This window comes from Lemur catta, chromosome 13 (genome assembly GCF_020740605.2).
Source record: "Lemur catta isolate mLemCat1 chromosome 13, mLemCat1.pri, whole genome shotgun sequence".
Lineage (NCBI taxonomy): Eukaryota > Metazoa > Chordata > Mammalia > Primates > Lemuridae > Lemur > Lemur catta.
In genome coordinates, this window is record NC_059140.1 from 61,605,642 (window position 1) to 61,727,537 (window position 121,896).

A 121,896-nucleotide genomic window follows, 5' to 3' on the forward strand; every position below is an offset into this window, starting at 1 on the left:
CTGAGTCTGGCCCATAAGAGACTGAATAAATACTTCATGGATAATTGGAAGAATGAGCAAATGGGCAAGTGAGTTTATTTTTCCTATCAGGCTATTAACTGTATTTTATTCCTCTTAGCGTTTTCTAATGTGCTAACTCAGGGCCTTGCCCATAATAGATGGTCAAGAAGCATTTCTTCCTCACTTGGAAGCATTCAGGACGCATAGGTTTCACTCTTCACATTAGTTTATACTCAGCACACAAGAAGCACATGTATATCATGCATAAAAACAGCTTTTAGGGTTTCACTTTTTGAAATTTCTTTTTAGTGTTAAAATCAACTAATTTAGCCACCAGATGTGTCAGGATCACACTGTAAAGTGAGCATAGGAATATCCTTCCTTCTCAAGCAGCCATCTCAGCAGGAAATTCTCACAGATTCCCTCTTTTGCCTTCCCTTCCTCCCTCCTACGTTCATTATTGGCTGAATTGAACACTTGACTTTTTTTTTTTTTTTTTTTTTTTTTTTTTGAGACAGAGTCTCACTCTGTTGCCCGGGCTAGAGTGAGTGCCGTGGCGTCAGCCTAGCTCACAGCAACCTCAAACTCCTGGGCTTAAGCGATCCTTCTGCCTCAGCCTCCCGAGTAACTGGGACTACAGGCATGCGCCACCATGCCCGGCTAATTTTTTCTATATATATTTTTAGCTGTCCAAATCATTTCTTTCTATTTTTAGTAGAGACGGGGTCTCACTCTTGCTCAGGCTGGTCTCGAACTCCTGACGTCGAGCGATCCTCCTGCCTCGGCCTCCCAGAGTGCTAGGATTACAGGCGTGAGCCACCGCGCCTGGCCTGAACACTTGACTTCTAAAGAAATACAGGCACGCTGGATAAAACTTTAAACAGGATGGAAATAAAAGGAAAGCAACTGAGAAGGAGGAGGACAATGGTACCACGCAGCACAGTGACCAGCGAGGGCTGAACCCCTCCCAAAGCAGCGGGTCCACGCAGGCGGGGGGCGCGGGCGGGCGCCGCGGGAGTCGCCCCGATTTCCAGGGGCCGGGGCGTTATCTGGGGATCCGTCCCTTGAGGGTCCAGTCCTGTGTCTATGATGGAGGTATTACTACAAAAGAATGCACCTCCTTCTCGTTAAATATTTTCATCACAATGTGGAATCAGTCTCCTTGCTTCATGGAAGAACTCAGTCCGGCAGCGGGAGGGCCACCAAGCCAAGGTCGGTGCAAACGCAAAGTCCTGGGCCCTTGAGGACCGTGAGCTCCGGGGGCTCTAGAGACTTCCGTTCCGAAAATTCCCAAGGACAGCTGGGGTCAAGAACCTAAAGGAACACAAGCTTTCACTGTCTGGTTGCACCCCAAGAAAAGCTCCCTCTCTTTCTCTCTCCAACATGGTGAAATGAATGTGGGGTTTTTGTTTATTGTTGTTGTGGGGTTTTTTTGTTTTTTGCTTAATCCTTCGACATGCCACTGGTGGGTGGGTTTGCCTCGCACTGAGCATACTCCTTGCCATTTATTCTAATTAAGTCCTCGTGACAGAGTGGGGATTTCGATTAAAACCCTCCTACAGCACATCCCCTTTGGCTCTGCGCAAACCAGCGGCTGCTCTGACAGCTGTTGGTCCAACAGCACCTGGCGACGGAGCAGGGGACAGAAGGGTCGGCTGAGGGGCAGCCGCACAGAACAGCGAGCACGGGCAGTCATTTGACCTGGATTCATGGTGATTCAGTGTGGTTGAGGACAGGGGTTCACTCAGACCTGCCTGCTTTGTTTCTTGACTTCTCATTATTTCTAAACGTAATGGGGGCTATTAAAAAAAAAAAAAAAAAAAACTTGTTCTGAAAAAAAAAATTGAAATAAGAATATCCAAGGCAGCAATTATAAATGGAACCTCACTTTTAAGTCTTAAATGTTCCACCCAACTTGGAATTTCCTGTCAAGTTTCCTCCCTTGAATATTTTCCCTCATAGTTGCATGATTTCCAATTGCTTTTATGTTCAGTAGTGGTTCCCAGAAGTCCTAAGACAATAGATGTCTTACCAAAAAAAGTTACATGACTCAATGAATCCTCACAGTAAGGGAATTATGGCAGTGGAACAGATGTGGTTCAGAAGGTAACCTTTATCGTCAGATGAAGGATAGAATAAAACTGACTTTTAATAAAGCAAGATTAAGTGACTGGATTAGTGAGGACCCTTTAGAGTGCAAGTGACAGAAAACCAACTCAGACTACTTAAGCAAAATAGCTGTATATTGCTTCGTATATCTGGTATGTTTATGAGTGGATTAGGACTTCAGGCAGGGCTGGATCCAGGTGCTAAAAAAAGATGGTAAGGACTCTTACACTCATGAGCTCCATTTTTCAGCTTGGCTTTCCTCTGTTCATTTTTTTTTTTTTAATTTTTACTCTCTCCTGTTGCAGAAAGTAGGCTTTCTTTAAAAGTTAGTGGGGAATGGCTATTGATCATTGCAGACCACATGCTTCTGTCTTAGAAATTCTCTCCCCACTGACTTTTAATAAAGCAAGATTAGTGACTGGATTAGTGAGGACCCTTTAGAGTGCAAGTGACATCTTAAATTATTGCACTTAACAGCTAATTCCCTATCCTTCTTAATACTATAAATTCTTTTCTTCTTTTTTTAACCATTTCTTTTGATGAAGAGCTTTTATTTTCTCAGATGACACTATTAGATACCTAACTTTAACAGAAAAAAATCATCTTCTCTCTACTTAGGAGATTTATTTAATCAATACCATTGGCTAACAAAAAATAAAAATAAAAACCTTCAATCTCCTCATACAGCTCTGTGTCCTAATCAGTCAGCACACACACACACACACACACACACACACACACATGCATGCACACATAAACACATAAATAAATACATGCACGTACACACATACACAGACACATACAAATAAAGAGAAAAGTCTGGGATTCTCTAATGCACTGGCTGCTCTAGACCCCAAAAGCCTCCAGACTGTAGGAGATACGCCCATAATGCTGCCTCTGGTTGGAATCATAATAGTATCTCATTATTTACTCATACCACACTCAAATGTGCAAAGAAAATGTCATTTCTTTATTTTTTATAAATCATCAGCTGATCTTCACAATTTAATTGAGTCTAAAACTTGATTCAATGTAAAATTGAAAGAATGTTGCTACTTAAATGCTCAGACTAAGCAAAATGCTTAATTTCTCAGATTTTTTTCTTTCAACATTTACCCTTCAGCTGCTCTGCAAGGCCAAGGCCATGTCTAAAGAACTTGGGGCAGGGGTGTGGGGGGGTAGTGGGCACGTGCCTGAGTCGTGTCCTCCACTTCGCCATTGATCCGGTCTGTGGCGTGGCTGGGCTGGCCTGAGCCGGGGCTGAGAGTGGCCACCGAGGTCCTGTAGGGCCTTAGCCAGTGTCCATGGTCACGGCACTCAAAGGCCCCTGTGTCTTGTGCCTGACCAGGCATAGTTTCTTGATAGGCTAAATTAATTTAGAAATTTCTTCCTCTCATCCTCCCTCCCTTCCTCATTTCCCCAAGCCTGTCGTCTGGCCAGGAACTAAATCAAAAATATTCTTTCACAATCAAATCTGATCAATGATTTTGTTGTTCTAACGGCTGCCTACCTGTCCCCGGAAGCTGCCATCGGAAGCCACGCTCCCAGGTAACAAGATTTACAGGTTGTGGAAACACACCAAAAAATACTCCTAAGAGTACTCTAATTTTTCTAATATGGAAATATGAGTGAACTGAGGAGGTAGGAGAAAGAGGGTTACGCTAGAGTCCAATCTGGAAAGTGGTTAAGGCAGTTTCCATCAAAGCCCTGAACTGAGAGGAGAAGCTTCTCTACCCATAGTACATGACACGGTTCTTAGAATGGGCCCAGACCCCAGGCGGGCGTGGAGGATGCTTTCAGCCACAGACTGTGAGAACATTTTATGACAAAGTGTTAGAAACTATTAGGCCTCTTGTTGCTAGTCTTGTTGACACTTACAAATCATCTAAAGCCCCCCAACATAACCCATTGCCAAATCATTAAGTTTCTGAATGCGCTCGGCTGAATGTACTGTGTACTTGAATTTAAAAGCAGGGGAGCTTTCCTTTGAGGCGTTGTGAAGTAACAGGGTTTGGTCTATTACTAAAAATCCAATTCAGAGTCCCATTCAGAGGCCAAATGGACTTCTTATGTAAAAGGGCTTTTAACAGAGTTGTGCACATTTTAATTGTGGGAGGACTGGGATGGGGTTTGGTAACCAGACTCTACTTAAAGGACACTATAAAAGAAGAGCCTTGGAGTGCTGAGCGCCAGAGCTTGTGGACGGAGGGAGAGAATGTCAGGGTGGAGACACAGGCTTCCTTGAGAAGAACCTTGTGTGACAGGTCGCAGCCCAAGCCATGGGATACGGGAGAACTTCGGGACACTCTGTTCAATTTTATTTTTAGGTAAGAAAAAAAAGCAGGTTTCTAAGCTTCAACAGCACTGTGGGTCGGCTCCGTCAGGCTGGGTTGCTAAGATGTGCCTGGGCTCTTGCCAGGGAGAGGTCCCCAGGGGTGTCCACAATTCTTCCCTCTCGAGTTTGTCTGCTGTCTCTCTAGTACACGGTGGAATGTATCGTACAGGATTGTTTAAAAGTCTGCTGAGCCTAACGATGGGAGGATATGCCCATGAGGTACTAGTAAGTGAAAAAGAGCAGCTCATAATACCGTATATACCATATCATTCTAATTTTGTTAAAAGCATGTATATAGATATGCTTTACCTATGTGAGTATGATGTTAGAAGGAAATTCACAAAAATCTGAAAGCGTAAATACATAAAAATCTCAAGTGTAATTGTTAAACTTGTTTCCATATACTTTCTTGTGTTTTCCAACTTTCCTACAATCAATATCTGTTTCTCTTATCATCCTAAAAACAAAGATTAATTAAAGCAAGATGTCAAGTAAGCCTCTTGCTAGGGAGAACGAAGTTTAAATCCCCCTCTGTCTCTAACTCCTTTGGCATATGATTCTGTCTTGTGAGGAATTAAAACCAAACCGTGCAGAAGAGAAGAGAGGGGACGAGAATTTAGACACCCTGGTAACCAGGGGGCCTGTGCAGCTGCAGAGGTTGGCACTTCCTGTAGGCCCATTTTGCTGTGGAACCTGCTCTTCTCTCTGTGGGCAATAGAGGGCGCTCACCCAGGGCCCTTTGGGGGACAGAGAGGTTGTCCTCCCCAGGGTCTGCATGGATGACCCAGGAGGTTTGACCACAGGGCAGGGAGGCTCCAGGCAGGACTAGGTGGGTCTTGGAGGTGTCAGGTGGGAAGCAGAGACAGTAAAGTCGCCACCTGTGTTTGTCCAGCACAGCCAGTTCAGTTCGGCAGGAAGGTGTTGGGGACAGAATGTCCACTGTAGCTGAGGGCACAGCAAGCCGGCCCGGCACAGGTGGCTCCCACAGCGATCTCCTCCCGAGGACAACACCCTGCACCAAGCCAGCCTTCAGAAAGGTTCCCGCCCCTGGCTCCAGGTATTACGGTATAACCAAAAGAGCACAACCTAAGTCAAATGATGAATTTGAGTCTATTACCTTCTACCTGTGTGACCTTGGGCAGTCACTTAACTTCCTGAACCTGTGTCCTTATCTGTAAAAATAGGGATAATATAAACGATCTCACTGAGCTGCTGTGAGTTTTAAATGAGAACACGTATGTTAAAGACGCTTTGTAATGTACTGCAACAGACAAAGGCTTGTTTCTCTCCTAACCCTCCACACTCCTGTTTCCCATCAAGGCGGGACCTGATCAGACAAGAGTCACAGTCGTGTGCCACCTGAACAAAGAGGCCCCAGCCTACCTCTGCCACCCTCTGCGACACACGCTGCCTTCGCAGACCACCTGCTCGTGGTTGGTTCTGGTGAGGCTGGCAGGCGCTAGCCATGCACGAAGGGGTTAAGAGGGAAATTTCAGCTGAAACACCAAGACAACAGATAACAGACACCAAACTGGGTCCCCCTCTGCCTCCCAGCCAGAGAGCAGAGCTTTAAGGAGATCACCTGGACATGAACTTGAACCTCTCACAGTTTGGGGCCAGGCAGAGCAGGCTGGTGTCTGCCTGTAAATGAGGAATCTGAAGGGTGTGGAAGGGTGACAGGGAAGCTGGCCAGGGGTGACAGGCGGGGGGAGAGGTGCTGCACTGGCAAAGGGCCGCCCTTCCAGAGCTTGTCGGGGCAGAATGTGTCTGTCCCCAGAGGCCTGCCCTGGGCACGGGCGCGGGGCAGCTGCGTGGGGTCCTGAGGCAGAGGTGGGCTGTCTGCCGGGACACGAGGGCCCGGGAAGCCAGACCACAGCTGCTTCTGCCCAGACTGAGGGAAGCACGGGAGAGAATTCCTGGGGTGAATGCGTGGGGTGGGAGGGAGATTTCTGAAGAACCCCCAGATCGCCCAGAAGAGAACACGGCAGCTCCGAGCACCTGGCAGCCCGGAGGGCACAAAGCTCGTTATGACGGTGCCAGAGGCCCGAGAACTTTCCGACACCCCTGTCTCTCCCTCCGCACACCCTAACCCGTGTGATTACACCTCAGTTGCTGCTGGGCGTGAGCAGGGCGGAGGGGAGCGAGGAAGAGAGAGGAAGCTGACCCCACGCAGATGCTGCCCACGGCCAGCCCCTCTGGACAGGGAGGACTGAAGGGCCCCCGACACGTGAGAGTGGACGTTCCGACTTCTGGATGTGAAAATAACTACACAGCTCTCTATTTCCTTAGTGAAGTCCTGCCATTTTATGTTGCCTCGGCTTCCATTTTTAATCTAGGTTTGACTTTCTCCTACCAGAAGCAGGCTCAACCCCCCTCAACACAGCCTCCTCCCAAGCGCTCAGTGTGGTCGATCCAGACACCCGGTACAACCACCTCCTGGTGACCACCCCCCGGGGACAGCTGGACACAGCCTACCTGACTCGCCCACTGACCCCCACACCACTCATGGACTGGGTGGCTTTGCCTCGATGGCTCCACAGCACTCACGCCCACTTGCTGTGAAGCAATCATTAGATCCCCCCACGAAACCTGCTTGGGTCATGCCCTGGACCCCAGTAAAAGCTTCAGCCCCCAGGGCCCCCACCCCCACTCACTAGCTGGACACATGTGTCCATGACGGCTCCCTCTTCACACTGGCCCTGAGAGGCATGCTGCCCTCTTCTCTCTGTCCTGTAAGTAATTCCGTGTGTTTTGTTGAGCTGTCTCTTCTGTGTCTCACCTGACCAACACACTCAAACCTAATTCTCCCTGGGGCTCTCCTGCAGAGTGACTATCTTGGTAGGAGCAAACTGGACACGGGTCAGACAGGAGCCCCCAGGGTGTCTGCCAGCATAAACAAGTATCCTGGGAGAAGGTCGCCTGGTAACGGGTCAGACAGGCATCAGGCTGTCCACTAGGATAAAGAAGTACCCTGTGAATGACACATGGTAAGCGCCCACAGCCACCTTCCCTGGAGCCTGGTCAAGGCAGGACTAGAGTTTATAGCTGCTCTCCTGAGAGGGACCCCACAGCCAGATTAGAGGAAAATGCAACATCCTCAGCGTGACCAGGAAAGTCTTGAGACTTTTCTCTAAATGCACGGGTCAGTGGGAGAGGAGAACCGAGCTGCTTTTGACGACACCTCAGGAACTGGCTTACTCAATGTGTCAAGGTACAAATGACACATTTGTCAGGCACTGTTGAGTGTTGTGACAAGCCCTATTCCAAGCACTTCACTTTCATGAAATCATTTAACCCTTATGACAACAATATAATGGAGTAGCCCTCTGGTAATGATGAGGAAACTGAGGCACAGAGAGATTAAGTAATGCGTCCAAAATTCACATAGATAGAAAGCAGCGGAGGCCGAGTTCCAAGCCTGAGCTGGAGCCCTCCTCCCTGGGTCCCCTTGGAGTTTTCCAGATCCCACAGCAACTTGTCTTCTACGGCATATTTCATGTCACGTTGTGATTGGTGCTGAGGTCCCTAGTTAGACAGTGATCTTCTCTGGGACAAGGGCTAGACCACGCTCATTTTTGTGGAGTAGGACCAAACCTCAGAGCACCCAACTGATTTAGTCATACTTGTCCTTCTCTGCGGAAGAGAGCGTTGGCTCCACACTCTGGCTTCACCCTGACCCAACCCGGCCTTTGGGTTTGTGAGAGAGAGCTGGGAGCAGGGCGGGCGTTCAGACTGCCCCTGGGCAGTGTGAGTCGGAGGTGAGAGTGGGGGCCTTGAACTCCCACAGTTCCGGCTTTGTCTATCACATCTGCGTGGTTCAAGCGTGTCCTTCTAGCCCTTTTTGATTAACTTATATTTACCTTTTTCTACTTTTAGGTGACCTTTGACAAAACCCACTCTTTGAAATAGCCTAAGAGAGTTCAAGAGGTCAACATCTTACACCAGGTATTTTATAAAAGGAGCCTTCTTTTCCACATGTGGAGCCCAGCTGGGTGAAGGTATTTTGTTAGAGAAGCCAGCCTTGAAATACCCATATGACACAGTCAATGCAAGCCCAGTCCTCATTTTTTTCCCACTTCCTTACGAGAATTTTTCAGACACTATGAAACAGAGGGGGCCTTGAGAGGGGCCGATGGCCTTTCTACCAGGAGTTCAGTGCAAAGTCTTATCACTGCCATCCTTGAAAATAAGGCCAAGAAGAGATAGTCTCTCAGTTTGCAGCTGGACAGCTGTGGCCTCAAGAACAAATGTGTATTGGCCAGGAATCCCTAATGAGGGCCATAACTTGCATCCTCAGATATCTCCAGTGCCGCGGGTCTTCAGCACAGCCTTGAAGCTAACTCCTTAAAAAGCCTCAGTCCGCAAAAACGGCACCAGATTCAAAATAAACCCACCCTTCCACATTGCTGGTGCTGAGGAATAAATGCTTCAAGGTAGAAAAGCCAGCTAGGACCAACTACAGAGGAAGGAATGAGACCTCAGACTTTCCCTGCCACTTGGGAATAACATTTTCTTCTCCCCTGCACATTTTCAGGAAATGCAGGACAGAGAGCTTACTCCGTATAACTAGGCTAGCAAGGGGCTCTTTGCAAACACAAATAACAGAGAAATATTATTGTAAATAGACACTTTGCTGACTCTTGTCAAAATAGTTTTAAATGTTTGATACAGAGGATAAGAAATGGGACACTGTTTTCCAATTCGGAATAATTTCAGTAAGAGGTTTATGTCTACTTTTCCACTTAATGTGGTTCTTCTTGGCACAACATGGTACCTTTATGAGGCAGAGATTAATAGGAAGCTACTGAGAAAGATATTTATAAATTATGGCAGTCATCCTATGTCTGGGAGGGCTCCAGGTCACCCCAAGGAAAATTGTCACCTACCCCCATGCCCAGAATCATACCCGGAGCCTCCTTTCAGTCATAAAAGTTATACAGTATATAAGTTATATAAAGCCAGAAAGCATCTGCCGCTCGGAGGGAAGGAGACGGTGGAACCATCTGTGGCCGGTCAAACACAGGGCCCTGAAAAATAAATATCCCTTGGTTTGCCTGGCAGTTCTCTAGAAACAAATGGGCCAACTTTCATGTTTCACAATGGTGCCCTGCAGGAAGGTCAGGGAAGACTGAGCGAGGACTGGACTCCACAGCAGCACTGGTCAAGCTGGTGTGGGCATAGCAGTCATGCACGGGCTCCGTGAAGAACCTAGGCAGCCCATGTGGTGCATGTTGGCTGAGCTGGGCCCTGAACAAGGAATGAGAATGTCATCTTTCAAATATCCACTGAAGCCCAGGCAGGATTGGCACCAGCCGGGAACCGTCCCAGTGCAGGACCAAACCATGCAAGAGGCGTCTCCAACAGCGACACCGTGTGGCAGCGATGCGCAACTGCAGGAGCAGTCTGATCAAGGCTCGCATCCCACTTGGCCTGTGGAAGCACGACCGAGACCCTTTGGCTAAGTAAGTCCCTGAGCTCATTAACCCTGTGCCCCAAGCTTGTACAGCAGCTCCCACCAGTTATTAATTCATTCATGTTACACCTCTCTCACAATTGCTATGTGTGCAAGCGAGTGAATGTTTTTTAGCTGTATTGATGTATTGGTTACTTGTGTCTCTGACTCTCTGGCCTCTCACTAAGAGTCAGGGATACCCTTAACTGACCCCATTTTTAGAGAGGGCCTTATGGAAGTCTCTGTGGGTAGCAACAGTGTATGCACTGCTGGAAAAGTACAGTTCCTTCCTGACTGGGTGACAAGGGACCCAATGTCCCCAGGGACCAACTGGCTGCTGGAATATTATCATACCCTTCCTCTTCAGTCCATGACCACCCACTCTGCCTGAGGTGGTGGAAAACTGGTACCCCTAACTCTGCCCTTTGCCCAGGGTTCTCCCTTTCTTCCCCCCGGTTTCTTCCCCCCAGGTCTCAGGAGGATGGTGGTGCCAGTGCAGTAAGAGGCCCTCTGCCCTACTCGGGTGTGGTGAGTCTGAGCTCCCCATGCAGAGAGCCAGGCTGCACCGGGGCTCACCCTGGGCTGTTCAATCAGGTGTCAATCAGACAAATGGAAAGACAAATGTTACATACCTTTCTTCCCTAAAGTGGGAGAAAGTGCTGAAAAAGAGACCGAGTGGGCTCTTACATACCTCTGGTATATAAGTACCTTTTATAAGTACACGTCTCAGTCATGCAGGGAGGCCACTGAAAGGTGAACTGTAAGTGGGGAGAAGAAAATGGATCCATGGAAATGAAGTGGAAGGTTATGTGAAGTGTGATGGAGGAAACACTCTACAGTTGGCCTCCCAGCCCCGGTCACAGACTATCCGCTCCACCTCACTGCGTCTTACCTGTATCTCAAAGGGCCTGTTGATGCCAGGTGTGTTGGCTGTCTCAGAAGACCATGAATGAATATGAGATTATGCGGACCTCCCCATATGTCTTAGCCCCATAAAGTAGGGTCTAAGGCAGAAGGCTCATGTGCTTTGATTCTGATAAGGAATGTAATCCCAGGGAGCAGGGCGGGGAGAAGTGGGAAGACGTGGAAAAGGGAAGAAAACCAATTCGAGGAGGCCAGTTCCTGAGCTGCCTGCCACTAGTAAGTGCAAATGATGGCTGCATGTGTGGGCATTCATTCAAAATATATTTATTTAACACTTAAACCCCAGGTATTGTGCAAAAAGCTATGGAGTAGGTCCCTGACCTCACGGAGAAGTCGTGTGAGTGGTATCTAAAGCCCGCCCGTGGGAGTGTGATGGAAGGGAAGAATTTATCAACAGCTCTTGCCTCCATTGGTCCAGGCTCACCCCAGAGGGCATTAACTCCCCCACGCTTCCAGCATGCACATGTGTGGGCATCAGGCATATCTACAGAGGTGTTGACAGGGGTGGCCTGAGTAGCGGGCGGTGAGAGGAGACCAGCATGCACGTAGGCAAAGCACTGTTGCACCTGTGTGAAGTCCCCTGCAGCAGCCAGGACAGGAGACAGGTGAGGCCAAGAGGATCTGAAACAGCACCCATGGGAAGAGTTGGAAGAACAGGATGGTAGCACCTGCCTGCAACTCTGCATTGGGACTTCTAGGGCTATGTGTCTCAGCGGCATCCAGCACAATGTAAAACAGTCAGATTCCCCCAGAGACCAAAATGACAAGCGCATACTAAGTCTGGGCAGTGAATGGGACTTCACAGTCCTCTGCAGTCTCCTGAAAACGTTCCATGCTCTGATTCATAATCCACATCCTCCACCATTTTGGAACCCAGCAAAATCACAATGCCCCCTCTTCCGGGGAGGCAGTTAAGAACGAGGCATACCAGGCTTGCAGTCAGCCCATGTTCAAGTCCCAGGTCTGCCACCTACTGGCTTTGCGACCTTCTGCAAGATTTCTAAACTCCTTGAGCCTCAGCGTCTTCATCTGTAAAATGGGAAGTTGTGATACCAAATGAGATCATTTAATGTAATGTGTAGCTTGTTGTCTGGCACCCCATAATTTCTCCATAAATAGATGCCATTGTGATATTATGCTGACAAACTCTGTGTTCCTCCAGAGTATCATGTTTCTCTGGAGGAAATTGGTATGGTATGACACTCTAAGAGGGTTCAAACCCTTAAACATATCATCAGCTACTTCTGTTTTTCTTTGTGAGCAAATAGGAAACTTGGCAACAGCAAAATGGCCTGAAACAGAAATAAAATCAGGTAGTAAAATTAGCATCATGTTTCCATCTTTGTCCAAGGCCCCGTTGTCCCCGTCAGGAATGAGCCAGTTCTCGCAAAAGGGAAATGAACCCATCCTAAAAGAGACTCTGATATTCTTTGCCCTGCTAAATCCTTTTCTTTCAGACTCAGTGTTTCATCCTCAAGGAGGATATTTGTGAATGACTTTATAAGCTTATGGCCCCAGGTACTTAACTTGTCATAAGCAGACGTACCCTACTCCTTGACACAAATGAGTTCCATGCTGCTTTTTGAGTTCTTAAGACACATAGCTTTTTTTCTTGCTGTCAGTAAATGAGTGACTTTATTAGCCCCCCAAAATGTCTACAGATTCCTAAATTTGTGCCAGGCCTCCCACTGGCCCTGGGGATACGGAACGGAGGCTGTAGAGAAAAACTGCTTGGAAGGATACACACATCCCAAGACAGGCGAGCATAGAGATTCAGGCATTTCTTCAACAGACGCTTACTGAGCACTTAAGCCCAAGTGCTGTGCTGAAAGTCGAAGACCTAGTGCCTGTCTTCCACAGGCTTACTGTCTAGAGGAGGACGCTGACAGATAGAGGACTGCAATACGACAGGGCTGAGAGTGCCCTTCTAGGTATGGATTCCAGGAGTCCGCACCAAGCTTTCCCGCAGCCAAGCCAGTCTGCGCTCAGTTCCTGGCACACCTGGATCTCCCAGCCTCTGCTTATTGGTTCAGACCATGCCTCTCCCTTGAAAGGAATGTTTATATTTTATGTTTATCTAATAGGCATGGGGTTTTTAAAGGGTTGATAAGCATTCTTCTGCAAGATCTTTTGCTGTCCAAGTAAAAACCACCCATCTGTATTACCAAAATGTCTTGGGGCCCACGGCTGTGAGGTTTAGAGAGAGGGAGAATTTCCCTTGCCCTAAAAAAAGGGCCTGCTTACCAAGTTCCCCTTTCCAGCCCCAGAACTGTCTCTTCCCAGCGATGACAATGGGAAAGTCCCTTAGCTGGAGACTTGCCACCCCATGCCCAAGGGCTATATCAGGGGAGGTAATACTCATACAGTGTGGGAGGTGAGAGAATGCGGGGTGTATCTCCAACTCCCAAATTACCAAAAGAATGAACAGCTGCTTTCCTTTTTCAATTTAAAAATTTTTTATTGACACATAATATACATAGAGAAAATTGCATAAATCATAGGGATAGCTGGATGAATTCTCTCAAAGGAATACCACTCCCCATGACAACTACCCGGGTTAGCAACTATGTCTTCACTTTTAACACTAGGTTATTCTATTGTAAAGAGTTGAGACTTGCTAACCCTAGGCCAAGTCTGCTAAGGCCCCTTCTCTGGCAAGAGACCCAGGCAATGCCAGCGGGCTCTTCCCATGGGCTTGGGGCCTCAGCACCTCAGGTGCAGCGAGCATCGGAGTCAGACCTAACACACACAGCTCCACGAGAACCACAGTAGTGTTCGCAGACAAGGCACAGTGTGAGTCCACAGGTGGAAAAGAAGCCGTTTCCCAAAGGAAACATTGGCTGCAGAGATGCACCTTTGCCTGCCACAAAGACAGCCTTTGAGTCTGTACAGAGCAGCAGTTACTGCTTACAGCCACGGCTGCTCAATCAAACAGCCCCTTCAGGTGGATTTCCCTTAAAAAAGAAAAGTTTCCATCAAAAACAGATTCAAAGCTCTATCCCTTGCATGACTGAAAACTCTTGAGGGTGCTGAAATGATCTTTTCCTTTCTGGGATATTCTACCACTCCCAGAAAGGTTTCAAAGAATTACCATTACATTCCACTTTCTCCCCGAGGCCTCTGAAAGAAGGATACTGCAGTGTTTGTGGAAGTAGCACGTCTTTCAGTGTGTGTGTGTGTGTGTGTGTGTGTGTGTGTGTGTGTGTGTGTGTGTGGCCATGTCTGGTCTCCCTAACCAGATCAAGCCACCTGAGGGCAGGGGCTTGGCAGGGGCTTGGGTTTGGGTTCTTTATCATCAGACCCCCTAGCAGATTAGAAGTCACTCAATCAATACATGCTGGCCTGAATTTCCTCCCCGGTTCCGGTGGCTGAGCGTCCGTGTACGATCTCTGAGCTGCCTGTAGGGAAACGGCTTGTTTTCTTCTCTCTAATCTCTGTTGTTCCTTTGCACACCGTGTTCTCCCAGGACTGTTTTTATTCCAATGTTGGAATCAAGGTTTCCAAGGCTAATAAGTAGAGCACTTAACCCAACCAAGCCCCAAACAAACCAGTTCTGGAGAGATCTGAAAAGGTAGCCACAGCAGCACGGAAGTCAGAACGGGAAGGGACTAAGGGTTCATCTAGTGACGGCATGACAGTCCGCCCCCTCGGGTCATACTGGTGAGGGACAAATATCCAGAGAATATCCAAAAGCAATCCAAGGAGAGCTGCGATTCAAACTGAACACGCAGACTCCCAAGGCTTTGATCCTTACCCCACCCCCAAGGTTTCCTCTTAACCTGGGTTTAGCTATAAGCCCAGAGTGCTGTACCCTAAGCCATTCCACATCCCACGTACGATCTAAATAGTGCTGCAGAGGGGCCACTAGCAGTCCGGCTCTCAGGGTGGACACATGGATGAATAAGTGATTGCCAATCATACCACTGCATAACGTCGCACCTGTTATTTTCGTAACTTACGTATAATCTTTCTAATCAACATTCATTGCGGCATAACATTTATGATGATCTGACACTGGAAAGGGCTCCAAACTCTGACCTTTCAACTTTTGGTAAGACCTTCATGCCACCCTATGCCTTTGAGTGGCTGTCACTTTAGGGTGGCAGGACGAGGGGAGATATCGTTAACAAATGCAAAACAGCAGCAGCAGCAACTTTCAAGTGGTCGCCTGCTCCTGTTTACATCTCACCTGAAATCCTAATCCTTTGGTGACACTATAATCCTCTCCCGTGGCAACTAATTGTAATGTCCCAAACAAAGGATTACAACCTTAGCCAAGGAATAAACAGTGGGACGAGAAGAAAGATCCCATTTCCATGTCAGTATTTCTGGAAAATTTGATTTTAGGGAAAGCACAAAATGTTTCCATAATTCCATTTCATTCTCACATTTAATAATAATAAAAAGAAAAATGTCTAATATCTCTTGAGTCTCTTCCTAAGAGCCAAACACTTTTCTGAGTACATTTTCACATATGTGATCCCACTTAATATTTGTAATAATCCTTCAAAGGAGAAATTATTCATGATTCACCAAAATGGAAAAGTAGATTTAGAAAGATTAAGTAAGTTGCCCAGAGTTTTTAGAGCTAGCAAGTGGCAGAACCAAAACTTCCTACAAGTGAACTGTAGGATGAAATGAGATATTCAAAATATGAGATAAGATATGGAAACATTTCACAGACTCATAGGTTCTTTTTTTTCCATTTATTTTATGCGTATATATTCATGGGGTCCAAGTGCAATTTTGCTACATTGATATGTTGCATCGTGGTGAAACCAGCGCCTCCAGCCCACCCATCACTGAAGCAACCCACAAGGTACCCACCAAGCAGTCGCCATCGTCCACCCTCCTCCCACCTCACAGGTTCTTAAAGAAACCATGAATGGCAGATAAAAGTTATTGTCCCTTTTACAGATGGAGCTCCTGACACCTGGATAAGTTTAGTCACTTTCCCAAATTCCCAGAGGTAGTAAGCCGCAGAATAGTAAGATTTTCCTGTTCATACTCCAGCACACTGCCCCATAGGTTACTTCAGTCATTACTGAGCATGTCATATATGCCAGGGACTATTCTGGACACATATCTTATTGATTCCTTGGAACAATCTTACTAGGTAGTCTTATTAAATATAATCCCCATTTTACAGATGAGGAAATTGAGGCTAAGAGAAATGGAAAATTCAAATACACCAAATCCAGTTCTCCCTACTGCTGGTTTGCACCCATTAACTATAGCACATTATGTACCAAAAATTGGGAGACCGAATTTCCTTCATCATCAGAAAAACAAACTTTCCACCCACCACCATTATGCTTCAAATTTCTGCCATTTAATTCATTCCTTCTAAATTATGATATTATAGAAGAAAATGTCAATTGTCTACCAATATCCATTTTCCCTCCACATTACTAAATGCCCTTGTCGTTAGCAGTGGAATGTGAGAAGCAGTGACATGTGCTACTTCTGGCCTGAACCTCAAGCGTATAGGCGTGTCTCCTTTGCACCCTTTTCCTTCCCAGCTGGCTGGACATTGACATAAAGACAATTGAGCATCAGCTATGCGGATGACGGCAGCACCGTGAGAGCAGTGAAGTGGAAGAAATGTAAATCCTTGAATGACTGTATGGAGCAGAGCCACCTGCCCACCTGGAACACTTACCTCATACTATTATCTGAGAAAGAAAGTTCTATCCTCATCAAGCCACATTGTATTTATTTATTTATTTATCATTATTTAGAAGCAGGGTCTCAATCTGTCACCGAGGCTGGAGTACAGTGGCACAGTCATAGCTCACTATAGCCTCAGACTCCTGGGCTCAAGTGAGCCTCCTGCCTCAGCCTCCCAAGTAGCTGGGACTCCAAGTGCACGTCACCATGCCCAGCTAATCAATCTTTCTTTCTTTCTTTCTTTCTTTCTTTCTTTCTTTCTTTCTTTCTTTCTTTCTTTCTTTCTTTCTTTCTTTCTTTCTCTCTCTCTCTCTCTTTCTCTCTCTCTCTCTCTCTCTCTCTCTCTTTCTTTCTTTCTTTCTTATCTTTCTTTGTTTTTTTTTTTTAATAGAGACAGGTTCTCTCTGTGTTGCTCAGGCTGATCTCTAACTCCTGGCCTCAAGCAATTCTCCTGCCTCAGCCTCCCAAAGTGTGGGATCACAGGCCATGAGCCACCATGCCTAGCAAGCCACCAAATTATTGAGCAATAATATCTATCTATTGTTTTAAGCCCCTGAGTTACCCTGTCATGCAGCAATAGCAGCTGATGCAGGTAGTATATTGAACATCTCTCACCAGGCCTTTTTCATGGTTCTAACGACTGACAGAAAGTGACTGGCTAATTTAAGCAGAAAATAATTTCTTGAAAAAATATTGCATAAACCATAGAATTAGGAGGAAGCATGCAGAAGCAAACTCAGGAAAACAGGCAGAACGAAGGGATGTTAGGCAGTTAAACCCACGGCCCAAAACTCTACCACGGGAACCACTTGGAAATATCACCCCCATGGCCACTGCAGGACACTGGACGCTGACTGGACACCAAAGCTGGGGCTGGGAACTAGACCCCATTGGGGTCACCATGGCCACCATGGTCCCTGGAATCCATTATTGCTGCTGCCAGAACAAATTCCCCACCATCCTTGCTTCCTTGCCTCCTTGTCCCAGATGCTAAGCCTAGGCCAATTGGCCATTAAGTACCCAAGCCTTGCCTCCTTGGGGAGGGGGTCCAAATCTGGCTTTTTCAGCAATTCTAGTTTCATTTTATCTCCTATAGGAAAGAGGTTCAAATGTTGGGCAGACAAAAAAATAGAAATAAAAGACAGCAAGTGTTCTCCCAGGATAAAAATGCTTCTAGATCAAGATGGTTCCAAGGACACTCAGCTCTCAGACGGCTACTGCTTCCTCCAAGCTCGTTATATTCAATCCCCTGGTTTGTCTTAATCAGGGCTCTTTCAGTTATGAGTGACAGAAATGTAATTAAAACTATTACGGCTTTCCTTTTTAAAAGGAGTGGGGTTATTGGCTCAAACAAGTAAAAAGCACAGGCATGTCTGGGTTCAAGGGCCTGAACGATGTCATCGAGCTCATTCTCTCCCCATTTCTCAGCTCTGTGTCCCCGAGGGCCCTCCATTCTCACGATGGCTCTCCCTGTGGTGGTGGCAGGATCCTTGCCTGCATCAGTGCACCCAGAGAAAAGTGAGGTTCTCTCCCCAACTGTTCACAGAAGTCCTGGATGACGTCTCACCTGGTTCCAATGTGCCTTTGCTGTGCCAGCCACTGAGGGCAGGTAGTGCAAGGGGCCACATTTCCACATGAAGTCAACTCCACCCAAACCAAAGGGCAGTGAATGCAGGACGGCAGTTTTCTCAAGGACAATCAGAATGCTACACCAGAGGGAAGAGAGAAAGGAAGCTGGGAGGCAAGAACAGATGTCTGTTACAAGGGGCAAATCAGCAGCCTAGTCTAGGGCCTGATAGGCTGCAACAGAGGTTTTAAAAGACTCATTGTACAATCCAAACCAAATAAAGGAGCCCCAAGAAATCAGAGCGCTTTCTCCCACCTTCTGTGAAACTTAGTTTTGCATCGGCAACACAGACCTGAACGTTTGTCTAAAGGATGAAGACACAGTTTAATGTAGTAGGACTGAATATCTCCACCTTGGCACTATGGACGTTTTGGACTGGATGATTCTTTGTCATGGGGGCTTGTCTTGTGCATTGTAGGATGTTTAGTAGCCTCCCTGATCTCTACCCACTAGATGCCAAAATACCACTCCCACTTGCAACCCCAGCTGTGAAACCGAAAATGTCTCCAGACATTGTCAAATTCCACTCCCAACTCCAGTTGAAAACCACCATGGTAGAAGGCATAGTATATAGAAAAGAAGGATTTAAAACACTAACCAAGAAGGGCAAACCCAAATCACCTGGCCCAGCTGGGTCCCTCTGCAGCCCTGGGGCCTGCACAGTGGGAGCCCTGGACAGGAGAGTGGGGTTCCTGGGTGTTGGATGAGAGAGCCAGAGATCTCCAGTCCTGCTTAAACCCTCACTCGGGCCTGGCCTCAGTGGTGCCAGGGCCTCTCCTCTAACTCAGGTTTAATATAATCACACGCCTACCTCTTACTGAGTGCCTACTGCATGCAAGCCTCACTTATCCATCACATCGACACTCCAGTACAGGTGTTATCTTCATCTCACAAAGGAGGAAACTGAAGCTCTGAGAAATTAACTGGCTCCACAATCACAGTTATTATAGTAAATGCCAGGGCTGGGATTCAAATCAGATTCAAATCGGTGTCTGTTGGGCTCCAGGGTCCACACTCCTGAGGCCCCTCTGCGTTTCCACCTCTGATGGCACCCCCAGCCCAAGCTCCCATGACTCACAGTTTCTGTTCCAGGTTCTCCTTTCTTTGAGATCTTATTTTATATTTTCTCTCATTTTCTCCCCGCATTATGTGGCTTCTGCTTTGAGAGCTTAATCTCTCTGTCAACAGGTCTAAAACAACAAAGTAACATAATAATAATGATAACTATTTCTCACCTTCAGATGAATGACTATACTTCTTGGAGAGAAGTATAGTCATTTAGAGATTTGTTTCATGCATTGATTTAGAATTGCAGGATTTCAATTTATCATTTTAGAGGCATCATACACGCTGAAGGGGCTTATACCTGGGACTGAGAAGACCTTTGTTTTCATTTTGGCCCTGCTACAGACTTCCTGTGTGACCTCAGAGAAATGATTTAACATCTCTGAGTCTCATTTTTTTAACTATAAAATTGGGGGTCTGGAGTTAATAATCTACAAGAACTCTTCTATCAATTTGATGAAGGCACTAGTCTAAAATGAATTCTGTAGCTGTTTTAAAAATCTTTGAAATATTTAAAATAGGTTTCAAATAAGTAGCAAGTGCTGCCTGGCGAGGAGGTGGCTGGAGAGAGCTCCTCTGTGTGGAACGACAGCTCACAGTTGACTTCAGCTGTGTTCCATGAGGACAGAGCAGGGGGCAGGGCTGTGTCACCTGAGTCCTGATATAAACGTTAATTAAAAATGCATGCCCAGGCAGAAGGAGGACACCTGGTGAATTAGTGATGGACCTGGGATGTCTACGTTGCAGGGTTGACAGGGACCTGGGCAGGAGGCAGGAGGTGGGGCACGGAGCGGGGCCCTCCCCAGCAACGGTGTAAACAGAGAGCCCGGCTCAGACGTCCCTCCTCGCCGGGTTTTGGTGTAACCATGGCCTGAAGGAGCCTGCCACCGAGTATTAGGTGAACATGTTTCATTTAGCAGGAGATGTGGGGACAAACGCTGTGTCTCTCACACCACAAGGGCACACACGGGCCAGCCCCCAGCCTTCTGTCTGGGAGCCTGCGAGCTCCAGCAGAAAACAGCGACACTGCGGTCAAAATGGGGAGCCTGTCCCCTGCCAGGAGCCAGTGACCCCTGAGACAGGAAGGGCTTTGTAAAGCAGGCGCCCTCTCTCTCTCTCTCCACCCCCCACCCTCAGTCCCTAGCTTGGGTGCTGTCAAGTTGTTTTTCCGATTTTGAGTGCTCAGGGGGAGTCTCTAATGGATCGTCACAGCCTGAGAATTGGAAACTCCCCATGCTGGGCAGGGTACCCCCTGAGCTTTGTGGTGAGGGTGGTCGGAAAGCTGGAGAAGAAACCCTGGAGAGTGGCCAGGGAAAGGAGTCTCTTCCTCTTTCTGCCCCCTCCACGAGCCATGTCCCTTCCCACCTCCTGCCTCCCGTCCGCAAACTCCAGGTGGGAGTAAGCAGCAGCAGATGCTGGGAGACCACCTGCTCCTCGCTCGCTCCTCGAGTCCTGGTCGCATTGGCAGGGAGTCCGTCCCAGGCTGCAGAGGGAGGACCATTTAGCATGAGGGAGTGAGGAGAGGGATGTCAGATGGCTCTGGGTGGGGACAGGCGTCTCCACCACCCCCAGCAGGAAGATAGAGGGCTTGGAGCTCGGGGGCCATCAGTAAGTAGGAAAGGGCAGAGCCTTGGAGGGGGACCAGTCTGTGCAGCAGAAGTGCGTGGGCTGAGAAGATGCATAACAAAAAAACATGATTTTAAAATGTCCCCTGTTAATATGTTGTTTCCTGTGCTGGGTCACTTTCAGGTTATTGGGAAGTACAATGGTGACAACGACTGTCACATACAAAATTTGCAAAAACTTTAAAGTCACAGCTAAAAGACTAATCAGCAACCATTCCTCAGAGCCTTCCAAGCTAAAAAGCTATAGATGTGCCCAGAAAGCTTCGCTGCTTCTCCAGGCAAAGTGAAGCAGCCCGGGTCTCGACCCACATCTCCTCTGTTAAATCCAGAGAGGGTGAGACGTTCACCTGCTTTCTCTACCCTTGTACCCTAAGTGCCTGGAACAGTCTCTGGCACATAGAAGAGACTCAATAACTATTTGACGGGTGAATGAATGACAATTTAATCATCAATCTGCCTATCGAACAGTACACCCCCTTTGAAAAGTCATTTCTCTATCCAGAGCCCCTGTACCAGTGCCTGACACACAGCAGGTGCTGAATAAATGTGTTTTGAATGAATCAAAAGTTTCTGATACCAACAGCAGGCAATGTTTGCTCTTTAACTGCCCCGGGAATCTAGTGCCCACACCCCATGTCCCCATCCCTCACCTAAGATGTAGACAAAGTGCTGAGTCGTTCTCTTGACAAGCAATACATTCACTTTTTTCCCCTCCAAACGCGTGTGTGCAAATCATTTGTTTTGGCTAAAGATCAAGCCAGGTGAACGTATAACCCCCTCCAACTGCAGAAAAATAAACACAGGACATAGTGAGGACACGGTTTAAACAGAAGAAAACGTCTACCTTTTTTAGTTCATTTAGGAGCTTATTTTATGAGAAACTGTGTATTTGTAGGATTATAAATGAGAACTTTCAGACCTCCCAGGCTCTATGTGGCGACGCCAAGCCCCCCGCCCCCCCATCAATCCCCTGGGGAGCGTATGGCTCCCAGGACAGCACCTCCACCACTATATCTGCATAATAGACATAATTACTATTATCAGGGTGAGTGACAGAAACACTGTCATTAAAAATGTTGTGTAATCTTACTTTTTTGTTTTCGCCTAGGGTAAATTAAGATCGTTTCCCTGTCCTTTTGAAAGGACTCAGCTGTCCTGCTTCTCTTGCCATCTCCCCTCCCTCTCTCCCCTCCCATTCACTCCCCACACCCCACACCTCACATCCCTTGGGTCCTTACACTCATCATCCCTTGACTAGACTCCCAGGTTTTTTTTTCTGGAATCTAACCAAAAGCCTCCCCCTTGTCCTTTTAATTTTGTGTTGCAGCGTCTCCTCTGACATGGTCACTATCCTTTACTTAGGAGTTTGGGGAGCCATTACTCACCAACACCCCCCAGAGGGCCCGCCCAACTTCCTTGTCTTGCCTTGGAATTGCTACCATGTGTGGGCTTCCGGTAGGAAACTCGCTGTCGCACAGAACTCTTGCCCGTGGTTTCCTGGTGCAGTGGGAACTAAGTTTTAGGCGGTTGTGTTTGAAGTTCATCCAGTGGTGGAGAAACAAGGGGCAAAAGCCAGGTTTTTTGCTGGAAATTAATGCCAGCTCTGAAAAGCAAGGAACAGAAAGCAGCAAGCCTGAGTGTTAACAAAAAAACAAAAAGCAATTGTAAAATGACCATTTGTGTTCATGTCCTAGGGCTGCAATTACTGCAAATGACCATAGACTGGATGACTTAAAACAACCGAAATTGGTTCTGTCACCGTTATGGAGGCTGGAAGTCCAAAATCAAGGTGCCAGCAGGCTGTGCTCTCTGGGAAACCTCTAGGAGAGGATGCTTCCTCCCTTCCCTCTTAGCTTCCCGGGGCCTCCAGCAACCCCTGGCCGCCTTTGCTTGTAGAAGCAACACTGCAGTCTCCGCCTCCATCTGCATGTGGCCTCATCCCTGCGTGTCTGTCTGTCTCTGCGTGTCCTCTCCTCTTCCTCTAAGGACACCAGTCATTGGGTTTAGGGCCCACTTTAACCCAGTACGATCTCATCTGAACTAATCACATCTTCATTGACCCTATTTCCAAATCTGAGGTTCCAAGTGGACATGAATTTGGGCGGGGGCTGTGGGGGACACTATTCAACCCAGCACACAATTTAAAAGACATAGGAAGATAAACAGATTTTTAAAACATTTTTCCTGGAATTTCTTCGTATTCTCTTGCATAGCTTTCAAATATCCTCTAGGGGAGATAGGAAGCAATGAAAGGATACATTTTAATTTCTTGGTGTTAAAAATAAACTAAATCAAATTAAAGAAAAACAATAAAAACACTGATTCTCAACCAAGAGTGATTTTACCCCAAGGAAACATTTGGCAATGTCTGGAGACATTTTCGATTGTCATGACTGGGTGCACCTTGCTGGCACCTAGAGACCAGGGACGCCACTAAACACCTGCAATGCACAGGACGGCCCCTCACAACAAAGAATCATCTGGCCTAAAACATCAATAGAGCCGGGGTTGAGAAGCCCTGATCTAGCACGTAAGAAAATCTCTTTAAAACCACACTTTGATCATGTTTCTCTCCTGCTCAAATGGCTGCACATTATCTGTGAGAATTCAAGCTCCTTGGCCTTTCAGACCTTCCAGGACTTTCCCCAGGGTTCCCTTTCCTGCCTTCTTACTACTCTCCAGTGTGAAGCCTTCCTGCCCACCGCCCTGGGCCCCCACACACACTGCTTGAGCCCTTCACAGCTCACCCTACTTTGAAAATGTTTCCTTCCAGCCTCATCTTTCAATATCACACCTTGCCTGTCCCTCGAGGACCAGCCCAAGCTCCACCTCTTCCAGGAAGTATCTGGGACCAGCCCTCTCAGTCTCATCTTGATCCCTGTCCCTGGCTCTCAGTCCACTGCAGCCCTGGGGGTCTCCTCACTGTCCCACTAATACACCAAGCCCTCAGCCACCTCTCTTCTGGCTCCTATATTACTGGTGACTTCTTACCCTTTAGGTTTCAGCTTAAAAGTCATCACCTCAGAAAGGCGCTCACTGACCTCCTGTCATTCTCCAAGTTCTCTGTCACCATCCTATTTGGTTCCTGCATCATACCTAGCACTATAGAGTATCCTGTCTATTCATGTGCTTAACTTATTCTTTTTTTTTTTTTTTTCTGAGACAGAGTCTTGCTCTGTCGCCTGGGTAGTGTGCCATGACATCAGCCTAGCTCACAGCAACCTCAAACTCCTGGGCTTAACCCATCCTCCTGCCTCAGCCTCCCAAGTAGCTGGGACCACAGGTGCACGCCACCACACTTGGCTAATTTTTTCTATTTTTAGTAGAGACGGGGTCTCGCTGTTGCTCAGGCTGGCCTCAAACTCCTGAGCTCAAGCAATCCTCCCGCCTCAGCTTCTCAGAGTTCTAGGATTACAAGTGTGAGCCACAGCGCCCAGCCTTAACTTATTTTTTCCTGCCTTTTTTCCTCACATTGGAATGTACTGAGAAGAGGAACCTTGTCCAGCTTATTCAGCAATATATCCCAGCCCCTTCAAAATACCATGAGTCTGACTCACAACAAGCATTCAATTTGTTAAATGAATGAATAAATGAGTACTCTAACTCATATGCGGGCGATTTGTTGCTAAACTCTTGGGGTACGTTTCTCTCTCATCTCAAGAGCAGAGTACAGCATTATGCATTAGGTAGGTATCTAGTAATTACTCATTGGGTGAATAAGTGTCTGTCACAAATTTAATACATACGGAGCTTCTGTTTGACTAGTTCTAGATTTCGACTCCACAGCAAGCCTGCTTTATAGTTCATTCAAGAAGGTTGATGGTAGAAGCAGGAAGCAGAATTCTGAGTGATTAAGGAAATTGCCTGGTAAGTGCTACATTCTGATGAAGATTTCAAAATTGCTATACTTGTACTGTTTTATGTCACTAATATACTTCATTTATAATCACTCTTTCCAGGAATAAATTTCCACTGGTCTGTTTATCAAAATCTGTCCAGTCCCTTGCTCTGCAAAGATCTGGCAGAGAGCCTCTCCATTCCCATTGGATCTTCTTCTGGAGCAGCTGCCAAGGAGAATTGTCACTGTAATTTACAAGGCATTGTGCCATAATTCCCTCCAGTCACCTGCAGCGGAGAGGCTGTCTCCTGATAGCCCTTTTCCTCTTCTTTCATGGTTATAGAATTTTTAGTTGGGATACAGCCACCCAGTTAAAGACCACATTTCCCAGACTCCTTTGCAGTCAGGTATGGCCAGGAGAAAAGTTGTGGCCACAGGATGCAAACAGAAGGTGTGTGTGCAGCTTCCCGACCTTGTGCTGGAAAGACTCCCTTTCTTCCCCTCTTCTTAAACGTGCACATGGAAGTGTCCACCATGCAGATGAGGACAATGTCCAAAGACAGAAGACCAACAAGGTAGAAGGCGACTGGGCCAACAGCCTCATACCTGCCATGCAATCCTGACAAGGGGTCAGAGGTTTCACGAGAGAGAGAACGTTCTATTGTGTTTAATTGACTGTTATTTGGGGTCTTGCATCCTCATGCTTTCCTGCCTTCCCCACTAAGAAAAGTCAGCAGTACCATCTCCATTTTGCCAAACAGAAGTCAGGAAGGGGTGTGCCCGTATTGCTCAATAAAATGGCTTAATAAAATGAGCCAGCATCGCCTGGGGAGTGTTTCCCTCAGCCCCTCGGCTACCCGGGCTGCTCTTCCTGACCTATCCTTGGCCTTCTCTCTGCTCCAACCTCGATCTTGCCATGGGCACGGATCAGGCTGCACAACATGATCTGAATAGTGGATATTTTGAGAGACCTGACACAGGCTTATCTCCTGCAGGCAATATTTTTTACATGGAATTTGCCCCATTCCTTTTTCTCAGCCTTCCCTGAGGTTTCATTTACTGCACCAAGATGGAGGCACAGTTCCTTTCACCTTACAGATGCTTCCAGAATGTGCAAACTGAGCTCATTGCTGTGGATAGTTTTCAGGTTATTAGAGACCCCTCAAACATTAATACTCTTAGGTGATATCGAAGAGCTTTCAGGTGATCTCTATTTACCTGTCCCTCCACCATTTGTTGACTATAGATGACCACAGTGTCCCTAAGCAGTCTAAATGGAGCAGCCGAGACAGAAGGTGCAGTGAGTCGACTCATCCTTGCAACAAATGTATGTTCAGCACCTGCTCAGGTGCCAACCCAGGCTCTGAGGTTACACTGGTGAACAGACAAGTGAGGACACAGAGCTCCCATTTTAGTTGGGGGGAGACAGACAAGGAAGAAGAGAAGGAGGAACAGAGGCTGGAAAGGGAGGAGAAGAGGAGGGAGAACAGGAAGAAGAAATATTCAGCAATTTCAGATTGTGACGAGAGTGCTGGAAAGAAATTGCCATGGGTAGTGGGGCGAGGCAGGCCTTGCTCAGGAGACACGGACTGATCTGAGGCTCGAATGACATGAAGACGATGGTCTGGGGAAGGGAGCAGCAGGTGTCAGTGCTCTGGGGTGGGAACACAGTGGGTGTGTTCAGGGGCAAACCAAAGACCCTTATGGCCACAGTAAACCCCTCAAAAGTTCACATATGGCACTGGGAAGGTCAGGAAAAGAGGAAATGAGAAACCTGCCTTTAACTAATGTTCTTCCCAACAGGAAGAGAGGAGCTGAAGAAACCTCTGGAAATTTGAGTTCCTGAGCCCAGTCTCTTGCTATCCAAATATCCTTTAGAGAGCGCTCTGCCTGCAGTGTTTACACTTGTACATGTGACAATTATGATAATGACACTAAGTGTTGGCAATTGACAGCATTGCTAAGCTTCCATGTTGAATATCTGCTTGTCCACCTCCTCTAAAATACGTGCCGTGGAGCACACATGGATTGTAAAACCTCCCTTTTTACTAAGCCTGAATGTTTAATGGAACAACCCATCCTAAAAGCAGGGCTGAAAGTCTGAAAAAGAAAATTCTTGCCTTAAGCCCCTTTCTCCTGCACTTAAGACATGCTAGCCCAGGTGGCCCCATTTCAGCTTTAAGCCGCCCAAAACAAGGGTTCCTTCCAGTCAGGCCTCTGGGATGGCTGAGACGGGCTCATGTGACTCACTAAAGTCACATAAATGTCTTTGGGCTTCAGTTTCACCTTTGAAATGAACATAAATATCCCAGAGACTAATGTGAGCTAATTGGTATGTAGACTCTAGAGGCTACTTTTTCCTCTTTTGTTGTAAATCACAATAACTTCTTCCATCCTCCGTAATTTCACAGAGATCACTGCGGGCAGGTGAGTACTCAGTTATACACTCGTTGCCTGTGCTGTGGACGGCGATGCTGCCATGTCCAGGCTCTGGTCCCCTCTGCAAGAAGCTCGTTGTGTGGGGAACACAGATGCTGAGCAAGTCACTTCCGGGCTGATAAGCACCACACAGAGAAAATCGGGTCCCTTTGGAAATAGCCATCCACAGGGGCCAGCCCTGGGCCTGGATTCAACTCTCCCTAAAGGTCTCACCCGTCTTGAGAAATTTGCTCTATCTTTTGAAGACTGTTTTGCTTCATGGTGAAAACCAAAGAAAACATAGGAGCAACTACTTTTGCTTTCTCTCAGCTGCCTGCATCACAGTATCTCCCTAAGCCTGGCCTCATCCCATCTCGCTTACTCCAAACATCGTCAAAATTATACTTGTGAGCAACGTAACATAGAAAATGATGTGGGATGGAGGATAAAGCCCCGCATTTGGCCCGAGATGATCTGGGCTCCAATCCCAGCTTTGCCTCTGAGAAGCCCCTACACACGCTGAGGACAACTCCCGTCCCACTCACAGGATCATTGTGCGGCCCAGTGTGGTCATTTACATGAAAATGCTTTGCAAACCATGGCACATTATTCTCATGTCAGCTGCTATTTCACAAGTCTTCGCATATTCTGGACTTCAGCTTTTCCCGACACTAATACACAGATTCCCACTATTCTTTTGTGACACCCTTTATTGCGTGCCCCTCCTTCCGTCTTTTGTGTGGGTTCATTTAAAATCCGAGCTCTAATGGCTTTCCCTCACCGCCACGCTGGTTCCTTTAGCTGCCTCTTTCTTCGTCCTTGTGGCAATTCTGTGAAATGGTACAGATGGGATGTCACTGAAAGCTTTGAAACCTTCCAGGGACCTTTCGGGAGTCATCCTCAAACCCAGATTCCAGACACCCTCCTATTCCGTTTTACCGACTTGGAAAATCAGAAAGTCCTTTCAATCCAGATCAGAACTGTCTCTCTCAGACAGGCGGCAAGTAAAGGTCAGTCTAGCCCTCAGCTTTTCCATGAAATCTGCCCCATGTGCTGGTGGCCCTGGAGGAACTAGAAGAAAGCAATGGGGGTCAGAATTCCCTTTAAGGGGCTGATCTGATGGCTCAGAGCCTCAGCAGCTATTCACCAGGAGCCTCATCCTCACACTCCAAAGTTTTCTTTGTGCCCCCAGACCGGCCCTGAAACGGGCCTAGGCAAACCAAGAAGCCTGGCTCGGTTTGGCCTTGCTGGCTGCCAAGTGTGTGTCCACTGACCACCAGCACAGAGCACGACCGCGGCCTCCTGGGCAGTGTCCAACAGATGGGGCAAGCTGGGAGTTGACGCACATCTGGTCTAGAAGCAGGGTCCTTTCTTCCAGGACCTACCAGAGGCAGCCTGAGCAGGAGCTTCCCTTCTTCATGCAGGCTGGCCACCACTGACCCCGGTGGCCGGCCGCCAGCAGCGTCACTGGCCTCTCTGTTCCTAACAATTGCGGAGGGCTTTGCATTGGAGCACTTGGAGTCAGAGCAAGAATGTCATAATCGTCCACTTAGGAAGTTCCAGTGGTTGCCAGGTGACATCACAGGAGGGGACTGGGGAGAAGTCCTGAGGCAGGCAGGCAAGCAGAGGCTGGCGGTTAATCCAGCGTTTAAGTACAAACACGTGAAAACTCAAGCATACGGAAAGGAAATGAACATCACTCCTTTTCCACTTCAGTTAAAGAGGTTGCTGGGTAATTGCAGGTCAGATGCAACTTCTTCATTGGAAATGCCTTGCTACCAGTGACAGTGACCAGGGGAGCAAGCAGGAGGGATGACAAAACGCTGGGGTGTTGAGGGGAAGGGAGGGAGCAGCCTCATGATGCCGACAGAAACACTAGAAGCAGCCCCTTCCTAACTGTGGACAAACAAGCCAGGGACCCAGCACTCCTCGGCTGGAGTCCTCATCCCAGAATCCACAGCTTTCTTCCCTGGCCGGGGCAGTGTGACCCCTGGAAACACAGAGAAACACACACCCAAAGAGCATCCCATTAAAAAGGATGTCTATGGCCGTACCACCCTGAACATACCTGATCTTGTCTGATCTTGGAAGTAAGCAGGTTTGGGCCTGGTTAGTACTTGGATGGGAGACCATTAACAAGGGTGCTGCCCTTAGCAAAGAGTCAAAGCCTAGCAGAGCTGGGGCTGCATCCCAGCTCCCAGCCCCTGACCTTTGTGAATGACAGCACCTTTCTTTGGGGTGACTTATGAGGAGTCCTGCGATCCATCTGGTTACTGCACAGGAATGAGTCTTTTTTCTTTCCTTCCTTTTTTTTCAGCCTTCTCAATTCAATCTACCCATCTTCCATACTCATTACCAAATGTCACTGAATCCCCATGTCAGACAGAAACAACTATTGTTTGCTTGAAACACAGGTTCGTTTATATGCTGGAATATGACACATCTTACAAACAGCAAATCAAGAAGCATTCTGAAAAATAAGCACTGGCTAGAAAAAAAAAAAAGTAACTTTATATTGTCCCAAACACTCAACAGGAAATACCATCATTTTCACTTGCTGCAATCAGAGCCATCGATAGACCTCATTTTTTTAATTCTGAGTACTTTTAAAAATGTGTGTCCTTTTAGGTTTTGTCAATTAAAGCCGGAGGTTTCTGTTGTTGTTTTGGTCATGATTTCAGAACTGTTTAAGGATTTTCCTGGCATTATTTAAGAAAGTGTGCTTTTTTTTTTTTTATGGAAATATTGACCCATCAGGATTTACTTAAATCCTCCTTGGTTATGGGCCTCCAAAGACAAAGCCATATCCATGGCAACCACAGGCCACCCAGCAGAAGAGAGCATACATCCAGACACAGAGCATAATAGCTCTGTTTACTGATGACTGAGATCCCGAAAGCACTACTGTACATTCCGACTCCCAGCTCGGGGCAAGACTCCAGCCTGTCCTCATCCTCCAGGTCCAGCATCTATAATCAGGGCCACAGAAAGGGAGAGATGCCCTTTTCCCAGCCCTTGGCTGTTCCTCCCTGGGAGTGAGGGACGTGCCCTTTCTTCCAAGGTTGCAGGAAATAGCAAGCCAAAATGAGTGGGAAGCTGGAATAGGGACTAGTCATGCCGGGATGCTGGAGCCTTCCCCGCCCTGGGAGTATCCTGCCTCATTCCAGCTGTGGGCAGCTGCCCTCTGAGGCCGTCCCTGCAGGAACAGCCTCTCGCTTCAGCCATGCTCCAGACATGGGCCTTCAGGCCCTGAGGAGCACAGACACAGGTGCAGGCCCTGCCAGAGCCAAGTTCACATCCAAGTGCTATGTGATTTACCCTTTGACCCTTTCTTGCATCAGCCTGCCTCATTCCATCAGTCTTTTCCATGTGCCAATAAAAACCTGGGAAACACACAAACCCAGGTAAAGGGCTTCGCACACCAAGCTTTCTGATACACAGACACAAAACAAGAACCCACAATGCTCTCATCTCACTGCTAAATAAGAACAATCAAGTCTCAGGCTTGGGAAGAGCTCTCAAGCAGCTAGTCCAGCTGTTCCTCTGGAAAGTGAGTTCATCAGAGAAAACACCAGAATGGAAAGAACTCTAGTCCAAAGGGCTTTTATTTAAACCCAAAACACACCGGAGCCCTCCATGGGAAGGTTCCGTTGCCAAGTCTGGAAAGCGAGGGCCATGGAAGGTGGGGACAGCCAGGCAGCCTGCAATCCAGCCACACATGCCAGTGCCTCGGGGCTTCCCAGTGAATGAGAAAGGCCACCCTTATGGGGCTTAAACTGTGGAGGCCGCCACCAAGAGGAAGAAGCAATAAAATCAGAGCTTCATTTGTAGCCACCTGGGTTTTTATCTGTTTTCTATATCTGGCTTTACACACATACTTATTTGAATTTTATAAAGTTCCAGCAGTTAAAAACAGTCTGAAAATCCCAGCTGGAGAAAGGAAAAGGAAGCGGCAGAGGAGGAGGGAGCAGGAAGAGGAAGAACACAGGTGCGCCTGCGGGCAGGTGCTCCATCCGTGCCCTGGCTCATCAGTCATCCTCACGTTGACCTCACCAGGCAGGCCTGGCGTTCTCTATTGTTTTTATAGATGATGAAACTGGGATTTGAAGAAAATGCAGAACTTCCTCCAAGGTCACAGTTGGCAGAGTCATCCCAAGCTGCTCCCAGGGATATCTGAACCCCCCACCCCCGACCCCAGCTTTATTTCTCTATAAAACTGGTGGCTGTTTGTATATGAATATGGATAATAATCAAAGTAACATAAAGAAAGGTAACATGAGCTGAGCCAGCTCTGCTGAGAAATTAAAAATATCTGGGGTCTGCTACTGTCCCAGCAGGCTCCAAGATGAAGCTGTCTCTGTGACTACACCTTCAATGCCAGATTTATTCTGAAAGCTCCACGCTGAAAAGCGGGACTCTGTTTCTCATCATCCGTGCCCGAGGTGCTCTGTGTTTTAGATCTCTGTGCTTTGGAGATGTTTACGCTGCTTCATTTCTCACCATCACAGAGACAGAACTTCGTAGAATTGCTAGGAACGGGAGCCAGCTCTCTATGTACAGGGAATTTTCCACAGTGTCTTTGCCAGAAGGGGAGCGTGAGCTCAGGTTACGAGGCCAAGTGAAAAGGATTCGCGAAGGTTTCCATTCAGAGCCGTGTGCTGGGCAACCACTTACAACAGGGAACCAGCTTTTGTGCTCAAAAAGGCTAGTGAAGGTAGCCAAGCTTCTCTGACCGGATCGGCTGGCTTTTTAAAAATTTCAGCTGGTTGGGAAACTCACCGGAGAAGGTTGAGTGTAGGTGGAGCGTCAGGGCAGACGGCACCAGGGAAGTAACAGTGCCCCAAAAGTCATGTTTTCTCCACAGGGTCTAGTCCTTGAATTTATTTAACTCGCCCAGTGGCTCATTAAGGCCCAAGTGGAAGCTGGAGAATGAATCCAGGACATGAACTTTAAAAAGAATCTTGCATTGGCTGCACACTTGATCCCTCAAAACATCCCAAGGGTGGTTGAACTTGTTCCACCCAACACAGCCTTGGGCAAAAAAAGTAAGCAATCAGTATAGGGGAAAGGAACAGAGAACCCGGGGTCTACACTGGAATTCAATGATTCCAAGGACACACATCTACACCTGATCATTTAAAACTAGATGACCAAGGAAATACAACTGGCTGCATCTATGTGCTGATGGAGCATCGGAAGCCCAGGTTTTCTCTTCCATGCCCTCTGCATGCTCTCTACCTCCTGCCCTACGCCAGTCACCCTCAGTCCCCAGTGACCCCCCCACCTTTGTGTCCTGCACACAGAGGGGCTGGCAGATCGTGGTCGCCAGTATGTTGAATTCACATATCCATAGGCTTCTTATGTTTCTCCTTCTCACTTAACTTTCTTTAACTTTCTCTCTTGAAATAATGATAGACCCACAAGAAGTTGCAAAACACTTAAAATTACCTGAGAGAAGAGCTGTGATCTTACTTGCTGCATCCTGTCTTCCTGTAGGTCTATCTGCCCTGTGAGAGACACGGCATGGGGGCCCGTGTGATTGAATAGGAGACTAGACATTCAGAAACTCTTGGGGTCTAACTTTCTTGTAGGCAGAATGATGATATCTTGTCCTCAGATCATGTTGAAGAGGTGAGAGCTCTCTAAATATCCAAGCTTTTCATTATGTTTTTACTATTGCTGAGCTGCCTATGAAATGAATTTTATTTTCCCTTTTCATTATTTTATTTGTCATATCTGACATTGGCCTCTTTCCACAATGTACCAGTTGTTTCTGCTAACACTTAAGTAAGAGCTCAAATTAGTGTAATGCTCTGTATAGAAATTCATATTGATAAATCCTTCCATACCTGGCTAAGGAGTAGCAGATCAAAACTCCACCTTAGAAGAATTAAAAGAAAAGAAAAACCACTTTGATTTTCATTTTCAAAAGAACAATAAGGAAAGGCAATGCTCTGACAAGAGGGAAGTTACCCAGTTGAAAAAGATCTAACAAAATCTAGGTTGTGTGCTTAAAAAGTCTTCAAACGATAGAGAAGAGTGTTTCATGAATGGTTGACAGTCTTGGTTTACTAAAAGAACGTCACTTGCAACTAAAATGGCATTTCCTGTGCAAGGCTCGGGCATGCAGGTTTTGTTTTAGAAGGAGAAGAGGGACTGCCCACCTCGCCCTGGGGCGGGGAGGAAGTGGTGGCGCAACTGGCCTGGAGCCTTGTCCCCTCGCTGTCAGCCCTGCCCATGGAAGGGGTCAGCCCAGCCACGGAAGTCTAAAGGGGGAGAGCAACAAATGAAGGCCGCCAGAAGGTTGACGCCTCTGAAATATCCTTGTGCTTGGGGTAGCTGAGAGGACACACAGACTCTGAGCTGTGTGGATTTATTTCAGACGGAAAAAGTTTCTGATTATAAATGCGATTATATGCTCATTTCAAAAAAGTTGGAAAATTAAATAAATATAAAAAAATATATAATTGTTTATAATTCTGCCATCTAGAAATAGCCACTGTTGACATTTTGGCATATTTCCTTCCTGTTTTTATGTATATATATGTGTTTACTTACATAAACGTATTAATAGGTAATACAAAGTTGGACTCAAACTGCTTTTTTCTGTGTCATTGAATAATCTTGTCTGGTAAATAACACTGGCTATACAATATTCTATTACATGAAAGTACCATTTGTTCATTCATTCGCCTGTTGCAGGTCCTTTTTATGTGTTTGTAATTATAAAGATGCTGTCAGTCCTGGTGTGGTCATGCGCTCCTATAGTCCCAGCTACTAGTGAGTCTGAGACAGGCGGATCGCCGGAGCCCAGGAGTTGAAGGTTACAGTGAGCTATGATCATGCCACTGTACTCTAGCCTGGGTGACAGAGCAAGATCCTGTCTCAAAAAAAAAAAAAAAAAAATCAGAAAGAAAAAATCCTTGCTTATAAATCTGTATCTTTGCCCTTCTTTGATACTTAATGTATCAACGATCTAGATTTCTGAAAGTAGAATTATCACATGAAAGGAAAAAACATGCTTATGGCTCTTGACATATATGCTTAACAGTTTTCCATGAACTTTGCACCAATTCACCTTCCCTGTGTGCCCAATGGTCACACACAGAGTATGCAAGATGCTATGTGCCAACATCATAGTGCCCAGTTTGCAAAATTATTACAGGGTCTTTGGGGAGTCAAGGTCTTTGACTGATTCCTCCCTTAATGTAGCAAGATCAGAAGGGACTGGAAAATTTGCAGGCTTTATTGACCAAGCCTTATAAAAATTAGCCTAACAAGCAACCCAGAGCCCCTGCTAGCTCATCCAGTACCTTTGCATAAATTAGAGAAAGTCACACCTTCCTCGAGGCACTTTCCTCCATCTGCCAGAAAATGATCATAATAAACATCAAACCTACAATGACTGCAGTGGGAACGGAGGCATGTTTGGTACTCTCAAGATGCTCTGCATGTCCAGAGGTTTCTATGCAAAATTTGTCTCTGGCACAGCTGGCCAGATACATGACAGAACCTCTTGCACCTGCGGGTCCATACACAGGTCTCACTCCTCTCTCCATCACCCGCTGCTTGCAACAGCCAGGCACTGTGTAGACAAAAACGCCGAAGCCTCCCAATTGCCTGGAAATTACAGTTGCCCCCATAGGCGCTGCTTTCGCAGGTGTTCCAGCCTGTATTTCCTGCCTCTCAGGTTGCTCCATTTAGATATCCCAGCAGTGCCTCAAATTTGTCAGAGGAGACAAATCTCATTCTCCCTGCCCCACTTCTCTGTCTCTCTGGGGATGCTGTCTTGGGGCTGTCAACAAATTATCCCCTCCCTTCACACCCCTGTTGCCAAATTCTGATTATTCCTCCTTTACTTCCCTTGGTGCATTGCTCTCTCTGTCTCCCTTGAATCCATTAACCCCAATCAGGACATTCACAAGCACAGGTTATGGAAAATTACTCCAGCTTCCGATGACTGTCAGGTTTACTGTTTCTACCTCGGACTCAGTGAACACATTGAACACAACCCCCCTATATGAAAAACAGCACTGGATGAAGAAGCACCCAGAGGCAAGAAATGAATGGTGAGGCCAATGCATAGACTTGCTACGTTCATGCACAATGAGAGAGTCCGGGTAGAAGGTGATGCATCTGGATTGGCTGCAGGTGTTGGGCCAACATAGCTAAAACCCACTAAGGGGATCGATCCCCTGATGACAGCACAGTGAGCTCCCCAGGGCCACTGTCAAAGGCTGCAAGATCCAGACAAAATCCTGACAGGCTCCCCTTTGCTGCCCGCGGCAGCGTTCCAGCTCTGTAACTGCCTCCAAGCTTCCGGTGCAAATCCTAAAGCAAGTGTCATCTCTTAAACGACCCTGCAGTTCTGATGAGGCAGAAATCCCCAGCATCAGACACACCCCAAGGACCACCTGTTTCCATTTCAAGATTCAGAGGATGTTGTGGGGTGGCCAGGCACACAGTGTGGGCCTCAGATACAACCTGCTGTTCCTCCCAGCCCCTCCTCGCCACTCTTTTGGGAACTTCCCTTAGAAAGTTCTGGAGACGAGACAGGAGAGAGGTCAGAGCCGGCATGTCCCGTATTTCCCTTGAGCTGCTGCTCTGAGCACCAACCTGTCTTTTGGCAAACAGTTTGTGGCAATAACAATGCCTCTCACTTTCCTCTCCATTGAGAAGAAATGGTGGGTTGTAGAGGAGTTGGTTTTGCCCAAAGGAGTTCTGGCCTTTGCCCTTGGCTTCTGGGAAGTAGTCTGTGTCATGCTTGGTAGGAGAGTCTTTGTTGAGAGCAGAGCCTGACCACTTCGGATCTTGGGGTGGGGTTGGCCATACTCAATAGTTTTAGTGGGGGAAGAGTTCACGCCAGAATGGCAACCATGGGACTTAGTGTGGGGGCTTTGGGTCCCGTGGTGTCAGTCAACCTGGAGACTGAGTTCAATTCCACGTATAACCAATCAGTCACGCCAACATCATGAAGCACCAATAAAAACTCTAGGCAACAAAGTTCCGCTGAGCTTCCCTGGCTGTCAGAACTCCATGCATTTTGTCACACTTCCATACCAGGAGGGTCCTGACTCCACAGGGAAAGAGGACAACAGCACGTTTGCATTTGGAATCCTCTGAGACCGTCCTAGTGTCTCTCTCTTTGGTTGATTTCAGTTTGTTTCCTTTCCCTGGAATGAACCATAAGCGTGAATATTATAGCTTTCAGTGAGTCCTGGGAGCCCTTCTAGAACATCATCAAACCTGAGGGTGGTTTTGGGAAGCCCCCAAATTTGCAATTGGTATCAGAAGTGAGGGCAGTCTTGAAACTGTGCCTTCAAATTTTGCAGTTTGGCTAACACTTGGCAAAGCATAATGTGATCTAGGTGAGTCCACAGGGAAAACTTTCTTTTACAACAAGGCTGCCAAATTCTGAAATGAGGGTTATGGAATCCATCTCAGGAGACCTGTTAAAACAGTCGCATCTTCCTGCCAAAGTGTGGTTTGTGCTGATTACAGCAGAGGACCAGCCAGAAGACCCTCAGAGACCCTCCTTTCCAGGGGGTCTCATCCTGGGGGTGGAACTGTCTCTACACCTAAACCTCCAGAGGTTCCCCACTGCATTTAGAATGGAATCCAAACTTCTCACCCTATCGACGTGTGTGTGTGTGTGTGTGTGTGTGTATGTGTGTGTGTGTGTGATTCCCCCACTACAATGTAAATCTACATCATTGCCAGCACATGCTAGACACACTGTAAATGTCTGCCACATAAATGAATAGCCCAAATATAAACAATATAAAAATGCTTATTTTTGCCAGCAAGATTTTATCTCCGGCTTCATTTTTCAAATTATTTTTTATTGAGATATAATTAGCATACCATAAAATGTAGTCTTTTACAAGTCAGGGATTTTTAGTATATTTGCAAGGTTGTGCAACCTTGTGAGTATACTAAATCACCACCATTTATATTAAATCACCACTATTTAATTTCTCCAGCTTAATTTTTATCCCAGTTCTTCCTTCCTCTTCTACCATGTGGCTCTAATGGGGGCTGCCAATCATAGCCCCCTACGTGTATCAGCCATAGGAAGGGCCCAGAGCCCAGGTGAGGCAGCACATTCTTCCCAGCACTTTCCAACAGAGACTAAGAAAAGAAGGACCTTCCATCTTGGATAGGAAAGCTATGAGGAATGAGTATGAGCCAGCAGTGCCCAGATCCCTTGCCATGTGGAAGCAGCTGGTCCGTAACAGGTGACAATAAATCTGACACACAGAGAGACAGAGAGAGGGAACACCAGTTTCAGTTGTCCCCAAGACCGGCCATCCCATTCCATTTCCCAGCCAATGAGTCTCTCCAGGTGGCATTCCAGCGGCTTTCTGTAACTGGGAACTCAAGGTGTTCCAATCAATAAATCCTTGTCCTGCTCACACATTCCTTCAACGCGTGTTTATTAAGTATTTGCTGTGTGCAGAGCACTTACATGAGCGCCACTGAAGAGGCAGAAATGATAAGATTAAACGTGATTAGACAGGGTGGGAGTAGAGGAGAAAGACGAATGAAACATGACAACGATGTTGATGGTGATGGCAACCAGGTTTCCTTGGCCTTAAACTGGGCCAAGCACTTTATATTATATGCATTAACTCAATGACTCTTCACAACCCCATGAAGTAGGTCCTATTATTGCCCCCATTTTAGAGTCTAGGAAACTGAGGAATGGAGAGATGAAGTAACTTGCGCGAGGAGAGCCTGGATGACACTTTAAAAAAATAAATAAATAAGGAATCCAGGCAGAGGAGACGTGGGAAGGAGGAAGAGGTCACTTTTGCACATACTGAGTTTAAGTCGTCCGTTAGTGTGGAGCTGAGCCCCCAACTTCAGTTTGAATGTGTCCCTATCAAACAGGAATAGTCTTACCTACACTTTCTTAATGAGTACACAACAAAGTGCAAAATCCCAAGCTTTCTTAAATCAGGATAGATTATCTTGACTGTTCCCCCATCCACCATAGCACTCTGCTACAAAAGGAAATTAGATTCATCTGATAAGTCTTGTTTTTCACAAAATAATGTGGGATGATTACCCAGTACCCTGTGGTCTTCTAGGTGTTTGCAAATTGATTTTTTGATTATTTGTTCCAGTGATTTTCCAAGTAGTCAGTGTTTTTCCAAGTTATTCAGCGTGGAAATGTGAATGAGTTAAAATTCATATTTGCCTCCCTTTTCTGTATTAATATGGAGTGTTAATGTTGTAATTATTTAGGATATTTTTGCATATGGCATCAGACATACTCTGAGTACACATATATACTAAGCTATATGACTATATGACTTTATATGACTTTGATGATAAATACACTTGTTGAGAGGCATAAAGCAATATTCATGCAGAATCCCTCAGAGTTTATGACTGCAAAAATGAAAATATATTGAGAATATGTGGTTAGTTCAAATACCCCAAATAATGTTCATCACTTTCTAGAAATGTTTATATGATGATTTTTTTTAAAAAAACCAAAAAAAACTCAAACAAAAATAAATTACTCCTGTGTTCATGTAGCTGTACTGCAAACACTGACCAAAAGAAAGACACAAAAGAATTTTTAAAATGTATCTTCTCTGTACTCAACCCCCTTCCCTGAAGCCAGGATTTGGAGAGAGTGGTGTCTGGCTAGGACACCCTGCGGGAATTCAATTTTCTGTGAATACAATTTAAAGTCCAGTACTAGAGAATCAGAGGAATAAAATCCCAGAATAGACATTTCATGGCGGAATGAATTGAGGGGCTCAATTAAGCAACTGCTAAGGGCTTTTCCAGCTCGAATAGTCTATGAATCTAAAGACTGATGGATCATGACTATGATGAATGAAAATTATGGCAAAATGTTTTGCAAAACTGCAAGGCCATAAAAATGCCAAATATGACTTAAGTAACCATCTCCCCATAAAGTTAAACCCTTTCATTTTATTAAGTACCTGTCTTTAGAAGTATCTACTATGCTCTGAGTCTACTATTAATAAATACCATAAGTATCTAAAGAAAGCTTTTGTCAAATCTGGGAGGCCAAAAATCTACTTTATGAAAATGAATGATTAATTGGATGAGTAGATTTGACAGCCTTCATATGAATGGAACTCACTTGCCACCTGAAAGCAAGTTTTAAAACAAAAAAGCACAGCTCCTACCTGGCAGCCCTTGCCAATAGCTACCCTCCCTGCTCTTGCCCCTTAGGCCCAGGAACCCCGAGCACTGCATTACCCTTCTTGTTTCCCTAAACCCTAAATAGTACCTTATTGAACACTCTGCTAAGAATGTCATCAGTTTCCTACAGGGCCCATGGCTGATACCAGGATAATAATATTATCTGACAATAAAATAGGCTCAGCACAGTGGCTAATGCCTGTAGTTCCAGCTACTGGGGAGGCTGAGGAGGGAGGTACCCCTTGAGGCCAGTAGTTAGAGAACAGCCTGGGCAAAACAGCAAAAGCATTGTCTCTTTAAAAAAAAAATCAAATTAATAATAAAAATAAATAAAATAATCTAAAATAAAATAAGTACTAAATTGAAAAAGTATTTAGTCTGCTTCATATAAGTGCTCAATAAATAGTGCCTATTATTATTAGGATTTTTAGTTGCTTATCTATTGCCCTACTTTGTTCAATAAATGCAGATTACCTGCTGATTGCTCAGTTTCTCCTCTAAACTCTTTATTAGGAATTTTGAGTAAGCATATATTTAACCTACTACTTTTCTCATGAAGGATGACATTTGTTTTTGTGTCCCTTGAAATCCCAAAGGACTTTAAAAAAGAGCAAACTTCAGACAAAGTCACATGGATGCAAAGTCATTTTCACAGTCATTTCTCAGTGTTAATGGAAGTCTGGGGACAAACTGTGGAAGCTTCAAAGAGATCAACACTAGTGAAGAAAAAATGTGGCTCTGAGTGCCTTGAGGTTTTTCCTGATGGCAAACTTTTGGAGAGGTAATCAAGATAAACCATGACAGGAGAGGATGCACTTATTTGCAGAATAGTTGGAAACGGTCACAGCCATACTAAGATTTCTAATTCTAGTTGAACATATTATAAATTCTTAAAGTTTTTTTTTTTAAACACAATGTGTCAAATAAATATATTAGGAAGTGAGGAGAAAGTGTTGTTTCCTGCCATCGCCTCGCTGCTCAATATTTGTAATAACCTAATTTTCTTTCTTCCTTCCTCCTCCCCCAGCATCTGGTTAAGTGAGCTCTTTGAATCGCAAACACGGTGGAATGTACACAGAACTACGCTGCCCTTAGCAATATGTCTTTCCTGGAAATCTTGCTGTCCTCAAAGGAATGGTTTTAGGCAATTTGAAAGACCTATAGTGTCCTAAAATTCTCTTTTATTTTTCATTCAAAGAAAAGCACTTTTTGGTCATTTGCTCCATATCCGCAGTACAAAAACACATTACCGCAGAGAAACCAGCAGGAGCATACATTTTAGCGCGCGACGGCTTGGTTCCCGCTTTCCTTCACCCGAGACCTAATCGCTTAATTCAAAGGCTAACTTCACACCGCTGCCAGCTATGTCCTTTCCGCCGCCCGCTGATGGCGACCCGGGTTTGGGTTGGTTTCACCCTCACGCCCGCTCCTGCGGGGTAGGTCCCCATCCCCTTACAGCCCCGTCTCCTCTGAACTAGGTTTTACAGCCTTTGCTAAAAACATGTCTCTTACATCTCGGAGGATCTAAATTGATTTTTTTTACCCCCTTTAAAAGGGTGAGCGTTCCCACACCGGGAGTCGAACCCGGGCCGCCTGGGTGAAAACCAGGAATCCTAACCGCTAGACCATGTGGGAGACGGTGACAGAAGGTGCAAACTCAGAATAATTGAGTCTTTTCTATCGGCTTCCGCCCGCCCCACCTCGCGCGGCTGCGGGCGTCTGACCTGCTTCTGCGCCTGCGCCGTAGCCATTTAACCCCCTCGGGCCCGCACTCTATTTGTTCCTTCCTTGCCCAGAGCCCCTGTATCTCTCTTCTGTCTACACTCGCGCCTTTTGTGATCTCATCCAGTCTCCTGGTCGATACCGTGTCGACACCGATGTAGACACTAGCTTGGATGAGTCATTGTTCATAATTCCTCACAAGAGCTGCAAAATACAAAAGGGCTGCTGTTTGAATGGTAGACGCTCGTTGAGTCGAAGCCAGAACCGGGAGAGGCAGACACCCGCCGCCGCGGAGGCCACAGCGGCACCGGCCGGTGTCCCCTGACGGAATCTGTGCCACAGATGCAGCCGGGCCACGACCGAGACTCTGTCCCTCCCCTCGCCGCACCATCCCGTCCCCAGAAAGTTGATCTTTCCCTCCCGAGAAACAGAAACAGCAGCGAGGCCTGCCCGGGAGCCCGGAACATTCCAGGTTCTGTTGACCCAACGGCTGAAGGCAGCATTTGTGTCACAGCAGGCCGGCCGTGGTGATCTGTAAACGTGGCTTAGAAAACTGGAGAAGGTCCCTTTCCGCAGGCATTCAGGAGGGCTGGAAACGGCCCGTGGTTTCCAGAGCCCCGCTCCATCCGCGCAGCGCCGCCCCTGCCCGGCCACCCGCCCGTGGCCTTGCGCAGCACAAAGAGCCACTTATTCGCGACGGCCGGCGAGGGACAGCCGCGGGTGTGCTGGCCTCGCTGTGGCTTAAGCCGCACACGGGCGGTTTTTACTAGCAGCAGACGCTCCGGAGCCCATCTGAAAGCTAAGCTCCCTCCTCGCTCCCCACCTGCCAGGGACTTAGAAGGTCCCAGCTGAGGCTCGCGAAGGTTCAGTTGAGGGGAGGGGCGGGAACACTCTGGAAATAGAAACTACCCTGCCTTGCACTCCTTACCCTGGCTGAAGTTCCCCAACAGGGAGTGAACGTAATCCAACATAATTAAAACTTAATGAAGCTCTGATGAAAAAAAAACAGCAGCACTGACAGCAGACCTACTGTGTGTGTCAGACAAATTCAAAGGTGTTCATTTAATCCTCACAGTATACCTATGAGCTAGGTCTTATCCACGTTTTAGGTGGTGCTTCCAGTACTGTCTTTGAATACACTTTGTTTTTTAATCAGTGAGACAGCTGCTCTCCTTTTGAGGATATCTGCTTTGGAACACCAGAGAAAACTCTCCAACACAAACCTCATCACGCAGAATACCCGACATCCGTGGTTCTCAATTTGGGGACCCAGAGATTTCATATGTACTTTTCAGTTTTGTATTTCTATTCGATAATTCTTCTTAAAAAGTATCTTACCAGTTTTAAAGATAAAATTTCTTAATGTTACTCATAACATTGGATAGGTACCATTTTTAGGATGTAACCAAGATGCAAGTTTACTTTTGTTTCTCAATTATCCCTAAAATGAAAATTGTTCCATTTTTCTCTTGCCAGTGGATGAAAACTTGGGCAGTAGCAGAAAGCCCTATGGTCACTGTAAGTAATAAAACACAGTCCAGGACAACATACTATTTAACAACTCAATCTTTATTCTAGATAGTTCTCTCCCAACCCCAGCCCTACCCCACCCCCAGCTTGGCCATGATTTCAGGCTAGAAGCAGTGGTTTGCTGGATCTGGCTCTTAATGACTCACAAGAGCCACTTGGACTTCTCTTCCTAACTCTGCGTTCAGTGACATCACGTGGGTAGCCTGAGATGGCCACACCAGGTGTATTTACACTGAGGAAGCGGGCAAATGCTACAGGGCTGGGCTTTCTTCCTTGGAGAGCTGGTGTGCTGGTTAAAAACTAGTTGTGTGCTGGTTAAATATTTATCACACCAGGTGTGATCCACTTCTCCTTTCTTTTTTTGGTCTTTCTTCTTTTGAGGCTTCAGGGCCTCTAAGATTTGAGTGTAGGGAGGGGAAGAGGAAAGGGGACAGAAGTTCCTACTCCCCTGGTACTGTCTAATTCCGCTTCCTGCTTTCTGGGCCTGTGCTTGTTTTAGGGCTGACTCTTTTTCTCAGTGGTAATCTGTGGGTTCATCAGAGGCTTCCCTGCATGGGCCACATGGACAGGGCCTGGCAGGGAGCCCAACAGTGTTTGCCCAGAGTGGGCCTCAGACCAGGGCTACCAGGGTCACCGGTGGCTTGGTTTCACTGCAGATTCCCAGCCCCACCCACCCGGGACTTCAAGTGAGACCTTCTGGGAGCGGGCCTGGGAATCTGAATTTTAACAACACCTCCTACCCCTGACCCCCCACCAATGATTCTGATATCACTAGAGTTTGAGAAACACTGAACCACATGACTGCAAATCCCCTTCAATCTCTGAAAGCCCATGATCCTTGAATCACAGCTTCTGTCATTTCCCTTTCCTGCTCAAAAGCCTGAAAAAATGGGATCTGGTTGCCTGTTGAGTAAAATCTAAATTTCCTGGCCAAGCCTTCCAGGCGTCCCATAATCCAGCCCTAACATAGCCTGCTAATATTATCCCCCGTGCCCCGCTTCGGAGAGGCCACATTCCAGATCCCATCACCTGCTCTGTCTCACCTGGCCCTTTGCCCTGCTCACTCTGCACCACCCTCCCAACTCTTCTTTCCACATCTGTCCCCAAGCGCAAGGCCAGCTCAGCCCCACGAAGCCACCTCAGGTCACAAGGCGCTCCCATTTCCTCTGAGTCCCAAAGCACAGACCTTTAATATATAGTGATATAGGCTTATGCCTTGCCACCCTTATTATTTGAGTTATTTAATAGGAAAACCCATGAATAAAAATCAGATTCCATAATCCCCCTGGGAACCCAGTCCTACACTCATTCTGCCAAGTAGTCCTTCCTTTTATCTAACTTAAGTACTTCCTGCTGTACTTCTATGTGAAAGCTGCTGCCTTTTAACAACCAGCATGAACAAAATGTTCCTGGGAGGAGGGGAAAAAACACAAATTTTTGAAGTTTAGCCAGACCCGTAAGTGAGCTGCATTTCTTTAGTTACACACACACACACAAAGCCTTCTTGTTGACACAAGGAACAGTTATTCCTGTTCCCATGCATCTAGGGCTGGCTCTCACTGGGCAGCTCTCCCTTTTTATCCACCATTTGATACTGGAAAAAAGCCCCAAACATATTGTACTTGCCAGGCACCTACATTAGCCAAACTGAGGTGGGGTGTGATTCCGGTTCGTGCTTGCCAGTCCTTTAGGAGTCAGGATGGTTTCCATTTTAGTGGGCCCAGGAGTCATCCTTTAAAAGGCCATCAAAAATAAGCACCAATTAAATTCCACTCTCCCAAAGAGAGCTTTGGCCAGCAGGGGTGACACACTAACTGGTCGCCCTTGCTGACCAGTGTGAGTTAATCTTCATGGCCTAATGCTAGGTTCAGTCTCTAAAATAGGGTTTGATCTCAGGAGGCCACTGGAATGACAGAGCTTCCTCAAGGGCTTGTTTAGATCATATAACTCTGCCTCTCACCTCTTTGCCAGATCTAGCAATCCCTACTTGTCCTATGACTCAGGGAAAACATCCTTGAACTCCCAGTGCTGGGTTAGGTGCTCGTTCTGTGGGCCCATCCCTTCAGTGGTCCGGCTGGACGTAGTTCCCTGCTTCCCTCTCCGTGGCAAACTCTGGGTCTTGCTCAGTCATAGCCCTAGTTCTAGTGCAGTGCCTGGCACACATAATTACTTAATGAATCCATCTCTTAAAATACCTTTGTTTCTTTAGGGACCCTCCTATAAAAGTCACTTTTTTCCCTTAAATCAGCATATAAGAAGAGTGAACTGTTCCTCAGCTGGGTAAAGACATCACCACAGCATGGTATATTTCTTTATACATTGTCAGCACTCGGTACATGTTTGAGTGATTGATCGCTTGATTTATTCATTCAATAATCAATCGGTCTCAAAGGAAAAGTCTTGGTTTCCACTAACACTTAAGTGGCAAAGTGAAGTAGTTGAGGGTCTCAGAGGGCCGTATTTTAATATTTGAGTAACTGTAACATAGAAGAAGAAACCACATTGCTATGTCCTAATATCCCTGACACACACTCTGTTTTCTCCTCCCTTCCCTTCATCTGATCTGATAGCACAAGGCAGGGAGAGCTTTGCTAGACCATCATCGTACTCTCCTCCATCTGTTTGTTCCTACCATGGCTCAGACCTGGGGCGAGAACTGCTGTCTTGTTTTTCTGGAAGAACACACTCAGGAATTATGAGTGCAGGTACTCCATGGCCTGGCATCTTGAAAACTTGCCCACCGTGGTAGCTTCTTGTTCCATGTTTCAGTTGCTCAAATATTGAAATTATGGCCCTCTGAGACCCTCAGTGAATTTGCTTTGCTCCTGAGATGCTAGGCAGAAATCAAGTTGGACGTTGTATGGAAGGTTAAAACTATTTCTGTTTCATTTCTGGACTTCCTAGCGGTAGTTCTGAGTTGAAAGAGCTTTCTAAATTCATGTTCTTCTTTCCTTGTGAGATTATCTATCAGCCAGGGATTATGTCAAGTTCAACGTTCACCATGGCACCAAGTATGTATTTGGCAGTGCTTGATATAAAAATAATAGTTATTATTATTTTTTTAAGGTACAGTCTTAGTGTGCCTTAGTGAATCCATAGTGAATAGGATTCACTATGTGCCAGACAATTCTAAACACTTTAATATAGTAACAATTTAATTCTCACAATGACCCGATGAGATAGGTACTGATATTATTGCCATAGTACAGATTAAAAACCTGAAACATAGGGAGGCTGAGGAATTTGCTCAAAGTCTGACAACATAAATAGTAGAACCAGGATTCAAATCCAGGTGTTTCATCTCTGGAATCTGAACTCTGAATGTAGCTTCATATGCCTTAAATCTGCCTCTACTATTATGAAAATATTGCATAAAATGAGGACTCTCACTGATAATAATAATGATAATGCCTTCAGCGACAATGACTGTGTACATTCTGAAACCTGAGGGCATCTTAGCAGTTCAGTGAGGAAAATGTTATGGTCTCTTCTGAAACCAATGAAAATAAACATTCTGTGATCTAAGACGTCACAGATGCTGACATTGGCACAGAGAAGACATCTGCCCCTGGTCCCTTCTCCCTCATCATCTATCCATTTGCAGAAATGTCACCTCCTCCATCACTGTTCAAAAATAAATTAATGTTTCCTTCTCTCAACCCAATGTAGAGATAGAAATCTCACAATTTTCTACCCAACCTCTTCCTAGAAAGAGGACCTCGCTATTGTCTACTGACTGGGTAATTGATACACGCAATCAAAAAACCAGGCCCAGAGATTCATGAGGCATAAGACATCCCATTCTTCAGAAGCTACAACCTACTTGACATCTGCACGTGGACAACTGACACACGGTTCAAGACTCACAGGTCTTGAACCACCCCTTCTCCAAGCCAACTCCTTCCACCGTCTGCCCATTCCAGTTAATGGTAGCTCCATTCTCCCACTTGCTCCAAGCAAAACCCCTTCCTCTACATCCAATCCCTCAGGAAATCCTGTTAGCTTTGTCATGAAAGTATATGCAGAATGTGATCACTTCCCCCCAGTCCCCTGGCCTGAGCCACCATCACCAAGCATCTCTCCCCTGGGTTACTGAAATAGCCTAACTCCAGCTCTGCTCACCAGCTCCCTACGCCCGCAGCCGATTCTCAACAGTGCAAGCAGAGGGACTCTTAAATCAGATCGTGTCACTTCTCTCCTCAAATCCCTCCAATGGTTTTAGTATCACTCAGAGTAAAAGTCAAAATCCTGACTATTATCTACAAGGCCCTATGTGACAACCACTCGCCTCCCATTCCTTCTACCCTCCTCCCTAAGCACAGGGCTCCAGCCACAGTTCCCCTCCTTGGCATTCTTCCAATCCTCTGGGGATGTCCTCACCTCAGAGCCTTTGCTCTTGTGTGGGGAAGAAAGCTTTCCAGACTGAGAGACTGTTTTCAAGACTTGCTCCCTCACCTTCCTTGGGTTCTTTAGAACTTTCCTTCTCAGTGAGAGCTTCCCTGTTCGCCCTGTCTGACATGTCGGTAACCTGCCTTTTCCTGCTTTATGCTTTCTCATTAGCACTTACCGACTTGTGGCACACTGTGTGTTCTACATGCTTATCTTGCTTATTGTCTTTCTTTTCTATCAGAATGCAAACAGTTTTGCTGCTTGGTTCACTGCTACAAAACTTGAACAAAATTCGAAATTTAGGTAACATTCAATAAATATTTATGGAACAAATGAATGAAGACAGTCATGCAGATGACTGTTCAAGAGTATGCTGAGTGGTATAGACAATGACCACTATGGGAATTAAGTGGTGAATTGGCAAGGGCAATCAGAGAAATGTCAAAAAGAAGGTAGGATTTGAGTGGGGCTTTTAAGAATGAACCTTTGGGTAGGTGTAGGTGGCGGGGAGAGCCTAGTATGTGGGGTGTAACACGAGCAAAACTCGGGAAGCAGGTAAGTCCGAGAGGTGGCTGATGAGAGCTGGTGCACAGGCCAGTGTGGCTGGAGGGAGGTTCCTAGAGGAAGATGATGCTCAGAGTTAGGCTGGGGCAATGAGGAGGCTTCCCAAGCAATCCAAGGAGCTCAGACATTGTGGATTGGGATTCTCCATCAGATCCTCCTTCCCACTCGCTTTGTCCACACCATAATCGCAGAGTATTCCACAACTACAGAGTAGCAAATACCTGATGTGATGACAGGTCATAAGGAAAGCAAATACCAGGATTTCTCATCAGTCAGTAATATTTACTGACTATTCACGATTCAGAGAACCTGTGTTACCAGCTAACTTACTGCTTCCCAAGAACAGAAAGGCAGCTTTGACCCAAATATCTGGCGGCAAGGACTTTCAGCAACGCACACAATAAAACTGTAAAAAGAAAATTCAAGGACAAATTGGAATTCCTCTTACTGTTGGTATATTACGATTTCCCTTCTGGTACCATTAGGTGTATATGACTGAGACCTGTCAAATTAGGAAGTAGGCTGAGTAAGTGTTGCCTCAAACCTTTAAGCAAATGTGATTTGGGGAGGGGGCCATTCACTAGAACATGTGGTTAATTTCCAAACAGCTGGTAGACAGTTCCCTACCATTAGAAATTGTTGAACAATGATACCTTTCTATAGTTCTATAGAATAGGGAATGTTTTTTAAAAGGGTAGCAGATCCGTATCTCATACCATATGCAAAATAAAGACTGAAATGTAATTATCACAAAAGTAGTAGAAGAAAAAAGTATGTATTAAATATTTAGGGATGACACAAAGCCCCAAAGCCAACAAATAGCTCTAACCTCCCCCAAAGTTAAAATACTAGCAAGAGATTGAAATATTTAGTCAAAGATTGAAATCTGTAACAAAGTGTTTGTACAAATCAAAAAGAAAAAGATAAGCAAAACCATAGAAAAACAAAGGATTAGAGTGGATAATTCACAGAATTCAATGGTCCAAAAAAAAAATATATATATATATATATAGCCAGGCACAGTGGCTCACATTTGTAATCCTAGCACTTTGGGAGGCCGAGGCAGGAGGATTGCTTGAGGCCAGGCATTGGAGAACAGCCTTAGCAAGAGCAAAACCTTGTCTCTATAAAAAAGAAAAATTAGCCAGGTATGGCACGCGCCTATAGCCCCAGCTACTTGGGAGGCTAAGGCAGGACGATCCCTTGAGCCCAGGAGTTCAAGGTCACAGTAAGCTGTGACTGTGCCATTGCACTCTAGCCCAGATGACAGAGAGAGACTCCATCTCAAAAAATAAAAAATTAAAAAATATCTATGCATATACATATATGAAGAAATGCTTGGCCTTACTAGTATGAGGAAATGCAAAAGAAAAGATGCCATTCTCTCACTTAACAGAGTAATAGCATTACTATATTTGCTATTGTAGGATGTTTTTGTTCCTCAACAAAGCCATCTAAATGTAACCTGTGTTACATTTGGGAGCCCTATACTACTGCTCTGGACTGGGGGGTGCTAACTGCTTACACCAGCCCTCAGGGTAGGGGATGTTCTGGAAGGAAAGACACACCTCCCCAACCAATGCCATGTGGGGTATGGAAAGGGAAGCTTGGACACTACCTGTTTCTTCTTCCAGTCTCACATTCTCTTGAAGCACCTGAATTGTAAGCAGCCCCCAAACGAACTGAGGAAATATTTACTTTTTTAAAAAACAGAATACATCTTACACACTGGCATATATCATGCATCAGCAAAACCAGCAAAAAGATTTGCAATACCCAGGTAAGGGCATGGGTAAAAAGAAATTCTCATGTACTCATCAAAGAATAATTTTCAAAAAGTTGAAAACATAAGCTAGTAAGCACAGGTCAAAATCTTTATTTAACTTATTATCAAGGGACACCACAGGATGACAAAAGAGGTTACCATAAAAGAATGCTGGAATAAGATTACAATATTAGATGCTAAAGTGGTTAATGTCCTACAGGGCTAAAAACTGTGACCTTGTTTCTACCAGAGAAAAATAATATATCACTCTACCAGATAATCATTTGCAGCTTATCAATATTACATAAGTTAACATCCAGCCTTACAAAGTCTGGGCCCTAATCAACAGTAAATCACAGTCAAAAAGTGTCAGTTATGATTAGGTGGGTTTGTTGGACAATGTTCTAGCACATGGTTTCTCAAACATTTTAGTTTTAGGACTCCTTCACTCTTTTAAAAATTATTAAGGATATCCAAGAGCTTTTATTTATGTGGGTCATATCTATTAGTATTTATAGCATTAGAAATTAAAATAGAAAATTTAAACATAAAAACTCACTTAGAAGCCACAATAAACCCATTCACATATTAACATAAATAACATTTACAAAAATTATATTTTCCACTACAAAAAAAATTAATGACATCATCTTAGAAATTTGCAAATCATTGGGATTTCAAAATAACAACTTACTGATGCCAATAACCACAAAGGTGAGAAACTATAGCAGGGATAACCAAAGATAGCTAGTAAGAGTACAGTAAAAATACTGAGTTAATCTCTAAAATCTCACAAATGTATATCCTCAATCTACCACCTTAGAAAATTCTAGAAAATACAAAATAGTCAGGGACATTTTCCATTAGCTATTACATAGTAATGACAATCACATATCATGTAGCCTTTGGAAAACTCCACTGTACTCTCACAAAATAATGAAAGTGAAAAAGGCAAATAATGTCTTTGAATTATGAAAATAGTTTTAATTTTGCAGATCCCATGAAAGGGTCGTGGACACCCCCAGAAGTCCCCGGACCACTCTTTGAGAACCCTTGCTCTAGTGTGACATTGAAAAGGCATGTGGTAGGCCATTTTCCTTATTTCAAGTTTCAGTAAGTTTTTTAAACATATTTTTAATGAGAGCCTTTTAAAGGCCACTTGACCTTTGATCTTAAGACTCCTACAGAAATATCAAATAGGTACACACACACACACACACACACACACACACACAGCCTGTTTCGCTGTACATTCAGTAGTGTTCACTGTTGTATAATTAACATTAGAGAAAAACTGTAAACAGATCTCTCCACAGGAGAATGATTTAAAAAGTAAAAGCATATACTGTATATATTTATATAAACATGCGTAAGTTTTCATGACATATTGTCAAGTGAAAAAATTGCAAAGTAACATCTATGATCATTTTTCTATTTAAAAGTAAGATGTATCCATATACGTTTAGATACTTGTAAATACATGTATTTTTTTTAAGTCTGGAAATATACACCAAATTCTTAACAATAGTATCTCTGGGGAATATGATGGGAAGGAAATAAGGGAGGACAAATCTCACTTTTTATTTTATATACTACTGGATTATTTGAATTTTTACAAGGAGCATATTATAATACTTTTGCCATTTTAGGAAAAAAAAACTAAATTAGAAACAAGGTAAAAAGAGGCATAATGACTAAATGCAATGTGGTATCCCAGACTGAATCCTCAAAAAGGACATTCGCAGAAAACTGATGAAATCCAAATAAAGCCTGTAGTTTAGCTTTACCAAATAAATAAAAGCATAAAAAGAATCAGAAAAACACAGACACTAAACTGCAAATATGTTGTGACCCAGGAAATGGTGGCAGGGCCCACTAATAAACGGAGATGAGCATGGCCAGAAACTGGAACGTGGAAACCTTCACACAACCTACAAAAGAGAAATGAAGACATTATAGTTTTTCCCGGGTGCGTACAAAAGCTGATTTAAGTTGACTGGGTACAAAAGATGGATAGAAGACAATTGTCTCTCTCTGTGAGAAGACCCAGAGTGCTGCAAACATTAGCGCCAACGGGCGTTTCACAGGATGCCCGGCCCGCAGAGTACTCTCCACGGCAACAGCTCTATGGAATTTCAATTTGGGGTCTTTCCCAGGGGCTCTCTGAGCATTCCGAGTATCTGTCGTCTTTATTGTTCCATTTATTCACACTTACCGATTTTCTCCACTCCCAGTTTTGTGGGTGAAATAATCATTTGTTCCCTGTCCCACCGCCCCCAAAAGTCTCCAGCTATGCTAAAGGAGACTGTTCTAGAACAAGTCTGCCCTTAGAAGCACCTGCTTCTACCAAGTTTCAGTGGCTGCCTTTCTCCCAGAGTGACCGTGCAGGGGTGGGGAAACCACAGCCTTCTCATTTCAAGATTGTTCTTTTTTAAGCACCAAAAGAGGCAAAAAAAGCTTCATCTTTCTCTGCTGCACCGCTTTTAATAAAAAGATTTGCTCTGTAAAACTTGGATTCAGTCAAAAGGCCACACTTAAGGACCTACAAGGCCCCATGTGGCCTTAAGGCCACAGGTTCCCCACCCCTGTGCCAGCCTTGTATATCAGGCAGATAGAACAAAGGAAGTGGAGAGGGTAACTCAAAGGCTAATAAAAAGCATGGGCTGTGGAGGTTCAAAGACCATCACAAGGAAAACTGCCCCAACCTGTTCCATTAGTGTGGCTTTTCCTCCCTCCCCTCAGGAACTTACTGACCACCTAGCTGTAGCTAGTAAACTCCACAGCACCAGGCGCCACCGTTTTCACATTTAAATCAAAACTTCTCAGCCTCTCCCACCCCATTTCAGAATTTAAATGTCTATTTTCCTAATGAAAAAGAGAAGGGTGATAATAGTAAATAAAATAAATGAGCTGTGCTTTTAAACATGTCCAAAATGTAGTTTTCCAGTATAGCACTTTTGATATACAAATCAAGGCACAAAGTAGAATATTACAGAATGATCTCAATAATGTTATCTTAAAAAGTTATAGGAGGCCAGGTACGGTGGCTCATGCCTGAAATCCCAGCACTTTAGGAGGCTTAGGTGGGAGGATCACTTGAGGCCAGGAGTTCAAGACCAGCCTGGGCAATAACAAGACCCCATTTGTACAAAAAAATTTTAAAGGTAGCCAGGTGTGGTGGCGAATGCCTGGAGTCGCTTGAGCCCAGGGGGTTGAGGTTGCAGTGAACTATGAAGATGCCACTGCACTCTAGCCTAGGCAATGGAGCAGAATCCTGTCTCAAAAAAAAAAAGTTATAGGTGCTTCCATGTTAGAATCACCTGGGATACTTTTAAAAAGAGATTATAGTTTAGTTGGGAATTTCAGGAAGCAAAGGGGAACATTCATCAGGGTGCTGTTGGAATGGTGATGGAAAGCAAAGAACAGACTTACAAAACTAAAAGCGTGTGCTTCTTAATTCATTCATCTTCCCATGGGAACATCTGAACTTAAATCAGGTTTCCCACATACCTGCCTACATGCTGTGTTCGTAGAGCAAAAACTCATAAGGTGTGGGCATGGTATCTTCTTGTCCTTTTAAAAGGGACCAGGGAGAAAATCCTGGCTGGTTTAATAAAATGTGAAATGTTGTATCAGAGACAAAAGATTATTTGACCAATTACGTGTAAGATAGAGTTCTAGCTTTCTCTAAGAAAAAGTAACAACAAAGTTCTACCACCATAAAAAAAAGCTACAGGAGCTTAATTTGTCTGACTGGATAGTTAATATTAAGGAATTGTTAATTCTTAAAGAAATGGTGTTTTTTTTTGAAAAAAGTCTTTATCTTCTAGAGATATATACTAAAATATATAGGGATAAAATAACATGGTGCCTGGGCATTTGCAGGCAAAGTAATCTGAGGTGGGGTGGAGTGGTTGGGGAGGAATGGGTGGGTACAGATGGAAACAAGACTGGCCAGACTGATAATGTGCCGAAGCTGTGTGATGGTTGGAAAGAGGGGTGTCATTATATTACTCTATACTTTCACATATGCTTGATAGTTTACAAAATAAAATTCTTGTTTAAAAGCCATAAAAATGACAGAAAAATTTAAACAAAGTTGCCTGCTCAAAACAGTGGGGAATATAAGAAATGAAGAGATTCGGTTAAAAATATGGATTAAAACAGTTGACTACTTCTCTCCTTACGTTTCAAATCCCTTGAAATAATATATTGAAAAAGAGCTAAAGAGTCACAACAGTCAAGGAATACAAGAAAGGGCAGTATCAGAACACCAGTGATTTTGAGAAACTTCTCATAAGTTCCTCAAAGAGAAGTTCTCAAAATGTGGTCCCCAAGATGACCCGCATCAGCCTCACCTGCAAAATTGTTAGAAACACAGACTCAGGCCACATCCCCACCCAACTCAATCACTCACTCCGGGAGTGGGGCCCTGCAAGCTGGGTCTGAACCAGCCTTCCGGTGATTCTGATGTACACTAGAACCACTGTAAAGCTAATCCAATTTACAAGAACAAGAGAGGAAAGTCTCAGCCCAAATTAGCCTGGGATACAAGGATCAGAAAGCTCTGAGCAAGCCCAGGGAGACTCGCTTGGTCAGTGACAGGAAGCTGGAGACCATTCTGCCAAGGAGAGAAGAGCTCCATTCCCAGAATAAAGCTCTTCGTATTTTGGCAAAGAGATGAGCGTGAGGATGGGACAGGAGTCCACTCCCAATCCAGGTACTCTGAACAGTCAACCAGGTAACAAGCCCCCTTCCCAGTCAAGGTAAATGCCTTTTGGGGAAAGAAGGCTTACACAAATTCAGGAAGAATACACACCAACTACCAATATGTAAATCAACTGAATCCCTCTTTCCTTGCTAAGAGGCAACATTTAAGGACAACAGATAGCAATGAAGATAATTAGTAAATTGAGCAAATTGAACCAGACAATAGGAAAAACTCAAGAAACAGAAAATAATGTGAAATTTCTGATTGGTAACCTCTGAGATGTAATGGTACTACACTACATCTATGAAAACAGAATTAGAAAAAGAAAGCAATCTTGAATATTTAGAATTAAATTACTAAACTTGAAATGGATACGTCTAAAGAGTCAATTAGTGGTCTGGAAGGTGATATTTGAAGAAATGTTTCAGAATAAAAAGAACAAGACGAAATATAAAAGTACAGCAACAGAGAATAAGTTAGGAGGTCTAATATCCAAGAGTCCCAGAAAAATGAAACACAAAATGGAAAGAAAACAAAGAAACAATTTAAAAAATGGCCCTTAATCCAAGAATGGACTTCTTCGGATGAAAGCACTGTGAGGTAAGCAGAATGAATGACACATGTCCCACCAACCTAGACACAAATTGGTAAAATTCTAGGATTCCAAGCATAAAAAGAAAATCCTAAAAGTTTTTCATGAGGAAAAAACAGGTTATTTATCAATAAGTAAAAAGAGAAAAGAGAGAGAACCAGATTGGTATATGACTTTAATCAGCAATACGGATGCTAGCAAACAATGGGTTATAGCTTCAAAATTCTGAAGGAAAATGATTGAGTCTAAAATCATAACTCAATTAAAAAAAAATTCTCAAACTGAGTATTCAGCATTTAATTGCTTGAAGATTTGCTGCAGTACACCAGAAAACTAATCCTGGGATGCAAGAAAAAGCAATCAGAAGGAAAAAAGTAAATCTCGCAGTTGTCTAATAACTATTTATGCAAAATGTTGAAACACACACACACCAAGATAAGAGAGATTAACTTGCCACTAAGATCACACCTGATTACATCAGGAGAAGAGGTCCACTAGGGAAGTGAAAGAATGCAAAGGTACTGATTTACTTGGGAGATGGATATAAGATAATGGCTACTAATTAACTCTAAACATAAAGAAAAACGGTCACCACTAAAGGAACAGCAATGGGTTTAATCATTTCCAAACCACTAGGAGGAAAAACAAGGCAAAAAAAATAAATCAAAAATAAAAACAATCAAGCCAATAAGATGATGCATTAAAAACAAGAAAGCAAGATATACAGAAAACACAAAATAAGACAGCCAAGAGTAGTCCAAATTATTTTAATAATCGCAATTAATATGAATGGATTAAATTCCCCTGAACTGTTTTGACTACACTGAGGAAAACAGAAGTCAATTACAAAAGATATTGAGAACAAAGAAGAGTATTTCATAGTTATAAAAGGCGCAACTCATCAACAGTCACATAATGCCTTCACACCTCAGAAATCAATTGATTAAATGGGCAATAAAATAGGAAATGTAGGAGGTTTTAATAATTACCAAGCTAAATCCAGAAAACCTTGTATCCCAAAACAGGCAAAGCACCCCTCCACCCTCCAAAACTCATACAATATTTACAAATATTGATCATGTAATTTCATAAAGTAATGATTTAGACTACATTCTATTAGCTTGGGAAATTTAAACACACTTTTAAGTAATTCCTGGGTTAAATATAAAGGCAACTAAATTTGAAATTACCCATTAGAAATAAACAATAGTCATCACAGCTAAAGACTGTTAGACATAGCCAAGGAAATATTCAAAGGAGTATTTTCAGTCTTAAATACACTTATTAGAAAACAAGAAAAATTAAAAATAAAATCGTTTACACGGTGCATCCTAAGGCACCGATTGTCAACATCCCTGGGGATATGGTGGCCGTGAAAGTAGCTCAGGAGTCTGTGAATCCATTTATGAACTTTAAGCCTACGCAATTTGTATGCTAACCAGTGATAAAAGTGCAGACTGCATCGTATTTTAGAATATCGACTTAGTCTGTAACATTAGTTACTTCTTCCTGATGAGATGAATTGGTTGGGAATCACATCTCTAAATATATAACAATTAAACTGAGTTCCTTGACATCAGGCATGGCCTTATTCAATTTTATCCGTTTAATACAGGCACAGTGAAGGCACGTAAGTATGAGTACTCAACAGTGTTATAAGAACTGAATTAATGTACTGGGGAGATAATTTTCCAAAATATGGGGTTCACTGGAGCAGGAGGGTGAAACAGAATAAAAAGGTCTGTACGGTGGTTATAAGGCTGGAAAACACTGACTAAACACGAATCTTAATCTCAAGTCTGTGATGTCACCAATGTTACATGCCAGGTGTTCCAGGATTCTGTAGAGGATTTTACTAATGTACAAGAGCAAGAGATCTTTCCTGAGAACTGGTATCAGCTTTCTTACCTTTCTTCTTGTAGGCAAGATGCATGGACTTCAAAAATCACAATGTCAGACAAATTAATTTTTAAACTATAATAACAGACTAATTTGTTTAAAACCTAGCCTCCTTTAGCTGTATGTCAAAAGGGCAGAGCTAGGGGCACAGTAATCAGAACACAAGATCAAACTCCCTGGTGTTACAGGAGACAAAAAGATCTTAGCAGCTTTTATTTACTTAAAAAATTTAAAAAGGGTTCAATTACTACTTTCATAGGCCAAATTTTAATTAAACCTTAAAATGGAGATTATTATTCACATTATCTCACAAATCATTGTTTCTGCTATGATAAACAAGTTGAACCTCATCAAGTACTATATTTTATTTACTTTTTCATGGGGGAAAAAGGTCCAGTTCTGAAGTATACCAAAAAGAAGCACTTCACTTATATCTAAACACAGGGACATATAAAATTGAATCTAAATATGTAGAGGCCATATCTGTATTAATATTTCAAACACTGCATATTTGAGCTATGTGAGTGGTGTGTGTAGGTGAATTTAAACATGTCTTTTAAAATAAACAGGCAAAAGTTAAATTTCAAGACCTTCTGGTTGTATTAAATTGATTTGGTTTATTTTAAAAATATTCCCCCTTGCCACAATTAAAGAACACCTTCCTCTTTTAAATGGCTCTATTTCTCTGCCTAATTTTGCTTAGCTGAATCAAACACTTTAAAAGCTTTCTTCTTTACTATTAAACCAGTCTTCAATTCTTAACTAGCCCAACAGGAGTTGTCCTTACATGAGAGCAATACATAAAAATAAATACAAATAAAAAGAAAAATTCTTCTAACAAGATTCTACACAATGCCAACCATACAGACACAGTCTTAAAAATCAGTTATGTATTTATTTGCATAGAACCAAAGGAAAGACTTGAGAATCCAACATAATATCCTATGAGGCTTACAATTTAATCACTAATCCAGTTTTGGGGAAAAAAATCATGGTACTATTTTATATGCTTCAGTTATGTGTGCTGAAACATCAGACACAAACATCTTCAGTTTTCACAGAACTAGTATCAAGTCCAAAAAAGTCTTTTTTGATGATATACCGAACACATTGCAAGATCACATTTCTTTCATGTCGAATGTCTGGAGCTAAAAGCTAAAAAACAAATAAATAAGATTAGCTGGTAAATAAAACATATCCAGGAAACACAATCTAAAATATTGCATGTGTCTTCCCCATATAAAAAACATAGAACAATACAATGTGTATTATATTTACTAATTATTTTGCTCAAGAACAATGCAAAAATATGTCATTTTACACCAAGACCATCTAGCTTCTTAAAAAGAACTAACGTTGGCATTTGGGGTCCTCCCTAGAAGTAACTAACAAAGGATAGGAAAATAAGTTTAAAAGTGTGCAATTCTTTAATCTAAAAATTGACAAACAGATATATAGTAACAATGAAATTGGCAGTAAAAAATCCCAATATTCCTTGACTTTCATAACTTCTCATTTTTGTACTTATTGTAATTAAAAGAAAGCTAAAAATCCTTGGTATTTAGAATAAGTACATCACCAAGGAATCATATGTAATCTGCAAAAAGGAATTTATTTTATTTTTGATTTATTTTCTGATGTCATTAACATAGTTCAGAAAACATTACAAAGGAAGTTTTAGTAGAAAGATGATTAAATTCACCTCTTGTAATGTAATTTACTATATATAGCACTGACATTTACAGAATTTCATATCCATCTTAATAAGAAGCAGTGGTGTTTACATTTAGCATCTCGGAGTGTCGCCACAGAACACTCTAGGTACAGCATAAGTACTTATCTGATAAGTCAAAACCAAACACTTTTCACAGAATGTCAACAGTTTTACAATTCCAATCTAAAAAATGTAGATTTCTATTATTCTTAGCCATGAAAATCTTTGATCTTTGAATAGCTTCATTTCCATTACAATCAAAAGATTCATTGCTCCCTCTTTATAATTTGAAGACAGATATTAGATTTTTGAGCACATAATGCTGAGAATAAAGCCAAGAATACATAAAATAAATATAAATAAACAAAAGTATAGAAAGAGAAAAAGTGAAGACAGTCCCCAAAGAAATGAGAATTGTCAGGAAACCTAGGTCTTTTCTTTCCATTACTTTGTGGTTTACAATAGATATTTATATTAAAAACCTTTTTTTCTTCAGCCTGCCACTGTACTTTTAGCTGTGCTTTCAAAGAAAATTTTAAAAACGTCAATAAACTTCAATACATATTTCCTTACCAACCACTCAAACCTACATTCTTTATTTGAAGCAATTTTTAAAACTGTACTATTCCACATTAACTGAACACAAGCTATATGCCAAATGTAACTTCAGAATTAAGATACACAGACAAGTCTCCAAGGATCATATGTCTCTGGGAACCTTACACACACACACACACACACACACACACACACACACACACACAGTGGTGCTATCTTTATGACAGGAGAACACAAAGATTGCAAAGAAAAATAATTTACCATTTCCAAGAGATATGGGTGGTGCGTTCTTGGTTCAAATAATGTTTGATAGTTGTGATAATCTTTTTTCCTCTTAGTGTTTGTCTGTTTAGAACTTTTCTTTTGATTCTCACACTTGGCTTCTGAGAAATTTCGAACAGTTGCTTTAACATCTTGACTTGGACTCTTGGGAGTATTGCTATGAAGAACCTGGTTTTCTGCCAGAATGTCTGCTTCAGTCTTGATGGGAGTTTCTAAGTGTGATGAAAACCACAAAAACACAAAAATAAAAAGCAAACAAAAAAACAGACCTTTCAAAAATAACCAAAACATCCATAATAATCCCTCCAGACATAATACTGGCTACTTAATAACTTAAAGCTATGAAAGATTTTGCAAGACATTTAAATGTATTCTAATATTTTTCAAATTAGGAGCTATAACTGCCAAGAATTGGGGAGACTACCACAAAGAGCTACAGAAAGTGATCCCTATGAAGGAAATGATACCAGATGGAAATTTGGAGCTACACAAAGGAATGATGAGTGCCAGAAACAGTAAATATGCAAATAAGTACAAAAGATATTTTTTCTCATTTGAAAAAAAAAATTTACAATATATTTAAAGCAAAAATAATAACAGTGCATGTGGAAATTTATAACATCTATAGAAATAAAATCTATGATAACAATAGTACAAATGAAGGGAGGTGGAATATTGTAGTAGTATATTACTGTAATATTCTTTAATTTTATGTGAAATAGACAATATCATTTGAAAGTACATATTATATGTGAAGTGGACAACATCATTTGAAAGTGATGTTAAAGTTGCATACTATTAACTCTAGACCAACTCCTAAAAAATAAAACAAAGAGGTACAGCTAATAAACCAATACTTGCAATGCCCTAAAAATATGATTCACCCAAAAGAATGCAAGAAAAGAATGGAACAAAAAATAGATGAGACACATACAAACAAACTATATCAGTAAGTATATTATATGTAAATGGTCTAAACATCCCACTTAAAGGCAGAGATGGTCAGAATGGAAAAAGAACAAGATCCAACTATATGATGTCTATAAAAGAAACTGACTTTAAATGCAGGCAGTCCTTGCCTTACAGAGTTTGAACTAAAAGTAATCTCATACAAAGGAACTGTGCAAAGTATGGACTTTCACAGGTTGAAAGTAAAAAAAGGATGGGAAAAAATACCTTGCAGACACCAATCACAAGAAAGTTGGAATGGTTCTATCAATATCAAACAAAAAAGACTCAGAACAGTGAATATTATTAGAGATAAAAGGTACAGTTTATAAAGCTAAAGGGGTCAATTCATTAAGAAGACAAAATAATCACATCTAATAACAGATTTTCAATATACATGCAGTAAAAACTGATGGAACTGAGAGGAGAAAGAGACAAATCCATTATTATGGTTGGAGCCTTAAACACTCCAATCCCAGTAAATGAAGAAAAACTAGACAGAAAATGAGCAGGGATATAGAAGATCTTAATACCATAAACAATTAACTCAAATTGACAAAGAACACACATATTCATATACATATTCTTGTCAAGTTCACATGACCATTCAGCTGGTGTTGGGTCATAAAACAAGTTTCGATAAACTGAAAAAACTGAAAGCACACAGACTATGTCCTCTGACCTTCACAAAATTAATTTAAAATTATTAACAGAAAACTAGCTAGAAAACCACCAAATATTTGGGAATTAAACAACATACTTCTAAATAACCCATGAGTTAAAGAACAAATCACAAGAGAGATTAGGAAATATTTTGAAACAAATAAAAGCATCAAGTTTGTGGGATACAACTAAAGCAGTGCATGAAGGCACATTTATGGCTTTGAATGCTTATTTGAGAAATTAAGTCTAAAATCAATTATCTAAGCTTGTACTGTAATGAGGCAGAGAAGGAGAAGAGAGGAAATACTAAAGAGTGAAAATCAGTGAATTAGAGTGAAAATCAATGACAAATAATAAAGAAAAACCAATGAAGCCAGAAGTTGGTTCCTTGAAAATATTAATAAAATTAATACTTAGCAAGACTGAGAAAAAGAAAATATATCAATTAATAATATGAGAAATAAAAGAGAGGACATCACTATAGAGCCTATAGGTATTACATGGAATATTATGAACTATATGCCAATAAATTCAACAACTTAGATGAAGCAAATTCTTTTGAAAAACACAAATTACCAAAACTCACTCAAGAAGAAATAGTCTTATACTTGATTAGTACTATACTTATTAAGGAAATTTAATTTATAATTTAAAACTTTTCCCAAAAATGCCAGGTTCGGATGGCTTAGGTTTAGATGGCTTCACTACTGAATTCTACAAATAAGAAATCCTACACAAATCCTTAAAAAAAGAGGAGGAAACAGATGCCAATACCTACCAAATCCATTACAATAAAACAAAACAACAGACCTGTATCCCTTATGAACATAGATATAAAAATCCTTAATAAAATATCAGCAAATCAAATTCATCAATGTATTAAAAAGGTAATACATCATGACCAAGTAGATTTTTATCCCAAGAATACAGGCTGGTATATTTGAAAATCAGTATACTTCACCATATTAATGAAGGGGAAAAACCATTTGAATAGTTGAAAATTGTTAAGTTTTAAGATAGAAATCTCTGGCCCTCCCCCACAAATGGTTATTCTATTTACTTTGATTGACCATGAATCAATGTATTATAATATAAAAGAGTTCTAGTCTAAAACTTGGAAAACTGGGTTCAGTTGCCTAGACAAGAGTGGCAGAACCCTAAACACTCAAGCATTACATAGGAATAAATATAGAAATTACATTTGAAGGGAAGTATAAGCTGGGTGTGGTGATGCACGCTTGTAGTTCTATCTACATGGGAGGCTGAGCCCGAAGGATCTCTTGAGCCCAGGAATTGGACGCTGCAGTGAACTATGATTGTGCCACTGTACTCTAGCCTGGGCGACGGAGCAAGACCCTGACTCAAAAAAAAAAAAAAAAAAAGACAAGAAAGGAAGTGTAGGGTAAGTGTTAGAAGCACAGACTCTGGTGCCCGACCGTTAGGGTGAAGTCCAAGTTCCATTACTTAGCTGTGTGACCTTGGGGTTGAGCTACTTATGTCTGCCTAAATTTCTTCATCTACAGAATACAGATATTAACAAATAATGGTATCTATAAAGGACATAAAAGAATGCCTGCCATAGAGTAAGTACTATATAAGAATTTGCTATAATGATACTAGTGATGATGTGTCTTCAAAGTCATGGTCGAAAAGAGAAAAAGAAGAGAGATGTAGTCATAAAAGAATGGAGCTAAGAATTCCCAAAGTGGTTTGTAGCGTTCAAAACTATAGAAATAATAATTAAAGGCAAAAAGAAAAACTAGGACACTGTTTTCTATTATTCCCTTTTCCTTCAAATATTGATCACTTAGTTCAGGAACACAAAAGTCAAAGGGATCAAAGCTTATATTGTCAATTATCTGCTAAGGAATGAAGAATTAGTACTATTTATATTCTTCTCTTTCTTGAGGTTTACAACATTTCCCAGCTAAGTACCATATATTAATGTAATGTTCATCAATTCAAACAGATTTTAAATATTGCTATTCAATCCTATAGTTTTGTTTGTTTGTTTGTTTTTTTAAGAGACAGGGGTCTCGCTCTGTCACCCAAGCTGGAGTGCAGTGGATCATCATATCTCGCCACAGCCTCCAACCCTTGAGCTAAAGCAATCTTCCTACTACAGCCTCCAGAGTAGCTGGGACTAAAGGCGCAGACACCACACCCTGCTAATTTTTTTTTCTTTTTTTTTTGTAGAGACGCAGTCTCTCTATGTTGCTCATGCCGCTCTTGAAGTCCTGAGTTCAACTGATTCTCCTACCTCGGCCTCCCAGAGTGCTGGGATTTCGGTGTGAGCCACTGAGCCCAGCCAGCCATTCACCTCTTTCAAACTTAAACCACTCTTTTTGGTTTGTGGTCTTTTGAAACAGTCCAATTTGGAGGTCTCCCCATCATAGCCAAAACTATTTGAAGAAACATAATTTGGGGGAGTTGTAAAACTGTGCTTAAATTCTGATACGGTAAAAAATAAATAAAAAAAAAATAAATGCCAAAATGGTAACATGAGGAACTGATATCAAACCAACCCATTTGGAAGTATTTCTCATGAATTTTTATATCTTAATGATTTTTACAGCCCCAGATGTGAGTACAACATCTTCCTTTGCTTCAGTTTTACTTGAGGGGCCCTTCCCTTGCTTAAAATTCTTCCCAGAAAAACACTACTCATGTTTCAGATACTATACAGTTTTATGTTAATTCTTTTTTTCTTTTGCTCCTCTCCACGGAAATCTTTAGTAAAAGGCAAAGATTTATACATCTGAAGAGAAAATGGAGTATTCACTGCACTTACTTTTATGTTAATTCTTAATTTGAGATAGATCTTATTTATGAAGATACAATTGTTAAAATCTGTTAGAAAGAATCAGACTGATTCTATCCATTTAGAATCCACTTAAATAAGCAGCCTTCTAGATGCTATTTTGTGGTTCAGAGAAGACCCAGTTTATTTCCTTGGTTTATTTATTCCAAACTCCCTATGTGTCAATATCCCATCCTAGAGCCCAGAATACCAAAAGCTAAAAATTTGCTAGTGACTTGGATGGCTTAATAAAGCTGAATACAAACTACATAAAATAATTCTTAAGACTTAGGAATGTGAGGAAAGGGCTCTTTCCTTAATGCAGGGCATTTTAAATAATTAGTCAAAATGAATTCATACAAAATCAAATGTATCTTTTAATAGGTAATAATCCTGTCACCTATAAAAGAAAAGGCCATGCATCATTATGCAGGAAGACAGCAAATGCCACACAGAGAAAGACTATAATGGAAGCCAATATAGTTGACATTGTTAGACTTTTAAGCCCCCAAACCTAGATTTTACATCGGCTCTGCTACATACTAGCTTGCCAAACTTATACTCTCTAAGCTTAAGGTTCTATAAAATGAAGGGGTGAGACCTCAAAGATCCATTCCACTTTCCTTTCCTCCTTCCAAATTAAAAATAGTGTCAGTCTCAGAATGAAGACATGAATATAAAAGTATTAAATGTTTCACTTATGAGAGAGAAGAAAGCATTTGTTCAGCTTGTTTTTATGGGATTCAGTAATCTGGTAATAGTTTTCTTTGTTATCACCTGTTATATATACAACTGATAAGTGGGAAATATAATATGTGTTTAAAGAATAACCCCATCTTCATATCAGTGTATTGGAAACAAGAGTAAGAAATAAATACTGTTTTTCTTAAAATTAAAAAAAAAATAAGAGGCAACCATCTGTTAAGGAATACTCTGATAAAGCCAAAGTAGTTTATATTTCAAAATCCAAGTAGCTTTTAACAAGCTACCACAGTAAGCCATGGCCCATTAAAAATGAAAAAAATTCCCATGTTACAGATAGATGTAAACATCATCTTTCATATTAAAGCCCAGCCCTTCCTTATTCAACATCGTCCAACTACACAAACATTGATTATCTCTAGCCTAGTCAACATTAAAAGTGCTGCCATCTTCATCCAATTACATTCAAATCTTCCCTTCACTCTATATAATAAACACTTTTAGACCCTGTATTCTTATCCTCAGTACAGCTCCTACTTTGATTACACATCTTGTCCTAAGATACATACATAAGAATTCTCACAGTTGATAAAGCCTAGTAAAATTACCATGCAGAGCCAGGTTTCCACAACAGTAGGACATAGGCTTATTCACTAAACATATGCTGGACTATTGACATAAACCTTGGATTAAGAATTGCCACAGGCCAGGCATGGTGGCTCATGCCTGTAATCCTAGCACTCTGGGAGGCCAAGGCGGGAGGATCACTTGAGCTCAGGAGTTCAAGACCAGCCTGAGCAAGAGCAAGACCCCGTCTCTACAAAAAACTGAAAAATTAGCCAAGTGCAGTGACGTGTGCCTATAGTCCCAGCTACTTGGGAGGCTGAGGCAGGAGAATCGCTTGAGCCTAGGAGTGTGAAGTTGCAGCGAGCTATGATGATGCCACTGCACTTTATCCAGAGCAACAGAGTGAGATCCTGTTTCAAAAAAAAGGAAGAAAGAAAAAATTTCCACAGTGCATCATATCAATAGCCTCCTCACAGCTCTAAAAGGAGGCTGTAAAAGAGATGCTATAGGAGATTAAACTGGTTTATACTAATAAATTTCACAATAAGGCCTCATGCATTATCAACTGTGACATCATCTTTGTTTTATTTTCAGAGACAGGGTCATGCTCTGTTGCCCAGGCTGGAGTGCAATGCCAGGATCATAGCTCGTTGCATCCTCAAACTCCTGGGCTCAAGCGATCCTCCTGCCTCAGCCTCAGTCTTCTGAGTAGCTGGAACTACAGCTGGCACCACCATGCCCAGCTAATTTTTTTTTTTTTTTGTAGAGACAAGGGTCTTGCTATGATGCCCAGGCTGGTCTTAAACTCCTGGCCTCAAGTGATTCTCCCACCTAAGCCTCCCAAAGTACTGGGATTATAGCCATGAGCCACAGCACCTGGCCTGTAACATCATCTTTAAAGGTAACATATGTATCCTGAACATTGCTGACTTCTCAGAAAGACTACTGAAAGGATTCCATTTCTTCCAACCTTTAAAACACAGGCTAATGCAACCACAAGTATAGGGCTGTTGTATTTTCCAAATGAGATAATTTATGTAAATGTGCTCTATCAAAAGCAGTGCCCTATATACATCTAAAAAATTTTATCATGCTCTTTGTCATAAAGGACCTCTCTCCATCTACTTAAAGTGCTATGAACACGTTATGACAAGGGTTCTTAGAGCAGAGGGAAGAAATTAACTTTCTTTTTGCTATTTTGTTTAGAACTTTCTTCAATTCTATTAGTGTATATTTTCTTTTCTCCTTCTTATTCTTTCATTATATTGTATTACTTTTGCCTTTTTCTCCCAGAGTAGCAACAGATTTCTTCATCATGCCAGCCTTCCTTTATCCCATGTTAACTTTACTTCTGAATCAAACGAAAAAGGAATTTGAAGATCAAATAAAGAATGTATTTATGGATGCTATTAATGTGCAGCGTGCAACAAAGGCAAAAAGTAAACAAACACACTTTGCTGTAACAACAGACATCATGACTTACCTTCTGGCTCACTCTCTGACCCAGAAAGGCTGCCATAGCTGCTCATTAGTGAGCACAGGGCTGGTGTCACCTCCTTGGGTACGACAGAACGTTGTGGTTTCTCCTCCTTATCAGACTCTGAAATAAAAGGGAAAAGAACTCATATTCAAAACAGCATGCCCCCAAACAACTACCACCATACAAAAGAAAGCTGATCACCCCTTACTCTCTCATCTCTTAGTGAAAAGAAAGTAATTTCTGATCATTTCCTTAATCTTCCCAAAAAAACTTATTTTCCTGGAGACCTGAAAACTTTCCCCTTGGTTTAAATCTTCATGGGCAGAGAAGAAGCTATTTGCCCCAGAGGAGTGAGAGGGGCAAATGGAAGTTATACACAGCTCAGTTACTTACCATGCTTCACAGGTTATGGAATTTGAGTGTTCTCTAAATTAATTTAATTACACAGTTCTTTGCTATTAATTAACAGGTAGTAGGAAGGCCAAAAATTTATTTAACTTCAGTAGATTAGGATTACTGACTTTGAATAAAGGCTTGGTCAAACAGTTAAGCTGAAATGAACCCTTCCAAAGTTTTTATTATTTAGAACTTGTAAGACCTTAAATAAATAAGCCAACCATGAGAATTTACCAAAGGTAAAGTGCTTGATCAAGGCCCAGCAAAGCTAGTTGTAGCCTCAGGACATCACCTATTACATTTCTTTTTGGCAGCTCTAAAAATGTATTAACTCTATGCTAGACGGCCAATAATAATAAAGCCTCACTAAAGACAATAAGTAACTTGTCTATTTAATGAACCAACTCAACCCACAACCATATGAAATGTTTTATGACTGAGCACTTAATGTTGACCAAGTCAGTCTAGGGGAAATCAAAACATGCCAGTGGGAAATGGGAGTGTCCTTTTATGTGAATGTTGAACTGCCACCTTCTGCTAGATGAAGTTAAATCCTCTTTCCTCCACCCATTCACTCTACCCAGCACCACAACCCCCCAAAACTGTTTCTTGTCTCTATATGTAAATTACTAATAGATTAAGCAGAAATCTATTACAATGTTCGTATGAAGACTTTTCATCTATTGTTTGAATGATGAAAGACCAAACTGTAACATATCTTTCCAAGACCCAAAGAGAGATACCAAAAAGCACAGTAACAGTTGGATGTTATGCTCTTTAAAAGCACAGTTCAATGTAATCCTTATGAGATACTGTATGACTTTCACATTAATTATAGGTAATGAAATCAAAATTCCGAGAATTTGAGTAACTTTTTCTTCAGATAACATAACTATAAAACAGTTGGGTCAAATTTAAATCCTGGCTATCTGACTCCAAATCCCAATTCTTAACTAGTGAGCAAGAATGCCTCCTGCAGATATATAAAGTTGTCTTCTTAAAATGAAGGCATCCTATCAAAGTGCTTTTATGATCAATGATAATGTTAATAATGTCTCCCAGCTATAGCTCTATTTCTTTGTTCCCTTTTATAGCAACACTCCAAACAGCTATTTGACATACAAGCATATGGTAGAGATATCGCAGGTTCCGTTCCAGACCACTGCAATAAAGTGAGTCACATAAATTTTTTGGTTTCCCAGTACATGCAAAAGTTATGTTTATACTATACTGCAGCCTATTAAGTATGCAATAGTGTTATGTCTAAAAAGAAATACATATCTGAATTTAAAAATACTTTATTCTTAAAAAATCTCAATGATCATCTGAACCTTCGATGAGTAGTAATCTTTTGGCTGGTGGTGAGTCTTGCCTTGATGCTGATGGCTGCTGACTCACCAGGGTGGTAGTTGCCGGAGCTGGGGGGCTGTGGCAATCTCCCTGCCCTGACTGCTATCCTCGCTGGCATCGGCCCCTCACTTCATTCAGATGTCTTAATGTCATCTCATCAGAGATGCCTTTACTGACCACTCCAGACAAAACAGCACACCCTCTTCTCCAACCACCACTCTCTACCCTTTTACTCAGCTTCACGATGCTTAATCAATCCAACATGTTATGTATTTGTTTACTACGACTTCCCCAATCAGAACATAAGCTACAGGACAGAAGAGGTTTTGCTTTGTTCAATGCTGTATCCTCAGAGCCCAGAACAGTACATACGTGCTCAAAAAGTATTTGGAGGACAAATTGTTACATGAATGAGTTAAGTTCAAAACAGTTAACTAGCATAGAATCATACAACTAGTAGGAGGTGGAGCCAGGATAGAAACCTAGTTCTCCATGGATCCAAAGTTCACTCCTTTTTTTTTTTTTAAATAACTGACTCCATTTTTATCTAAAAAATTATATGCACATGCATAGGGAAAATATTGAAGGACATACAACAAAATATGAGCAGTGGCCATCTCTGTAAGTTAACAAAGCAGGTTTTTGTGTGTATGTGAACTTTTCAGTCTTTTCCCACATTTTCTGCACCTAGTTTTGTAATCAGAAATAATATAAAAAATAAAAACAAAGGGAAATAAACCTTGAAGGATAGTGTTCTTCATAATTCAATTCAAGAAGCAGAGGACAAGGTTTTAATTGGCCTACACATAGTCCCTTTTCTCTCCTCTCTTTAAAAAGAAAAATTTTATATTTTGAAACAATTTTGAATTTACATAAGTGTTGCAAATATGGTAGTGTTTCCTATACCCTTCACCCAGCTTCCTAATGTTACCGTCTTACACAACCAAAGTACATTTATCATAGCTGACAAGTTAACATTGGTGCATCACTACTACCTAAACTACAGACTGTGTTGAAATTTCACCAGTTTTTCCACTAACGTCCTGTTTTCTGTTTCAGGATCCAATCTGCTATACTACCTTGCATTTAGGTTGTCATGACGCCTTAGTAAATGTGACAACTTTGCCTTTCTTTCATGAACTTGACACTTGTGGAGACTATTGGTCAAGTATTTGTAGAATGTCCCTCAGTCTGAGTTTGTCTGACATTTCTGATCATTAGACTGACGCTATAGATTTTGGGGAAGAATATCACAAAGGAGATATTCCATCACCTCACAGGTCCATGATATCAATGACTTATTACTGGTGATGTTGACCTTGATCACTGGGTGGTCTGCCTTATTTCTCCACTATAAAGTTACTATTTTTCTCTTTCATTATTCTATTTCTTGAAATGAGTTATAAGTCTAGCCCACACTCAAGGGGAGAAGAATTAAGGACCAACTCAAGTAAGGAGCATCAAAGAATTTTGTATATATGTTAAAACCATCACCGTTATGAATAAATATTTGAGGGGGAGATATTTTGAGGTTATGCAAATACTGTTTCATTGTTAACTTTCACCACTAATTTCACCATCCATCAGTGGATCCTGCCTGAAAAGATTACTACTATGGTATTCTGATGGTTACTTTCTATTTCTCTCATTTCTTCTACATATATTAATTAGAATTCTTCCATAAGAAAGATTACTATCTCATATTTATTTATTCAAGCACTTCTATCAGTATGGACTCGTGGGTATTTATTTTATTTGGAGGGTTATAATTTATTATTTTGAGTCTCAAATTGTTCCAACTTTGGCCATTGGGAACTCTTTCCAGTTTTCTTCTAACATGCCCACATCTTTATGTTTTTTGAGCATTTTCTTACGTTCTGGCATTATGAGATACTCTAGGCTCACCTTGTATTTTCCCCATCCCAACCCTAGAATCAGCCATTGCTCTAAGAGGCCTTAGTTTCTGTAATTGGAGAATGGTATTTGGAAATCACAATTTGAGTGCTAGGTGTACTTGTTACTAGGGTGTCACAACACTCAAGCTCACTATGCTTGACTGCTTTCCCAAAGGGTAAGACTTAGGACTTCAAACAAACGAACACCTTTTCCCTTACTTCTCCCCTCAGTTATATGTTTAAGGGGCCCACCATGTGTAATAACACTTGGAAAAGGAGTACTGTCCTTTTGGTACTATTAAAACATCTTTTACAATGACTTTTCAGCTCAAAAAAAAAAAAAAAAAAAAAAGACTGCCCCCAAAGTCCCTGGGATCTACCCAGCAGTTCTAACACAGGCATTTTTAGCAACTATCTGGAAAGACTATGCTGAAGGCATTGTACTGGCTGACAAAATAATACTCAGGAAACTTCATTTTATAAAAGTAGCTAAAACATCTTTCTAAACTAAAAATACCAGTATAAAGACACTAGCAATCAAGCTGATAAAACTGAACTTTCAAATTATTAGAAAATATCAGCTCAGATAATCTCTCTCACTGTTAAAACATTAGTGACACTTTTCTAAAGGTAAATCTCACCTCTCTCATTTATACACTTCATGTTCCCACCTACCAAAAAATTAATCTAATGCAATGATCTAAAAATTATCATTAGACTATGAGTTTCTCAAAGGCAGGGGGAGGCTTCTTTGAAATCCCCAGCATCGTAGTGAATTACGGTGCTGGGTAAGCAAAATGTAGGACCTTGTAAATCCCTACTGAAATGAAAATAACAAAATAACATTGCCCTTTGAATGTCTTGTCCACTCTAAACCCTACCTGTAGAAGCTTCCCATCTGGCTTCTTTCTACAACTTATTTCTTCACTTACCTCCACTGCCCGCCCCCCGCCCTGCCCCACCTACTATTTCCTATTGTCTTTATGGAGCAAGACACAAGTATATGTTCTAGCCCAAGAAGATGTATAATTAAGCCTCCTGAAAAAATGCCAGAGATTGAAAAAGCCACTCCCCAGAATGGGAACTTTGCTTTACAGTCTCCAACTCTCAGAGAAGACAGTGATGGGCATTCAGGACAGCAGATGTGCTACACCAGCTTATTTTCTTATTTTAACATCTACCTTCTCAACAACCTAGCTTATGTCAGTGCACAGTTAGAATGATAGCCCAGTGTTCTATGACAATAGCTATATTTATGTTACAACAAATGATTAACAAATTGGATTGTCTTTGTCTTGTGGATGCTGAGGTACTTTAGTTGCAGATGTTCAATGCCACATTACTGACCAGCTGCTTTCTTTCTAGGTTAGACAAAAGATTTACTGTTTAAGACTACAGGCTAGGAAAGCCATAAACTTGTCGCGTATACATTTAAACAACAATAGCAATAAAATAAACTGGGTCCTAACTAATGAGATACCAAAACAAAAAAAAGATTAAAACAAACACCTCCATGAAATAGGCTAGTTAGCAGAATATACAAGACAATAAAAAATATTGCACCAGTAAGGAAAACTAGTGAGAACAAGACATGCTCAAAACTGATAAATTGGGAGACTCCAAATAAAAGGCTTTCCCTTAGAAATGTCAATTCCCAATTCAAAGCAGCTACACAGAACAGAGTACACATACCACCAACTACAATAAAGAGAAGGTGAGGGGCAGGTGTGGTGGCTCAGCCTGTAATCCAGTACTTTGGGAAACTGAGGTGGGAGGATTGCTTGAGCCCAGGAGTTGGAGACCAGCCTGGGCAACACAGCAAGACCCCATCTCTACAAAAATAGAAAAACTAGCCAGGCATGGTGTTGTGTGCCTATAGTCTCAGCTATTTGGAAGGCTAAGGCAGAAGGGTCTCTTGAGCCCAGGAGTTGGAGCTATGATCACACCACTGCACTCCAGCCAGGGCAACAAAGACAGACCTTGTCTCAAAAAAAAAAAAAAAAGACTGTGAACTCAGGCAATGATTTTCTAAGCATGATCTGAGGTTTGTGAAGATCCTCTAAAATTACTGTCTTGCCCAAAATGTGAGTGCTGATCTCTCAATTAAGTTCTGAGCCAAAAAGGGCAAAAAAATGGAAGGAATTGAAAGAACTTTAAAGTGAGCTTAGTGCTGAAAAGTGTCAACTGCCACATGAGAGCACTGGGTCACATCATCACAATGCTAACTCACCAGTGACAACTTGAATAACTAGATCTTAAGTTTGGCTGCCTCTGGCCCAAGGTTAGAGAAGCTACCTCCAAACAAGTAGAAGACATATACTGGAGAGTAAAGTTGTTGAGAATATTTAGGGCATATGAAAAAATGGTATTAATATATAGTTTTCTATAGCTATACCTGGAGTGAAAAGTTGAAGAATCTATGGGCTAAAACATTGATTTGGAAAATGTCCAACTCTAGAGGAAATCCCAGGTAAAGGATAATATGAATTTAAATGGCATCTTTCCTACGAAATTAGCTACCATAATTTGATCATTGTTATTGTCATTTCCTTGGAGAACAGCATTATAAATTAAATTTAAAAAAAATTTTAATTATAAATTTATAACCTAGATGGATTATTTGTATAATCAAGAATTATGTTCTCATCTCTGACCCTCAAAACAAGTCTACTCTCATCCTTAACCCTCAGTATAGGTAAGGGATTCAACATTTACACCAAAACAAAATTATGTGAGATCTCTTACTCAACTGCTCCTGGGAGGCCAAGTGAATTCTTTCTACCAATGAGGATGAGAGGATTTATCCCTGTTTCTCATGTCTAGGATGTCTGTTGAGCACTGAGATATAGGCTTAAATAGAAGCAAGATGATAATCATCTTTTAGTTGATGTTTTACCAGATTGGTACTGAAATATTTCTTTAAAAAGAGAAAACAGAATTAATCATCTATCAAAGCTAAGTTAACAAAAACAACAAAGACTATTCAATATTAGAGTCCTTCAACTGCTCATTTAGAAAATTGCATAAAGAATTATATAATTTTCAAATCAGTAACTTACTGATTATAACGGTAGTCTTTACATTTGTGTTTTAGGTATTTTAATGACATGAAAGTTTATATTTGAGTAAAGATGGTATTTTATCATCAAGGTCACACATTGAGTCAGAAGAAGTATGTGGGCTCTCTTTAAAATTTTTTGAGGGGGAAAAAAAAAAACAGTGCCCAAGAGTAAACTCAAAACCAGCTCAAAATATCATCTACCTTTTCCTTGCTCTCTGCAAGGATAAGAAAATGCCTTTTCTAAACTCTCTCCCACATCTCAACTATCTAGACTCATACAATATTATTTTAGACAAATTCAGACTTCATATTTAGAGGACACGTGGTAAACTAGTGAAGTCAGACTCCTAAATTCAAAATCTGGTTCTGCCACTGACTAAGGCAAATTCCTCATTTCTAAAACAAGAGTAGCAACAGCACCTATGTAAAAGGTTGTTATGAGTAGAACAATTAATATATATATATAGTATACAGAGCACAGTAAGTACTTACTTATAAATGTTAACTGGTGTTAAGATAATTTATTATTATTCCTATTACATGTTATCTTCTTATACTTAGCCCAACATTCCCTTATGCCAAGGTCCTTTTCCATCCTAATTCAGTCAACCAATTAGTTATTCTCCCGTTTCTTGCCATTCATAAGTTCAAAAACTTGCATCTGATTATCACAGAAGCCACTGTCATCTAAGCTAAACAGAGCCTACAATAAAACCTACAATGTAACATCAGCCCACTCACTAATAATCTCTGGATACTCCTTTGCAGCAGTAAGATTATGCAATTAGATAAAGCCTCACAACGTTACTGGAGGAAAAGGTGGTGCAAATATTTACATATATTTTCATCTTTCAGAAGGGGAAATGGAGTCTCAGAGGCTGGATGGTATCCGTACGCGACAGCAGTATTTTGGTGCTTCAGTTTTTCAACTTACAAGCAAGTGTCAACTTGCCCTATAAATTCTAGAGAGAATTCAAGGATAAACTATAAATATGTACAAATATATTCTATGCTCTAGGGAAGAAAGGTATTATTACTCAAATACAATGAATTAATATTATTTGTCCAATATCATGTTCATGTTCAGTAGCATAAATAATACTGACTTCTATTAGAATTATTGCTTTACAAGTGGGAAAAAATCCACATAATTGGGAAAATTTCAATCTACAACATTACTACATTCAAAGAAAACTGAAGAAAATTTCCAAGATCACATCATACTATGGAAATTATCCAGCAAATATAGTCGTTCTCCCATAGCCTGCTTGCCCCATGCACCCAACCCCAAGACTCAGAAAAAATGTTCTGAAAGGAGGTTTTAGACAAGATACTCCTATTAAAAACAAAAACGAACAAAAGCATCATTCTACATTTTTATGTTTGCCATTAATATTCCCACAAACAAGGCTGTGAATAATCAATTTCAGCATCATTGTCTATACACTTATGAACGTGTTATTTCCTGTTCAGCTTACCAGAATCACTGTTTATCAAAACGCCAAGAGGGTCTGCAGCTGCCTTAGGTAGACCTTTGAGCTTGGAATCACACAAGCGATTCCCTGCTCCAATGACTGCTCTCTGTCTAGCACCATAATTTCTCCATCTGCGATGTTTGCCAGGACTTCGAATCTTTGCCATCTGTGAATGTCTGGACATCCCCTTCATCTTGCTGGAATAAGAAAAATGCAATTATTAATATAAAGGGCACTGAGCTTTCAAGAAAAATTTGAAAAAGAGTACTGGATGCAAAAGAAACCTAGATGTCAAATTAATCACTTGTAGCCTAGCACATTAAACAGACCAAAATAACAGAAATTCAGTGGCTTCCAAAGGCAGAGAAGTCTATAATAGGACTTTAAAAGGACAACACCCCACAATATACTGCATCTTATTGATTCTAAGCCGCACATTTCCACCCATTATTTTTACTCCTCTGAAATTACACTGCTATGCAATCAAGTCAACTTAATTGGCAGCATTTTCTTTCCTATTGTACATAAAAATGTTTCTTAGAGTTTATCAAGTGTGTTAACTCTTTTCTACTCATTTTTAAGGAGGCTAAATGTTTCTGAAACATTTACAAATATGCTGTCTTGTTTGACCTTCATAACGCCCTTTTATTTATTTATGAGTATATAATAGTTGTATATCTTTATAGGGTACATGTGATGTTTTGACACAGGCATACAATGTGAATTAATCAAATCAAGGTAATTGGGGTATCCATCACCTCAGGCACTTATCATTTTTTTGTGTTAGGAACATTCCAATTCATTTTTTTAGTTATTAACGTTTTAAAATATACCCTAACCTATTGTTGATTATAGTTACTTTGTTGTGTTATTGAGTATTGTTCACTCTAACTATATTTTTGCACCCATTAATCATCCCAATTTTATCACCCTCTCACCACTACCGTTCCCAGCCTCTGGTAATCATTCTACTCTCTGTCTCCATGAGATCAATTGTTTTTAATACTTAGCTCCCACATAGGAGTGAGAACATGCAGGATTTGTCTTTCTGTGCTTGGCTTGTTTCACTTAACATAATGTTCTCCAGTTCTATCCATGTTGTTGCAAATGGCAGGATTTCATTCTTTTTGTGGCTATATAATATTCCATTGTATATATGTAGCACAATTTCTTTATCCATTCATCTACCAATAGACAATTAGGTTGATTCCAAATCTTGGCTATTGTGAATAGCACTGCAATAAACATGGGAGGGCAGGTATATTTTCGATACACTGATTTCCCCTTCTTTGGCTATATATCCAGCAGTGGGATTGCTGGGTTATATGGTAATTCTAATTTCAGTTTTCTGAGGAACCTCCGTATTGTTCTCCATAGTGGTTATACTAATTTACATTCCCACCAACAATGTAAGAGTTTTCCCCTTTCTCCACATCTTTGCCATCATTCGTTACTGCCTTTTTGATAAAAGCCATTTTAATTGGGGTGAGATGATATCTCATGTCATTTTGATTTGTATTTCTCTGACTAATGATGTTGAACATTTTTTCATATACTTATTGGCTATTTGTATGTCTTCTTTTGAGAAATGTCTATTCGGATCCTTTGCCCATTTTTAAATCAGATTATTTTATTTTTTCCTACTGAGTTGTTAGAGCTCCTTATATATTCTAATTATTAGTCCCTTGTCAGATGGGTAGCTTGCAAATATTTTCTCCCATTCTGTGGGTTGTCTCTTCCCTTTACTGACTGTTTCCTTTGCTGTGCAGAAGCTTTTTAGCTTGAGTGATCTCATTTGTCAGATTTTGCTTTGGTTGCCTGTGCTTTTGCGAGTATTACTCAAGAAGTCCTTACCCAGAACAATGTTCCGCAGATTTTCCCCAATGTTTTCTCTTAGTACTGTCATAGTTTCAGGTCTTAGCTTTAAGTCTTTAATCCATTTTGATTTGATTTGATTTTTGTATATGGTAAGAGAAAAGGGTTTAGTTTCAGTCTTCTGTGTATGGATATCCTGTTTTCCCAGCACCATTTATTGAATAGACTGTCCTTTCCCAACTGTATGTTCTTGGCACATTTGTTGAGGATAAGTTCACTACAGATGTGTGGATTTATTTCCGGTTCTCTATTCTGTTCCATTGGTCTATGTGTCTGTTTTTATGGCAGTGCCATGCTGTTTTGGTTACTACAGCTCTGTAGTATTTAGGCTACAGTCCTAAGGTTACAATTGACATGCACTCATTTTATAGGGGCTATATATCTTGAAGGGGTTTTGTTAGGGCTGAAGGAAATAAATATTTTAACCCAAAGTACACTTCTTGACATATTTTAAGATGGCTGCAGGCAAACAGGAATAATGCTGTAAGGCCACCTAGGTGCGGAGGCAGGGGGAGAGGTTTTCATCTGTAAAGAATCTGTTAAATGCAGCCAGGTCCTGCCTATTTGACCTGGGACAGGTTTGCTGAGAAACTGACAACCTTAAAGGTCTAAATAAAATCATTTCCTTGAGGTCTGTTATCATGCGGCTTATCTGTATAATAAGACCACCCTTCAGCCAAGCTTCCTTTCTCCCTCCCATACTCAGTCCACCAAAAACAAACAAACAAACAAACCCTGTTAGTCATTTTCTAAGCCCCCTCATTTCTTAAAAGAGGACCCCTATAACCTCACTGGGGAGTGGATGGTAGTGCTTGGGTGACTCAGTTCTCCCTTTTGGTGTAATGAGTTTTGGGGGGATCCTGAGATTTTTATTTTTCTTTTACAGTAATAATATAATAATAATAGCAGATTTCTCTTTGGAAACAAGGCAAATGAGAAGACAATGGAGCAACATCTGTAAAGTACAATAAATTTTAAAAACTGTTAACCAAGAATTACATATATCCATCAAAAATATTTTTCAAAAAAGAAGGCAAAATAGGATTTTCTTCAGATACACGAAGCTGAAAAAAGTCATTGCCAGTAGAATCTTACTACAAGAAATATTAAAGGATGTCCTTGGGACAGAAGGAAAATGACATTAGATGGAAAGATGAATCTACACAAAAGAATGAAGAGCATCACAAATAGTCACTACATAAGCATCCTGACCATCAGGCAACAAAACCCCAGCTGTGACTGAGCCTTGTCAAGATCAGCAGATATGCCTGACTTCCAGCTGACCCCAGATGTCTGGACAATTAACACAGATTGTAAGAAAAACAAGGGCACCCATAAAGACAGTAAAAAGGCAAGCCACAGATTGTGAGATATATCTATAATATACATACTTCAAAAAAGGATTTATACCTAAGTATTAATAAATACTTAACTCCTACAAATCAAGAAAAGCAACCTCAATTAAAAATTAGTCAAAGACTTGAACTGGTACTTCACAAAAGAATATTCACACAGCCAATAAGCACAAGAAAAGGGGCTAACACCATTAGTCAGGAGGGAAATGGTATGACGTGAGTAAAAGGTAAAAGATTACCAAGCATTGACCAGCAGCAATGAGATGCAATCAGTAGAGTGCTAAATTGGTATGACCACTTTGGAAAACTGGCCATATCTACTAAAGCTAAACATATGGATACCCTATGACCTAGCATATTTACATGACCAATGAAAACGAATACTTGTATCTACTGAACAGGGGAGGGATTAATAGAACTTCATCAGGTGAGGAAGTTCTGTACATTAATCTGTGTGGAGGTTACACAGGTATGTAGTGGGGGGGTGTGTACATATGTAAAATTCAAGTTGTGTACTTAAGATTTACATATTTTACTTATATTACAATGTACTTCAATGAAAAGTAAATGAAATGAAAAAATTCTATCTATGAAAGTGAGAGAGTAAGCATAGGGGAAAAGGGTATCTCATACATTGCTGGTGGGACAGTAAAGTAGTCCAGCTTCTATTATAGATATTTGGCAGTGTCTATTAATATTACCTTTTTACCTTTTTTTTTTTTTTTGAGACAGAGTCTCGTTCTGTCACCTGGACTACAGTGCAGTGGCATCATCACAGCTCACTGCAGCCTCAAACTCCTGGGCTCAAGCAATCCTCCTGCCTCAGCCTCCCAAGGAGCAGGGACTAAAAGTGTGTACCATAATGCCCAGCTAATTTTTTTATATGTAGTAGAGATGGGGTCTTGCTCTTGCTCAGGCTGGTCTTGAACACCTGAGCTCAAGCAATCCTCCTGCCCTCTTCTCCCAGAGTGTTACAATTACAGGTATGAGCCACCGCATCCAGCCCACATACCTTTTTGACTCAGCATATCCATTTTTAGGAATCTATTTTCAGAAATACCTGCTTATGTGTAAAATATTGTATTAAGAAGGCCAATAACAGAAACTTTTTATTAGTAAAAGGTTGGTAAAAACTTAAATGTCCATTAATACAAAATTGGTTTAAAAACACCACCACCATTGTGGCTCCTACACATCCTTAGAGAATGAGGTTTGTTATATATTAATATGGAACAATCTCCAGGCATAATGTTTGGCTAAAAAAGCAAGGTGCTACTGCAAAACAGGGGGAGGGGGAGGAGACTCTATTGTCTATGTGCAGTATAGACACAGAGTATCTCAGGAAGGGTAAAATGGGTTGCCTCTGGGAAGGAGACTATATAGCTTGGGAGACAAAGACAGAAATGTCTTGTTCACTATGTATCTTTTTGAAAACCATATGAATATAGCATAATACTTATTTTAGATATAATAAAAAATTTTTTTAAGTAAAAAAGTTACAAAAGCAAAGATTTCAGAGTTGAGAGCATAGAGATGTTAAGATCTTGATTTACACTCCTTTTTATTATTTGTAAGTACATCCAGTTAAAATGAGCATTAAGAATGCAAGCAATTTTAAGGAACTTACCCATACTGTGTCGTTGTCAATACTGCTCCTCTCTTTTCCTTTTCAAGTTTTAACTTTTTCTTCCTTTCAATATTGGCCAGAGTTGGATAGTTTCTAGACAATAATAAAAGTTAACTATAAAAGGGCTTTTGGGAGTACAACTTTAAATAAGCAATCGAGTAACTGCTGAATTTGGCAATTTTTGTTTAACAACACAGTAAATAACTGTAAACCTTTAACCTTTAACTTTAGAACTTTTTAAAGGAGAAAAAACAGGTAGACTATAACAGTGCAACTCAAAGTGTAGATGAGCTGCTGGTCCACAAACTTTACTAGCAGTTTGCAACTAGATAAGGAGTTTACACTGGAATTTAAATCAAATATATCATACAATGTGCTCAAACTGATCTAATTCATCTATTTGGCATGTACCCATAAATACTGTAAGAATAAACTTAAGTATATTAAATTTTACACAGATACATGCTAGGTATACTCAAAGTTAATAAGATGAGGAAGAGACAGTTCTTAAAAAACATACAGTCTACCAGGAAGGATAAGAAAAGCACACAAATAGATACAATAGCAGACAAAATATAATAAGAACCCAAAAGAGTGTAAAGCTTCAGCAGGTGGGAAGGAAAGATGATATACCTAACTGGAGAAATCCAGAAAGAACAGAACATGAAAGAAATTGGTCTTAAACGATGTTAACAGAAATCAGATGGAAAAGCTTCAGAGTGTTCAAAATAGAGCAAATACTGCAAACAAATCAAGGCCTTAGAAAGTGTAGGAGATAGCCAGGCAATGGCAAGTGGTTAATTTTGTATGAAACATAATATAGTTACTATAGGCAATCAAACTGGAAAGGGAGACTCAGGCCAAAATGTGCCTTGAATTCCAGACTAGAAAACTTATATTTAATTCAGCAGGTGACAGGGAGCCACAAAAAGTCTACGTAACAGGGAGTGATATGTACAAGACACTGATTTTTTTTTTTTTTTTTTTTGGGACAGAGTCTCACTTTGTTGCCCAGGCTAGAGTGAGTGCCGTGGCGTCAGCCTAGTTCACAGCAACCTCACACTCCTGGGCTTAAGCGATCCTACTGCCTCAGCCTCCCGAGTAGCTGGGACTACAGGCATGTGCCACCATGCCCGGCTAATTTTTTTTTGCTATATATATTTTTAGTTGGCCAGATAATTTCTTTCTATTTTTAGTAGAGACGGGGTCTCACTCAGGCTGGTCTCGAACTCCTGACCTCGAGCGATCCACCCGCCTCGGCCTCCCAGAGTGCTAGGATTACAGGTGTGAGCCACCACGCCTGGCCAAGGCACTGATTAAGATTAAATCTGACAACAGTGTACAAGATGAACTGCTTTGTTTCTTGGCACACCTGTGTGGAGAGGCAGATACCAAACTCTGAGGGTGAGAGGGTAGACCCTGGGAGGATAATAAACACAGAGGGAGAACACAGTCCTCTCTTTACCACTCAGCCTGGCCACTCATCAGAGTAAATTTTGAGAAATATCAACAAATTGTGCTCTACCATTCTTTCCTTTTAACATTTGCATTACTGACTTGGCTAGCACAGATAATATGAAGTCTAGGGGGTGGCCATATTGAAACACAGGAATGGAAATGACATTGAGTAAGTGGTGAAGTAATCAGAAAAAAAAACAACAATGAATTTCAATGAGGACAGTGCAAAGCAATATATCCAGCCAAGAAAAATAAACTCCATAAATAAAAGATGATGAATGTACAAGCTATAAATAAACATAAGAGGAAAAGATCAAGGTCATTGGAGATAAAAATCTGACAGCCAGTCAGCAACATATGACTACATTTTTAGAAAGCAAACGTAACCTAAGGTTACATGGACTCTGGCACTTGCACCAGTATGAGTAAAATCTTCCTCCCGGGATACTCAAAAGTGGTCAGGTACTCTCAAGGCATTGTGTCTAGTTTTGTACTTCTAAACTGAAAAGGAACATTGAGGAAAACTGAAACCTAGAAGGGATTCAGAAGAGACTCAAAGATGATTAATAGGATAAAAAATGAAACCTCCAAAGAAAGATGAGAGGAACTATTGCAGCCTTTAAAAGAAGATGAGAAGTGACAATAAAATAGTCTTACAGGGAGGATGACAGCTAGTTATTTTCAAGCTTAAGTCGGAATATGCAGAAGCAGTAATGTAAAACAGTGATGACTTTCACAGGCCCTGCAGTGGCTGGATACGTACCTCACAGCTACTCAACACCCTCCACAACTCCCAAATTCACTTCTTACTACTTGTGTTTCTGCAACATTTTTGTATTGAGTATTGCAGACCTTTAACACTGCAGTCCCCAACCCTGGGGCCAGTACTGGTCCATGGCCTGTGAGGAACTGGGCCGCACAGCAGGTGGTGAGCAGCGGCAAGCCAGCGAGGCTTCTTCTGTATTGACAGCCGCTCCCCATCACTCACATCACTGCCTGAGCTCCACCTCCTGTCAGATCAGTGGTGGCATTAGATTCTCATAGGAGCACGATCCCTACTCTAAACTACGCATTTGAGGGATCTAGGTTGTGGGCTCCTTATGAGAACCTAATCCCTGATGATCTGACGTGGAGCTGAAGTGGTGATGCTAGCACTTGGGAGCAGCTGCAAATACAGATTATCATTAGCAGAGAGGTCTGACTGCACAGAGACCATAGTAAGTCAATTGCTTGCAGACTCATATCAAAACCCTATCAGTGAGTGGCAAATGACAATTAAGCTGCATCTGGTGGCAGGCTTTATAGTGGCAAGTGAACATCTTACTTGAATTGTACAGCTGCATCTGGTGGCAGGCTTTAAATAAGAATCCAACACTTACTTTAGTCCAACGGCCTGCCCATTATTTTATTTGCCACTTCTGTCCGCGCCTCTTTCCTGCACTGCACACTTGGCTCAGTCATAGTTTGGGTAAACCCACAAGCTAACCCCAACAAAAATGAGTAAAAAACAAATGTCACTGGAAAGCTTCTTTGAAAAGGGAGAAAGACCCAAAGACTGGGACAGCAGAAGACTCTTCAGACTGCCAACAAAATAAAAACTGCATTTAAAAGAAAATACCAAGAGTCCTACTTAAATTGCAGGTTCACTGCAACAGGTGTTTCATATCCTCCAAGCCTGCTTTGTATAATATGTGGCAACTGGCTATCCAACAAACCTTCAAAACTGCTGTGCCACATGGAGACCGAGCACCCTGCATTGAAAGATAAGCCTTTGGAGTTTTTCAAAAGAAAAAAATGTGAACACCAAGAACAGAAGCAATTATTGAAGGCCACCACTTCATCAAATGTGTCTGCACTGACAGCACCATTCTTAGTGGCTGACCGCATTGCTGAAGCTAAGAAGCCCTTTACTATTAGTGAAGAGTTGGCCCTGCCTGCTGCTAAGGACACTTGCCGTGAACTTGTAGGAGAGGCTGCAGTTCAAAAGGTGGCGGGTGTTCCCTCTTTTAGCTAGCAACATAACTAGGCGAATTGATGAAATAGCAGAGGATACTGAGGCACAATTGTTAGAGAGGATTAATGAGTCACTGTGGTATGCAATCCAGGTTGACAAGTCTACTGTTGTTGACGCCAAGGCAGCAATACTAGTTTTTGTGCCATATATTTTTCAGGAGGGTGTGTATGAGAATGTTATCTGCACTTTTGTTGCCAGCCAACACCACAGCTGCAGGACTATTCAAGCCTTTGAATGATTGCATATCAGGAAAACTGAACTGGTCATTTTGTGTGAGTATATGCACGAACAGAGCAGCTGCCATGACTGGACGACTTTCTGGTTTCACTACTTGGGTCAAGGAGGTCACTTCTGAATGTGAGTCTACGCACTGTGTCGTCCATAGAGAAATGCTGACTAGCCAAAAAATGTCACCTGAACTAAACGTTTTTCAAGAGGTGATTAAAATTATCAACTACAATAAAGTACATGCCCTTAACTCACGTCTGTTCGCATAGCTCTGTGAGGAGATGGATATAGAACACACATGTCTTCTCTTATACACAGAAGTGAGATGGCTTGCTAAAGGTAGATCACTGGCCAGACTTTCTCCCAGCTGGTGCATGATCACCTATCTCAGCTGTCAAAAGACTTTTGAGTATTACTTCCCAACCACAAAAGACCCCCAAACTGGGAAGGAATGGATCTGTGACCCATTTGTGAATAAACCAGGTGAATTGACTTTGTGCATGCTAGAAGAGGATCAACTGCTTGAGATCACAAATGACAATGGCTTTAAAAGTATGCTTAAGACAACTTCAAATCTCTGTATCTTCTGGATTAAAGTCAAGCGGGAATATCCTGAGATTGCCAGAAAAGCACTGAAAAGTCTGCTTGCATTTCCAACATACCATCTTTGTGAAGCAGGGTTTTCTGCAGTGACAGCAACCAAAATGAGATTACAGAGTAGACTAGACACAAGCAACACACTTCAGGTGTCACTGTCTCTCATTACCCACTGGATGGGACTGTCTAGTTGTAGGCAAACAACCTCAGGGCTCCCACTGATTCTGCATTATGGTGAGTTGTATTATTATTTCATTATATATTACAATGTAATAATAGAAAAGAAGTGCACAATAAATATAATACACTTGAATCATCCTGAAACCACTGCCCAACCCCTCCCTCTGTCTGTGGAAAAACTGTCTTCCGAAACTGGTCTCTGGTGCCAAAAAGGTTAGAGTCTGCTGCTTTAACATGCTGGCCATACATTAAACAATAAGATTAATACAAGTAAGTAAATGCTAGGTAAGTGCTTTTCAATGCTAAAGAACTTAAACATTTCTTATAGCAAAGGGATTTTAGGTGTGAAATAAGAAAAAATACCCTAAATGAAACATCAAAGATACATGGAAACTCCTTTGGTGGAAGCTTTTTAAAACCTCTTTCTTTTTCAGGCAAATTACCATATCGTGTTCCTAAAGGTAAGGAATTTCCATATCCCTTCCAAAGTTATAAGATTCTATTTTTCAGTACTGAAATAAAATCCTCCTCTAAAATTTATTCCATTTTTATTTACACAGAACCCAGAGACTTAAAAACAAAGGAAAATAAGGGTGATAGAAAGCAAACTGTCCCAAAAAAGGGAAACCAGAAACAGAAGATCTAGTTACACCCACAAACACCAGTAAAGCCCCACTCCCCTAACATAAAACTGAGATATAAGAATAAGCAAAAGTAAAGAGCTTTGATGAAGGAGACAGTTGAGGTTCCTAAAGTGACTTAAAATAACAAATCCAAAGACATTGAAAAAAGCATAAATTATGTCTTACACACTGCACAGTTATGTACAGATAAAACTTTGTCTAATATCTCATGTTAGAGAATGAATATTATAAAGTTATAAAGACTGTGACAAGGATATTTTCACAGTTGGTTTCTGTTCTTTTATCTGCTGATCACTTTTCTCCTTGTACTTATCCCTTTTCCCCAATACCCCAGGAGGAAATGGTCCTGAAACCATGTGCTCTTTTTCTCTCTCTTTTCCCTCTTTCACTTCTTACCTCCTCTTCACTTTCACCCTTGCCTATACCTTATGCCCCTAGTGACAATCCTTAAGCACTACAGAGCCAATAAATAGGCAACACTGTGCCAACCATTTTCTTAGTACATTTCCTCCAGCCACATTATTCTTTCCAAGTTTCTCCTTATTTGTGAATCATTACCCATTTACTGACTTTTGCCCTATACCTACTCTCTATAAAACACAACCACTCATTGCTTCAACACAAGCTATACTACTGCATTTTTATTTCTTTCGGAACATCAAAACGATGTAGCGTTCTTTAGGAGCAGATCCCCCCAGTTGGAATTCTGAATGAACTGGAGACACAAACGAAAAGGATTTCCTCAAAGCCACAGTTAAGTATTGCAATAAATATTACAAAATTACTCCACCTAGTGGACTCTCAATCTGCTGTGGAAAACACTCCACTGTTTCTAAAACAAAGTTTTGGAAACAAACCTCTACCACTCAGTTTCCCTAATACCAAATCATACAGCATTTGTACCTCACGGGTCAGGAATTAAGAAAGAATCATTTTCGTGTGTGTGTGTTTTCTTTTTTGGGCGGTGGGGGCAGGTTATTCATGAAAAAAATAAAGATGTACTTTCTTTAAAGATAAAGGAGCAATATGCCAAGCAAGACTTTTGAGTCTTCTTTTAGCTTTAATGTTCTTACTCTGTGAAATCTTTCATAAGGATTTTCTAACACAGCAATTACACAAAGACTTGATTTTTCCTGCATGTGAAAGAATACAGTGGCTTCCTCAGAAAGAATGTAGCTCTCACAAGAAAGATAAAATTCAAGAAATAAGGACTATGTGCCATACCAACATGGAATTCACTTTTTTTAGGAGTTCAAGTAATATTTTTTAAAAATTGAGAATGACAGAAACTTAGAAAGTAAATACGCTTTCATACTACGTTTTTTAAAAACTACAAGTGGAGAGAGTATTAGTGTATTTTTGAGGAATCTCTCAAATATACCAAAATAGCAATATTTCCCATATCTTCTATTAGTAAAACATATGTAGAGAAGAAAATGTATGAACACTTCAGAATATGTTAAAGAGTAAGAACTTGAGAAACAAGACACAGAAGAACCTGAGAAGAACTCAGCAAGTGCCAAAAGATACTTTCAGAGCACTTATTAATAAGGCAACATCACAGGTACAAATAAACTTCATCCAAACTTGTCATCCTCACCCAATTTCCTCATTCTGTTTAAACACTTCTAAATCTCACAAATCTGTAAGCTTGCTTATTCTCTCAATATTTTGCCCATTTCTCTTCTAAGGCACTTCTGACCACTACCATAGCCTCCCTTTAGCCTACGCTCTAGAAGCTAGAGCTAGACTCTGTCCCCTCTGCCCCGACCTGTCCTACATGAAAAGAATCACCAATAAGCATATTAAACACTTGCTCAAGTCAATCCTTTATTCAGAAGGATAGAGCTGTTTTCAATTTCCACTTATAGTTTTGAAATTTGACAAGCTTCAAAATGTGCCACCAAGCACTGAGGCAAACACAGCTAACTGCTTATTCTCCCCCCTCTTCTTTAACAATTTTGTTTGGGGTTGGTTCCATCAACCCCACTGCCACTAAGGTGGTCAAGCAACCCACTTTTAGCCAGTGAGATCTATATGATACTGTCCTAGTTAGACCTAAAAACAAATCTATTGTTTTCCCAATGAAAAGGGGAAAACTAGGCTACATGTGCCTTTTGCCTTTTTCTCTTCTTCCTGCCTAGAATGTGGGCTGAATATCTGCATATGCAGGAACCTTCTGGCAAGATGAAAACCACCTACTAGGGAGCAAGAAGAGACAGCCTGTACCCGATAATACTGTCAAGCAGCAACTGCAGCCCTAGATTATTTTAACTAGAGAAAAAGAGATCTCTTTGTGCTAAGCCATGGTCGCAAGAGTGCTGTTGCGTTCCCTGGAGCATGATCCTAACTGATGCAAGCGCCACTGCACCTAGCCATCCCCTTTAATCTGGATACTTTCCATGCTCAAAGTATCTTGATTTAAAAACTCTCATCCTAAAAGATTTGGCAATTTCTTATAAAGTTAAACATATGCTTACCATATGACCAACCAATCCCACTCCCAAGTATCTGTCCAAACCAAATAAAAACATATACTCAAAATAAAACCCTATACATGAATGTTTAAGAAGACTTTATAAAGGCAGAATACTGGAAACAATCCTCAACTGGGAAACAGAGAAACAAAACTCAGCAATAAAAAACCAACTGCTACCTTCAACAACATGGATGAATCTCAAAGGCACTATGATAAGTTGCAAGAGTCAGACTCAAAAAGCCACATATACTATATGACTTCATTTATGTGATGTTCTGCAAAGGTATAGATGTAGGAATAGAAAACAGATCAGTGGTTGCCAGGGGGTCGGGGGGAGGTTGCCCATGAAGAGCATAACGGAATTTTTGGCAGTGATGAAACATTGTTCTATACCTTGATTATAATAGTGTTTATAGGACTGTATATATTTGTCAGAATTATCCATTAAAAAGGGTAAATTTTACTGTATGTATAACATACCTTAAAATAAATGGGGAGGGGTGCACGTCACCTTTTATAGGAAGTCTTATAAAACAAATTGATGGTCCTACCCTCCCCAAAGACTCCAAGTACCTCTTGACCAAACATCATCCCTACATGGCTAAAATGATCAGTTGCCTGTAGTCTTATGACCACCTCATGTACATTTATCCTACATCTCACATTAGAGTGAGAGTCTTAATGGCAAGTTTATTCCTGTCTGTTTTTGGTGACACATATAGCAAAATCTGCCTTTTCAAATACAGAATGTTTACTTCTAATTTTCAAACTAAACCATTGCCAAGAAGTTATTCAAAGATATCATTATGTCCATTAACATATATTCAAAGGCTACTGAGATTATTTCCTAATATCAGAAAATTAAACTAGTCTTCCACCAAAGACTTTATGTAAATACACACTACCTAGGCTAGTTTTCATCTTCATATACTAAGATTCTTCAAGTTTCTCCAGCCAGTGGAAAGTTTTTCCTTTAATCACTGTTGCACAAAACCACAAGGGGGCATAGTTCAAACTGGTATAGGGAAAAGCTAATTTAGAAGGTAATGCATTCAAATACAGATCAATTTGGTTTGTCTTGGTGATGGTCTGTCCTATGTGGTGAGAATTTGATGTTCAAAACCACAGCAGTTTAAGCACTATTACTTACACTACTGATTTCCAATATTAATCAGATCAACACATTTCTTCCCAATTTCTCTAAAAACAAAGGTAGAGTTCAAAACATGACTAAAAATGCAAGTCTCAGCAAGACTTCTCCAACCACTTACTTATGTGTACCAAACACAATTATACCCATAATATAAACATTTTCAAGCCCCATTTATATATATAAACATTTACAAGCATCCCCTATACCTATGTCTATGGCAACATGGAACATAAACAGCCATGTAAAAGGTGGTTCTTACATTTCTAAGGCTTACACTTAATTCAAGAATAAAAGATATATATGCAAAGAAGTTCACCAACAGGGCCGTAATAAAGGACATCTATCCTAAAGAGGCAGAGAAGGGACATAGCATTCAAAGAACAGTAAGAAATTGCTCTAGGGTGATGAGGATGGGGCAGGATTTCAGCTAGGCTAAGAGCAATGAGCAGAACTTCAAAGACAGAGAAGGTAAAATTTTCGAGAAGCAGCAGCATGAGCAAAACTAAGAGGGTAAAAAGGTCATAAACCCTGCATGATATATGATAAATAACAAGTCTCGTTGAGAGAAAAAGCTCCTATAAGCAAATAATGTGGAAGTAACTAGAAAAGCTAAGTTAAACCCACATTACAGAATCCCGACTGCCAGTTCTAAGTTTTGTTTTCATTGGCATTTTAGCTGATTAAAATAAAATCAGTTCAATAAACTATTAAATTTTATACTACACAGTCACCTACACAACTAAGAATTATATGTATACTGAACATCTAATTTTGAACAAAGAATATGAAAAAAATCCTAAATTTCTCAGTAGTCAAGTCAGTTTCTTAAGTCAAATAGTACTGCTGAATATTCACCTGCAGAGTACATTTCAATTTAAAAAAAAAAGTGTGATTTTCTTGAACAGGACTTAGCAATTGAGCCAGAGCTGGGATTTTGCCTGGTGGGTACGATGAAGGACAATGGAATAAAGGGACTAAGATAGTGACAAGAGTGGCTGAAGTGAACTATGCTGGGTAGAGAAGTAAAGGCAGAAGGGGGGTGACAGAAAGAGAAGGTAAAGGAGTTAACGGATGGGAAGCCTCTACTAGTCCAAGCCCAGGTGGGTGACAGTGAGCAGGATGGATGGGAAGTGATGCTCAAAGAGGAGTATGTCCAACTGCAAAATCCAGGGTGTGGCCATGCAAGCAGGTAGCTGAAACTGCATGGTGGTGAAAGACAATGGAAAGTTTCGGCAAAAGGTGTTGAATGAATTCAAAATATACACATTTCCATTGCAGCATCTAATGTGCCAAGAGGAGGTGTCAAAGACAACCCCCCTTAGGAATCACTGGGGAGGTGTTAGAATTGAAGAGAGCTATAGAGACATATGGCCGGAAGCTCAGAGAAAGGCCAAAGAGTAATCATCTGGAATCACCATCAAGGAGGCCCTACATATGTCATAAAATCAGTCACTTTTTGTTCTTGTTTTATGTGACCTTTCCATTGCAATCTGCACTGCTAACCATATCTTCCTTCTTGAAATTCTCTCCTCCACTGGCTTCCATGACATACCATAGTCCTAGTTTTCTTCTACTTCTCTGGCTCCCACGCAGCAGCCTTGCTGGCTTTTACTCTCTATTAGACCTTTCAGTGTCGGAAGACTCAAGGTTCAATGTTAGGCTACCTTCTCTTTTCCCTCTACTCTCTCTCTGTGGGGCAGCTCTTCCACATTTACAGTTTCATGATTCAAAAACAACTATCCCCAGTCCGAGTCCCAATGCCTACTCAACATCTTCCAATATAATAGATGTCTCAGGATCTCCTTACGCTCAACAATGTCCAAAAGCAATACCTCCAAACCCTGTTCTCTTCCCCATCTTAGTAACAGGTCCCACCTTTCACAGAGGTACTCAGACGAGAAACTTGGGTTCTCCTCAAAACTTCTCCCCTCCTCAACTTCAATCATTTAATCAGTAAATACTGCCCATTTTCATCTCCCATATATTCTTTATTCACCTAGTTCTCTCCGTCCCCACAACTGCCATCTTTTTAAAGCTCACCTCTCTTTTTTTTTTTTTTTTTTGAGACAGAGTCTCACTCTGTTGCCCGGGCTAGAGTGCCATGGCATCAGCCTAGCTCACAGCAACCTGAGACTCCTGGGCTCGAGCAATCCTCATGCCTCAGCCTCCCGAGTAGCTGGGACTACAGGCATGTACCACCATGCCCGGCTAATTTTTTCTATATATATATATATATATATATATATATATATATGTTTTTAGCTGTGCGTATAATTTCTTTTCTATTTTTAGTAGAGACGGGGTCTCGCTCTTGCTCAGGCTGGTCTCGAACTCCTGAGCTCAAACAATCCGCCCGCCTCGGCCTCTCAGAGTGCTAGGATTACAGGTGTGAGCCACCGCGCCCAGCCAAAGCTCACCTCTCTTAACCTGTACTCTTACCTATACTCAGTTACTGGAACATGCCAACCTCTGTCTGACCACTAATCCGTGTCTCCACTTATCCTTCCCTAGTTAGTTCTGAATTCAGCACAACCTCCTTATGGCATGGAACACCCTCATCTACCAGATTAGACTAGGTCCTTTCCTCATATATGCTGAGGAGGAAGAAAGAGTAGAGCATTGTGGGAGAATGAAATAGCTACAGATAGAGAAAACCAGAGTTGTTGAACTTGTTTGCCATTAATTTAATAGTCATTCCATGTTTCCCAGTTTATATAATCACTTAATTTATACAACTACTAGAAATAAAAGGACCAAAGCTGGCAGATCAGGAAGTCATTTCAGACCTTCCCTGTAGCCTTAAGTGAATGCAAAACTTCAGAGGTTCAACAACAGTTTACTTACATAACATCATAGTAGCTTTATTAATCACTGCTGAGTAGTAACCACTATCATTCTCCTCAAGAGAATTAAACATTTGTAAAAGGGGCTGGCACCACTGAGCTGCACTAACCTCCAAATGATCAAAGTAGTTGGGAAAAAACTCTAGTGTCTTAGTAGTTAGGCCATTTCCATCCCATCTAGCAGGATACAATCTTAAATAACATCATCGTCAGTTCTTTACAACCTACATATCGGACAGTAAGTAGAGTTAACACTTCTTGTTTGATTATTCCTCTGTGCAAAAAAAGAAAAAGATACAACCAACAGATAAATTCTTCACTAAGTCAAACTATAATACTTCATGGTCTGTCTTAGTCTATTTTATGTTGCTATAACTGAATACTTGAGACTGGGTAATTTATAAAGAAAAGAAATTTATTTCCTACAGTTCTGGAGGCTAGGAAATCCAAGGTTGAGGGACCACATCTGGTGAGGGCCTTCTTCCTAGAGGGGACTCTCTGCATAGTCCTGAGGTGACTCAGGGCATTACATGACAAGGGGGCTCACGGGAGACAGGCAAACTGGCTTTTACAAAAGACCCACTCTTGGGATAATAAACCCACACCATGGATAACCTATTAATCCATTCATCTATGAACAGATTAACTCATCCATGAGGGCAGAGCCCTCAAGACCCAATCATCTTCCAAAGGTTCCACCTCTCAACACTGCTGTATCTGGGGACCAAGTTTCTAACACATGAACTTTTGAGGAACACATTCAAACTACAACATGGTCTCAACTTCTTCAACTTCTAAGTTTGACCTTGCAATTGGCTAAGGCTCCCTTATCACTGCCAACACTGAGTCTTCCTACACTACATCATTATTCTTAAATATTCTTAAATATTTATTCTTCATATGCTAAATTCCAGGTACTGTACAAAGCACAACAGAATCAAAGATATCTAAGACTAGGGCAAAGGATAATGTAATGTGACAAATACTACTATGGTTGTATTATTAAGCTATGTATTCACAAAGACATAGTAAATAATGCTTTAGAGTAGTTTAGTTCAGGGATTTATAGCCAATCCACACACACCAGAGTATAAATCAACTATGCCACTAAGCACATTAGTTCAGCTGACATTTTCTTCCTTAGCAAAACTTTCTCGATGAAGGACATAATGTACTGATTACATTCTGGTACAAGCTCCTTACGACGTTATAGACAGGCACTCTGGTAGCACTGATACAGAGGAAATGAGTAAGAAGAGAGTGACAAATCAGGAGACCTTTAGGCCTACAAGGTCAAGGTTTTGCCAAAGAGATAAAGGGAAAAAGGCATTTTAGCATACCTTACTCCAGGTGGCCTAGATTCCTTCATTTGTTAGTCAAAGATGCTCTTGAAATTCTATTATATCCACCAAATCCATGTTGACTGGCTTGACTCTACTTGTTTAAAATTAAATTCCTCCAACTGTCCCTTCACCTTCATCAACTCTTTGCTCTGCACACAGTATTACTATCTGATATTTATATATACTTATTACTCAGTTCTATTTGTTCTCAGTTAGTTCTGAATCTTCATGTTAAAGCCTGAAAGGGCAGCACCTAACTTGTTCATACCTGGCACATCACTCCAAATGTAAGTGGATTTAAACTGAAAACTTAAACTAAGTTTAACAGAGTACAAATGTAACCTGCTACTCAAAAGAGCTTTAAGTATCTTTCTTGACCTTTAAAGATAATTCTTTTTTTTATCTCAGGTTCTTCTTGGTTTTCAATTCCAGGAAAGCAGTATTTGACTTTAAAAGTGCATCTGATCATTCTGATAGTTCTGCCTTAGTCTTCTGCTTCAGGATAAAGTATCCTAATCCTTTCTGAGAAGACAGTAAAACAGTGCTCCAGTGCAATTTTTCTTAAGTATATTATAGCTAGACATCAACTAAACTTTCTTCTTTAATAAATGTAAAATCACAAGTCACATGGCAAAACTCAAATTCCTTAAACTTTAATTACGGTAATGAATTCCTGGTCTTTCATAGCTAAGGACAAATATGTGTATATCTTATTCATACTGTACCCCCTTTGCCTAACATATAGCAATCATTCAACAATTTTTTGTTAAAAAAAATAATCAAAAGAATAACCATAACTACATATGTATTTATCGATAACAGCACCCACCCATTATTGCTTTAGCCACTAAACATCTAATAGGTGGCATGTAGTAGCTCCCTTCAAAGAATAGCATGTAGTGCCATTATAACACATTTGTTATTTAAATCAAGAGGTCCTACTAAGTACCCCCAAAACTATGTTAAGTAATAATCTCATATAATACAGCTTACAGTCCTGCTCCCTAGTTTCAACATTACATAGAAATTCAATGAATTAACTACACTAACAAGCCTTGCCACTGTAAAATAGTTATTTCACTAGTTCTGAACTCTTTACTCACTTCCTTCTTTCTTCCCTCCATCTTGCAATCTCCTCTGGAGTGTCTAACTTGATCTTCTTCATACCAGGTGCATGCATCTAGGGAGAAAAACCCTGCTGAACATCAGGAAGCACAGTTGTTTCTACTAGTAAATCTAATGTTGAATACAATTTTAAAATTAAGTAAGCAGGTTTTATCTATTCATCTTATGACTTTTCCTTTAAAGGAAAAAGAAAAATTTCTCATGTATTTAGATTAATGCTATTGATAGGGGAAAAAAGGAGTAACAATTTTAGATCCAAAGCAGCTATGCCACCCATTTTCTCAAATGACATTAAATACTCAAAAGAATGACTTAGCCAATCAAAACTGAGGCAGACAGCTAAAGAAATGAGTAGGTATGACAATCTGAAGCAGCATGGTGTAGTAAAACAGCACAGAATTTGGAGTCAAGAAACTCAGGTGCAAGAATCAGTCCCAAGGCCTCAGGCAAGTCATTTTTTTTTTTAAATCTGTTAAATGGGGCCAATATTTACTTACTTCACATAGTTGTTCATGAGGATATAACTGAACAAGAGACGTAAAAATTCTTTACAAAGTACTCCATGAATGTTACTTATTACTAGGCTATGTAAATGAAGAACTACAACAATAACAGACCAATAAAAGGAGCCTGCACCAAAAAAAGATAGGGTTAAAAAAAAAAAACATGAGAACTTACATTTCTCCAATGGAACTGGACAATCTTCTCATGTGCACTAAAAGAGCAATCTACTTCAGGACACTATAAGAGTTTAAAAAAAAAAAGCCTAATGCTTTCCATATTAAATTTACCCTATTATACATACACAAACATATTCTGGCCATATTACATAGTTATCCCATCCATGTGGCATTATCACTATATACTTTTGTCAGTAGCAAAACAAAGATCACTCCAAAAGAGAGCTGCATTTAAAAAGGAATGACACTCTCAAAGTACATGGTACAGTAATATATCTTATTTACTACTCCACTTCATTGAAAGCATGACATCAGCAATGATGTAAAATGTTCTTAATTTTATGGGAATGAGGGACATTCTCATAAATGGAAAGAGAACTTTTCCACATCCCAAAAACTTTCTTTTTAACTTTTTAAACATTCTAGTTAAATTCTTTTTAAAAGTACTTAATAAGGTCTGGACCATCCTTCTAGGCATGGCCAAATTACACAGTGTAGTTTAATGGTCAAGGGCAACCTTCAAAGGAAAAGAACTCACAACTGCACAGACAACTGGAGCGGAGGCCCAGCCTCTTACCAAGCAGTGGAGGTGCACAGAGAGCTGCCACATCTCCCCGTCTTTGCTGCCACTTTACCTCTTCCAGAAGCAGTGGGTTCCCCACCCTCAAACTGCAAATCGCAGGGTCACTGTCTCCATTTGTCAAGTTACCAAACTATATTTCTATGAAACTATAAACTTTTAAGGAAAACAAACTTGGAATTTCTACCAAAAGTATAAATAGAAGGCCATTTTCCTATATACATTTCATAACAACCAAGAGAACCTACTTTTGTATGTTCAGACATGTGACTGTCATACTTTCCTTGAGTTTTAAAACCACGATCACAGGTATCACAAAAGAACTGAAAAACTGGTTCTCTTCTTCTCTGCAAACAAAAACAAAGAGGAATTAGACTTTTGATGAAAAATCTCTAATCAACATTAAAAATACAGCTAGCCTTCTAGTAATATATACTTTGATTTTTCACATTACCCTTAGATGTGGGAGAAACTTCTGAATATATTTCTAATAAAGCGATGATTCTGTTTCTTTATTTTATTTTTAGCAAATATATGAGCAAGAGCCAGCCATGATTTAAAAAATTTTTAAACTAAGTAGAGCTAATATAAACCATGAATGGATTTCAAATTGGTAATCTAATTAAGACTTAGTACAACATATGTCAAGATGATCTAAAAATAAATATTTAGAGTAAAAATAGCATTTCATCTTTTAGGAAAAATAACTGTACTTATTTTTTAGACCGTGGCAGGGGGAAGAATCATTTAGGTAAAGATTACTTTTGATTTCCAACTTGCTATTTTCACGCTTAAACAGAAAATAAAAAAGATAATTAAAACAATAGACCATATAGAAAATGGTTTCAGGAATTGCTTTTTTATCACAGTAGTATCTATTCCTATGTTAAAAAAAATCATGAAAATCAAAAGGTTTGTGTCATTATAGTTTGTTCTTAATTCCATGCTTCAACTTTATAACAGAAAAAGTTTGGACTTCTATTCTTCTCCCTAAATTCCATCCCTTCCCTCCCAATCTGCTAGTAATATTATTTTTTCTACTTTATCAAGGTTTAATAACATTTACATTTATCTGTAACAATAATTCTCAATTATTTTCACTCCTGACACTCTATTGAAATGGACTCAATGTTCTCTTTTTCCATAATTTCTCCATTTCTCAAAAAGATTTTGCTTGAAGTTTTTGCTTACAGCTAAGATCCTTAAAAAATTCTGTTTATAGCAAGGCTTCACTGTGTGGACACAAAACACTGAGACAGTTAAGATAGAAATGCAAGATATGAAACAGTGACACAGGGACCAAAGTGTCAAATTCAAGAACATCTTAAAAATACCTTTTTTTTCTGTTTTCTACTGGGAGGTAAGTTGAAGGCAGTGCACCTCGCATCATATTTTCGTGGAGAATGAGAATGTTTAACTAAAAAACAAAAAGAAATCCGTGAATGTTTGCAACTACTATTATATATATGCCTCTATCACCAGTCACACTGTATTGTGATTTATGCTTATGAACCTATTTCACCTGACTTAGCCAACACTTATATTCCCAGCAACAAGCACAAAGTAAATGATTGTTTGGATTCAATTTAATGTAAATTGAAATCTCATGCAGACTTGGAGAATGGTTTTAAATGAATAATCTCACAGCTGTAAATACGAAATATATTCTGATGACATCCAAATGTGTAGCTCCAGTCACAAATCTCCACTGAAAGTACAGACTAAATAACTTGAATAGCTAAAAATCTATTCAACATCTCTACTTGACACAACATATTCCAAACTCAACTCCTGGTCTTCCTTTCAAATTTGCTCCATCCACATTTTTCCCTACCTCAGTTAACGGCAACTCCACCCTTCCAGTTGTTTGGCAAAACACTTTAAATTATCCTTCTCTCCTCTTCATCTCACATCCCATAGCCTATCTTTCAGCAAATCACGTTGGCCCTACCTTTAAAATACACTAGAATACCTCATTTCATTATGTTTTGTTTTATCGCACTTTTTACAAATTGAAGGTTTGTGGCAACCCTGCAATAAGCATGTCTATCGGCACAATTTTTCCAAGAGCATGTGCTCACTTCATGTCTCTGCATCACACTTTGGTAATTCTCTCATTATGTCAAACTTTTTCACGATTATTATATCTACTACGGTCATTTGTGATCAGTGATCTTTGATGTTACCACTGTAATTGTTTTGGGATGTCACAAACCACACCTATGTAGTAAGATGGTGAAATTAATTGATAAATGCTGTGTTTTCTGACTGCTCCACCAACCAGTCATTCCCCCATTTCTCTCCCTCTCCTCTGGCCTCCCTATTCTGAGACACAGCAATGTTGAAATTAGGCCAACTGATAATCCTACAATGGCTTCTAAGTGTTCTAGTAAATGGAAGAGTCATACATATCTCATCTTAAACCAAAAGCTAGAAATGATTAAATTTAGTGAGGGAGATATGTCAAAAGCCGAAACAGGCCAGAAACTAGGCCTCTTGCACCAAAGTTAGCCAAGTTGTGAATACAAAGAAAGAGTTCTTGAAGGAAATGAAAAGCACTACTCCAGTGAACACACACAAATCATAAGAAAGGCTTTGCTGGTAAGCCAAAACCTATTCCCAAGCAAGGCCCTAACTCTCTTTAATTCTATAATATGAAGGCTGAGAGAGGTGTGGAAGCTGCAAAAGAAAAGTTAGAAGCTAGCAAATTAGCTGGGAGTGGTAGTCCCACACCTGTAGTCCCAGCTCCTAGGGAGGCTGAGGTGGTAGTATCAATAGAGCCCTGGAGTTTGATCAGTGAGCTCACATCACGCCACTGCACTGGGCGTGGGCAGCCCAGCCCAGAGACCCCACCTCAAAAAATAAAAAATAAAAATAAACAGAAGCTAGCATGAGGTTTAAGGAAAGAAGCCATCCCATAACATATAAGTGCAGGGTGAAGCAACAAGTGCTGACAAAGAAGCTGCTGCATTTTATCCAGAAGATCTAGCTAAGATAATTAATGAAGGTGATTACACTACACAACAGATTTTCAATGTAGATGAAGCAGCCTTCTATTGGAAGATGTCATCTAGGACTTTCATAGCGAGAGAGGAGGAGAAGTCAATGCCTGGTTTCAAAGCTTCAAAGGACGGGCTGACTCTCTTATCGGGGGCTAGTGATCCTAGTGACTTTAAGTTAAAGCCAATGCTCATTTTGTACGGCCCTTAAGAATAAGGCTAAATCTACTCTGCCTGTGCTCTATAAATGGAACAACAAAGCTTGGATGACATGGTTTACTGAGTATTTTAAGCCCATTGTTGAGACCTACTACTCAAAAAAAAAGATTCTTTTCAAAATACCACTATTCACTGACAATGTACCTGGTTACCCAAGGGCTCTGATGGAGATGTACAAGGAGATTAATGTTTTCATGATTGCTAATGCAACATCCATTCTGTAGCCCAAGCATCAAGGAGTAATTTGGACTTTCAAGTCTTATTATTTAAGAAACATACTTTATGACACCACAACTGCCATAGACAGTTGTTCATCTGATGGATCTGGGCAAAGTAAATTGAAAACTTTCTAGAAAGGATTCACTCTTCCAGATGCCATTAAAAACATTCATGACTCACGGAAGGAGGTCAAAATATCCACATTAACAGGAGTTTGGAAGAAGGTGATTCCAACCCTCATTGATGATTTTGAGGGGTTCAAGACTTCAGTTAAGGAAGTAATTGCAGATGTGGTGGAAACAGCAAGAGAATTAGAAGTGGAGTCTGAAGATATGACTGAATTGTTATAATCTCATGATAACACTTTAATGAATGAGGAGTTGCTTCTGGTGCATAAGAAAAGAAAATGCTTTCTTGAGAAGGAATCTACTACGGGTGAAGATGGTGGAAACATTGAAATGACAACAAAGGATTTAGAATATTCCATAAATTTAGCGGACATTAGAATATTCCACAATTTAGTTGATAAAGCAGTGGCAAGGTTTGAGACGACTGACTTCAATTTTGAAAGAAGTTCTATTGCAGATAAAATGCTATTAAACAGCATTGCATGCTGTAGAGAAATCTTTTGTAAAAGGAAGAGTCAATTAAGGAGGCAAACTTCATTGCCATCTAAGAAACTGCCACAGCCACCCCAACCTTCAGCAACCACCATCCTGATCAATTAGCAACCAGCAAAATGGAGGCAAAACTAACGGCCAGCAAAAAGATGATGATTTGTTAAAGGCTCAGAGGATCATTAGCATTTTTCGGCAATCAAGTATTTTTTAGTCAGGGTAGATACATTTTTTAGACATGTTATTGCATACTTAACAAACTCCAGTATAAACTTTGATATGCACTGGGAAACCAAAAAATTTGTGACTTGATTTATTGCAGTGGTCTGGAACCAAACACCCAATATCTCCAAGGTATGCCTGCATCGATAATAGACTCCAACTACTTCTCACCAACCCGAGCTCCACCTGGTCCAAGTCCCCAGTATTTCTCACTTGGCCAAAATCAACAGCTTCCTAACTGGTCTCCCTTTCTGCCAATTCCCATTGGCAGCCACATTAATCCTCTTAATTCTCATGAAACAGGTCATGCCACTCTCCTGTACTATTCATCTCCCAACAGTAACAAAGTCCCATGATCTACCTACAAGGACTTACCAGGTTTACCCTCTTCCCCATTCTTCTACAACTGTAGCCCAGGCTCAGTCCTCTCTAGCCACACTGGCTCCCATTCTGATGTACAGCTCCTGCCCTCAGCCCTTTGCACTTGCAGTTCCTTCTCCTTGTATCCGTACTCTCCCACATGCATGCATGATTCTGATCCCTCACCTCCCTGAAGTCTTTGCTCAAATGTCAAGTTCCTTATGACTAACAATGACATTTAAAACTACACTATTATCATTCTTCTTTGATTTATCTCTCCACAACACTCATTACCTTCTACTATGTAATGTTTTATTTTACTTATTGTCTGTCTTCCTACACTACAGAGACACTAAGCTCCATAATAATAAGGATTTTTGTATATTTTGTTCACTGCTATATTCCCAGTTCCTGGTACATAGTTGGAATTCAACAAATAACTGCTAAACTGAATAAACAGGCGGGAAAAATATTCTAGTTGAACATATTTTGAGACATTAATAACCAGACGCCAAGAATGCAAGACAGAGTGGAGAGAGGAAAGGGAGAAATGGGAGTGGGAAGAACGGAGGTAACAAAGTAAAGGGGTGCTACGACAAGGAACAACAGCCTACCGGGAAGGTTGTAGGACTTCTGATGCTGAGGGAAAACAGCAGGAGACTGTCTCCAGTACCATGATGTCAAAGCCTGGAAATTCCAGGAAGGCTGGCCGTTTAGTTGAGGCTGAGAATCAACGGGGGCTTGGGCGTCGAAGGGGGGCTGCGCCCCAGGAAGAATCTGGGCGTCGAAGGGGGGTGGCGCTCCGGGGAGAGTCTGGGCTTCCCTGCGGCGCTCTGTCTCCGAGGTACGCTCTGACCCGGCTGCAGGAGTCGACGACGGTGGCTGTGGCGGCACCATGCCCCAGAGCATGCAGTTATTCGGCAGCTGGGCAGTGTTGCTCAAGGGTCCTAACGTGGGAGTCAGCTCGGGAGCCGGAAGCCATCCCGTAGGACTCACGAAACCACTAGCCGGCTGAGCCATGCCATCCACTAGGTCCGGAGCCGAACATGCGTCTGTGGAGCAAGCCTTAAGCGTCACTTCCGCTCCCGTGAACTACCCGGCTCAGCCAACCACAGGCTGAAACGTCATTGACCGGCGCCGGAAAAACTTCCAGCCCTCACCGCGAATCGCGGGATGTCTTTAGGATAAATTTGACGTGCGTGGAGAGACTTGTATCCGTGCCCAGTGTCCGCCACCGCGGATGGCAAGGGACCTGATTGGACCGGCGCTGCCGCCTGGCTTCAAGGCCCGCGGGACAGCAGAGGACGAGGAGCGGGACCCCAGCCCAGGTAAGCGGTGGCGTGTCCCCTGCCCGCCAGGCCCGTCCGCTCCCTCTCTGGCCCGGCCCCTGCTCTCTACGGAAAGGTCTGAGGCCTGGGAGGGCGGAGCAGTGGGGAATGAGCGCCCCGCCCCCCGACCGGAGCTAACTTTTCTTCCCAAGCCGTAGGAGTTGAGAGGAGGTCGTTGGGGGCTCCTCAGAAAACGAGCTTTCATTGTACTGACGGTACATTCCCATTTAGCACTTAATATGAGCCGGACGCTGTGCTCATTGATCGATACACGTTCAGTCATTTAATCCTCCCAGCACCTGTATAAGGAACAGACTATTGTTCCCATGTTACAAAGGGATGCACTGAGGCCCATGCAGGTGTCCAGACTGCACTGCTAGTAAGTGGAGGAGCCCGAATGAGAACGAAGCCGGTCTCCTAACCACCGTGCCATATTGCCTTCTGACATACAACACCCTTGCACAACTTGTGCCGTCCAGCCCGTGACATGCCTTCCTAGCCTCTCATTCTGTCATTGCACAGCCGAGTACTAAACCAGTCGGAGTGTCTCTGCAGTTCCTCAATGCTCTAGGCTTCTTCTGACCTCCCTCTGGTTGAACTTCTAGACGTAACTGACAAGCTTCTATCCATCCTTCAAGGCCCAACTTAAATGTCACTTCAACGAAACCTTTACAAACTTTCCCAAGCATTGTCAACCCTTTCTTTTTACCCGCGGGGTTTTTTTCCTATTTAATTACACTGCATATTTAATACACTGTGTCTGAATAATTTGTTGTCATATCTGTCTCCGCCAGTGCACTATGGTCTTATACTTTAATGCATAGTAGGCACTTTGTGTAATATATACCAAACAAATGCTTTGCAGATTCCTCCTTTTATATCTAATCTCCTTTAATGTTTGTTCTAATTTGTTGACTAGGACTGACACTATAGTTGGAGAATAGTAAGGGTAATCCTACTATTTCTGAATCTCATTTTCCTTCTTTGACTACCTGGAGGCCATGTTTCTACTACCGATTTCCTTCCAGATCTCATTTCTTTTATAGCCTTTAAAAAGCCATGCTTTTGTTTTAGCAAGGAAAGTTCCCTGTAACTAAGGTTGAAGAAAAGTGCTGTTAACCAAGTTACCTAGTTGGGTTCCTTACATGTATAGTATTTCTGGTTCACCATATATTCTCTGATTTTAAACCAAGGCAGGATTATCAGATAAGCAACCACTATCTCCCACATAGATACTTCTATTGTGATTTGCTTCCATCATTCTACCAACATTGATTTCAGGTACTCCTTTATCTACTCTCTGTTGTTTCTTTTGTGTGTTCATTCTGCTCCCACCCCCAACACTTAACACTGTACATGTGTGATGTGTGTATTCCCCTCTACCTTGAAGGAATATTGTCCCAACCTGCCTGACACATACAAGATCCTTAGTAGATATTTGTTGAATGACTTTGCCTCTTCATTAATCACAGTATGTTACACATAGTATGCCATTTTTAAGCACATAATCCCACCTGCTATAATTCCATTCCCTTCAGAACCTCCTAGGTAGCTGATCCTCAAACAGTGGCCAAATAATCTACATGTAACATTTTTTATCTCATTATTCTTCTGCCTGGACTTGTAAGAAGTTTGTCAGTACAAATAGTCTTCATATTCAATATATCACACTATAGATTTTTGCCTGCATCTCTCACATCCAAACCATTAGTAAGTCCTCTTTGCCTTTCCTTCAAACTATGTTGCAAATCAAACACTTTCTTATCAACTTTCTAATGAGTATCCTCTATTCCTGATCCCCTTGTCTGTTGTCCACAAGTGGACAGTTTTGGTTTTTTTTTTTTTTTTTTAAGGTAATTCAGATCACGTCTCTCCTGACCCAAAACCTTCCAGTGACTGCCTGTTATAATTAAAATCCAAACTCTTTATTATAGCCTATACTAGCATTTATTGGGCACTGCTATATGCCAGATAGTGTTAAGTAGCTTGTATAAATTAATTCATGTAATCTTTACAACAGCCCTGTGAGGCTGAAACTATGTATTATTAACATCGTTTTACAAAGCAAGAGTGTAACATAGGAAGGTTAAGTAACTTATCCAAATCACACAGCTGATAAGTGGCCATATTGGAATTCAAAGCTAAGGAGTTTGACTCCAAAGCACATAATCTAACCCCTTTATAATTTCATCTTGTCATTTTGCTTTGCTTTAGCCTCACTGGCCTTTTTGTCCCTCAAACATACCAAGCTTGTTGTCTCCATAGGACTTTTGCACAGGCTATTTCTCTGTCTAGAATATTTTCCCCATGGCCACTGTTGTCTTATCATTTAAGTCTCCATCCAAATGTCTTCTCAGAGAGGACTTCACCTTCCTGCTGTCTAAAATTACCCTCCCACATGCTCAGTGTCACTTTTTTCCTATTTCCATAGCAGCACTTTGACTATCTGAATTGATCTTATTTGTCTCTTTTTATGTTTGTTTCTCTAGAAGTATTTAGTAAATAAGTACTTGTTGGATGGATGGATGGATGTTGACTGTGAAATGTAATCCCCCAGTCTCCTATGGGGTCACATTATTCATTGAGGATAGAGGTCAGATATAATCTAGGATAGCAGTTGAGACTCTGAAATCAGACTCCTGGGTTCATATCCCAGTTTTCACTGTTTAGTTGTGTGAAGTTAGGCAACTATTTAACCTTTCTGTGCCTAAATTTTCTCATCTGTAAAGTAGAAATAGTGATAATACCTTCCTAATAGGGTTGTTATTAGAATTTAAAAGGTTAATGCATGTGCATCTCTTAAAACAAGAACTCAAAACATGTTATTTGTTTTTTATTTACTATATTTAAGTTTTTGTTACTGTTAATATTGAATGAATGGCATACCTAGGATGCTCTTTGGAAAATCATATTTCTAGGCCCTCCTTCAGGCCTACTGAATCAGAATCTCTGAGGAAAGGGCCCAGGAATCTTTTTTCAGAAAAATATTTTGCTGAGTGTGGTAAACATCCAAGCTTGGGAACTATGGCAGTAGCCATTTAGCATCACTACTCAGGATCAACATGGACGGTGGTGTCTATGTGACATCATGCAGTGACATCATGCAGTAATTGTAATTCTGCTGAGATGTAAAATGAGAGCAAGTCCCTTGGATGAGTGGGCCCAGAAGACCCTTCTCCTCTCCCCAGCATCCCCATCTCAGGGCAGCCTTATCCTCTGTATCTCTATCAGCAAGCAGGAAAACTTAGAGTTATTCTAGTTTTGTTTCTGCTTGGAAAATCATCTTGAAAACTGAGAAATATAATACATTGATGCCAGTAAAGATATTTTTCCTAAGTGGTCCTTCTTAGAAATCATAATAGATCGTTTTGATTTTTGGTATATTATAGAGTGGCAAATTTGTTGTTTCATTAGCTTTGTGGCATAAATATTGTCTACCACATGCTGTCTATAAGAAAAAAAAATCATGAAGCTGTTTTGAGAGGTGCACCAACAAATGAAAAATTGTACATTATCAGGGCAGTTGTATGCTATTGTTATAATTTGGGTATTAACAAAGTTTTTGTGAATCTTATAAAAGAGATTGTGTAAGACATGATTTCTGCCTTCCTGGAGCTGAGCAGACAAAAACCACTATACGTAAAACAGGAGCAAGTAAGATTAAAGTCCATAATAAATGATATACAGGCAGTGTTGTGAATTTCAGAAAAGAAAGTAAAAAATATCAGCTAGGAGGGTTCATTGAAATAGTTGTGGCTAGTTATGACGTACACAACATATCTTCTTTAGTTGCAGGACCAGCTCTGCCCCCTAATTATAAAAGCAGTAGTTCAGACTCATCAGACAGCGATGAAGACAGTAGTTCTTTGTATGAAGAAGGAAATCAAGAATCTGAAGAAGATGACACTGGTCCAACTGCAAGGTCAGTCACTTAATTAAATCAAATGATAAGCCAAGCTTCAAACCTAATACAAGCTGGCTGGAATATATAGCTAATGAGGGGATATCATACTTGCATTTATACAGCACAGGAAGAAATCATTTCATATGGCATTTTATCATGAGCTATACTTTTTACAAAAAATGTATTCTAGTAGTGTATAGCTGTGGTGATATCTAGAACTTCAATAAAATTCTTATATAGAAGATTTTTCCTTAAGGTATTATTGAAGTGACTAAAGAGCCTAAATAAATCATAAAGCTATATTACTGCTGTAAAGAAGTAACTAATGTCTAATAATTTTAAGCCAAAAATAAGTTCCAAGAAAAGATAAGAACTTTTGTGGTGTCCATTTTTTTCTTATTTGGTAAGATTAATGTATTGTTTCAGTGTCTACACAACTAGTTAAAATTGATGCTTTCTTTAAAAATTAAAATTTCTCTTTTTGAAAAAAATTTGACATATATACATAGATAAAGTTATACTACTATGTTTTCAGAAAACAGAGGAGAAATCAGGATGATGATGATGATGATGATGATGGGTTTTTTGGACCAGCCCTTCCTCCTGGATTTAAAAAGCAGGATGATTCTCCTCCAAGGTGATAATGTGTAATATTTAAGGCCAGTCTTTTCTAAGTGTTTAACTAGTGTCTGTTAATTCATTAAAGAGTTGTCTGAAATTGTTTTTTAACCTATATATTTATAATAACATTTGAAATGAGTCATTCTTAGAGAAAAGTAGTTGTTTCCTTATAATAAAAATAATTTACTTGTTTATGATACTTCTATAGTTTATAAAAAAATTCCACATCTGTTGTTTAATACTAACAGAAGTGTTTTGTGGTAGGCTAGGTGGAACATTATTCTTCTCCCCAATTTTTGTTTTTTTTTTTTTTTTTGAGACAGAGTCTCACTTTGTTGCCCAGGCTAGAGTGAGTGCCGTGGCATCAGCCTAGCTCACAGCAACCTCAGACTCCTGGGCTTAAGCAATCCTACTGCCTCAGCCTCCCGAGTAGCTGGGACTACAGGCATGAGCCACCATGCCCGGCTAATTTTTTTGTATATATATTTTTAGTTGGCCAGATAATTTCTCTCTATTTTTGGTAGAGACGGGGTCTCACTCTTGCTCAGGCTGGTCTCGAACTCCTGACCTCGAGCGATCCACCCGCCTCGGCCTCCCAGAGCTAGGATTACAGGCGTGAGCCACCGCGCCCGGCCTTCTCCCCAATTTTTGAACAGGAAAAATATCTTTTTATTTTTTCTCTACATGAAGTAAGGCTATTTCTTTTTAAGACCCAGTATTGAGGCAATTCTCTCTTTGGGATTGATGACAGTTGCCTCATAATGTGGCAATAGGGCAGCTCAAAAGAAAATAAACTTCAACATCAAGTGGACCAGGATTCAAACTCCAGCTTGGCCACTTACTAATTGTGTTAACCTTGGGCATTATTTTATTTTGCTCCCCTAGAAGGTAGAGTAACTTACACCAACCAGGATTGTTTTAAGGAAACAGAAATTTGCACTGGTTGAAATGTGGTTAAACCAGCACCTTTCCTCTTTCTATGGGTCTCAATAAACTAGCTACATTCTTCTGCACTTCCACATCATGATTGGATTAGTGAGGACGATATATAGATTTTTATGCTTCTGTGGTACATGTACCATAGATTGCTGATGTTGTATGCACATGCTATAAATGTTCTTGGAAGACTTTAATTTCTACTTTAGTAATTCTGACTGTAATTATAATACCCCCAAGGTATTTTTCAGTGGACAGTGTATATCAAAACTGAAGGGAAGCCAGGGCACAAAATAGAAAAAGAACTTCACAGGTTTTAATACATCAAAAGGACTTTTTTATAAACATGATCATATTTATTTAATATAGTTCTTTTTAGGAAGTGGGCATATGCTAGTGTCACAAAGATTGAGAATTATTGGCTTAGTATCTAATTATTGACTAACAAGTAGAAAGTTAAAATGTAAAGATTAGGTTTTTTAAAGACTCCTAGAGAAAAATACTAGGTAATACTAGTAAAAATAATGTGTTAAATAAAATTCTTATTTTTAATATTTATTACTATCTGGCTTTATTATTTTTGTGAACTTTTATTCTGAAAATTGCTTTTTAAAGTCAGAGAGAATGATAAAGTTAACATTTTCTTTTTCAGGCCTATAATAGGCCCTGCATTGCCACCTGGTTTCATTAAATCTACACAGAAAAGTGACAAGGGCAGAGATGATCCAAGACAACAGGTATCACATTTCAACTCTAAGGTTTGGAAAGTTTTCATTTAAAGAATAGATGGAACAAACTCCAAGCTTTATAAATGTAGTAACTACAAGCATTTGACTCAAATGTAAGACTCAATTATCTTCGGATTGATTTAAGATTGTAACATAAGAGATGAAATCAAAAGCTGTTCATAAACCTGAGATCCTGTTAGAAAAATAACAAAGTTGACAGGGTGTTATTAATTTGTTCATGATTCTTATCTTTGAAGGGTGGCTTTAAAGTGTTAGAGAAATAGAACGTGATGAAAGGGTTTAAGGAATTGTGATTTTGCCTGCAGGAGAGAAAACTCATAAGCTTTTTAATTAAAAAATTTGCTTTGAAATTAAGTCTCTTCTGCCCAGCTCTAGTAGCTGTATATAACAAATGCAGTGGTACATAAGCGAATTTATGAAAAGATAGAGCCAATGATTTTGAAGTAAAGTACAAAAGCTATTTTTCTCAACAATAGTTGGCATTTGTAGAGTACTTTATAATTCTTGTGAAATAAATAGTGTCTGCATCTTACAAATGCTAAAAACCAAAGAAATTGGGTAACTTACCCAAGATTACACAGATTTTACATATCAAAGCCAGGGCTCAGACCCATTTCTTAATACTTTAAATCACTTGTTCAGTCTAGTATACTGCGGTACCTTCCTATATATGAATTCATGCAATCAAGAGACTCCTGTTCATCTCCACTAAGACTTCAACAGTTACACGGAGGTTGTCACTGAAAGGAAGTATAATGCAGTGGTTAAGATCATGAACACCTGCGATGTGTCAGGCATATAGTCACAGAAATGAATCTGTCGACAAATTCTGTCATTCCTACCTTCAGAAGACATCCGGAATCCAACCACTTCTGCTCCCACCATGGTCCAAGTGACCATCGTATTTCACCTCTCTTACTGATCTTCATGCTTTATTTAGCCCTTCCCCCTTTACTGCCTCTTCTCAACAGCTGCTAGAAGGGTCCAGATGAAATGAAGTCAGATCGTGTCACTAACACTCAAAGCCATCAAACTGCTCCTGCTCTTTCTGGGTAAAAACCAGAGTCCTTTCATGACCCTATACAATCTGGCCCCTGCTAGCACTCTGATATTATCTTTTGCTTTGGTGTGACCACACCAGGCTCCTTACTATTCCTCCTCAAATATCCCAGGCCAGCTCCTACCCCTGAGCATTTATCCTGCTGTCCAAGTCTATCCCAAATGGTCTTCCCTTAGATATTATCTAATATCTACATACCTGACCTCCAAGAGCTTCAGTTTTTTGCTGAACTATCGTCTTCCCAATGTGGTCATCTCTGGCCTCCAAATTTAAATTTGCTGACCCTTTACTTTTATCCCCTTCCTTCCTTTAAGTTTTCCATAGTATTATAACTACCAGAGAAACCATTAATTTTACTGCTTCTTTTTGTTTATTGTTGGCCTCTCTCCACTTGACTGTGGGTCCATAAAAACAGAGATTTTTCTCTTATCACAAATGCCTGGTACATAGTGGACATCCAGAAATATTTGTTGAATAAATAAAGTCGTGGCACAGTCGCTGCCCTCATCGCCCTTACAAGCTAGTGGGGGAATGCATACATTAAGTCATTCCTAACGTGAATGATTCAAAAGGCAAGACAAAGTATACATGGAACCATGACAGGGGAATCTAAACTAATCTGAAGAAATGAGAAAAGGACTTTTTTCCTGGAAAAAATGTCTAAACTAAAGATTGATGAGTTGGAGATAGCTCACCAAAGTGGGCAGGAAACATTGTTCCAGAGAGGAAGCTATAAATACTTAAAGTTAAATCACTAACAGTTGAAATAAAAAAAATAATAGAAGGGCTGCTGTCATATAAATAGAAAAAATACTGGCCTTGATCTTGGAATATTTGATTCTTAGATACTAATTTTATAAAATCAGACTAGTTGCTTATTTTTCTAAATGTACTTCTTGAAGCCTGGCTTTCCTCAAAAAAAAAAAAACCTCACAGAAATAATACCATTTCAGGGTTTTGTTACAAGGATCAAATGAAGTGTTGTATACCAAAGTCCATAATTACTGTGTGTATGTGTATGTGTGATTTAGACTAAGCCAAAAGCCAATATATAATTACCTAATTATTGTACAGATAGCATTGCTATAAGGGTTCAAAGAAGAAACCACAGATACCATTGGGTGGTTAGTGGGGAAAATGAAAGCAATACAGATGAACTCCTGATCCTGCTTATTTGGAAAAACAAGAGGAAGAAGCTGCCTGTCAGAACAGGAAGACAAATATGGTATTGTTATTCATCGTAATAAATCTTCTCCGGAGGACAAGGACTACCTTTAAACCCTAGTACCTAATGCATATGGCACATATAGCACCGAACACAGAATCATACATGGGGATGGTTTATCAAAATGATTTTATAAGAATAAGTTGAATTCAATTATTATAATACTCTTTTATCTTTGGTGTAAGGAAGGTACTTTTGGAACTAAATTAACTCATTTGCTTCTGTTTTGGAGTTACTACACAGCATTTCTATCTCAGTGGACTCTACTGAGTCATGAAGGCTGGTACAGTTCCCAAGAATGCCCTGCTATGTACCTCTTATTCCAAAGAGCTTTTTATGTACCAGGAATGAAAATAGTTTCAACTGTATCATCTCTGACCAATTGGTAATAAATACCTAGAATACTATGTTGAGAAGAACTCTGAGACCACATCTGTGTCCATCAGGAAGACAGTGAAGTCTACCATGGACATAAGAGGAGAGGTGGGACTGTCCACATGCTATGGACTGATCCTCTCTATACTGTGCACTTGAGGAAGGCAAAGAAAAGGTCCTCATTGTTCATTGAGGAGCCAGCAATATGTTGTTTGCGTTTTTGTTTTAGTTTCAATGAGCAATAAGGTGTAGTTAAATTAAAGTAATTTAGGATTATTTTCTATAACCTATAGCTCAGCTCTTGGTTTAAAGGTAATGTCTTATTTTAAAAGGAAACAGATAGCAGTGAAGATGAGAACATTGTTGGACCAATGCCTGCAAAAGAACCAGTTAACTACAGTATAACAACGGAGTTTGAAAAAAGGGCCCAGAGAATGAAAGAAAAACTGACTAAAGGAGATGATGTAAGTTTTAAAGACATTTTACTCTAACAAATAAACTAGATTAGAAATTTAAATTTTAGAAATTAACATTAAATATATATATATTTTGATACATACTTTTCATACCTAACATATATATAATGAAAATTTAAGAGCTAGGTAACCCAGAAACTATAAAGGAAAAGATTGGCAAATTTGTGTACTGAAAATATTCTGTATGGCAAAAGATAATGTAAAATCAAAAGAATAACAAATTGGATGAAAGTATTTGGAATGTATACAACAAATACATGTAACTAAAATACCAATTTTTTCTATTAGAGTCTATTAAGTAACTTTGAAACCTGAATTGAGAAACAATGTACAGTTTGTACAGTGTTGTATATATACTTTCCTTGCTACATTTTTTTAAAACTTTTTATTTCTCTTAAAGGATTCATCTAAACCAATTGTAAGAGAGTCATGGATGACGGAGCTTCCTCCGGAAATGAAAGACTTTGGTCTTGGGCCAAGAACTTTTAAGAGAAGAGCTGATGACAAATCTGGAGATCGATCAATCTGGACAGACACTCCAGCTGACAGGGAAAGGAAAGCTAAGGTGAGAGGTTTTGTTTGTTTGTTTGTTTGTTTGTTTTTATATTTCTGTCCATGTTGGCTCCATTTAGAAAAGATATAAGGCAAAATTACTTATGGGTACTATTTTTCAAAATTAAGATTCCAAAGGGAAAATACAGATTTTTCCTGAAGGAGAGTTATGAGGAAGGAAAGTGACACTAATTGCTTGCTATTGAGTTACTATTTCTCAATAAACTTTCTCATTTAAACCTTAAGAAAGCCCTCAGACATAGGCTTATTGACCTTATTTTATAGAGAGAGGAACTAACCTCTAGGAGGTCAACTTTTCTAGGGTCACAAAGCTAGTAAGTGATGACAAAAGAATTCCATTCTAGACCTTTCCAACTCCAAATTTCTTGGTCTTTTTACATCATACTATTTTCATGAAAGTGTATCTTTTAAAACTGTGGTCCCCAACCCTCAGGCCACTGACCAGTATCAGTCTGTGGCCTGCTAGGAACCGGGCCACGCAGCAGTAGGTGAGTGGTGGGTGGGCAAGCAGGCAAAGCTTCATCTGTATTTACAGCCACTCCCCATCACTCACATCACCACATAAGCTCTATTCCTCTCAGATCAGCGGAGGCATTAGATTCTCATAGGAGCACGAACGCTACTGTAAACTGTGCATGCGAGGGATCTAGGTTGCACGCTCCTTATGAGAATCTAAAATGTGATGATCTGAGGTGGAGCTGAGGTGGTGATGCTAGCACTGGGGAGTGGTTGCAAATACAGATTATCATTAGCAGAAAGGTTTGACTGCACAATAAATGTAATGCACTTGAATCATCCCAAAACCAGCCCCACCCCCTCCATCTGTGGAAAAATTGTCTTCCATGAAACCAGTCCCTGGTGCCAAAAAGGTCAGGGTCTGCTGTTTTAAAATAACTTGAAAAAAACCAAAGTTGCAGGTTAACCTAGCAAATTAAATGATACCTAGAGAATCTCTCTCAAAGTGATCATATCTCAGGTACATTAAGCTTCATGTTACTATCAAGATAGCCAACAAGTCCCTTAATTAATACATTAAATAAATTACCAAAAATGTGTATATATTATTATTTTTTTATTTCTCTTCTTGAATCTTCATTTATTACGAAATATTTCATTGTATGTTAGGAATTGAACCAGTATCCCCAGCACTACTCCTGAAATTTATTCCATGCAATGGTTTTAATTTCCATAAGATATCCTATCTTTACTAATTGTCATCCTATGATTATAAATTCATTAGTTCTGACCTAAAGACTTCCACACTTAATTCATCCCGCTGTTTATCTTGTTCATCAGTACCTAGAATTATCAGGATTTCTATTAGGTCATTAAATACAAAATGTCCAATTTTGAATCAGAAGTTTATTATATCTCAAGCAAGAAGTAGTACAATTAATCAAAGTATGCATCTAAACTATGGACACTGTTTTGCCATCTTAATGGTAGCTTGTTTATGCCAGTAGCCTGGAGAGAGTGGCAACGAAATCCGAAAGGTGTTTTCCACAGCTTGTTGAGAATTGAATTTTTTCTCTTGCAAAGAAGTGGTCCAAAGCCTGGAAGAAGTGGTAGTCAGTTGGTGCCAGATCTGGTGAATACAGTGAATGACAGAGAGTTTCCAAGTCCAGCTGCTGTAGTTTGAGCAGCATTGTTTGTGCGACATGTGGTCAAAGCGTTGTCTTGGAAGAGGATTGGCCTGTCTCTATTGACCAATCTTGGCTGCTTAATCACAAGCATCCTCCTTATTTCATCCAATTGGTTGCAGTGGACATCTGTTATAATCGATTGACCAGGTTTCATGAAGCTATAGTGAATAATACCAGTGCTAGGTCACCAGGCAGACACCATTAGCTTTTTTTGATGAATATTCAGTTTGGGACTACATTTCAGCACTTCCCAACCATCATGCTGACTGCTTACGATTGTCAAAAAGAATCCATTTTTTGTCACATGTAACAATACAGTGTAGAAATGGTTCAACTTTATGTGGTGACACCGAAGAAAGACAAGCTTCTAGACGATTTCTCCTCTGACACTTGTTTAATTCATGTGGTACCCATCCATCCATTTTCTTTATGTTGCCAATTTGTTTCAAATCATCCAACATTGTTAGAGTAGTAACATCAAACCTTGCTACTAATTCACATGTAGGTTGAGATGGATTCGCTTCCACTACAGCTTTCAGCTCATCACCTTGGGTTTAGGTCGCCCACTTGGCTGATTTTCAAGATTAAAATCACCAAAATGGAATTTCTGAAACCATCTGTGCATTTATTAGCCACATCCTTCCCAAATACTTCATTGATATTTCGAGCTGTCTGCACTGCACTGGTTCCACGACTGTTCCACGTTAAAAATAACGTGAATTTTTGACTTATCCATGGTTTCACAAAAATTGCTCTAAAAAAATTTGAAAGATAAATCACAAGCCAAACCATGCATTTGACAGACTGAAGATGTACCTTCACAATAAAAATAAAACAAGAAGTGTCAATATGAAATGTCAGAAATATCAACCATCAAACTTAATAGTGAAGGAAATCAGACATTTCATACTTAATAACCTGTAACTGTAAATCCTGTGACTATAAATTGAATTCCTGTTCTGTCAGGCATTATGTTTGGTTGCAGGTGATAGAAAGATGAAAGAGTTCCTTAAGGAGTTTTCTTTTTAGTGGAGAATTGGTTTTGAAATAAAGTGTTCAAATGTGGATGGCATGTTGAAGTCTCCACATTTTAGCATCCTACTTATGTATTTGGCAATGTTATAAGTTCTGTTTTGTTCTAAGATTAAAGGAAATCTTAGAGTCACTATAGAAAGGTGAGGAAAACCAACATATGTGGAGGCAGAAGAGGTAACAAAGGATGTGGAATATAAGTGAGCCACAAACTTTGAAAGGCTAATGTTGAAATGCCTGTCTATTCTTTCTTAGCTGTTTTTTTTTTAATATATTGGAGTTTTTGTAATTTAACCTTGAATATTATCTCCAAAAAGACAGCTAATTCCCTTGCTTACATGGACTTTTTATTTGTTCCTACATTTATTTGTTTTCTGTTTTATCCTTCTGTTCCTCATCATAGATGAATAGATGTGTAGCCTGTGTAGCCTACAGCCAGATTGTAGGGAGTCATCATCAGAGGAAAATATCATAGAAAAATGGACCAAATGGAACCAGTCAGTACAGTTTGAACTTTACTGATTTTAATTCCTATGACTGTGTTCCTTAGACCTGGTCGTTTTTTTCCATGCTGAAATGTTTTGTTCAGTATTTATAGTGGACTCATAAAGGGATTATTAATATCTCTTAAATTTTATGTAATACTGTATTACAGCATATAGTACCACACATTTATATTTATTTCTCAAACTATGTAGTATCACAGAGCTGTTCCTTTTCCGGTGTCTTTGATTCTGTGTAAAGTTCCTGAATAATTTTTATAATAGATCTTAGCAAAATTTCCTTCTCTTAACTCACTTTATCTTTTTATATTTGATTTCCCAACATACATCTCTCATACCTCTGATGTTCTCACATTCACTGAATCAACATGGCCTAAAAGAAGTAAGATTTCTCTTTAGTAAGAATTGAAAGTGTTTTGCCTAAATTCATTGAATGAGATGTTATGTCCTCACCTCCCAGTCTGACAAGATCTACTACCTCTTAATATTGAATAGTTAGATTTTTATCTCCATTTTACTATAATATCATTTTTCTCTTAATATTTACAATTAAAAGTATTTGTTTTCTGGGGAATTTTTATAGAAAAATAAGAAATGAGCTACTCCTGTGTTTCTAAAATACTTTATTAAATACAATGTTGTTTTAGTCTGTTATTAAGGTAAACATTGTATGAAGGCCTCCTTGGTTTTCCTAAGCAAGTAACAACAGTATAAAAGTATGCTTTGAGCCCAGTAGTTTTCAGTAGTTTTTACATGGGCCTTCTTCATTCCTAATTGGGAGTATATTCTCTAGAATATCACTCTATGTTTTCTCTAATTAAAATTTGTTAGAAGTTTACCTAAGCACTTCATTTTTGTGTGTGTACTATTGTAAATGATATTTTTGTTTTGTTTTGCTTCAAATTCCAGTTGTTTATTGCTGGTATATTTTGTATATTTACAGCTTTGTATACTTGTCTGTTAGTTCCAGGAGTTTTTTGGTAGATTCTTCAGGGTTTTCTACATAGACAGTCATATGATCTGGAAATAAAGACAGATTTATTTATTTATTTTTTCAAAATGTACACCTTTTATTTGGTTTTTTTTTTCTTGTTTTTTTCCCCCAAGAGTGATTTTAGTATTTTTGAAAACAAATAATGTGGAATTTCTTTTTATTTATTTTCACTCCTACATTTCATCCTTATTAATCAAGCTCATCCTGAGTTCAATAAATGGGTGATTTCTTCCAGTTGGTTAATTAGGTAGGGTTTTCTTTTTTCTTTTTCTGGTTTTTAGGAAAATCATGGACTAGAATACTAACTGATCCTTTATCAACTGCATTACTATTTCTGACTGGAAGGGATTCAACAAGCCTGGCTTAGTTTAGTCTCTTGTTACTTAATCTAGGTAAAAATAGTAATATTTCTTTTTTATTTTGTCTTAATTATATGGTTCAGTAATGTATCTTGTGTGTTCATTCCTCAGGAAACACAAGAAGCAAGGAAGTCATTCAATAAGAAGGATGAAGAACATACATTGTCAGGAAGAGATAAGAGATTGGCTGAGCAGGTATCCTCATATAATGTAAGTAAGAAAATAATGTATATAGCCTTTTATTTTTTCTATCTTTTAGTTCTCTTCTCATTTTGTCTCTTTATTTCTCTTTCTTTTATGTGTCTGCCTCTTGTCCTCAGACTTTTCTTTATACGTCTGTCCTGAAAAATACTCAACTCTATTCCATGTGTGTATATACATATTTACATAAAATCCTTCATGTAATGTTTTCAATTTGTATTTTACTTGTTATCAGAAGTTTAATTACTAAAGATAGGCAGCACTTGATGAGAAAGCAAGAGTTCTGCTAACTCATAGAGATCCTCAGTTTATAAGTTTTTAAATTATGAGTCCACTTGCTCAAGGCTTCTAGGGTGTGCCTCCAGGTAAAAAAAAAAAAAGTTTTTAAATTATAAGCAGATTTGGAATGTTTGATATAAAGATTTAAATATGGCAGAAAAATGTTTTTAAAACATATTTTAACTAAGTTAGTAAACTAAACAGGTCAGTATTCATTTGGCATATCATTTTTTCTTATATTCTGTCTTACTCTGGAGAAAAAAAGAAAGAAAAACTGGTAAATGTTCTAGCTCAAAAAATAAATGTAAATTACCAAACCCACTGGTCCCTGAAAAGTGTTCAGGAAAATTACTTTCTGTTCCCAATGCATTAGTTAATGAAAATTTCCACAAATATTAAAATATAGTTAGCTTGGTTTATTGGCCATATGTTGACCAATACCACAAACAGAAAGCACACATGAAACACTTTTGGAAACTGACCTGAAAACTCAACCCAGATGAAACATTTATGAAAACTGACCAGCTCAAAAGTCAAGAATCAAGAAAATTGAAAGAAGCATTACCATTCAAACTATATTCTCTGACCACAAGGAATTTGAAATTCAGAAAAACTTAAAAACCTTATGCAACTGGAATCAGAAAAACTCAAAATTTAACTTAGCATCAAAGAAGAAATGATAATGGAGGTTAGAAAATACCTAGACCTGAATGATAAAAATACAACATATCAAAATGTGTGGGATGCCATATGAAATGTTTTTAATATTAGAGGCAAAATTTATATCCATAATGAATTACATATAAAAAAGATTCAAGTTGCCCTGAATATATGCTCCCATCTTTGGACAATTTGAGTCATTTTCTTAAACATCATATTGATCTATTAACAAAAATTATTACTAATGACCTCTGAACTGTCAACTCATTAGGACTTCCTTTGATTTTTTTTTTTTTCGGTCCTATTAATATGTTTTCTTATTCCTTCCCAATCTGTATAATGGGAATAATAACATTTAATTCACAGAGAGTATGATGATTGCAATATAGTAAATGCTCAATAAATCTAACAATGAGGATTTATTGAGTGTTTCTTATATAGCCAACACTATGCTAAATTCTTTATATTCATTAGATCACTTAACTCCTCCCTCATTCAAATAATTGGAAATTACTCCTATGACTAGTACCATTTTACAGAAGAGGAAATGAGACAGATTATTTGCCCAGGGTTACCAGTGTTGAGAGCAGCAGGACCATCATTGCAACCCAGATTTTTGTGAAGTTGGAACTTGAGTTGTTAACTATTTATCCATGCTCTGTGTATTGAGAGCCTATTTTTATAGACTATATTCTATAGTCTTCTCTAGCAATATTTCATAATTTTCTTATTTTCTTCAATTTATTAAAAATAAAGAATTAGAAAGCACTTGATTTTATAAATCAATTTGTTTCTTTAAGACTTTATCAAGATTTATGAAATGACTAAGAGGTACTTTGTTTAACTCAGTATACTGAGCAGGGGTGGGAAAAGGGAAATAGTGCTAATTTAAATACACATTTACTGGTGTAGTATCTTTTGTACATTCTGCTAAAACCTTATAGCTCCAGATTGAGCTCATTTAATTTACATGACTTGTCTACCACATAACCTAATTGACAAAGTCATTTCTTGTCAAACCAGCCAAGTTAGACTGACTTTCTGTCGGAAGGTCTGACTTCACTTTTTTCCATTCAGCTAAATAAATGTGTTAATGATCATTCATATGACACTGCTGAATTCTAATGTAGGTGGGTAGGTACCATGAGTTTGTCTTCTGGATGAAATAAGATACTGTCACCTTCAACATTTCTTACTAGTGCCTTGTTATTTTGTTCATTATTTGAGCTTTCTTCACTTTTTTGCTCTCAAGCCTATTCTTTGGCCGTAGGCAGGACCTGGAAGAGATATGGTTGTTAAGTAAAAACTGTCCTTTGTTCCTTTGCTCATACTTCAGTATATCTGAATTCATAACATTCCAACAAGAGCCAAAATACTCATTTCTAAAGGACACTACACTCCTACAAAAAATGTGTTTTAAAACACAAGGACACAAAGCCCCCCAGCTTTATAGTTTCCTGATTAAAGAAAGTTTGATTCATACCAGTATTTCAGACTTTTTTGTTTGGTGCCCTCAAGACTTTTGCTCTCCTGAACAATATTCTGTAGTCTCCTTTGTTAAATGGGAAAGGGCTGAAATGAAAGGGGAAGCAACTTCACAAGATGTATTATAGACCAAATAATTTTCAGAAAGACTACATGAAGTTGGAGTAACCTTAAAATTGCCCATTCTAAACCAGACCTTGTCTTACTAGATATATCTAAAAATGTGAACACTTACCCTAGCTAAGAAATTAAAAAATAAGGGAGGTAAGGGGAAAAAAGAACAGGAAACTGAAAGGAACAAAAATTCTCTAAGCTTGTGGAACATGTCAACATATCCTGCACAGAGCTTGGATTTTGCCACTTCTGTGCTCTTGTTTTTCTGTTTTGCCTTTGTTTTTGCTTCAGCCTGGCAGTGCCTTCCCTTCCTACCTACCCAAGTAGGCTTCAAGAACCAGTTAGTGCATGAAGTGAGAATATAATTGCTCTTCCTTTCACACTCTTGTTCTTGGTTTGTACTCTAATTTTTAGTATTTGAATAACCATACACTTTTCATTATGGTTATTTAAATATTTGTTTCCTCTGTGTCTTGTTCTTTTTTATTGCATGGCATGTAGTTTGTAGCTATCTTCATTTTGATTGAATTGAATTTGCCTCGGATATGTATTTTCTTCATAGATACTATATTGGATTTGGAAAAACACTGAGGCTTGTAAATAGCTCTCCATAATATGCACTGCTACTATCTAATTATTCTGTTTCATAATCATATTCTGTAGGTAATCTAAACAAGCTAAGGTTTTATTTCTGCTCCTCTGCTCTCCCCAGGAATCAAAAAGATCAGAATCTCTTATGGACATTCATCATAAAAAATTAAAGAGTAAGGCTGCTGAAGATAAAAATAAGCCTCAAGAGAGAATACCATTTGACCGTGATAAGGATCTCAAGGTTAATCGGTTTGATGAAGCTCAGAAAAAAGCCCTAATAAAGAAATCTAGAGAACTAAACACCAGATTTTCACATGGCAAAGGCAATATGTTTTTATAAGTAAGTATACTTCAGTGAGATATATTTTCATACTGATCAGTTTGAACTTTTCTAAATGCCCTTGTCTTTAATAATTGTTTGCTAAAATCTATTTCCTTTTATTAGAAAGTAGATTCTAAACCTATAATTTAACTTTTTTATAAGTGAACTGATTTTTGTAAAGTCAGCCTTGTGGGATAAAAAATATGGTTTACTGGAAAAATAGTCTTGCCTTCGTAATAACCTAACAAAATGATGCTGTTAAAAATGCTAAAATAAAAATTCAGTTTATAAGAAATGGCAAAGGAAAGTGTGGTTTCAAGCTTTGACTGTATATGCATGCTTTATTAAAGAATGAAGAAAGGAGGTTTGCTGGTAATTTGTTAAATAAGATCACAATTTTAAAATGTTCATTGCTTGGAAAGGTCCCCTGTAAGTTAAGGGTCAGAACTATTCCATCATTCTTTCATAGCCCAGTCTGACAAGGGTTTCTAATGGTGATTAAGGAATTACATAAGACCTGAGGTTGCTTCTTAAAATCTTTATGATTTTTAATTGTATGAAACTTATATCAATATTCAAATGTGATTTTAAAGGAAAATATAGCTAAATTTAGAGATATTTTACAACTTACTGAATTTTCTTATTCTTACCTCAGGGGGATTTCCCTGTGCAATGAAGAAAAGTTGAAGAATACTCTTGTCTGTCTGTCCACCTTTATTCCTTTGTTTTGGACTTCTTAAGATTAGAGATTACTTTAATCTTAAAAACTATACAAACTTACCTTGCTCTGTGTGTCCTTTAAGGTCACGTGGAAACATAAAATTCATGTTAGTTGTGTAGAATAGGATATTTTGTGTGCCTTTGGCTTCTGAGGAAGTATGGTCTTTCCTTCAGATAATTATTTTGAGGGTCCCCCTGATCTTTGTGGTGTCTCACAAGTACCCTCTAAGATCTGGTCAGGACTACCCTCTGAATCTCTACACAGCCTGGACCTCCTCGTCAAATATACTTAACCTGTCTAAGTGTGTCAAGTCCTTGAATTTGAGATTGGTTGGTTTTTCCCTCTAAACTACAGCCAGTGAATACAAATTTATGTGAAAATAGAGGGTGTGGCATTTTGTCTGTTTTGTTATCAGTTTGTTTGTTTTAGCACTCAGGGCTTTTTATTTGTTTTGGGGTTTTTTTTTGTTTTTTTTTTAAGTCAAAAAGAGAGCTCTCTGGGTTATTTCATATGCCAAGGAAAAGCTTTGATTTTTCCAACTTTAATAACAAGTATTACTTGGGGAGGCAATCGGAGGGACAAGATAATGCCATTAACTGTTAGCAGGATGGGATCTTTAAGACTCAGTCTCTAATGATCTCAACCAAAGCTTTCTGAGGTCCTAGAACTTTGCTTTGGGATGGGCTTACTTTACCCATTTATATACTGTACTTAACAGTTTGTAACTAATTTATTGGGGTCAAATCTTTTATAACAATCATGAACAGCCTTTTTTAAGAAATTAAACTAATAAATCCCTGAATACAAAAATGGAAATGGAAAATCTGTCGTCATAAGCCACCCTAATTGGTAGCCATTATGTTTGTAATGCTTTGAGCACTGCCTCTTAAGATGTCAAACAGGAACTTCTATTTAAACTATTAAACTATTGTTACATAAAGCCTAAATGCAAATTCTGTAAGTTATATTTTCTTGCAGATTAATCCCAATTGTTAATGCTAGTTCTGTGTTCTAGTTTTGATGAAGCACAAGGTTTTAATGGAAAAAGATTCTGACTCCCAGTTCATGTAAGCTTTATGAAAATGAGTAACGCATTCACATTATGGTACAAATTATTCTCCTTTTAATAATAGAAGTACAATGTATTTTTTCATGACATCAGTGTAAAGCCTACTAAAGGAGAATTGCCATTAAGAAGATGAATAATTAATTCTCTTAAGCAAATTGAAAAGCTTCTTGTCTAAGCAGAATTGAACATAGCTACTTTTTAACTAAAGATGTCATTTTTAATGGGTAATATTTTCTGAACACAAAACTTTGTATAAGAGAGTCTCCATTGTGTTCATTTGATTTTGCTATAAATTTTTTTCCAATGAAAGGAAAAAATGTTTTCTAGTTCTTCATCCTTATATAAATTCCTAATATATATTTTTGAGAAATTGGTATTTTTTAAAGTAAAAATTCATCTTGGGATGCTTATTTTTGCTTTAATTTCCTCATCTGAAAAGGATAGGGATATTTCTGTATTACATATTTACCATTTCTTCCGTCACCTTTGGAGTGTCCATTAACTTGGCATAAAGGAGAGAAACCTCTCCTTTCTGCCTGGTATTTCCAGGAGCTACTACCTTGGAGCTAATGATCTTTTATGCCAAGCTGAAGACGATTTTAACAAAATGTAAGGCCAGCTCCAAAGGTTATTTTGCCCCGTGGAAAGAATAATCCCAATCCGACAACACTGACAACAAGAGAGCAAAGTAGCTATGCGCACAGAATGGAAAGATGTTCTTCACTTCCCTCTTCCAGCTACAAAAGGCCTAATTGAATCAAGTCTCCTTTCCAGGCAGAAAACTGGGATTGTTGTTTTTCTATTAAGAACTTTTTAATTTCCTACATTTCTTGGCCAAGTTTTATAGGAACGTGACCTTTCTTGAAATTTAAAAATGAAGAAGAAAAAAGCAACACTAAGTTCATAAAGTGGAGCAGATACTTTAACATTCTTACCTTTGAAGGTAACATTTAAGTTCATGGTGCCTGAAATTACATGATTTTGTCCAGCTCTCTACATTACCATCTCAGATAGATTTAGATGCTTCAAATAATAACCACATTACTGGTAAGTAAATGGTGGGGTTATGGGGTGTAGCAGGTGGGGAAACAGGGAGGGGAACGAAAGGTGAGAGATGGTGGCTAGGTGGTTACCCCTATAATAAGATTGCCTTATCAGATAAATTCAATCTTTTTTGTATTGGGTAAAACATAGTAAATTAAGCCCTGCTCCCAAAAAAAAGAAAAGCCATGGTCTTCCTAAGAGGCTTTAATTTTAATCTTGTTTAGAAGTAGCAACCACTTGACATTTAATTTATCACTAACATTTAATTTTAGAAGTGAGGCTGAGATTTGCGTAGTGCTGAGGCTTACATGCTCTAGAATAGATTAATGGTTATTGTATAAATAATTTGATCCCAAAACATTATGGCGTTTTTTGTTTCTTATGTAGGGTAATAATGTTAATATTATTCTGAAATGTAGGCTCATGGGGGAGTGTTTTTAAACTACTGTAGTTACAGGAGGCCCTTATCACTTCTCTTTTCACTTTTTCTATAGCAATGG

General features: G+C 40.5%; 2 protein-coding genes, 1 long non-coding RNA gene and 2 other non-coding genes across 8 annotated transcripts; 2 read left to right on the top strand and 3 right to left on the bottom strand.

The window, feature by feature from the left end:
• Positions 1-4,263: 4,263 nt before the first annotated feature.
• On the top strand, positions 4,264-11,953 carry LOC123649261. Of its 4 annotated transcripts, none has more exons than XR_006738949.1 (3): positions 4,264-4,436; positions 5,337-5,501; positions 5,765-11,953. It is a non-coding gene; the product is annotated as an uncharacterized LOC123649261 (long non-coding RNA). The 4 variants fall into 4 exon arrangements; XR_006738948.1 differs by lacking the exon at positions 5,337-5,501 and having other exon boundaries at positions 5,765-7,431; positions 8,321-11,953; XR_006738950.1 differs by lacking the exon at positions 5,337-5,501 and having other exon boundaries at positions 5,765-7,176; positions 7,270-11,953.
• A 28,862-nt stretch (positions 11,954-40,815) lies between these two features.
• On the bottom strand, positions 40,816-40,887 carry TRNAE-UUC. Its single transcript has one exon. It is a non-coding gene; the product is annotated as a tRNA-Glu (tRNA).
• A 16,414-nt stretch (positions 40,888-57,301) lies between these two features.
• NUFIP1 (nuclear FMR1 interacting protein 1) lies at positions 57,302-100,191 on the bottom strand. Its single transcript, XM_045567244.1, has 10 exons — positions 99,747-100,191; positions 95,831-95,913; positions 94,745-94,843; positions 93,915-93,977; positions 93,215-93,291; positions 79,173-79,265; positions 74,319-74,512; positions 66,142-66,258; positions 58,958-59,190; positions 57,302-57,579 (listed from the first exon to the last, which is right to left on the bottom strand). The coding sequence occupies exons 1-10, from the start codon at positions 100,150-100,152 to the stop codon at positions 57,457-57,459; spliced, it is 1,488 nt and encodes a 495-aa protein (XP_045423200.1). The 5' UTR covers positions 100,153-100,191; the 3' UTR covers positions 57,302-57,456.
• LOC123649527 lies at positions 63,249-63,367 on the bottom strand. The gene has a single exon (XR_006739035.1). It is a non-coding gene; the product is annotated as a U5 spliceosomal RNA (small nuclear RNA).
• Positions 100,192-100,255: 64 nt separating the features above from the next.
• Positions 100,256-120,760, top strand: GPALPP1 (GPALPP motifs containing 1). The gene is made up of 9 exons (XM_045567245.1): positions 100,256-100,460; positions 104,250-104,382; positions 104,900-105,001; positions 106,574-106,658; positions 109,663-109,794; positions 110,207-110,371; positions 115,022-115,120; positions 118,362-118,580; positions 119,218-120,760. Exons 1-8 carry the CDS (start codon positions 100,373-100,375, stop codon positions 118,578-118,580), a joined length of 1,023 nt encoding a protein of 340 aa, XP_045423201.1. The 5' UTR covers positions 100,256-100,372; the 3' UTR covers positions 119,218-120,760.
• The last annotated feature ends 1,136 nt before the right edge of the window (positions 120,761-121,896 follow it).

What these genes read in the sequence shown, in the direction of transcription:
- GPALPP1 (XM_045567245.1), top strand. Translation starts at nt 100,373, where the DNA reads ATGGCAAGGGACCTGATTGGACCGGCGCTGCCGCCTGGCTTCAAGGCC. An exon ending in GACACTGGTCCAACTGCAAG is followed by an intron (nt 104,383 to 104,899) that starts GTCAGTCACTTA and finishes CTATGTTTTCAG; the next exon opens with AAAACAGAGGAGAAATCAGG. An exon ending in AGCAGGTATCCTCATATAAT is followed by an intron (nt 115,121 to 118,361) that starts GTAAGTAAGAAA and finishes TGCTCTCCCCAG; the next exon opens with GAATCAAAAAGATCAGAATC.
- NUFIP1 (XM_045567244.1), bottom strand. Translation starts at nt 100,152, where the DNA reads ATGGCTCAGCCGGCTAGTGGTTTCGTGAGTCCTACGGGATGGCTTCCG. An exon ending in TCCAGTTCCATTGGAGAAAT is followed by an intron (nt 93,292 to 93,914) that starts GTAAGTTCTCAT and finishes TTTTCTCCCTAG; the next exon opens with ATGCATGCACCTGGTATGAA. An exon ending in TGGAGGGAAGAAAGAAGGAA is followed by an intron (nt 79,266 to 93,214) that starts GTGAGTAAAGAG and finishes ATTATTGTCTAG; the next exon opens with AAACTATCCAACTCTGGCCA.